At 44.5% G+C, this 143,206-nt stretch overlaps 7 protein-coding genes across 14 annotated transcripts; 5 read left to right on the top strand and 2 right to left on the bottom strand.

The window, feature by feature from the left end:
• The first annotated feature begins 34,391 nt into the window (after positions 1-34,391).
• Positions 34,392-41,665, top strand: st8sia3 (ST8 alpha-N-acetyl-neuraminide alpha-2,8-sialyltransferase 3). The gene is made up of 4 exons (XM_047014911.1): positions 34,392-34,755; positions 35,982-36,104; positions 36,340-36,897; positions 38,193-41,665. The coding sequence occupies exons 1-4, from the start codon at positions 34,592-34,594 to the stop codon at positions 38,473-38,475; spliced, it is 1,128 nt and encodes a 375-aa protein (XP_046870867.1). The 5' UTR covers positions 34,392-34,591; the 3' UTR covers positions 38,476-41,665.
• A 6,473-nt stretch (positions 41,666-48,138) lies between these two features.
• On the top strand, positions 48,139-59,611 carry onecut2 (one cut homeobox 2). Its single transcript, XM_047014924.1, has 2 exons — positions 48,139-49,261; positions 58,700-59,611. Exons 1-2 carry the CDS (start codon positions 48,139-48,141, stop codon positions 58,984-58,986), a joined length of 1,410 nt encoding a protein of 469 aa, XP_046870880.1. The 3' UTR covers positions 58,987-59,611.
• A 9,635-nt stretch (positions 59,612-69,246) lies between these two features.
• fech (ferrochelatase) lies at positions 69,247-76,953 on the bottom strand. 4 transcript variants are annotated; one of them, XM_047014809.1, is made up of 11 exons: positions 76,701-76,951; positions 75,981-76,110; positions 75,622-75,741; positions 75,354-75,502; positions 74,818-74,952; positions 74,117-74,223; positions 73,035-73,133; positions 72,687-72,794; positions 71,928-72,092; positions 71,532-71,591; positions 69,247-70,607 (listed from the first exon to the last, which is right to left on the bottom strand). In XM_047014809.1, exons 1-11 carry the CDS (start codon positions 76,738-76,740, stop codon positions 70,473-70,475), a joined length of 1,248 nt encoding a protein of 415 aa, XP_046870765.1. In that variant the 5' UTR covers positions 76,741-76,951; the 3' UTR covers positions 69,247-70,472. The 4 variants fall into 4 exon arrangements, with proteins under 4 accessions (XP_046870765.1, XP_046870768.1, XP_046870766.1 ...); XM_047014811.1 differs by lacking the exon at positions 69,247-70,607 and adding an exon at positions 70,615-71,356 and having other exon boundaries at positions 76,701-76,952; XM_047014812.1 differs by lacking the exon at positions 74,818-74,952 and having other exon boundaries at positions 76,701-76,953.
• Positions 75,358-79,754, top strand: LOC124463091 (intersectin-2-like). Of its 3 annotated transcripts, none has more exons than XM_047014814.1 (3): positions 75,358-75,914; positions 78,208-78,673; positions 78,782-79,754. In XM_047014814.1, exons 1-3 carry the CDS (start codon positions 75,850-75,852, stop codon positions 79,436-79,438), a joined length of 1,188 nt encoding a protein of 395 aa, XP_046870770.1. In that variant the 5' UTR covers positions 75,358-75,849; the 3' UTR covers positions 79,439-79,754. The 3 variants fall into 3 exon arrangements, with proteins under 3 accessions (XP_046870770.1, XP_046870769.1, XP_046870771.1); XM_047014813.1 differs by having other exon boundaries at positions 75,752-75,914; positions 78,189-78,673; XM_047014815.1 differs by lacking the exon at positions 75,358-75,914 and having other exon boundaries at positions 78,017-78,673.
• Positions 79,755-84,782: 5,028 nt separating this feature from the next.
• Positions 84,783-87,812, top strand: LOC124463137 (axoneme-associated protein mst101(2)-like). Of its 2 annotated transcripts, none has more exons than XM_047014894.1 (3): positions 84,783-84,908; positions 86,225-86,709; positions 86,818-87,812. In XM_047014894.1, the coding sequence occupies exons 1-3, from the start codon at positions 84,872-84,874 to the stop codon at positions 87,472-87,474; spliced, it is 1,179 nt and encodes a 392-aa protein (XP_046870850.1). In that variant the 5' UTR covers positions 84,783-84,871; the 3' UTR covers positions 87,475-87,812. The 2 variants fall into 2 exon arrangements, with proteins under 2 accessions (XP_046870850.1, XP_046870851.1); XM_047014895.1 differs by having other exon boundaries at positions 84,820-84,908; positions 86,244-86,709.
• Positions 87,813-92,270: 4,458 nt separating this feature from the next.
• nars1 (asparaginyl-tRNA synthetase 1) lies at positions 92,271-102,392 on the bottom strand. 2 transcript variants are annotated; one of them, XM_047014875.1, is made up of 15 exons: positions 102,184-102,392; positions 96,437-96,519; positions 96,247-96,312; positions 95,888-95,980; positions 95,688-95,777; positions 95,445-95,523; positions 95,172-95,242; positions 94,963-95,049; positions 94,597-94,818; positions 94,234-94,433; positions 93,731-93,866; positions 93,345-93,458; positions 93,016-93,147; positions 92,757-92,888; positions 92,271-92,600 (listed from the first exon to the last, which is right to left on the bottom strand). In XM_047014875.1, exons 1-15 carry the CDS (start codon positions 102,224-102,226, stop codon positions 92,469-92,471), a joined length of 1,680 nt encoding a protein of 559 aa, XP_046870831.1. In that variant the 5' UTR covers positions 102,227-102,392; the 3' UTR covers positions 92,271-92,468. The 2 variants fall into 2 exon arrangements, with proteins under 2 accessions (XP_046870831.1, XP_046870832.1); XM_047014876.1 differs by having other exon boundaries at positions 102,205-102,392.
• An 887-nt stretch (positions 102,393-103,279) lies between these two features.
• txnl1 (thioredoxin-like 1) lies at positions 103,280-106,872 on the top strand. Its single transcript, XM_047014877.1, has 8 exons — positions 103,280-103,536; positions 104,081-104,177; positions 104,417-104,590; positions 104,716-104,838; positions 104,979-105,048; positions 105,843-106,015; positions 106,307-106,411; positions 106,626-106,872. The coding sequence occupies exons 1-8, from the start codon at positions 103,439-103,441 to the stop codon at positions 106,653-106,655; spliced, it is 870 nt and encodes a 289-aa protein (XP_046870833.1). The 5' UTR covers positions 103,280-103,438; the 3' UTR covers positions 106,656-106,872.
• The last annotated feature ends 36,334 nt before the right edge of the window (positions 106,873-143,206 follow it).

The raw sequence follows: 143,206 nt of genomic DNA, 5'->3' as shown, positions 1-143,206 counted from the left end.
GTTGGTTCCTGTGTAATGTTACTCCGTTCATCATCAGGCTGGGCTTGGAGTTGACCAGGTTTACCGACCCAAGTTCTTGCGTAGTTCTTGGGCTGGTTAATAAAGGAATGGAAGCTAAATGGTTCTTGCTCATTGGTCAGTGATAGACCAGAAGAAAAGTCGTATTGCTCACACAGTCTACATATCCACACGCTGGGGGGGTGGGGGTTTGCTTGACGCTAATTTGAGATTCCGTGATTGGACGTCGACTTATCTGTGTTTAGTGACCAGTAGCTCTTTTAAAGCCACGCCCCCCCAGCCGCGTTTGCATACATCCAGAATGTTCTTCTGAGGGCAGGTGGGCGGGCTGCCACAGAGGGCTTTTGTCAGGCCGTGTCAGATCAGGAGGGGATGGAGGGGGTAGCAACAGTCACGCCCCGTCTTTGACATTAGGCTCAGACACAGGCAGAGGCGGACCCCCTGGAGCCCACGAGCCCCAGGAGGGAGGCCTGCTAGGTGGGCAGCTCACCGCTCAGCTCAGCCTCATCTCCATAACAGTGGGAAGCGAGAGTGATGTGGACACCACTAAAGCCTTTCCTACCGGGCCCTGTAGACCTGCTGGCTCGCTCACTCCTCTTTGGCTTGAAAGGGAGGTAAACTCGCGTTGTTTTTGTTTGTTGAAATCGTCTGTTGTTTGATTTCACGTGCATAGCCAGTGGTTTTCAATAGCCCTTATTAAAATTTTTTACGGCCGCTACTTGAGCAGGTGTCTTTTCAAATTTGAAAGCCGATGCGAAAGCTGAAATGTAAACGTTGACACGGTCCCTACACCGACGCTCAATACTGCAAGCTTGTACAACACGCTTTGCCTGTTTGATTAAGTCGATGTTATGATGATGACAAAAATACATGGCGTGAATGTCAAGTGAATACAGTTTAATGTGAAGGTGATGCCACCTAATGTGGCTACACTGGCTATTTCCGGTTTCTTCAATTCGATGCATTTCTATGATGTTGACCAGCTTCAAGCTATTCAAGCTTTGGTGGTTCATATGAAATATGTATTTCTTTTCTTTCTTTTTTTACATTCCAATCCCAAGCACCTCAAAGAGATTGCATGTTAGCAGATGCATTCGATGTCTGCGTGCAAAAATACGATCTTCTACCTATTCCTTTTCTCTCCCTCTTTCTCACACGATCTTCCCGTCTCGATGTGCAGCTTCTGTTTTTGCAGCTTTCAGTATTCTGTTGATCTGGCTACCGTGTTTTAGACCTGCCCTTCTTGAAAATGTAGATACGTAAGAGAACCTCACTGTCAATTCAGTCTCAAGCGGCTCAACCTGATCTCGTGTGGTGCCTGATTTGCTGTTTTGTAGCTGTACAAGGTGGTTTGTGTTGTACTTGAAAACCCTGCACGTGTGTGTGACTGTTTGTGTATATGTGCTTCCATTCATTGTCACATATAGAAATTATAGAAAAGTCTATGTTATAAAAAGCAAAAATGTTCTATTGTGTGTTGACTCTGTGTTCAAATAAAACGCAAAAAGATGACGCCTAATGAGGCCAACAAGGTGACCCGAGCGTGTATCATTCCTCATGTGTGATTCTGGCAGTTTGGTTTTCATAACCTCAGAAGGACTCGGGTCCTAAACCCCCCCCCCCCCCCCCCCCCCTTGAGCTGAAGAGCGCTACCTCAGTTAGCTAAAGTGCTACTTTAGTCCCAGGTCTCATCCAACCACCTCATTAGAGAACTTCTTCTGTATCTGCCAGAGAGCCCAGCCTACAGGAGGAAAGATCTGGAGACATGGAGAGAGAGATGAAAGGTATGCTTTCTACATGGGTGTATGTATGTGGTTGGGGGGGGGGGGGGGGGGGGGCTGAACGCTGCCTCCACCTCATCTCCACTCCCCTAATCGAACGCTAAGGGTAATTACAGAGGAGCACGCTCAGCCCACAGAAACGGGCTACACATTAGGCAACGACTTGATAATTAGAGCAGGGGAAGAGAAAGAAAAAACTCAAGCCGCCTCCTCCACAGCTCCATCTCTCTCACTCTCCCCCCCCCCCCCCCCCCCCCCCTCGAATCCCTCCAACTTTTATCAATCCCTCCGACTCGACATTAAGACTCGTTTATTGAGAATTCCTCATCATAGAGAGACGGTGGCGGATCAATGCGGAGGTTTGACCCCCCCCCCCCAATTTGTGTTCCCGCTCATTACGAACTGATCCGCGTTCGCCACGTGATTGATTCGGAATCCGCACGTTTCGCGTCGACGGCGCGTTCGCCGGCTTACGGATCACCGGGGATAAACGACAGTTTGTGACGACGTGTGACGAGTGCCAGTTCCAACAGGCTGCTCGACACCAAGGGGGGCGCGGCCCACCTCTGAAGTCTCCAAGCTGGACCTGCTGCACTGAGGTTAAGAGGGGACGGCCATGTTGGCACTGAGTGCTCTGCCGCAACACCTCTGGAGGAGTGGCTGAGATCAGCTCAGAGAAGCACGTCCGCATAGGGAGCACCGGAGCCTGGGCAGGTTGAAATGACCGACAGGCTGGAGCCTAGATGGAGGCCAGACTAGCGTTACACCCTTGGGCCCTCTGGGTCTGACACATAATACCTGACTGGTTGTGTTGGTGGAGGGGTCGTGTGTGTGTGTGTGTGTGGGGGGGGGGGTTGTCACTGACCCTGGACAGAGGGGGAGGGGGAACATCAGTAAAAGCAGACGAAGAGGGAGGGATGGGGTGAGGGGGGGTTGAGATGACGCTAATATGGAGACAGAGCTGCCTACTGCTGGATGAACTCTCACCTTTCACCCCTCCCTCACTCCCTCCTCCCAGCCACCGTCGCCGCCACGGAGAGAGAAAAATCTATACCGTTAAGTCAGGAGGGAAATATTTTGCGCGCCCTAACTAGAGGATGCGCCTCGACAAAGCTTCGGGCCCCGGATGCCCCACAACAAAGGAGGAAGGAGAGGGAGAGGAGGGATCGACGGCCGGCAGAGGGGACGGTAAAAAATAAATAAAAGGCTGCCACTTCAAGGGGGCCACCATGCATAATGGTCCTGCAGGCAGAAGAGAGAGAGAGCGACAGAGACAGAGAGAGAGAGACGCTCAATAAGTACAAATACCAAAAGGTCAATTGCCAAGCTAAGGGAACAGGCAGACACAATGGGCCCTTCATTCTGGCCAACTGATCATGTCAAACAAGACAGTACAGGGTTCTTTGTGTGTGTGTGTGTGTGTGTGTGTGTGTGTGTGTGTGTGTGTGTATAGTATCTGACTGTCCATTACAATATGACTTGGTTTGTTTCAAATATATATAAATATATAATAAACCCTCGTGTGTCCCATGTGATGGAATAGGCCGTCAGAAGCTGTACCCTTGTCCCATGTGACGTCCGTCAACCTCCCAGAGCTTCTGTCGCGCAGGATTGGGGGCAGATGACCACGGAGACCAGGAGCACAGGAGCATGTGTACTTCACAGCACAGACAGCAGGAAGGTGGAGGAGGGGCGGGGTGAGGGGGGGCAGTGGGTGGAAGGGGGTGGGCGGACATTCCTAAGAGCATATGGGAGGAGAAAGGAGGGGCTTAACGATGTAGCTCCCTAAAGGTGTCGCGCGCGCGAGTGTGTGTGTGTGTGACTTCATACTAATGTGCGTAAACATGTGGCTCCAGCTATAGCTTTAGATCCCCCGCGCTCCATTTTCGACACGAGCATCTGCAATGGACATCATATTTGACTGTAGGTTGCGCCAAGCAGAACCACATGACATGCTTAACAGTTCACCTTGATTTGAATCACCCGTTACATTTGCTTTCAAATTCTGCTGGGGGGAGGGGGGGGGGGGGGGGGGTTGTTCAGGGAGAAGTTCTGGTTCTTTTAATCAGAGGCAAACAAAGCGAATGGGGTGGGTTCCTGGGCCCTGGGCACCGTGGGAATAAGGGGTCAGCCTCTCCTATCAATTAGGACGTGAGTGAACCTGGTCATTTTTGCCTTTACCTATTGGTGGGTATTGATCTGCTCCCTATTCATTATAACATCCCAGTTGATCCATAGGGCGCCTGGTCCTTTCCCAGCCTATCTGTGTAGAGAGAGGGATGAGAGACTGGTCAGGGCTGAACCTTCTCTAGAAGTACCCCTCCTCCATGCCTCTGCCTTTCTCTCCCTCTCTCCCTCTCTCTCTCTCTCCCTCTCTCTCTCTCTCTCTCTCTCTCTCTCCCCTCTCTCTCTCTCTCCCTCTCTCTCTCTCTCTCCCTCTCTCTCCTTCCCTCTCTCTCTCTCTCCTTCTCTCTCTCTCTTTGCTTGCCTCTCTCTCCCACTCTCTTCATTCCCTCCGTCAATTTCGGACTCCCTCTCTCCCCCTCTTTCTCCGATTGGAGTTTCATCCCCGATCAATGATTTCACAGCAAGACGTGAGCGAGGTGTAAGGGTGGAGGAGGAGGACAAGGGATGGGTGAGAGTGCGGGGGTAGAGGTATGCGATCCAGGCGGACGACAACAACAAGATGGTGGTCAGTCGGTCAGCCGATCCAATGTCCGGAGGCGGCGACCAGAGGCACCTTTCCCAGCTCCAATCAGTGTGGTGCGTTGGTCCAGAGAGGGACCAGCTGTAGATTAGATCTCAAGGTGTTCCTGACCCCTGACCCCTGGCTCTTGCCAGCCATTCATCACATGGTCTCTCTCGCCAGCCAGCTCCTTAACCATTTGAAAGTCGGCAAACATTAGCTATTGATTTTATCGATCGAGTCCCTCGATCTGCGGCGAAAGCCCGAGCATTTCTTTATCTAACCTCCTCGACTTCTCTCTGTCTACTTCCTCTGCTCATACGTTCACACCAGTTTTCAGAGAATCTTACCGAACGTACCATCCAGTACAAAGGAAACAGGCTTCAGGGCAGGAGGCGGCCGATGGAAGGGTTTAGGGGAGGACCAGATGTGGAAGATGAAGCACTGGTTGTCTATCAGGGTTGGTCCAGAGGGACACCTCAACAGATGGCTTCTCCGACCAACTGCCCACTGTCCGGCCCAGATTGCAGACTCCATGGAGGGCTGTTACTATAGCCCTCCTCCAGGCTTCTCTGGGGGCCTGCAAACACTGTTTCCACCCTCCCTTCGTCATCACCCCCCCCCCCCCCCTCCTTCCCACACACACACACACACACACTTCCCAGCATTGTGTCCCTGCAAAAAACAATAACAACCAAGGTGCCGCCGAGAACACAGATGTGGGGACGTCGTGATGCGAAAGCGTGGGTGTAGCATCACTGATTTATTTTCCCCTATATTTAATATGGTTGATTTGAAGCCTGCAAGGTGAATCTATAAAATAATAATAATACAAAAAGTGTGTGTGTCAGTGTGTGCATTTTTTTGGCAATTGTGGCATAATCCACTGGGCATGTACACATTAAATACTGCACAGTGCAACATGCACATAGTGTCACAGACAGAAAGAGAGAAAGAAAGGGAGAAAGAATGAATGAATGAATGAATGAATGAATGAAAGACAGACAGACAAGAGTGAGAGTTAGCAAAGAGATTTGAAGAAAAACGAATTACTGCCACCTAACAGGCACAAGCAAGATTGCACCTTCCTTGTTCTGGGAATGCATATTGTAAACGTGTGCATACTGAAGGCCTTTAGTTATTTGACACAGATCGGGAACGTTACTTATTGAAATAATTGTTCTATGTCGTGTATTTTACAAGGATTGGCTGTATACACAATGTAACGTCAAATAGCAATACACTTGAAATTTGATTTATATTACGAACTATTTATTGGTAAGCATAATATAGTATCATGCCAACGTTGGCTAAAAGTCTGTAGGATGTCTGACACGCATTTATTTTATAACGTCAAATTATTATGAAATCGCAAAGGTCTATCGCCACCACACTACACAAACTGCAGTTCCTGTTTATTAGAATAGTTGCCTCTACATTTTCTCTCTCCAGATCAGCAGCAGAGAGCGGCGTTTTACAAGGACAGGTTGGTGTGTTTAAAACTGGCAGATGTTAGCCCTCATTTTAAGACATCCTTTAATCCTATTTCTCCACTGAAAGGATCTTTAACGAGGTGAACACGCGTAGAAAATAGTAAAAGTCCGACAGCTTGTCGTTTGAATACCTGGAATTTAAAACTCTTGGCAAAACGTCCACGAAAACATGATTTGAGTTTGTTTTCTGAATTTTTGAGTCCTTTCTGAAATATAGAAACATTTATTTGTTAACTCTAGATGGATGAAGGAACTGTGTATAAACATTTGTGTTTGGTATTAGTTAATTAATTTACAGTTTCCCTACTGTTCAAACGTGTTATTCCATCATCAAAATTAAGAAGAATAGTATAAAGATTAAATGATTAATTGTTTATATTTGTATCTATATTATTTATATTATAAAAATGATAAAAGAATGATCCCAGTATATGATCACAAAATCCCAATATTTTAATTTTTATCGTGCCATGGTTTTATTGTACAATTACATTTTTGAATTGTATCCTTTTTTTGTACAATCAGGTAAGATGCATGTTAACCAATATTCTATTTTGAAATAGTTTTACATTGTATGGGATCAATTTGCCTGTTTGCATATTAATAGAAACAAATATACTTTGCAATATGCAATATATTTTTAAATTGAGAAACAAAACACAAATTATAGTTATATTTTTCAAAGATAAAGGTAAAGATGTAATTGTGCATCATTCAATTTCAAATGATATGTATGTATATATATATATATATATATATATATATATATATGTATATATATATATATATATATATATATTTATGTGTACATAGTTGTAGTTTCAACCAACAATTCATTAATACCACTCTCTGATTTAGTCTATCACTTGGCTATCAGTACAGTAGCCTGCAACTATTGATCTATCATTATCCCATCCTTCTTCTCTGCCAAGCAAATTCTCTGCTTGTTTCACTGCCCTTCAGCACTGAGCCTGTGATTCTCCTCCTCTTTTCCTGTCGGTTCTGAGCAGCGGTTAGCATCCTGCCCCCCAGCTGACCACGCTCAGTCTCCACGCCGTGACACAGCATCTTTAACGCCACACATTCATTAGAATGCCAACGTGAAATGGGACGGATGGTGGGAGGGATCAATGGAGCTGGATGTTATGAAGTGGTCATTAACCAGAGCTAGCACCCAGCCCTAGATTTATGAGGGGAGCCAGTGGTGGGCAGCAAGGGGTCAGAGGTCCTGACCCCTGGGGGTCAGATGCTTCGGCCGGAGGCGTGATGGTCACTATTTTTAGTGTTGTCCCTCCCTATGTGGCCAGCTCTCTGGATGATTAAAATGTGGTCGTAGGAGGAAAGTGGGCTGGACCTAGACCTCGGAGGCCTGCCATGCCATCTGCCCCCCAAGCCCAGATGTGAGGGGTGTGACAAGAGAGTGGGCACTCTGGGACCAGATGGGTGCTGGGCAGATTCTTTCAGATGTCTGTGCTTGGTATCCAGAAACGATTTGGAAGATTATATATAAAATATTACATTAAAAAAAACAATTGCCACACATGCACAGGAATGTGTTATATCTTTGTCAATACTGCTAATGCATGCTGAACCATGCATAAACCATGCATATACTGTATACAGCGCATCTTTAGTCATGTTCAGAGTTACAGCTGCACATGCACGATCTCAGGGGTATTACTTCTGATCACACATCTGAGATTCATATCATCCGATATCAATGACCTCCCCCACATTATTGGGTAATAACTGATTGGACATCACTTCTAACAAGGGACATTTTTTACATCAGAGAGGTGACCTATTGCTTGATTGATATGCATATCTGCGTCATGTTTTTAAATGTTTCTAAAATGCATTTTAGTTCTTTGATAAAACGAAACATTTGTGATGGAGCTTCAACCTTATTGTCTCTGGCAAGAGGAAATCCCCATTCAATCCAATATAGTAATTATATTAAACAGGATTATTTGTAATATAATATCACACCAGATTTATCAAAAAATATAATACATCCTACATTAGATTACATAATATTTAAACCTATCTAAATCATCTGAAAACCAGTATAATTTGATCCCCCGACATCTCACACACCAGAGCAGTAAAAGGCTTTGCCCTCTGCTGTTTCTGACCTTGTGTAACTATTAATGTGTCGTCCCTATTCAGCTGGCAGTGGAGCATGACCCACACGTGGCGAGGTCATCAGAATTAGCATAGAGCGGGCCCCTCCCATTGCCCCCGCTGAGTGGACAGCTCTGCATCTGGGGGGGCGGGCTCTTCTAGACACACTCTGGGCACACAATTCCTACAGCTCTCTCTAGATAAAAAAAACTGTGAGGAAAAAATGTGTTGTTTAAATGTCACACTTGTTTTTGTTTTGTTTTACTATACCAGGAATATATCGTTTCCGTGAATTTTTTTTTTTTACTGTTCAATGTCAACATCCAAATGAGTGAGATAACCCCCTCCCTCCTCTCCTCCAATCCTCCTGGCTGCTCTCTCCCACCTCGTCCATAAGCAGGCAGAGAGGGGTCAGAGGGCAGAGGTCCGGGGGTCAGCTAGGTTGTAGTGTGGGGGTTGGGGATGGGAATCTGCACCATTTAGAAGGAGCCTATTACACTCTCCTACAACCTCTTGATCACCTCACTGTTATGACCTCTAAAGTGATCTTCATTACCGGCTCCCACAGGGAAGTGGATGGTTGTCGTAGTTAACCACTTCCTGGGTGAAGGCTGGCTTGAATAGGAAGGTTAAGACGAGTCGATTGAGCACCCATGAGCCTTTGCGTATTTAGCCACCAACGTGGGACCAGCGTAGGATGGGAATATGCATGAGAACATCATACATGTGTTGAACATTGAACATTTGTTGTCGTTATATATAATTTCACGCTTTTTTCGTTTCTTTGTTTTGGTAACAAATTGTGTTTTAATGGTGGTTCGCATATTTCGTTCGTTTCCTGGAACTACCATAAGCTTTTTAGATAACTTTGACTTCTGCTTCTGTAGGTGACGAGTTACTGCTGGTGCCATGAAGTCCGAACCTCTGCATTGCAATGATTTTGTTGTCTCCACCTTGATATATTCATCGTAGGGTGAAGAAGCACAACCTTTTAAAAAGCCAATAGAACAAAATAAAACAATGCAAGGCAGAGATTAGATTGGAATCGAGATGATTATTTTCATCTTGGACATTTTTATGTTCCGGCTTCCTTTATTATATTTATTTGGGGTCACTTCACTTTCTCTTTTTCTCCCCCTCATTCCCTTTATCCATCTTAGTCGCTGTCTCTCCCTCTCTCTTTTAAGTACTAAAGTATTTAGAGGAACTGCAGACACTGTCAAGAGTCCAGCAGGAAGTGATGTTAAAGAAATCCAGCTGAAAGTGTTCCACCAATTAATGGAGGAGTGGAGCCCCCTCCCCCTCCCCCGGGGCACCCTGCTTGGTCTGCAATTAAGACTGCACTCCCTTCCACCACTACCCTTGTTAGCCCTCCGCCTGATTGTCTGCATTTCGAGGTGGCGTGTTGTAGCTCTTGTGGTTTTACAGTGATGGCGGTGGACAGTTGCAGGAGAGAGACCGTGACATATTTCAAACTTGTCGTGAAAAAACACGTCATGTCCCTGTTGGTTGCACATTGTTGTGTGAACATGCAGTATTGCATGCATGTGTTTTCATGTGGGTCATGTGTGTCTGTCTGTGGTGTGGAGCAATGTGTGTGTGTGTGTGTGAGAGAGTGTGTGATGTGTGGTGTCTCTGTGGTGATCGATCGTGTGTCTGTGTGCTAGCCTGAGGTATCTCGTTCCTCTCCCGTAGCTGGCTGGCTGGCCGGGACTCTGCGCAGGGATTGGCTGAAAGAGGGAATACACCCTCAATGCATCTTTTGGGCTGTGGGTGTACTAACATTGATCTAGAGTCACTGGAGCATTAGTCACCAAATGGAAATGCGGCTGTAGACAGTGGAAAATCTGTTTAGGTCAAAGGGAAGTGTTTGGATAGAGGGCTACTCCTATTCCTGTGAACGTATAGCACCGCAGCCGGTTTGTCAGCCAATGGTGTGTCGCATCCAGTGTCTCTGTCTCCGCGCTCAGAAGGCCATACTGTACAGCCGTGTCATAACGCCGTGTACGGGAAAATATCGTCCATGTAGGCCTTTTTGTTCGTTTTTTGGGGTTTGTTGGGTGTTTTCTATTTTGTACAGTGACATGGCTGTAGAGAGTGGTGTATGGTTATATCATGGCTCCTACAGAAGGCCATGCTGTACAGCCATGTCATAACGCCGTGTACGGAAAAATATCGTCCATGTAGGCCTTTTTGTTCGTTTTTTGGGGTTTGTTGGGTATTTTCTATTTTGTACAGTGACATGGCTGTAGAGAGTGGTGTATGGTTATATCACACAGCTGCTGCTGCACCCCCCCCCCCCCCCACCCCCCTCCCCTCCTCATGGTTTCTTAACAAGAAAATTACCAGAAAAGCTGTGATGCAGCAAACTATCCATCGGGGTGGAGTGGTGGAGGTGCCGGCTAGCAGGAAAGCTTTTTTTTTTGCTGACGGGGCAGAAAGGTGTTAAATTTGGGCCTTGGTCATTTGTCCGTGTCAGACGAAAGGCCGCTGCGACATAGAGAGTGGCCACGCGTTTCTACCCTCCATATGCTACTTACTGTACTCACGCAGCACTGAAACGGCAGAACCAAACCCCTTTTAGGACTCTACAGTAAATACTACTGGACAGGAGGATTATAGAGCCTGCAGAAGCATGCTACTCGTCTAAAAATCGGGATCGATTGCTTCGGGAATAATCATTTGTTCATGCCTCAAGTGTGGGTTCTCCTCCCTAAATGTGACATTCAACGGCTAGACGTACAGTACGCTTACTGGCTGAAATATGCTAAAGGAAAACCTATTCCGGCAAATAATGTTGACCACATCCCAACTGTACAGTAACACATTTTCCCCAAAGAAACTGTGCCCTGCCCTCTGACATTAGACAGATGCAGCTTGTATATTATTCAGTGTCTATTCAATAACTTGGTCTCTCTTCCTCTCCCTGATTGTGTGGAGCTTTATCTTATCAAAGAGGAGCAGGGTGATCGGTACAGGGAAGATCAATGGCTGGCACCGGGGCCAAAAGGCCTGTGATCATTTACTAATGAAATAAATTCAAATGTGTATTGAAATATGAAAATCTAAAGGGCTGAGCGGGTGGATGATCAGAGGCAGTCATTAATAAAGCATAAAGCATTGACAAGAGCTCCACGCCCTGGGGACTCTCCTCGCTCTCCTGCCCCGGCTCCGAGGAGCTTCTGTCGGGTGGGGTTCGGACTTCACAAGGGGTCTCACCCCAGTGATCAGCACCAACATATGCTGCCATTGTTTCCATAGATGCAAAGTGTGCTACGTCTTGTTTGAGAGAAAAGAGGCTAGGGTCTTACAGACATGCGCGAGCCAAGACTGACTTTCCCCCCCAACTTAGTGAGAAGAGACCAATGAAAACTAGAAACTGCAATTTCAACAAGGGAATTTCAACTCTCATTACATGAGCTGAATGCAAGGCTATTTCATGATGGGGTTGTTCGTTCAATGAGAGTTTCACAGTGAAAGATGAAAGGCTTTAAGGAAGGGGGGAAAAACGCCAAAAGTTGCTGCATAAGTAATTTTTGATCAATATGCAACATTAGAAAGTTTTTCCTCATTGAGTGTTTCTTCACCTTTCATCCGCTGAACAGTGGAAGAAAGTTCAACTGTGGCTGTTTGAATGATGCTTATTACTCTTCGGGCTTTCCACAAGCGTACTTCGTTAGAATACAACACTCATACGTTCCCCTTTCCCTTGATTAAATCACTGGAAAACCCCGTCTTAACATCTTTTAGTAAGCTTAAGCCCACTCTAAGCTTTTATTCTGGGGAAACAGAATTTATAATTAAAAAGTAAGCGTCGGTGATTAATTTTCGACAGGCTCGCGCTTAAGACGTCGTCCCACAACGCCGCTGAGCTTGAGCAGCCAGTGTGAGAACCCCAGTGAATCAAAGCCCCTTCGCTTGGCGCTCCAACCTCCCCCCGAACCATCTCCCTCAGCTTTAATGCTTACCTGAGGGAAGCCTACTGCGCGCGTTGAGATCCCCGTGTGTCGATACCCCCTCACCCGCTGAGAAGTATCAGCCCTGTACTCTCTTGTCTCTCTCAATCGAAAAAATGTCTCTCCGTCTCAAAGTTGGAAAGACGCAGGCTCGTGTCAGAACTAAACACACATACTAAAGTTATTTGATCCTACCATTACTTACTTTAGGTGGGTGATTACATTGATTAAATGGGACTTTCTTCTTAAACTTGGCAGACATCTTCGTCTTTGTCCAAGTGAAGTATGCTGCTCGACTACTCAAGGAATATTGACGAGAGTGTTCTAGATAGGCTCCACTTAAAAAAGCACATCAGAGACCATCCCCAAGCCTGAGGAGTTACCAGCAGCTTTGTTGAATTTCCTAGGATTGCCTACATCTGACCTGAGAGCTATAAAGTCTTTTGGAAAACTCATCTTTCGTTGTTTGCGACGCTCGCTTCCAGTGTTCTATTATTTTCTGTTCAAAACTCACTTTGGCTTGGAGTCAATCAAAAACTGCCTGAGATTCTCCAAACGTACATATTTTCTCTCTCAGTAGCCTACCAGGAATATTATCCTAAAATTGTCAATGACTGGTTCTGTTTAAGAATGTGGCATGAAAAGAGAGGATTGTATGGGCTGTTTGGATTTTTCTGGCAGTGCTGATTAGTGAGAATGTGAAAAGGGGAGATTGAAGGATGATGGAGAGAGGGAGAAGGCCAGAGAACAAGAAGGTGCAAGAGAGAGATAGAGACAGAGAGAAAGAGAGAGAGAGAGAGAGAGGAGGCCAAAGAAAGTGAGCGTGCAAGTAACTAAGAGAGAGATAGAGAAAGAAGGCAGCAAAAGTCAGGTAGAGAAAGAGAGAGAGAGAGAGAGAGAGAGAGAGAGAGAGAGACAGAGACAGAGAGACAGAGACAGAGACAGAGAGACAGAGACAGAGACAGAGACAGAGACAGAGAGAGAGAGCGAGAGAGAGAGCGAGAGAGAGGGAGCGCTTGGCTGCTCCTGCCGGGTCGATGGGAGAATCTTGTCCTGCTGCATCTCCAGAAGGCTCCTACAGAGTCAGGCTTAACAGCCGAGACTCGCTTGAGTGCCTTGCTCACACACACATGCGCACACTCTCACGTAGAAACACATGCCCACAAACACTGGTGCTCGCAAACACACACACGTGTCGCAATCTTATCCCCGCAAACATCTCGACTTATAGCTCATTACAACATGCCAAATGGTTGAGCCAGTTGTCATAATTGTAGGCCTAATTCACCATACAGCGTTGCATGTACATGTTAAATTTGTGTTTTTTCCTTTGTGCTATACAGTGCTGTAAATAGCATTTTCGGTGTCACGTTGATATAAATAGGTGTTCGACTTCAAGCCGCACCGGCGGCGCCGACAGCCGGCTCCAGCCGACAGGCGGCTGCCTTGAAGCTGAGAATGCCATTGGCTGCTTCAAGTCAGCCGGGCTACAGGCGGCTGCAGGCGACGCTGGAGCTGCAGGAAGTCGAACGCACCTAGTAAGACATTGATAAACGTCGGAGAATGCTTCATTCGTAAGAACTTTGCTCTTGTTGTATGCACATCATTCATTGACGACGCCGAGTGTGTAACAAAGCAATGGGAAGGTAATCCCTGTTGTTTTATAGGCTAAACCGGGAGTTGTTTGTGTAGTCTACACAGCAACAATTGTAACCTTCCAGTTTCCACTTTCATTCATTACATTTTAGGGGTGTGGAGTCTGGCTCATCCTCTTCCAATCAGTAGCTTTCTTAGTCCCATCATCCAATCAGTATCCTCCTTATTTGTGCATCAAGTACCCATCATGCAACACACATGTAACCTTTTTGGCATAATGTTATGAAGCACTCATCCAAACCGATGCACCGCACGTCCTTGGGTCCAGAGATTCACACCTGCAAAATTCCAACTTTTCACCATGTCCCGTTCTCAAGCTAATCGTTCTACACAAATCCCACTAAATGTGCAAAGACACACAGAAATTCCTGGAACGATAGTAGCCTATAGATATTTCCAACATATATGTTTATTTCATATCTTCATTGAAAGATGTTCATCATTGTAGAGTATTAAGTCACATTTTCACACATTCAGATGTAACACATCATGTAGTTCTCTTGAGCTGTCAGATTGATCCGATGTTTTAAATGAAGGGTGTTTGATAAATATTTCATTGCGGGCATGTCAATAAATTACTTCTTAATATGTAGTCTTTTGAACCAGAATAACACAAGGGGGATCTCATTTGGATCAAACATGTCTGTGGATTGCTATTGATAGATTACTTACCAAAAAAGGTGATAGGAAATGAATTGAACATAACCTAGCCTCGTGTCAAAGGGGCCAGTAATCACAACAGAGGAGATTGCCAAGTGGCTTTACCCAATTTGTGAGGAATCCTTTCCGGATGTGAGTAAATGTGCTCCACCTGCATTCTCCAAGTCCATTAAGGCCTCTCTCCTCTGAGGGGACATTTCACTGGCTCAGCCAACAGTGCGGTGTGACTGGACACAACATTGAGTGTTTAAGACCAGATTGGTGTGATTCACTCGATCAATACCTACTGAAATAGGTGACCAGGCTGTTTGATGGTTCAGGGTACCTGAACCAGACAGACAGGCAGGCAGGCAGGCAGGCAGGCAGACAAGCGGACAGACAGACAGACAGACAGAGAGAGAGACAGGGAGACAGGGAGACAGACAGACAGGAAATGGAGGGAGCGAGGTAGGATTGGAGGAAGGAGAGACAGAAGGACAGATAGACTGGCAGGGATACACAGATGGGCACTGGCCGATAGGAAGCAAGGCGTGTGGTCCTTCTGTTTTCATAGGAGCTTGTGGACTATTGTGCTGCCAAGGAGGCACAAGGGACCTCGGGGAGGGCTGGCTGGCAGCTGGCTCAGAGTGGCCGGGGGGTGGGGGTGTGGTGGGCTGGTGGGTGGGTGGGGCGGGGGTGCTAGTAGAGGGGGCCTGGGGAGAGATTTCAGGGATGGACACTATAGACTAAAGAGAGTTTCATGGGATTAGGAAGGTGGGAGGGGGGCAGGGGGGGAGGGGGGGGGGGACCTGAAGGAGGACCATAGATGTTGATGAAAATTAGTCATCTACTCTCGGTCCTCAAGACTGAGGGAGAAAAGACCCCCCGAAAAAAAGCCCCACTGCAATCTTCTCAAAGGGATTACCTCACGACGCTCCGTCACACACGTGTACACACACACACACACACACACATCCCTTTCAATGCACCCTGCTATCATGGCTCTGAATGGATAAAGACTACATGCTGTGGAGTGCATGGTATGGTGTATCTTTACTGTGTGTGTTACCCTACCACCCCCCCAGCATCCCCCCCCCTCCCTGCCCCCCATGCTCCCTGCTTTCTTGTCAACATGTGAGAAAGGTACACCTGTCTATGTTGTTGTTTCAGTGCTTCCATTGCTTTCAGGGGGCACTGGTTGGTTTGCCTCAGAAGCGGACAAGAGGGAGGGGCAAGGAAGACTTCCAGGGGTGGGTGGGGTGTGGGGGGAGAAGTCATCTGGGATAGGAGAAGGGGTGCATCCATGCGGGCAGGTTTACGTTGGGAATGGGGCAGATGGAGGGCAGATTGGATGCTGGGTTGACTTTTCTCTCTGACCTCATTGCTTGAACCCCCCCCCCCCCCACACACCACCCACAACCCCCCCCCCCCCCCCCCACCTCTGTCAAACTCTGATGAACTTGTTGGCTTGATTTTTCAGTACCCATCTGCATACACAGCATACCCATAAGACATTTTGTGCCATAGAGCTTTGTCAACTGTCCTGCCTACTGCATGCAATTGGTACACACACGATGACGATGTGTTATATTAAACAATCATTTTATTACGAATTGCATGTTTCACTTTTGACAGATATCTGTGCAATAGCCTACTATTTTCATTCTGTACGGACGACAGGGTATAGATTTACGTTGTTTTGATTTGTCAATGCATTTGTCAATAGCCTATGGCACTTTGGGCAAGTAGGTAGAGGTAGGCTACAAAGCAGTTTGGTACTAGCCACTCACCAGACAAATGGACTATAAACTACACTTAATTGCTGTCTCCAGCAACGTCATACATTACCCTGTAAACACGTACGTTCTCTTCGTATAAGAAAAGCTCACCTTTGAATCGGTAATTTCACAAAGAGACGGAAGTGAAGATGAGTTTTGATCCAAACGCTTTCAGCTTTAGTGTTTTGTCTGGAGAAAAAAAAAAACACCAACGAAAAATCAGGGAATAGGCAAGGTTAAAAACCGGACAGGGAGGTGGCGAGCCGATTAATATGGTCAAAAGGCACTTTGAATTCCCAAGGCCGCACACTCGCTCTACCTCCATGTTTATTTCATACGGTGTTTATCTCACCTCTCTCATGCCTGGCTAGCGGGGCAAGTGGCTGTCGCCATGGGAAACACTTCCTCCTTCACCCTCTCATTTTCCGGAGGGGCCATTTGGACGGGGTGAGATGGGAGAGGTGGTTTTAATGTTGCATGGCAAATTTTCATGTGGGGATGAGAGAGAATTAATAGTGAGCCAGACATTGTGGCTGTTCGGAGGGAGGCTCCATTAGACTTAATGGAGAGTCGGAGCTGACGTCTTGGCTATTACTGCTAATGGACACCCAGGCAGCTGCAGACAGGAAAGGTGGCTTCCTACCATACCAAGGATGTGGGCACGGTGTCAGTGCATGCATGTGTACGCTGTGTGTGTTTGTGTGTTTGTGTGTGTGTGTGAAGAGAGGGGGGAAAGAGAAGTTTGTCTGCCTGTGGTTCTCTCTCCACTGTATCACACCTGCGTAGCCAGGAGGAGAGGCAGGAGGAGAGGCAGACAGACAGAGGCAGAAAGAGAGGGAGACAGGCAGAGGCAGAAAGAGAGGGAGACAGGCATAGGCAGAAAGAGAGGCAGACAGACAGGAGCTGACGAGTAGGCCTGAAAGGCAGACCGAGAAGCAGAGAGGCCGAGGCAGGTTGAGAAGCAGAGGACGGCAGAGGCAATCAGGCAGAGGTAGACAGGTAGAGGCTGGCAGGCGGAAAGAGAGGGGGGACAGTCGGAGGCAGAAAGAGAGGCAGACGGGCAGAGGCAAAAAGAGAGGGAGACAGGCGGAGGCAGAAAGAGAGGCAGATAGAAGGATGCAGAAAGAGAGGGAGACAGAAGGAGGCAGAAAGAGAGGCAGACAGGTGGAGGCAGAAAGAGAGGGAGACAGGTAGCGCTGGGCGATAAATCGATAAAAATAACTATCGAAGTAATGACTTCCCTCGATAAAGATATCGTAACATTAATTCATTTTCAATAATATCGATAATGTTGATAGAGAATAATTAGGAACAGCAGTCCATTTTATTTCTGTGATGCAGTAGGAAGTTGCGGAGAAATAGTAGCCTACGCTCACGAAAATGTACTGAGCACGTCGAGTGGAGTAGCTAATGTTAACCGCTGAGAATTAGTCTTATTGACGAAAAGTTTGTGGCAGCGATAGCAATGGCGAGGGAGCAACTTCCAATGAAGAAATTGTTGATAAAAAGGGTTAGTCTTGTTCAGTTATTTGGAAGTTGTTAGCCTTTTTGAAATCCGACAAAGATCAGAGCAATGTTTGGTGTAAATAAACAAACAGGTGGTTAAGTCTGGTAATACGACAAACTGCAAATGTGGAGTTCTTGTTGACCTCGACCTACGGTCTCGGTTAACAAACGTTTTAACAAATCTCTGCTTACAAAGGTGTTGGTAGATCTGTCGAAAGTCCATATGCCTTTTTTTATATAATATAACAACACGTAGGAAAATCCCAAATCAAACACGACGAATCTGGTGCGGACGCCATGTTGTCAACATCTCCAAGGCAACAGCTTGCTAGGTCCGTGAATCGTTTGCGAACCTCTGGAGAGGTCTGCAAACGGTTTTGCGGATTTCTTATAACGTCTCTGGACATATAAGAACAGCGTTTTGGTCCAATTATAATACGAATATATATAAAACCTTTTTTACCACCTGAAGCAAAATCACTTGTTGGAACATGCAGAAAGTGTGCCAAGGTATTGATAAATTGGCTATTGATAAAAAGCAAGGTTTTAAAAAGCTCAAGTTACTTGACCCCAGGTACGTGCTCCCTGGCGGCAAACATTTCTCTCACACCGCTCTGCCTAAACTTTATGCCGAGTGTAGGGAAAAAGTTGAGGAGGAGACTTATTTAGCTACTACTACAGATCTGTGGTATATCGTTTAATTATCGTTATCGAATGTGAATATAAATATCTATATTGATCATTTTTTACCCATATCGCCCAGCCCCACAGACAGGTGGAGGCAGACAGTCAGGTGGATGTGGTGGCGCTTGCTCACTCTGTTTCAGAGGAGAGGTGACATTTGGCGGTGGCAGGGATCAAGTGCCTCCTGTCATTTCAGATCATGTCATGTCACCTTCCCGTCCTTTTTTGTTGAGCCTGTGGGGCTTGGTGGGGGGGGGGCTATGAGGAAAAGGGGGTGAGAGGAAGGAAAGAATGGGGTGTAGTGAGAGGGGGAGTCGAGGAAGAGGGAGGCAAACGAGGAGGTGGGGGGGAATAGCTTACCCAGGGCCACTCTCTGCCCAGGACACCTCAGTGTCTCTGTCCTCCTCCCCCCCTCTCCCCGCTCCCCCCCGCTCCCCCCCGCTCCCCCCCGCCTTCCCTTCCCTGCCGCTTTCCTCTTTGAGGAACAGATGCTCTCAGTCACATCTCATTTCTGTGGCTCACTACCCATGGGCAAGGCCGACCTTGGTGTCTCTGTCTGTGTCTGGGCGTACGTGTGCCTATCTCTCTCTCTCTCCCTCTCTCTCTCTCTCTCTCTCTCTCTCCCCCCAGCGCTCTCCCTCTCCATCTTTCTTTCACACTTTGAAACTAGAGTGCTGAATAGAGCTCCTCAGAGAGAGACAGGGGGGTGGGGGGGGAAAGGGAGGGAATAAGGGAAGGAAAGGGGTGTAGGATGTTGACTTGCCTCTAATGGAGGCTGTACAACCGATCATTCGGATGCTGATGATAATTAATTACTTCTGCTATTCCTCCTCCTTCACTTTCTTTCTCGCTCTCTCTCTCTCTTTGCCTCTCTCTCTCTCTATCCTTCTCTCTCTCTCCGTCTCCCCCTCCCTCTACCTTATTTTAAGGTGGGGGGGGGGGGGTGTCAGACTACTAAGTGTCTATCAGTCAGATGGCACTCTGGAGAGTCTTTTGTTCTGAATGGGTGAAAATTGTACCCGCAAAATAGAGATTCACAGCCCGATCAATTCCCTCTAACAACTCTATTGATTAGCTGCAGTAACATTTTTCATTTATTAATTATGAGGAATATGTTCTGGGGATTCCTCCGACTGACTCTCTGCTCCCTCCCTCCCTCCCCCTCTCCCTTTGCGTCTCCTCAATATACCCCCCCCCCCCCCCGTTTTCACCTCCTGCCCCTCTTCCTCCAACCCCCCTCCCTCCTTGCCACTATACCTCTCCATCACTCCCTTTCTTACAGCTAAACGTGAGCGGTAAACCCGGCTTTAGGATCTGAATCTCGGCCCGGGATTAGATTAGAGATTCCTCTTTTAAACACAGGGAAGTGAGCCACGAAAAAATAAAAAAATTAACGTATATTCCAGAAGTCCTCCATCTGTGGCATTCAGTCTAGGATTGCGCAACTCAGGTGTGCTCTTCAAATCCGTTTATGGACTCTGTCTCCATTGACCCAAGGCCCAGTCATCAGTTGGATGCATCTGACATGTTGTCACCAATAAATTAATCATCTCTCCGCTCGGCCTCTTCGGCTTCAGACTAGGCAGAGCAGGGGCTGTGGATGTGCATTGGGGCAAAGCCCGGAAAAGGAATCTTAATTTGAATGAGACGAATCTGTTTCATGGTTTTAGAGGCCGTCGTTTAAATAGCCATGAAATATGCAGGTGCACACACGATCATATTTATTGAACAGTGACATGGATTCACAAGGGTTTTCTGTCCGGGAGATCACTCAGCTGTTTGTCAAAAGAACACAGGTTGCACTTTTCATTTGGTTGTTGCACATTTGACACAGTGGCACTATTTACAATGTGTTATTCCCCAGGCCGGTGTCCGTGTTGCGCACGCTAACCTTTTTCAAAGGGGACCCCCGTCGTTCCTCTCGTTGGGAGACTGGTGATGGTTTACTATGCAGTAAACTATCCCGGACGCCCGGGACACGAATGGACTTTGAACGATGTAGTGGTCAGACGAAACGTTTCCAAACGAGCTGCCCCTCCATGTCTCTGCTGCCCCGACAGAGAAGAAGGAGGAAAAAGAAAAAAGGTGTGCAATAACGAACCACCTCCTAACCCGTTCTCCCCCCGATTTGCGCGGAAACGGACCTCCGTCGCGACTCAGTTTCCATGGCAACCATCGGGAAATGGGGGGAGTGGGGGGGGGATGCCATATTTGCAGGAGTTGCCGGATGGTGGATGGGGACGTGGGAAGGTGTCATGTACAGATTAGACAGCCCCATCCAGGCAGCTTGGGGACATGTGGGCACTGGCCTGGGCTCTTATCAGTGTTGCAGCTGGCCCTGACGCTCTCTCAACCCTGATCAATGGAGCCGGAGCAGTCAGAGACGAGGCCTGCAGGGACTCTGTGGAACATAGGCACTGAACCTGCTTCTGTGTGTGTGTGTGGGGGGGGGGGGAGGAGGGGTGTGTGTGTGTGTGTAAGAGTGTGTGTGTGTGTATGTGTAAGAGAGAGTGTGTGTGTGTAAGAGAGAGTGGTTGTGTGTGAGAGAGAGAGAGAGAGAGAGAGAGAGAGAGAGAGAGAGAGAGAGAGAGAGAGAGAGAGAGAGAGAGAGACAGAGAGAGAGAGAGAGAGAGAGAGAGAGGAGAGAGAGAGAGAGAGAGGAGAGAGAGAGAGAGAGAGAGAGAGAGAGAGAAAGAGAGAGTGTGTGCGCGTGTGTGTTTGTGAACGTGTGTGTGTGAGAGAGAGAGAGAAAGAGAGAGTGCATGTGTGTGTGTGAATCTGACGGCATGATCCAGAAAATGTGTTGAATTAAGAGAAATCCATATAATGCCCCTCATGATACTTCCTGCTCAGCAGCAACCAGGCCTCTTCATGGACCCCAGCAGGACATGCTGTTTCTGTACTGTAGACATGTTTGGATGGATTTCATTGTTCCATGATGGCTTTCATCAAACTCACACAAACATCTGGGATCCACAATGTTATTCTATTTCCGCTTTGTTCCTCGTGCTCGCTCTGATAGAAATACATGATATCCTGAGTCAGTAGTCAGACAGTTTGAATTGATTAATAATTAGTCGTTCTCTTAATTTCGGAAATTCCTATTTAGTGACCTACCTAGACCATTTCCAATACATTTGATACATTGATTGTCAGAATGGTCCTAATGATAATGCTAGAAATAATGTATTCCCGCTGTGTGTTTGTTACAGACTGTTGGTCTTCACTGAAACATTTTTAGGTCACCTGAATCACTCTACTAACCAAGACCCCTAGCTGTGGAGTGTTAAGACCTTTTCCTGTCAGTGTGTTTCTGTGTGTGTGTGGGTGTGTGTGTGTGTTTCTGTGTGTGTGTGTGTGTGTGCTTCTCTGTGTGTGTGTGGGATGGGGGGGACATATGTCAAACCAAAATTGTATTTGTTCATTCCTTTTTCCAAGCAATGTCAGAGAAGGCTTTGCACGAGCCCGTATAATTGCACCTTAACCGACCTAAACCCTCAAGGAAGACCAGGAAAAACTTCAGACGTGAAAAACATCGTGAAGAACGTACGAAACCCGGGGAAGAGCAATTCAGTGAGGGATCCCCTCCTCAAGAGACAATCAGAGGCACAGAGAGGTGCGGGTCATGTGTGTGTAAATGTGTGTGTGTGTGTGGGGGGGGGGGGGGAGAACAAATGTTTTATTTGTATATGTGTGTGTGGGAAGCGTGTGTGTGTGTTGCTCTTACTGCCTGGCTTACCCACACCACCTCATTTGGAGGCCCCATCACTTGGCCCTGTCTGTTTACACCACAGTAACACTAATGGCGTTGGCTACCCTGGGCCAGGCCAGGCCAGGCCAGGCCCAGCACTATAACCTTGCCAGGGAGAGTGTTAGACCTCTAAAAATAAATCTGATTACTGTTGCTGCCGTGGGGCCCGGAGGCAGCTGGAATGAATGTATTGATGAGTGCAGAGTTGAGGCTGGGAGGCAGCATCAAGCCAGTGAAACAGCCACTGGCCAGGGGCCATAGTAAACCTATTGATCCACAGCTCACCCCCATCTCCACATGGCACAATGAGCTGCGAGCTGCTGCGAATCGGCCAATTCCCACCTCACAGACACAGGCTGGCCATTACTGTACGAGCTTTGTTTTGTGTTTTTTTTTCGCCCCCCCCCTCCCCCCCCCCCCCCATTCACTCCCTTTCACCCTGGAAGCACATCATCGTGGGCCCCCTCTTTCCCCCCCCCCGCCCCTGAGCAGGAACGCCTCATGCTCTATTTCCGACGCTTGCTGGATGGATGTGCCGGTGCATTCTCTCTCTCTCTCTCTTTCTCTCCATCCTTTCCTCCATTATTCTCTCTCTCTCTCTCTCTCTCTCTCTCTCTCTCTCTCTCTCTCTCTCTCTCTGACAGGGCTGGAGTTCAGATTCTCTAAACAGTTTCAAACAATGCGTGAGGGGCCTGACAGCAAGCAAACACACAATCAAGTGCACAGCGGGCAGCCGGTTGACAGCCTGCATGACCAGTAGGCAAACACACAAACATTTCCCAAATGAGTGTTCTAGAGCCAGTACCGTGCTCGTAGCATGTTGCGGGGAACCCCATGACACCATCACCATCACATGCTATTACAGTCATTATCAAAACACAAAAGGAATTTAAAATAAGTGAATAACTTTGGATACGTGAGAGCAGATGACGCCCCTGTCAATCAACCTAACATGAGCTATAGATAGACACAGGAAGGCAGGGCCTCCTTGATAATCAGGCCAACCAAACAAACAGTGTTGTGATGTGAGTCCTATTGATCCTGGCCCTGACTGTTCCACACACACACACACACACACACACGCTCACACTCACTCTCTATCTGTTGCCCCCTGCGCTGTGTGACTGGCCGCGCACACATCTATCTCTCGCGTACAGCCAAGCAATTAAGACCACGACCATGAGAACGACCATCACAACAGCTTTCAACATGGGGTCGTATTGATCTCTGTTTTTTTTTTTGCCACATTAAGGAGAAGGTGAATGGGGGCATGGGGCCTGGAGGGGGGGAACGTTGTAATTGTGCACTGGGCGCTTTTTGAAGAGCTCTAGCTAGCTAGCTGGCTGGTCGGATCGACTGATGGGAGAGGCCTGGTGAGGGGAGGCCGAGCCAGCGCACGGTGCAGGGGAAGCTGGGACATGTGCTTCCTGCTCCCCGTGACTCCAGTGGGGTTAGGGGAACAGTTAGGCTGCACTGGGCTGGGATGGCCTGGACTAGCGTTAGGACCCGACTGGACTGGGCTGACCTGGGTTCAGTTGTTTATTCGATGACACAGCAAAGCCACCTCCAATGCCTCCGATCAATTCTTAGCCGTCCACCTACCCAGCCTTCCCTCCCCCCCCCTTGCCTCACCCTCCTCACTCCCACCTCCACCACCTTGTCCGAGGAGTGGGCCACCTCCTGGCTGACAGTCCAGACCGTTGTGTCTGTTTTCCGGACAGCTTTTTGGGGGGGTTTGTTGTTGTTTTCCCTGCTACCACACTCCACACACGGAATCACTGGCGACATGTTAATGGTGCTTACAATAGCAGGGACACATAAGTGATGCCTTCTACTGCACCCCCTCCCCCGACCACCCCCTCCCCCTTTGGCAAAGCAGAAACAACTCTCGAAACTGATTCTCAGATCAATAGCAGTCCTTCCTGCCAATCAGGACAGAGGGGGCCGAGGCTCGGGGGGGTTGAAAGGTGGTACGCTACACGCTGCTTTCTGTTGTCAGTCGTCTTCCATTGTTGCCATCAACAATCGACGCTGGCACGGTGCGGGGCAACAACGTGTGCCATGTTGTGCCCTGTAGTGAGGACTTTGTGTTGTTTGTTATGATGATAATAATAATTACTCTATTTGCACACACTGTTGGATACCCTGACTGCAGAGTGCGGATGCATGATGGGATTGTAATGACAGGGACAATAAAGAATCTGGCCCAATAGTGAGCTGTGTGCTGTGATTTCTGGAAAAACAAGAGATATAGCCTCATAATTATGAGTAATCACTGTTTCCTGCCTTGATTGCTTCCAAGACAGTCGCTGTGACATATGCGTGGCACTTGTCAGACTTTTCAAGCTTTTTATGGACTTCAGAAGGAAAAAAATGAAAAAAAGACAAACCGAAAAGCACAAACTCAGAAGAGCAGAAAGAGAAAGATACAGTGAGCCATGGCCACGTCCTTCAGACAAGGAGTCTGGGCAGACATCAGTAGCGTCTCCGTTTCAGCTTAGAAACACTGAAAGTCTTGCTGTCTGGCATATATCTCGACCGACCGACGCCTTGACATGGGCAGGACACCAGTAACAAGACTCCACTGCGGGAGAAGACAGTCCCACGTCCAAAAGCCAAGGGTCTCCGAGACGAACCCCAACTTCATGTATCAGTCCTCGCTGGCACCTCATTTTCCTTCTAAGTGGCTTCACATATTGGTTACGAAACGAAGTTACAAAATATGATTCGGCCCCTGAACAAGGGGCCCCATATTTCACGGCAGATGGTTAGCTTTCTGTCAGGGCGAAGGAACTTGGAGACAGTTTATTGTAATATACCACTTCCTTAAACGCCGCGCCAGACGTCGTCCAAACAACGTTAGGCTGGAAAAATGGCGGGAGCAGACGGAGGGTTAATGGAGCACTGTTCCTTTTTTAATTGAAAAAGTAAGCGGGGGTGCACGGGCGTACGGCGAGTGGCCCCCTTTATTGCTGGCAATAAGCAGCCGCTGGAGATGTATGGTTCACCCGCATGGGGGTTAATGAAGGTTCCGGCGGGCTGCCTCGGCTGTGGACATGGGGGTTAACTATTCCTCCCGCTACCTCTGAACTCTGGAGGGGACATGGGATCAACGCTGGGCTGGGACCATCTATCTCCAGCATGAGGAAAGGGGGTCTCCAGGGGGCTGGACACCCACGTCCGACACCGCGGAGGTGGGGGAGAGGACAGCGGAGAGGTGGCCGAATGCAGCCCCCCCCCACGGAGGTGTGGAGAGACAGACCGGAGCCATACTGGGCCTTGTGTAAGCTTGATGTTAGCCGTAGCTTGTGGGTTGCTAGTGTGTATACAGTCCTGGAGGAGTTTGCCTTAGAAGAAAAAAGAAAAAAAGAACCATGGATGCTTACACTATTAATTTTTAATGGCAAAACGTCTGCATAAAGCATTAGTAATTTATTTCATTTTTCACCACAGGAAAAAAAGAGTAGCGCCCCTTTAATATCCGCCAAGGTAAAAACCTGTTTGGCTGTGTGACTTCCTCCCCCCTATATTAGCAGCATGCACTTATTAATCTCCTCGTGGAGATCCCGACCACAACACACAATGACTTATTAATGAAACGCGCCGCCATCAACATCCTCTTTGAAGGCAGCAACATGAGGCCAGCCAGGGCCTGCCGCCAAGCAGGAAAACATATATCATGACACTTCAGAGACTACACTGAGGGGATGGTGGGGTGCGGCTGTCTGTTCGACTCACACACAGAGTGTGAGAGTATCCCTCAGGCACCTCTAATGACGGGCACCACACGGTGGGTTGCACCGGCCGCTCCGTGATCCGCACGGGCTGCTGTGGCGGGGGAATTTGGAGGCGTGAGCCGAGAAAGAGATTTTGGAGTCACTGCTCAAGTCGTACTTTTAAACCGTCGGTTGGGCCAGACCACACGGTTGAACCGTGTAAACGTCTATCCCAGAGGCCCAAATGCCAAACATCCAATCACAGTGATTGAATCGACTCCCGAGCCGGTTTTTGTTGTTGTTGTTGTCGACCAGCGACGATGGGGAGGGGTTGGCTGGAGAGAAGAGCATGACATTTCCACACCCTGTATCAGAGAGATCCGAGGGGGGGGGGCGGTGGGGGGGGGAGATGTGTGGGGTAAGAAAGATAAGATGACACGTTCGTAGGTATGCGAGCCCCATCTGAGGCATGGCCCGGACTGTCACGTTGACCCGCGTGTCAGCGGCCCTGCCACGTCACCGCCCCTTTGAGCTGCGGGGAGGATTACTGGAGACGGCTTAGCAAGGAGAAGCAACAATATTTACACAGCGAGATAAGCGCCCGAGATCAGCTGAGAACATGAACTCTTTTCATTCTTCCACTTTCCAAATGCTAAGCCGTGTCATCAAGGCGCGTGACAGCTGTCACTCGTTGATCCGGTCCAGGGGTGGCGAGACCCCCACCTGCAGACAGTTCTGACCGTGCGGGTCCAACCAATCATCATCAATTTCACAATTCTTTACAATTCTTGAACTTGTGACAGTCCTCAGAAAATGGCCGCCAGTTACTGGTGCTGAAATGAGGGATCGGCGTGAACGGGGTCACTGTATGCAAAAAGGCCACGGGCACGCTCTTGACCCATGCTCTAGTCCGCCCTTAAGGTATTCAACGATTGTCTGAAGAGAGGGCTGGTTGATTCCGTGCGAGTCAACATGTACTGTACATGCGACCAGACAATGAGCTGTGAGAAGGCAGCAAGCACACATGCCAATCAGGCCTGCTCTCTTTCATGCCTGGACAAATGGGAGTCAACATGTCAGCGAGGAGGAGATGGAGCCCTGCTGAATCAGTGAATACAGGCTTGGTGCCTTGCACTGGTTAATCATCATCCCACCTACCGATTAGAGGTTTGGACAAAGTCAAAAGTTTATTTGCTCTCTTTTTCGAAATGTCTTTCTAAGCAGAGCTTTATCTTAGGCATGAAGACATGGTTAGACCTGACAGGGGTCACATGACCAGTTGCTGACCCCCACTATCTTAACCTCCACCGCCTCCCAACCCCAACCCCACAAATACAAAGAAAACACACCACCACCTTCCGAAAAGCAGAAAAACCCATCATATCTAACCACGTGAACGAGAACATCCAGACCTTTCTCTCTCTATCCTTGTACGGGGCTTCACATATTACTTATTTATGGATTTCAATTACCCAAGATCTCCTTCCACACATTACAAATGTACATTAATGTTCGAGGTTACGGAAGAAAATGATGAGGGGAACCCAGAGGCTCCATCTTTCAACCAGAAGAAGGAGGTAGAAGAAAGCGTTATGGGGAGGAAGTGATCAGCTCTGAGCGAGGCCTGGCAGGGGCCACTCCTGGCCTTCAGTGAGGTTAATAGGAGCGTTCACTTTCGTCAGCGGCTAACGGCCGGGACTGAGCCACACGGGTGCACGTATAATTCAATTGCTAATTACTCGCGGTCAGGACGGCAATGTCTACCCCGTGACAGCCCGGTGTCTACTTGTCAAATATTCAGAAAGGAGAAGAGAAAAAAGGAGAAATCGATACTTTATCATCTTTTCACATTACTCCGCGTCAGGTCAGAAGCGAAGGGGACGCAGAGGGGATGGGGGTGGGGGAGGGTGGGTGGGGGGAGGGTGGGTGGGTGGGGGAGGGTGGGTGGGGGGAGGGTGGGGGAGGGTGGGATGGGTGGGAAGGGTGGGGGGAGTGATATTTCAGAGGATGCGGCTGTGCCAAGGTGTCGGCACGGATGCGCACACTCGAGGTTACCTGTCACACACACACGCGCCATCTTCCTCACGCAAAGGCGTCTTCGCATGTCCTTGTGAGGGACGGAAAAGGACTTCACGCCAGGCTGTCCCCTTCACACTGTCAGCCTGCCAGGTGTAGAGCTGAGGAGGTGAGGATCTGAGGAGGTGAGGAGGTGAAGAGGTGAGGAGGTGAGGAGGTGAGGAGGCAGGATGAGTGTGAGGGCTCCTTCTGATCTTAAGGCTCAATCAGACATGTCTACTTGATGCCTTCAACAAGGATTTGATTAGTTAGCATTGTACGACAGTGAGTAAGAGATAACACTGTATTTTCTTGTAATAACAAGTGTGTTATTGTTTAGCCAGCATTGTTGAGACAAAATTGTCTTGACATTCTGGGTTTAGTAAGATATTTTGCAGCAGTTACCTTACCAAAGCTACTTTACCTTACCCATATTGCTTTGTTTGGTATTTGTACTCACAATTGAACTTAGTGTGATTCCTGGGTGTTAGGATCTAGGATGCTAGTTCCTCACAGTTCATGTCGTGTGTCTGTCTGTTTTTCAACATCTGTATTCTTGAGTGTCTGTGAGTGTGTGTGTATATATATATATGTGTCTGTGTGTTTCTGTGTCTCTGTGTGCCAGAGTGACCATGTCACCCTGTCTTTGTGTCTTGTCTTTGTGTGCGTGCGAGTGTGTGTGCCCACGTGTGTTTCCCAGTGACACCCAGATAAGGCTATCGCCACACAAGCACTCACATCTCACCTGTTTACCCAAAGAGTCAGAGTCAGCCATTTCACCACTCTCCTCATGTTATCTAGCAGCTCTTAGCTCTGAGACAAACACTGTGGACTTATCACAGATGAAGGTGTGTGTGTGTGGGGGGGGGGGGGGGGGGGGGGGGGTAGAGAGAGACGTGGACGTGGGTGGGTGGGGGGGGGGGGCGGGGGGGCGGGGGTTTGTTGGAATGTGATAACGTACTCATCAAAGAAAAGAAAGGCACACAGAGGGATCGTAAATACATCAGCCATTGGCCATTGTTAACTAATGGGACCAAGTGACAGGAGAACTGATACCAACAGTAGCTTAGTCAATGGATAAACTGAACGCAAACTCCAAAGGCTATAGCGCAGTGAGCCAATGTCGGAGCTCCTTTCTGGAGGGATGTTGACGATCATCTTTTCTATTAATTCCATTTCCTTGAATGACGATTTTCTGTTCATGAATGGTAAGTTTTGGTGGAGGTTAGTTATGCAGTTATCCCATCTGTTCTTTTTTCTACAGCTACATAATGAGATGTCTGTGGCGCACGCCTCTCTTATCTCATAAGACAAATCATGAATTAATAAAACGTTTGGAAAAAACAACAACAAAGGCCAGACCATAAACCTGGAAAGGAAATGGACAAAAACCCAATAGTATCATTCCAAAGTTAAAGAAGGAAAATAACAAATCCATCGTGGGACGTTTCGGAAAAAAAAAACATAGCTTTATTTCGTTTTAATAACCCATCTGTAGGTGGCTGTGGGTTTTGCTGTCTAACGTCACAGATGTATCCCTCTATGTCACAAAGTAAGGCTTTGGCGCTGCTCTCGTTACAGCTATCACAACACACCGATACAATACTTCATCTGGGGTACTTGTCCAATCAATGTCAGCTCAGCCAGACACTAATGGTTCTAAGGTTATTAATAACCTTAATAGCCCCGCAGTAAAGCACAGGCCTGTGTGTCTCCTATACTTGCTGGAGGAGGGAAAAGGAGAGAGAGAGAGAGAGAGAGAGAGAGAGAGAGAGAGAGAGAGAGAGAGAGAGAGAGAGAGAGAGAGAGAGGGAGAGAGAGAAAGAGAGAGAGGGAGAGAGGGAGAGATAGAGAGAGAGAAAGAGGGAGAGGGAGAGAGAGAGAGAGAGAGAGAGAGAGAGGGAGAGAGAGAGAGAGAGAGAGAGAGAGAGAGGAGGAGAGGGAGTGGGAGAGGGGAGTGGGAGAGGGAGAGGGAGAGAGAGAGGGAGAGAGAAACCGAGGGGGGGGGGGGGGGGTTGCAGTGACTTCTTCATACAGTGTGGGGTTTGAACAGCTTGAAGAAGTACACTAATTTATTCCGGTTAGGCACATTAGACTCCGATGACGCGAAGCAGGCTGTAAACCTCGGAGCAACCTATTCCTAACCTTCCTTCCCACCTGCTACGAAATGTAATTCCTGGCGCTCGTCAGGGATTTGCTCTGAAGGCATGCCCTTCCTCAAACCTGGTTCCGCTGTACACCAGGGGCCCTCCTTTCCATCTCCCCTACTCATAAAAAATGAGATTACATTTCAGAAATGAAGTGCAGAACCAGTCAATGCCACGTAATTTCTCATTTTGTCGTTCTGAATGTAGTCCTTATTCATTCTAATTGATGAGACGGGGTTCTTTCTCTTTGTTGCAGAAGGTCTGTTCAATACCGTTCAGCGCTGAGGCCTGATGGGATGCTTGTACCGCTCGCTTGCGTGTGGTGCCTGACATGAGGCGGGGCTGTCAGAGAAAGTCTGGGGACTGGAGGTCCAGGGGTCTCCAAGATCTCAGCTGGAAGCGCCATGAGCTGATTTGTACATTCATCTGGTGAGAGGTGTTTCGAGATTTGCCTGAAATGTACGAAAAAATGCTTCTTTGTGTATGAATGAGTGTGTTTACGTGGGTGTGTGTTTCAGTTTGTGCCCTCTTGTGCGAGAGAGTTCCTGACAGACCCCTTTGACGTGTGCTCAGAATAATCGTTGAATAAAAAAGTACTCCAACAGCCTTTTTCACGTCCATCCGTCTTGTTCTCAAACTCATTGACACTGTCAACAACAAAATGTAAAAGTGTGTCCCGAAAGATTTATGTGTCCTTTGACTTGTTTTTAACTATGACTGTGTTGGGAACTTCTTCTTTGTCCCTTTCTCTCCTACTCTCTCTATCTTTCTCTCGTTCGCCTCTGTCAGTCTCTCTCTCTCTCTCTCTCTCTCTCTCTCTCTCTCTCTCTCTCTCTCTCTCTCTCTCAGTCTCTCTGTCCTCCACCGGCCCCCAAACTCATTTAATGAATGAGTTTTTCCCCCCCGTGTCAGGGTGATTGATACTGGTCAGCTCCACGCACGCGGAAATTGATCCGGAGTGACTGCAATCAGGGGCACCGCTCCCTGGTCAGCCCCGTTGCCTAGCAACCACCACTCTCAGCGGCCAGCCGGTGCGTCCACTGTCCCCCTCTTGCACTGCCCCCCCCCCACCACCACCACCACCACCCAGACCCCCCTCATAACCCCCCTCCCCCAGTGGTCTCACGGTGACTGACCCCCCTCAGTCATATATCACTGTGGAGGAAGGGGCGGAAAGTTCGGGGAAGGAGGGAGGGAGGCAGTTGGTGGGGGGGGGGGGGGGGGGGGGGTAGCAGGACCATCTCCACACACCTAATGTCCCCATTCATCTTTCACCTTGTTCCATCAAAAATAGCCAGCCTTTAGTCCAGGAACCAGCGCTTCAAGGCCCTGTCCATCCACTCTCCGGCTCAGCAGCCCAGTTCATTTGACCTGTCTCCTTCAAACCATGACTGATGCCCTTTCTCTGTATCTTTCGTCTCGTATTCGATACCGCAGCTCTACCCCTGAAATAACAAAGCACTGCAGGAACTCAATTGAGCCCGAATCCACAGGATGTCGTGTGATCTTTGCTCTTCAATGTGACCTTGCAGGGGGGAATAATCAAATGCTGTTAAAATGTGTTAAATTACATAACCATCACACAGCTGTGAACGTGAATAGTGTCCAGTGTTAGGGTTTATGATAACAACAACACCGTGAACCCAACCACAACCTATCCACAACATCTGCAGTCATGTGACACTTGGGCATCCAGGAGACCCCCCCCCCCCCCTCCGGGTCCTCCCTTTCTCTCCTGCCGACCTCCTCCCAGCTCATCAAGTGATTGGTTTCCACTGCCAAAACGAATTCGAATATGTAAAACAGAATGACAGTATTTACGTCATGCCTTACTCATTTCCTGAAAGCAAGACTGTGTAGGTGTGTGTGTGTATGGACTTGGAGTGTGTGTGTGTGTAAGAAATTATTCATTGGCACTAGGCAGCCGACGGCACGGCCTTTGTACAGTGGGCTACGCTAAGTACAAGAACTGCAATTTCACGCTTCTTGATTGAGACAAAGACAACGCTGCCCATTCCACAATTATGAAGCCCAGTGCATTGCTGTTCATCTCCAGCTGGCTCCATCGACAGACAGGCGATTGATTATTAATTGTCTTTTCACGAGAGGTGTGCAGATTTAAAGCTGTCTTATTTTCCCTACGCTACGGAAAAACTATGTGAATGATTAGGAAAAGATGATGATCAATTCCGCGCCACTCAGCTCTCACATATGTTTGTTTGGCTTGTGTCGTCTCCGGTGGAGGCACCGTTCCAGCTAATGCTTATGCGTGTACAAGCCATTAAACAGTTAAAAAAGATAAGTTATTTGACAGTTTGAGTGATTAGGTGAAAAAAGGTGAGTGCTAAGGTAACACAAATTTCACACTATAAGTAGAAAAAAACATACGCTTTGAACGACCTGTAGCTTTGTTTGGGTCCATGTTGTTGACAGGAGTGAAAACACATTTAGAATTTGTTTGTCTCCAATTTGGCCATGAAGCAGTTTGGCCAGGTCATTAACCCAAATTGGCTAATGGACGATTCACGGCAATTTGATTGCAACCTCTTCTTCCGGCCCATTGAGCACAGAACCTATCTGACATATGCCGTGGAGCGTAGATGGCCCTAATGCAGCACTAGTCCTGCCTCCCCATACGCCTCATCTGTCCATGCTGAGAGAGAGAGAGAGAGAGAGAGAGAGAGAGAGAGGGAGAGAGAGAGAGAGAGGGTGGGGGGGAGAAAGGAGAGCAATGGGGAGAGGGAGACATTGGAGAGGGGAGGTGAGGTAAAAGTGTGGATGGCCTGAATGCAGCTCCTGTCCCGCCTCCCTGTAGGCCTCGCCTGTCCATGCGGAGAGAGAGAAAGAGGGAGAAACACCGAGAAAACAGAGAGTGAGAAACGGACAGAGAGCGGTGGGGGCGAAAGATAGAGAGACAGAGAGAACGAGAGAAGAACGAGAGAAGAACGGAGTCCGAAAGAGAGAGCGAGGGAACGAGAGAGAGGCGGGAGGGAAAGCGGACTGCACTGACGCTAACCCTTCCGCCCCAAACAGCTCATAAGACTGCTGAACTGAACAGCCAATTCAATCTCCACCTCTTTCTTTAATGAGCTAGCGTGTTAGAATTTCCCCAAAGGTGATGTCACCTGAGATCAAGCTATCTTTGCCGTCCCGGTATCTACAGCCCTGTTGAACCCGATCTGCTTCTATCAGCATACCAGATCTCACTTCTGGCTTCCAGAACATTGCGAGTATCACTTTTCGACCCCGTCTCCCGGTTACCATGGCACCACCCCTCCTCTCTCTCTCCGTCACTCTTATCTAACGATGGGGTACATCCACCTGCGGAGGACGTGGAGACAGGGCTTCGCCAGGCGCCTTGTCTGCGACAGAGTCATTTCCCTCCCCCCCCCCCCCCCCCCCCCGTTTAACTGTAGAAAAAAACATGGGTCCACTTTCAATGAAGCTGGGGGTTGTCATTTAGGGTTTGGGAGTGCGATCGGCAGGGAGTGAAGGGGTTGGTGGGGGGGGGGGGGGTGTAACAAGCTTGGGGTTGAACATGGTTCTGAGACAGAGGCTCCCTAGAACCTTCTGGAATGAGGGTGACGCGACCTCGGGGAACTGACACGACTGGAAAGGTCATCTCTGAAATGTCACTGGCCATTTCAGACTGAGTATAAAGGGCCACTTTGTTGTACCGTGTCTGTCTCCAGAATCAGCTAAGATGCTTTACAGATGAAGCCCAGAGGAATATGTACTGCCTCTCCACTCTAAGCATTTCAAGGGGGTGAGAAATGGAGATGGGCTCGTGTGAAACACCTTACATTTAGTTATTTTAGCAGACGCTCTTATCCAGAACGACTTACAGTAAGTGACCTTGTTTGTCAGATGACATGTTTGTGTGTGTGTGCGGTGTGTGTTTATGTTAGGGGAGAGCACAAAAAGCACCAAGTGACTACTGGTCAACTTAATGCATCCTGCATTGAGCAACCAGACATGCGAGCATTGGAGCTATAGCTTGCAATAAACATAACAACGTTCACATAATAATAGGACAACTTAGGTCATGTAAAGGTTACATTGCATGTCTCTGAGATGCCAGGTTGTAAACTGTGACTGTACAGAATCCCTGAAATACTGTGCCAGTGTTAAACACCAAAACAACGCTGTAAAGCTGGAGGCTTATATGCACAACATGCCATCTATTCCCGGCTTGCAGAAAAAAACAAACATATACCCTTTCGAGACAAATAGGCTCCACCTCAACACCGGATGTTTATTTATTTGATTTCGTCGATAGGTGAGGTCTCCTTTAAGCATCCGATGGAGTTAATTAATTAGATTCGAAATGCGTGCATCTTGCCGTGGCATGATTCCAATCGCATCCGTCTTCTCGGTGGGGATACGGAATGGCCGGAGCTGCGGGGAGAGAGATTGAGAATCCACGCGATCAGAAACAAACTATACTAGCCATTTCAGCCACAGCCGGTCGCTTCTCTGCTTATGAAATGTGATATGTGATGCCAACGGACACCCTCCTCCTAAACATGTCGCCTCCTCTGATGAATGCATAGCCTTTTTTGTCGTCTCACCACAGCCGGGAATGTCAACAGCACGGCAAGATGGTCCGCATAGCAAGCGCGCTGGGTCTGATAATGTTCAGTGTTGCTTTGCTCATATTGTCACTGATAAGCTACGTGTCAATAAAAAAAGATTTTCTCTTCACTACCCCCAAATATGCAAATTCGGGGGGACCACGGATGTACATGTTCCATGCAGGATTTAGGTAAGTTTTTTTGTAGATTGTCTTAGAACATGCGTTTTTGAAATGTAGCCTAGACCATATTGTGTTTTATGGCGTATTTCCGACATAAAAGTTAAAATAGTGTTTCTCAATGGACTGAGGGTGATATTGTGCGCCACAAATCAAAGGCCTTCACTTGTACAGAAGCCTACACATTTGAAAGCTCTGTTGATATCTTCAATCATACATCAGGGTTATAAGTCTCATTAAATCAGTTAGCTAGCCTACAATTGTCCATTTTTGAATTGGGTTGTAGGCATGAACACTGCATTTTCAGGGTTGTTTTCATTGGTATCCTAGCACTGCTGTGTGAATATCAAGCCCACCCTATGAAAAGAGGGCATCATTTAATCCTCGACATGAAAACAAGCAGAGCGCATGTTCTGACTTGTGCTCTTTCCGAGGCCATATGCTGAGGTCGTGAACGCGCCGCTCTGACGCCATGGTCACTGACTGCTCGAGGGAGCTGTCCTTGGTTCTGATTTACACGAGTGCTAGATTCATTTCCTCCCTGTAATCATCCCCTCTTTGTTGCTGCAGCCAAGGTTATGTGGAGGGAGCCATTTTGCGGAGCGTACTATCTGGCCAGTTCCTAACCAATGACTCCATCTGTTATTAACTGTTTTGCTTTCTGGGCCAGATATTAGGCTAACAACCAAGGTTTTGTCTACACATGAAGAAGGGTGAAAACAACTGAATATTAAGAACTTTTTTTTAACCTTCTAAATATTTTATATTTGTAATTAATCATAAACATGATCACCGTCGTCCCCACAGAAATACACAAATCATGGATACATTTGAAATGTCAACAGCCCAGATCAAAGCCTCTTGCTCCTTTCCAACACTTCCACCCTGACAGGGAAGTTGTAACTAAGCATGGCTTGAGCAGCCGGTTCTCAGTGTGGTCTGAAGTGGGCCTGCTGGGTTGGCACTGCCCATAGCTGGCAGCAGTGCCACTGAGCAAGGAATGCTGGGTCAAAAACATGTTACTAGCTCTAAACCCAGATACAGCCAAGATCTTTGGACTTGGCTAACAATGCTACCCTTGGACCAAAGATCTTTCCTGATGGTCTAAGGGTAGATACCAGGATCGCCGAGGGCAACCTGGGTTCAGACACCTTCTAGAACCATTAGACATGTTATTCCCGGGACAACACTGAATTCTTAACCTGATCCCTAACCTTAACCTCACTGTCCTCCCTCAGGTCTCAGTTGGCTATGAAGTACCTGGACCCGGCCTTCACCCCTCTGACTAACGCCTTGAACGAGGGCCTCCAGGAGAACGCCTCCAAGTGGCGCTACAACCGATCCGCCTTTGTGGAGCAGAGGTGAGGGACCGCAGGGTCAATGAAGCGCTATGACGCCATGAGTCACTGTAGAAGAACGTAGGATTCTAGTCATGTGCTGTATGTGGAGAGAACATGGACGATCCTTGCAGAAATCGAACGAAGGGTGTCGTACTCTCCAAATGGTAAGAAGTGACAACGCCTCTGGCAGAGGGACCTAGCGGCGCGCGATTGGAAACGACCGTTTTGCCTTTTAACTTCCCTCTTTGCCTTCCAGGAAGGAGATTTCCCAGTACATCGACGTGGCGCACAACTTCACCCTGACCCGCGGTGGCGTGCGCGTGGGCCAGCTGATGCACTACGACTACTCCAGCCACAAGTACGTGTTCTCCATCGGGGAGAACTTCAAGTCCCTGCTTCCCGAGGCCTCGCCCGTCATCAACAAACACTACAACGTGTGCGCCGTCGTGGGCAACAGCGGCATCCTCACGGGCAGCCGGTGCGGCTCCGAGATCGAGAAGTTTGACTTTGTCTTCCGCTGCAACTTTGCGCCCACCGAGATCTTCCGCAGGGACGTCGGGCGGAGGACCAACATGACGACCTTTAACCCCAGCATCCTGGAGAAGTACTACAACAACCTTCTGACCATCCAGGACCGGAACAACTTCTTCCTGAGCCTGAAGAAGCTCGACGGCGCGATCCTGTGGATCCCCGCCTTCTTCTTCCACACTTCGGCCACCGTGACGCGCACGCTCGTCGACTTCTTCGTGGAGCACCGGGGGCAGCTGAAGGTGCAGCTGGCGTGGCCTGGCAACATCATGCAGTACGTCAACAAGTGAGTCTTATCGTCTCCCTTTATGTCTGCGTCGACTCATTCAACCAGCATAATAATAATGACAGAAAGAATGATGCAGCAGGTATAATAATTATAATACTCCAAATCTATGCAAGCATTGTCTTGAGAGCCCATATGATTGCTCCATAACCCCTGCCAATAAGAGTTCAAATGGGTTGATTTATTTCACATGGGCATCCACAATATCAAACATCATAGACAGCAGATAGACAACAAGGACTCCTGGTTTATGATACTTCCTGTTAGTGACTAGAATAGAATGCTGAAACGACTCCCTGGCTGTGTTCAGGTTTTTATTGAGCTGTGTTGTATGGAGAGATTTGGAGGGTGAGACAGGGATTATAAAACGGAGGATATTTGTGAATGGTATGTGTAGTGGAGACATGTGAAGAGGAGCTTAACTTACTGTTCACTGTTGCCTGCAGAAGGGACTGAATGCACTGTAATCTCCCTCAATCCCATTAAAGCGACCTGCTTGGACAGAATTACTCTATTTAAGAGGCTCAGTCCGCCTTAAGACACCTTGAGTGTGTATTGTTAAGAGCGATTTTAGTTTTACGTCAGTAGATGTGACACTGCTTCAACAGCCAAATTGGTTTTCAACTTAATACAGATATGAGCCCAGCTAGACAGCTAAAGCCAGGTAGTGGACCATTAGACCAAGAAAACGCCCTTGTGATCCCAGTGTGACATTTTAGCCTGAAGTCAGGGATACATGATAACAAAAACATGGTGTCAAACTCCTTTACAATTATATAACTCATTGTTTGTATTGTGTTTATGCACCAGTAATATCAAAAGAAGGAGCATGTTGTAATTTTGTCATTCTGAAATTTAGATTGAAGGCCCCTAAAGTACATTTCATTATTTTTCCTTACAGGGAATAGAAATACATTTATCACACAGGCTCCAGAAAATGTATACCTTCTGTTTTATAAATTGTACGTATTTCATTTGGATGGACCCTAGTAAAAAGCCATAGATTTCCCAGCATGAAAAGCTAACAAACAAATGTACAAAGTACGAAACCACAACAACACCTTTACAGAGATGAGCTCATAAAACAAAATATATCAGCCAACTAAGCCAAACACGGACACCTTACGCTTTCATATAATTCCCTGCGGAAATCATTTACGCGAAGGACCACAAAGAAAATGAAGCTTTCAATAGTGGCTGTAAATAAACAACACAAACACAACTCTGTATTACTAAATTGTTCAAACTTGTCCGGTGTGTTCTCATAAGGCCTTTCTCCGTGTCTGCACGTCCAGATACTGGAAGACCAAGCAGCTGTCCCCCAAACGCCTGAGCACGGGCATCCTCATGTACACCCTGGCGTCGTCGATGTGCGACGAGATCCACCTATACGGCTTCTGGCCCTTCGGCTGGGACCCCAACACGGGCAAGGAGCTGCCCTACCACTACTACGACAAGAAAGGCACCAAGTTCACCACCAAGTGGCAGGAGTCCCACCAGCTGCCCGCCGAATTCAAGCTCCTCTACAAGATGCACACGGAGGGCCTTCTGAAGCTGACGCTGTCGCACTGTGCCTGAGACGCTCCGGCTATGAGTAAGGGGGGGGGGGGTTTGAAGGAGTTGGATGCATCTGCCCAGCCCGCTGTGCTAGGCCCCCTTCTTACTTCTTAGCCATTGGGATCCCAATGTCCTGGGAGGGGGTTCGTGGCCGTGACCATTAGCTGGCTATATCGCTGCCTCTCTCGCGCTTTTCAACCCGCTACAGCACAACTGCAGCGATGATATTCAGTTAGATGTCCATCTATAAGTGAACTCGCAGTTGTTTACTCTTAACAGAGCTTTGGGCTGTAGAGGTTTTTATTCCCTGTCTTAGTGGGTTGGAGCCGGCTGGTTGTCTGTAGTGATGAGAAAAAGGTATTGGGCTCCGTTGGTTTTTCTCAGGAGATTTCAGTCGGTGTGGGTTTTCATATTCTCGAAATACAATATCAGTAAATATTTCAAATATCATTCAACAAGCACAAGAAAAACAACAGGTCACCTTAAAGATACCTACAGTAGCTGTGGGACCGAATGGCATGCGCGAAGAAATTCAGCCGGACATGACCAAGTATGCAGATGGTAATTGCAGTGTATGAATGAATTCTCATGTACTTGAAAGGGACAGAAAAGAGGATGTGAGAGAAATGGAGAGTTCATGAATTTGTGGTTCCCATACTCAGGTGGTAAAAGAACTAGAAGAAGTTAAACAGACCTTTCAGCCATATCTTCCAGCAGCTTGGCAGATTTATTCCTGGATCTTTGCTCTCAATTATACGTATAACCGACCATCCGAGATGACAAATATTTGAATCCAGATGTTTCCTTTCTATTCATAGAAAGTAAGGCAGGCTGTTGTCATCATCTCCCTCCGTTTTTAGAATTGAATTACTTCCTATATCTCAAAGCCCGTGTATGCGTGTGCAACTTGCGTGCTTCGCATTGAATAACCTACGTTGTCAAAGTCTACAGTCCATGTGTGTATGTGCGTGTATGTTACATAGGGGTTTTAGCTCATCGGTGTGTGCTCTTGCAATGCACAGTGTGCTGTCTCATTAGTACATGTGATGATGCCCTCAGGGATGGTGCAGGGGCAGTCTCAAAGGAGCGTTCAACCAGCTGTGCTGTATAAATCAAGTCTAACTTTGGGAATATGGAGCTATCCATTATGGTGCCAGCCATGGCGCTTGTCAAAGGTTTCGGATTTGGTCATATACCGTAAGTGAAATTCGGGTGAGATTTAAGTCAGCCGTTTCAGATTTCACATCAAGGCAGGTAGGCTATGAAAGAAATATACTATTTTTGTAATCGAGCTGATTTCAAAAAGCTATTTTTCTTGTCCTGTTTCAGAGTTGAAGTGTTGTTGTCCTTGTTACACTTTGTTTCTTCATGAATTTCTGATTTTGAACTTCTGATTTTAGTAAGCATATTCAGATATCCTACCTTTAGTCATACATATCTATTGTATTCATATGTATTCTATACTTGATTATATTGTTCTCATCTTGATTTAAGGATAACTAACACAGAAATTATGCCAAAAATAAATAAAAATATACATAATTTGACTACATTGGATGATTGTTAGTGGCGCTTTCTGAAAACTCAATGTCAATTTTGAAAGCACATTTTCTTATGTATCACAAGTTTTGAATTGAATGTTACTGTCCTGTCTATTGATTTGCATTGTGACTTCCTGGATTCCGCAGTGTCCAAGGCTCTCTGGCATAGTAGAAAGCTCATGCTAAGAAGACATATTATCAACATACAATATATATCATTCCTGAGCCAACTAGAGCTTTTTAAAAACAGTTTAGAACGGTTATTTACATGAACACTTGCTAGCATACCGTATGTGGCAAATGGTAAGTGGGAACTGTTACCGCCATACTTAGTCAACCAAATAGTATAGATTCATTGCAGAACAACCATCAATCCATCCAGCCTAAAAAACAATTGGCCTATGTAAAGGAAACAGAAATTCAGACATTTTAATCGTTGAAATGCCAGATGTAAACCTGATAGCGCCAGACTGGCGTGACAGTAGTGGGGTGCTTTTCCACTCCCTACTGTCCCTGCAAATACAGTTTAATACGCTGAGCCACTGTTAAGACGACTAAGCCCTGTCGTTTCTGTGGGAATCGAGAAGAAAAGGACGCATCTCATGCAGCGCCGGTAGAGTGTGAGTCTAGCGGCTCAGTGAAAGGAGAGAAGTGATTTCAACTCGGGCAGGGGGTCCAGTACACTGGAGTAGCCTCCGTATTGATGAGAGTGGCACATGTGTATATTCAAACCCCCGCACAACACCGAGTATAAGCAAGATCTTTTGGGTGTTTTTTTTTTATTCACTAGCCAGTTCCCCTCTGACTCCCCTCTCCACATGGCTTCAGTCGACTCTAACACCCACAATCATTAAAGCCTGCTTCATTGACCTGCCTCCAGAATCAATCCTTTTATATTCCCTCTGTCTTCCAGCCCTTGACTAAAGATGTTTTAGTTTAGCCCTACAGACTCAGAAGCTCCTCCGGTTGTGGACTATTTTCTTTCTGTGTTCTGTCGTTGGCTGCAATGAATCTTATTCTCCCGGCTGGTTGAAAACAAAAAGGTTCAGACGGCAGAATATACCTATGTATCACGTTTAGTACACTGGACATCACTGAAATCCTTGGTCAAATGGAGTGCATTGAAATTGCATTTTCAAATAATAATTTTCCCTTTATCAGACTATTTCATGCAACATTTCATTTTGCACTAGGAACTTCGAACAAGCCAATGAGAATTCATTGATTGTAGAATTATTTGTACTGTGTATTTATAGTATCACACTTTTACCCTATTGTTCTTTTGTCCTGTAAAATGTCATTCATTTTTCAGATCAGTACAAGTCTGAGTTCCCCTTTTGTGATTATTTCAGTATCAGATTTTAATTTGTTCATTGTTTATGAAATATCAAATGTGTTGTACAAGTTTGTTTGCATCTTTGTATTAGATGTTTGGGAATAATACGTCTAAAGTGTTGATGGTATCAGTCAGAAGTACATGGTCTGTTAATGTCTAATTCCTTGAATGTTGAGGCACAAACTAATGACCGACCATGATCTGAATGCCGGTTTTCTGAATGTGACGTTCTAATAGTTGTGGAGAACATATCCTCACGTTTGCCCTCCCTCAAAGTCTTGTGAATGTAAATGCACTTTCTGATTCCTTTACTGTATACCAGGAGTCCTCTGGTGCAGAGATTTGTGTCAAATAAATTTCAGGTTTATCATTTAAGCGTACTGTCTTCATTTCGTTGGATCCATAGATTCAGAACAAGTCCTGAAAGCACACAGCTGTGTTTTTCATTAACACATCCACTCACAAACCTGTAGGTTTGACAACCTAAACAACAACTTGTACACATAAAATGACTGGCCTATTCACATGAAATCACCTTTGGCCTTTAACTCCCTCAGGGAGTTGGGAGGGGCACATGCATAATATGGACTGTTCAGCTCCTGAAATGCAGCATTTTTGTCAACCATTTTGTATGTCCTTTTACTTCTATTCACGAAACAATTATTAAAACAATTTATATTGATTTATGACGGATGTGTTTATAGTTACAGTATGGTAGCCTATATTTTTTCAACTGGAAAGGAAACCACTAGATTTTCTGTCCCCTCACTTGTTTTTTCATAACTGTATCATGCTGTACATTAACATTAACAGTACATAAAACACTGTTGCAGTATCAGTCCAAATGTTGGAACATTCATTCATCAGTAACTGTTCAAATCCTTGAATCACTTCCATCATGACCTAACGGTGTCCCTGGCTTGTGGTGTGCAGCCAAATGAAACTTCCTCTTGCATTGCCAGCTAGAGATGATTCGTGAGGATTCGCTGCTGAAGCCTGGTCAGTGCTGATCCAGGTCTACTCTATTGACTTCAACATTTCTCACATCAACTGATGATAATACTTGTTGCCTCCTATTCATCTTTTCTGGTATCATTTGGATCAATGGTTTGGTTATCCTCCCCTCAAATGGACCTACTGTATAACAGAAACCAAATAAAGCTGCATTATCCCAGTTAGGTTGTCCTGCAGAGGAAGACCTTATGTATTATGCAAACACAGTGAGGTGGATGTAGTAATTACAGGGACTCTGCCAACGTGTTCATTTAAAACCTGAGAAACTTCACTTCGGTCCCAACTCTGACAGCACAATTAACTAAAGGGGATACACTGTCTTTTTCCTTCCCTGTGCATAATGTAAACAGAAATTATGCAAAGCAGACTGGCCAATCAATAAAGCCTGCTGAGGATGAGAAAGGGGTTGTGAAGAAAGTGCAACCTTCCACGTTGAGTGAGAGACATATGAATAGGGATGGGTCACTATTGTGTGTTCTCAACTGTAAAATCAGACTCAATCTGTCACTCTGTAAGAAACAGACAAACAACCAGGTTCAATGTAAGGTTACGCCACCTTTAATGCTTACACATAAAGGTTGCAGACCAGATAACAGCTATTTTTGTCTAATGGGGTTGTTAACAGAGGGTCACATATTGCAACTCAACAGTAGAAAATAAATACATTGAATATATGATCTGCACAAATTGCATTATGGTGCCAAATTCCATGTTTTTGCGTCAAACATATGATAAGCTTAGGCAAATGTAAAGCATGTCGAGCACATCCACCTCAATCAAAATGGGTTATTATTAATACTGTTTTCAGCTAAAACGGATCAGGCAATAGTGATGACAAAAGGCTAAGATGTTGATATTCATTGTATTTATTTCTTATGATCATGTACATTTTCATATTTATCACTGTTCATATTTATAAATATATAGAATTGTCTCCATTAAGTTTCATAACCTTCTTTCTTGAACTGTGCTGCATACAACATCCCATTTCATGATGATTTCATAAATTTTGAAATAACAATTACGCAAAGAAGTCAGAAGTAAACAACATTTGAGTGTGGGACACTAGCCTATGATTATTTCCTGAATATGACTTGATTTGTATGACTGTACCTCAATCTTTGGGACCTCTGACAATTCTTATGCCAAATGTATTTCCTGATTCTCATTGATGTAGTAGCTGTTGCTGTCTTTTTTTCCTATCTGTGGCGTAAAGACAATGTAGTCACTTTGCAGTATGCTGCTGGTCAGCTGCATGTGCGGTGGTCTCTCTCTCAGTGATAGCGGGGGTGAAAGGCCAAGGATCAAAGGGCACAAGAAATGAAGAACTGTGTTTTTATGTCCATGCTGAGAATCATGAAACGAAAATGGGACACTGTGAAATTGAGAAGCCTACCTGGAATAGATTATTAAATTGTAAACGGAAAGATGACTTTAACAGTTTTGTTTGTTATGAGTACACACAAGCAAGGTAAAGATAAACCAACCTTCACAAGAGCGAATATTCATAACAAAGAAGCATCAACTCAGGCTAAAATGGCTGCTTTCTCATGTAGATTTACAGTTTGTCGGGAAAGGCTGCGAATAATCAATATAGCCTAGTGCTCGGTAAAAAAAAAAAAACAAATCTCAAACGATTGTTTATTCTAGATTCATGGTAATACTGCCATTAGCCTACTGCTATTAATTATTATTATTATTATGACAGGAATATTATGACAAAAATAGGAACAATAGAGTATCCAAATTCAATAGATTTATTTTATTTATTGTATTTTTAAAAACAAAATTACTGATGTCAAGTGAATATAGGCTGACATGGATGTTTGTTTGTTTTAATGCAGAGCTGAATTTCGATCCTCGTATTTAATCATCATTTGTTAAAAATCATCGTTTGTTATAAACAAACAAAAAAATGACCAAAGTAAGTAAGCTATGCAAGCGTCAAAGGTCAGATGGCTCGAGCCAAGGCATGACCTCTGATCCTGGGTGACCCCTATTCTTCTGCTCTAATGTCACGAGCTTGTAAAACAGAATGGCCTTCAAAGCATCAAAAGCCTCCGAAAGTGACCATAGTGGACAGAAATGTAAAATATCGTTATGTTCAATATTTAACGTCTACTCTAAAACTTGGCGTAAAGCCGCAGTATTGCAGAGGAAAACTAAACGTTTATTTGATGCCTTTGAAAACTAATAGACAATTTATTTTGGGTTCTTTGGTGACATGTTTTCCTCTTACATTTATTTCTTCTGAAACGTATAATAATTTTTTGACAGGCATGATTTATTGTTAGATAGGAACCAACACTGACTGTCGCTGTCTCTGATCAATCAATACATTAAATGTTATTATTAAAATACCGCAGACAAGGACATTAAATAATCATGGTGAGTTGATGGGACAAGCCTTTTCCCTCCGTGTTAATAATTACGGCTGTATGTGTTGTTGGTCTTTGCACTTTACAAATAGACCTCCCTGCCTTTATTATAAGTTGTGTGAATTGATAAAAGTGTTGATATAAAGGACTTCAAAGTTGAAGTCCATAATAAATTGACCACAATTATTTTAAGAATAGACACATTAGGCTACAGATCAATTTGAATTTAAGGAAAATGTGTGACTTTTGGCAAACTTCCACGTTCTTCATTGTCAAATCCTTTTAAAACATTCTTTAAAACTTTTCTACAATTCAATGGCTGTCAACTTTTTCCTTAATGATTCGTGTTAAAGCCTTCCATGTGTTCCTTTGTCTAAACAATCTCATTCTAATCGAGAAAACAAGGAGCCATTTATTTTAAAATATCGAAATGGATCTCTGTAAATTCCTAAATTTTATGCAAATTTAAAATGTAGCCTACATAAAAGGCTTATCTATTTTGAGCACTGATCAGGAAAACATTTTATGCTCCAATCTAAACAGGTTTCAAGCATATCATCAGAAAGAAAGTTTGAAAGTTTGAAAAGAGAGAGAAGTGTGTGTGTGTGTGTGTGTGTGTGTGTGTGTGTGTAGAAGTGAGGGCTGGGGAGCATCATGGCCAGTTGGATGATACAATAATTTCAATAATGAAATGAATGATAATATTAAAAGGCTAATCCTACCAATACTAATTAGGCACTGTTGATATTGTGATTCTGTTCGTACGTACATTTTGAAAATCGTGCACTACCAAAGATAGCCTATACATGGTTGGCTGCATAATGTTTGTCACACATAGCCTATGGTCAATAGGCCTACACATTTTTTGCCCACACACAGGCAAAACAACTACAATTATTTTAACATTATCACAATAGGTCTCCTCATATTGAGACTAAATGATATTATACAACTCAAAGTATCCACTGAGGTATCAACTATAACAATGTTAATTTGACAAATCATATTGCCTGCGTGCAACCACATGTGGATGTAAAAAAAAGTAGCTGCATGTGTATTCGCCTGCTTCCTGTCAAACTTGGCAACATGCAAGCTGAACCGACTCGAGCCCGGCCCACCGCGTTCACAGAGAGCTTACCTGCTTTGAAACATATCCTTAAGCGGTTCATTACGTTTTAAAACCATGAATGCGACAGGCTACAATATAATATATAACAGAGGGATTTCGAATACTTACCAAATGCTCCAAAATACAGAATATGGCCAAAATCTGCTAGGTCATGGAGATCGCGGTGTAGGGACAGATGCAAAGCAAAGCGCAAACTGATTGCCAGTAACGGTATAGATTAGCATGGGGTCTGCAGCACAATGATTCTAATCAATAACCCTGCACTTACATAGCAGATGGCTCGAGAGAGGACAGCAATGAAAGAAGAAAAGGAAGAAAAAAATTCCCAATCGACCCAGAGTTATTCAGGCCTGTCGTCAGACATTAGCTTTTCTTTTCATTAGAACTATACCACAGAGAAACTTTCAGATTGGTATGTTGTTGCATGCTATTCTTTGTTTAAAGCAGAAAATAACGTTAGCTATAGAGAAACAGCTTAAAAGGCTGATGGTAGAATGAATCACATGAATACACGTGATGTCCATCTAGCAACAATTGTCCTGTGACAGATTTAAACATCTTTCTGCCCTGCACTCACCGTCCTTGCTTGCCTTTATAGGTTATTAGCACAAGAGTTTAACTCTAAATCTAAACCTCTTCATCGGAAAAAAATATACCAGGCTAATAGATATTTATTTTCTATTTGAATTATCTTTCGGTTTTACTTCATGAAATATGAAAGGCTATGCATTGTTAAAAACAGTAACATATTCAGGTAAACTTAATTCCGACTGATTTGTAAATTGATATACCAACATAGCTCCGTTTCAAATAGTTCCTGTCATCTGTAGGAAAATATATTACTGTAAAAGTATGTTATACTACGAGTACCTCTATAAATAGTTAGGTAAGAGGAGTTGTAGCCTTCTTATTGGATTAAGATAAGACAAAAAGAAACATAATTGGTCACATTTGGTTCAAACAGCTTTAGGTAACAGATTTCTGGGATGCCGGTTGCTTTTGGAGGCTATTTTGTTCGGAGGTTGCGCAGATGTTGCTTTTGTTTAAAGACACTGTAATTAAGGACGAAGGGACAGAAGTCTGAAAAGCGTGACCTATTTTTCTTTTGATCAGCTGTCAAAGGAGGGGCGGGGGGTCCCTTATAGCAAGGGCCTCTTCCAAAACTTTCAGCTGGCAGCAGACGAGACCACAAATTGGGATGAACAGTATATTGTAGCCTACCTGCGAGGCTTCATCGTTGTTTGCGTGGCATCGACGACACAATTACCATGATGGGGGCTACAAGTTTAAAGTCTGATTTCCTCAAATACTATTTGTTTTACGATTGGACTCACTGCCCACTAAAACTCGATCTTTGTATGCACCAAAACAAGGGGTGGTGGTGGTGGGGGGGTGATTAATGGTAAACAAATCAAACTATTACAACCAACAGGCTTGTGTGTGTGTGTGTGCGTGTAAGAGAGAGAGAGAGAGAGAGAGAGAGAGAGATGGGAAAGATGGGGCATGTGATTTGATAACAGTCATGTTAACATGAAGGGGGGGGGGGGGGTGCGTGCGTTCGTTCGTGCATGAGAATAGTCTGTGAAGTGAAAAAATAGATAAAGAGAGGGAAAATAGAGAGAGACAGAGAAACAGAGAGAGAAATAGAGAAATGTATATCTCTTCCAAATACAATTTAGACCTAATGTCATTAAATTAAAATCTGGTTTGACAGCGTATCTGTACAATAAAATGTCTCTATTAAATGTTTAGTTGTACAGGATATTATGTATTTGGTTGGACAGTGAATACCAATTGGAGTTATACAGCCGTAAATGCAACAAATGCAAGTTTCAGGATAGTAAAGGGTTACAAAGAGTTAAGAAGAGATACAGACTTTCTGACATAGGCTACACTCCAGATGCAAGAGATGCGTATAAATCTCAACCAAACATTTTAACTCATGGGTTCTCGAACCAGTAAACACGGTTAAGGATATCAGCCAATCAATCCCGATCCTCCCAGCCAAAGAGCAAACGTGAGTGGTCAGATCGAACGCTCGTGACAGAGTAGTCCACGCCCCTGCCAGTGAGTTAGGGTGACCGTTCAGCAAGCCCACCCTGGACAGCTCCAGCTGCCTAAACAGAATACGTAGGAGGAGGAGAGGGCTCGGACATGGGGAGAATCAGCACTGGCCCGTCTGATAGAGATCGGTAAATTTTTTTATAAAAAAAAAACCCGAGAGGCCTTAGAAAACCAAAGGAAATACCCACCCGGCACAAAACATTAAATAAATCAATGGACTGAATGAAGACTGCCTATAACGCCTATCGATGCCTGGCCAAGGATCTGGATGCTTACGCCATGAACCCAGAGATGACAATGGACAGCATTGGCAATCTGCATGGCGGAGTAAGCCATGACCAGGATTTGATGAACAGTCATAGCCCCCATCACAATCGGAACACAGGGGCTTCTTTGCGGATACATCAGGATTTGGCTGCGGCATCGTCGCGTTCCGCGATGGTGTCCAGCATGGCAACGATTCTGGATGGAGCCGGGGAGTACCGACCAGAATTGTCTCTACCGCTCCATCACGCAATGAGCATGCCGTGCGATACATCCCCACCCGGGATGGGCATGAGCGGCACATACACCACTTTAACTCCACTTCAACCCTTACCCCCCATCTCAACGGTTTCGGACAAATTTCACCATCCGCACCACCATCACCACCATCACCACCACCAACGTCTCTCTGGGAACGTAAGCGGGAGTTTTACGCTGATGAGGGACGAAAGAGGGTTACCAGCAATGAACAACCTCTACAACCCCTATCATAAGGACATGACCGGGATGGGTCAAAGTTTATCCCCCCTGGCCAGCAGTCCCCTTGGCAATGGTTTGGGCTCCATTCATAACACCCAGCAGAGCCTCCACAACTATGGCACACATGGGCATGACAAGATGCTTAGTTCCAACTTTGATGCCCACACTGCCATGCTGGCCAGAGGGGATCAACACCTCTCTCGAGGCCTCGGTGGCCCCACGGCAGGTATGATGCCACATTTAAACGGGATGCACCACACTGGACACCCGGGCCACCCTCAATCCCACGGGCCTGTGTTGGCTTCCAACCGAGAAAGACCGCCCTCCTCCTCTGGAACACAAGGTAACAACTCGGGGCAGCTTGAAGAGATCAACACCAAAGAAGTGGCACAAAGAATCACGGCAGAATTGAAGCGGTATAGCATCCCACAGGCTATATTCGCTCAGAGGGTGCTGTGTCGTTCGCAAGGTACCCTTTCTGACCTTTTAAGGAACCCCAAACCGTGGAGTAAACTTAAATCTGGACGGGAGACCTTTAGGAGGATGTGGAAATGGCTGCAGGAACCCGAGTTTCAGAGGATGTCGGCCCTACGGCTTGCAGGTAAGACAAGGTATCTTCAATAAAAAATACTCCTCTGCTGGTTGCATCTGCTCGTATACCCTCCACTAAAACAGAGTTCATTAGCCTACATCACACGCTCGGATCGAGATGAGTGAAATTTATTTCGAATTACAGTAGTATCATTATTGATCAATAATTGCGATCAATATCAATGACAAGGTCAAAGGATTTTCCTCTCCAACCCATTTCACTATTCTGTAGTAACATATGTTATTATTATTTGTGCACAACTGCCTATTTTAAATCAATTTCAATCGGAACACTCGTTTAGTAAAGAGCAAGTTGTTGTTGCTAAAATGTCCAGTGCGGTTATGTATTTTCACTTTTTTAAGCATGTCTAATGCCTTTTTAAAAATTATTGAAAGAGCATGGTTCCTCTGTTTGATCCGCCTCTGAAATAGTTCACGAACATAGCATTATTGTTTTTCAGTGTATGTTATTATTAGGTTTCAGAAACAAATGAATGAAACGCTGGTTAGGCTACAACACAGCTGCATGAGGAAGACTATTGGATGCGAGACTTGTAGCCGCGTGTGGGTTGAATGTGATACAAAAAAACACTTTGGCTACATAGAATTCGGGGTCGTTGTTGTGATGAGCATGAACATTTCAAAGCATGAGATGCATTGAAAACGATATAAACAGGCGGCATGTAGGCTGTGCGCGCCCTTTACTAAGGCTGTTGCCCCCTCTAGCGATAAAATGTATTTCAGTCATGACCAGCTTTCTATTGTTCGGCAAAGGAGAAAAGATACCCTCGCTGTAGTTTGCTGCCTTTGTGGGTTGATTTTGCTTGTGAATTCTGTCATTTTTTGCCCGCTAGTCTTTCAGTTGCCATTCAAACAATTGTGCCGTTGAAAATAGGCAACTGACTCCATAGGCTAGCATGTAAATATAGGCCTATTGATGCTATTTAATAGCCTAGACAGCCTTAACAGCCTAGACATTTCGATGACTCATTAGTACATATATTAAACGTAGCATACAACGAACTAAATCAGAGGTATTGTAGGTGGCGAAATATTGTGGCGAAATTAATTTTAAAAAATTATGGATGTGATTGACTTTTTTGTCTATTTTTCAAACCTAAAAAATTAAGGAACATAACAAATGTTCTAAATGAAAATAATGTACCCTAGTATATAGCCTATATAGGCTATATTATCAGTGATCATAGATTTTGTATTGAGACCTATTGTTTTTTGCAGCTTCAATTTGATACGTTATTGGAAAATCACATTTAAATTATTCAGTTAGAAAGGTTATGTGGACTGTAGGCCTATTGAAAGCAGTCAAGTCTTGTGATCCGCGTCTTTACTGGGCAGTATAATTTCAGGACTGACGAACGAAGACAGCCATCTTTATGTGCTTATTAACGTTTTGTTGTGGAACTCAACAACGTTTTTTCAACATAGGCTATCTATGAATGAAAACGGAGTGCCATTCGAAAGAAAGGCGTTGCAGACTTCCCGCAGCACCACTGGTTTACAGATGGCGGTAAACTCTGAGGCCAGGGGTTGGGGGTGGGGGGGTGGGGTAGAGTATTATGTGATCTGCGCGAGGCAGGGGAATCGAAAAGAAGAACAGAAGCTGCAGCGGCTCAATGAATTATTGATAGAAATCTCGGCGTGACCCACAGGCTCGAGCACAAAACGTCACCTTGTCTTGGGTTAACCAGGCAAAATGTGCAGCAGGCATTTGTTCATCATTTAAGCCCACGGAAAACATTTGTAAACTAAAAGGTAAAAATATATCAAATTAATATTTATTTGTTATATCACTCCTCTAAATTATATTTCCAACATATAGAATTGCGGCCTCAGATTGTAATCATGTAGCCTAAATTATCTAGACTAGGCTACGTATTATTTTATTCTTGCAATGTGGCCCTGTGAAAATTGGTCCCTTTTGCTGCGGTTTGAAAAGGGAAAAAGGCCTTGTCTCGTCTTTATTAGTCTGGTCAAATCATACGTGACACTGACTCCAGCTTTTTCCACCTGCACCATCACTGCATGCAATCAGACTGACCTGCCACCTCAGGGTCTGAGTGCATTCCCCATTACACCAAATAATTCATATGTGGCTCACATCAGCTGAAATAATCTAATATATAATCAGCGGGGACAAGCATGGCGCCACAATTAGACTGAATAATACAAGCATATCCTGGATGCCACCAGTATGTAGCCCCAAACAAAATGTCGGTAAACCAAGACTCACTTCATGACATAAAAATGAACGTACCCTTCGCTCAGGTAGTGTTAATTTATGTTGTATGGTTCACTGGATAATGTGGTGTCATTTCGAAAAGACGCCTACAAATACGCCTGAAAATATGACTACGATTCAAAGTGAGGTTATTTGGTGTGTATAGAATTACACTTATTGAATAGACTATAGAATAGAATAATTATAGAATTTGAGTTAGCGTATGTTAAATAGGTTAACAGTATAATTGTACAAACACAGGGAATGCTTAAAAAGTAGCACTCCGGTCAGGGGTTGTACAGTGAACACACGGGAAACACGATTTGTTTATCGTCTCCTGTCTTTCAGTCGTGTGGTTATGTCACTTTTTCAAACGAATCTGTGTGAAGCAGTATGGATGTGGATCGATGGCGATAATCTCTTGAAGATTAAAAGGGCATTAATTCTTGCAACAATAACATAAACGTGCGGACCCAGATCGCATTGATTTGGAACCCGATCCTGGCTTGTTCCAGGAAAGCTGACGGCGGAGATATCTTCCCAGCACTGAGCTTCACAACAAAGCCCGTGTCAAACCTATTCTGGGACATTTGTGTTTCTCTTGCCACTGACAGTGCAGAGAGAGTGTGAGTGTGAGAGAGAAAGAGAGAGAGAGAGACAGAGAGATAGAGAGACAAAGAGAGAGAGAGAGAGAGAGAGAGAGACAGAGAGAGAGAAAGAAAGAAAGGATGATAGAAACAGGGAGAAATAAACCATCTTCTCAAGATGTACAAACTACCACATTTCCATGTCATTAATATGCATACAATTTAGGTTTGCACATTACATTTAAATAAGTGTCAGAGAACTTGGTCAGACAGGGACATAAATGGAGTTTGTGCATATATGTTGATGTAAAGAGACATCAATACACACACAATTGCTTGTGTGTCAGTACCGGTTGCCTCCCTAAAGCTTAACCTGCAATTGTAATATTGTTGGGACCTAAAACAGAGGAGAATCCTTTTAAGTAAGCCTGCCTTTATTGGTGAGCTAGATCATGTCACGAATGAGTCAAATGCCATTGAGAGTCACACAGACTGTGCACACCAAGGACCTAATATGGTGTGTCAAAATATTTTGTGATGCATTATGTGTTTAAACATAGGTGTCTTTGCATACTGGTCTAGAAACGTCATGAGACCAGTGTGGCAGTCCTCCCTTAATTGTTTGTCCTGGATAATTGGATTTATTAGATAGATAATATGTCAAATATTGGATTAAATTTAGCATTGGATTCCTAAATTTAATAGGAACATCTTTAACAAATAGGGATTTAAAGTCTGTGGAAAGCAAAGTGCTTGAAGGAGATTGTAGAAAAAGACATAATATAGGCACCGGACTCTGAAGACATATTTTTACATGTGATTGAATCTGGACAGTTTCTTGAGAATCATCCCTTAGATTGGTCATTGGGACCTGTTTTTACAAAGTATTTACATTGGCGGCATTGATCAGTGGTGTTTCTCAAAGCATGCAAAGATAACAACAGAAATAATGTAATTTCTACTAGTTGAAACACTACCAGTAAGATTATCTAGCTGGCCTGACCAAACACATCATGTCTGACTCATCTTGTCATGCAGGTTACTGTCAATACTAGCTAGAGTAAAGGGCAAAGATCCTTTCTTTTCCAAAACCCCAAAACACCTACAATCGCCACAGTGTCCATTAGAGAAGCAGAAACATTAAACCCAAACTACTATACAGGGATTTATATTAAGAATTGTATGTTTGATGTACTGTATATCAAATCAGTCCATTGTTTAAACTGTTCTGTCGAGTTGTTTTTCTGCCTTGTCAGGCAGAGCGAAACATGTTTTTTTTTACAGTTTATTATAATCATGGATTGATTTTGTCTTTGTTTTCCCATTATGCCTATGAGGCTTTAAATTGAGCAAATAGAATCATTTAAGATGGAATATTATTGAATCAAACCCCTCAGAGGCAGTGTTCTCATTAACAAGGGGACATGACTAAGTCAACGAAAGTTCTGATTGGTCGTTTGGCAGGTATGATAAAGAAGCCTGGCTACAGACAAACCTTTGGACACCTGATGTCATCACTACTGTGGATACTGTGATTCCCAGATAGCCCAGCCATGCTCCCACTGTCACGTGTGATTAGAGGACAATATCTATCTATTTATCTTTCAATCTATCTTTTTATCTATGTTTCGTTCTCCTTTTCTTTGTTGTGTGTCCGTGCTGTTTGAGAAACATTCCCTCAACATTTGAGAGGGGACCGAGAGTAGAAAGAGAGAAGGATACAGTCTATCAAGTCTGTGTAGATGTTGAAAAAGATATAACAATGTCAGAGCAACTTACAAAAGATATTAGCATGTTTGTGATTGGTTGTAGAAGTGATTTGGGCCTCAGACACAGTACAGTAACTGACTACAGCTACAAAGCATAATATCTTGTTTTACACCTCCCTTATTGCCCCAAAACTTTTTCAAAGGCATGCAGAGCAACACACAGTTATCTGCAAAGCCATAAAGCTATTTGTGTAAAGAAGCATTCGGCACACAACCTGCACCCTGAAGAGATAGAGCTGTGGATTCAGTCTCATAGTTGTGAGAAATCCCTTGGTAAAAGGGATACCTCTGTATATTGTAGAACTATGTTTGGCTGACTAACTGGCTGGCATACATGTATGTGAGAAAGGGGGAGTTTCATTACAGCTTGATTTTAGAGACGTATTGATCTCTACAAACCCCAGCCCTGGTGTCACTCATGTCTCACCCCAACCTTTCAGTTTATCTGAGAACAATCAAAACACATTTCTCTTCGTATATATATCAGTGAAATATACAAAGCTATGATGGTTGTTTTGAAGTACCTTCAGCAATGCAAGGTCAAATGTATGATGGTCGGAAAGGCTGAAAGAGTGGTTATGGCTCATTTCTCCACTTGGCCAGCCATGATAGCCTATAATCACTTTGCTGACCAGGGCTCTCTTAATGCTAGGTAAAGTGAAACCATTTGAAGTGGAGAGCAAGCAGAGGAGACATGCTGTTCTCTCTCCTACAGAGCACCACTCCTTAGACCTGTTGTCTTTTAAACAGTATGTTTACAAGGGTGTAAACAGTTGAAGGCTTGTCCTTTCTTTATCACTTGCATCTACAAGTTAGTAAAAAAAATTAAAAAAAGGATTAACAAAAGGATTTATTTCCTGTTTGAGATGCAAATATATGTGTTAATAGATTCTGTGTGCTGCGTAAATCTTGGATCGGAATACTGACATAGGTCATATACTAGATGTATAGATGCAATTTGAGGCTGCGCACTGCAGTCTGTCTTCGGTTTCTCCTATCTCCTGCAACATGCAACACAATGGTAACAATGCAACTCGAAAATGTTCCATTATAAGTTACTATAGGTTTGTATAGTAACAGTGATGCACTCGAAGTTCACGCTCCTAAAGTAATGTTGCAAATATTGCATAGATATCACGAGGATTGTTGTCTTTTTGCAGTGAAATAAGACCATGTCTAATTTGTAGAAATGTAATACTTTAGACCATGAGGCCTATCAGTTACTATGAATTAAAAATTGAATTTAGCATGCAGTTTCTTGTGTGGGCCTATTTACATGTAGAATTTCCCCCTGCAACGAATGTTTCCAGAAAATATTCCCTGGCATTTTTACACGAATTTACCGTGTGATTCATCTTTATTTTAATTGTAATTTTGTGTGATTTTTGTTTTTCTATTAAGTTATGTTGCGAAACTGTCTAACTTAAATCAATGTTATGTTGGCATTCTTTAAATCATTGAGAAAACCAACCCTTTTCATAAAACAAGAAACTCATCACGAATAAATAATGCACACGGACAAGCATATAAAGTTACAGAAAACAAATTATAAAGCGAATATTATTAAATAAAATATACAGGAAGGGGTATCAGATATTTTGACTTCAAAATAAACTATTTATCTTGGGTTGACACGTCAGTCTGACTTGCAGAATTGAGATGAAGACGGGCGCTCCTCCGTGGCCGAGCTATAATTATAAACTACGGTAAGCTACTTCTTGATATGCAACACCGAGAAAAATAAATTGATCAAATTCAAGTCTGGTCTAATAAGCTAAAAACCGGCACAGTCAAATCTGACAACGATGACAGCTCAGTTAGATGCGTTCAGATGAACCTCCCAATGTGCTCATCTTACTGTGTGCGGTTATGGGAGACGCACAACACATTGATAAGTTACATGTGCCAAATAGGAACGATAAACCACGATGAGGAGGAGTTGTTATCCGCTTGATGAAAGACTAGGGAAGCCTACCGTATCGATCCAATTGATTGAACATTATCCTTCAAGAAATCCCCAAAGTTAACTCCCCTTTCCCACTCTACTGGAAACGGTAGGCCCCTTTGAATAATGTAATTGCGTTTCTGATCCTACTGTGTAAAAAACTTTGATTGAATCACTCGAGCGTGGGCTTGTATTGACGGGGTAGATTGCTCCTTATACGTGTATGCACTTTTTCGTCGCGTCAGTTGCTAACCCATTTCTTTTGGCTACTGTTGAAAAAGCATTACATTATACATTAGGCCTGTATAAGCCTTTTTTGAGGAAAAAATCGCTGTCGTCCGCTTTTGAATTTAAGATGTTAGTTTGCAAACTACATCTTTAATCATGGGCTATCTTAGGCCTCGGTTAGTGCAGGCCTATAAATAGTATGGGCTACGATTCAACATTCCGTTGATAAAATGGAAGGATAATTGTGAAATTATTAATTTTGCATAGTTATAACAGGATAACTAGGACTATTGCCTAAGTTATTCGTATTTACTAGTTGAATATCATTGTAAAAACATTTATGACAAAACATTTTCACGCTTGCAAATGGCATGTGCTGTAGATAAACAATTTTGCAGCAGGGAGTTTGCAGACCAATTTCAATTAATGTATTTGGACCAAATCGACAGAACACCTGTCAAGTCTGTATTTTACTGGACTAACTCCACCCTCACAAAGTGTCATAGGCCTATCTCATACTGTGTTTTCAGAAACTCTGAAAATTCAGAAAAAAATATATAGTTTATTGAGAAAGGACTACATTATCACTGCTAAATTATCAATATTAAAAGCAATCATCTAGGCTAATATTAAATTGAATATTTTTACTCGGGGTATTTATAATCGTGAGTGTTTGGTTTGTGTGAGGTCAGTTGTTCAATGCAGACAAGACAAGACAGGATTTACAATGTTTTTTTTGTCAGCGAACACTGCCACCTTCTGGTACAAAAACTGGTGATCAATTTAATATTTTCAGACAAGACGATGTTGTGATGGATGGGTGTGTGTATCAGTCCTTTGTCAAAGCTTTGGTTTTGAAATTATTGTTGTTTTGTTGTAGCCTATGGTCCTAAAGAGTGAACATATATGTCTACATACAGTATCAGTCAAAAGTTTGGACACATTTTGGGAAAACTATGACTGGTACTGTATACTATGGCATTTATTGTCACTGGGTCTCAATATTCTCAGTTCAAGGCCACTAATTGCATTGCATGAACAGCAGGGATCATCATCATGTATCAGCCTCAAAAATTTGATAATGGCCGAACGAGGACATTTGCTTGCACATGGGAGTCTAAACACTGGTTTTAGCATCCCCGAAAGGTAAGCTACAAGGGATAAACAAACCCATCCGACTTCTGATTCAAGTCTTCCGCGGCATTTCCAACTGTTCCTCGGGTCCAATATTTTCAGACATGGAGTGTGTGGGTGATACTGAATGGTGCCCTGTGACGATATGCATTTATTAGAAGGCATGACATTTCTTCCCACTGTTCCCGACGAGAAACCCATTTCGACGTATGATGTGTGGCCTATGTGATATGTTTCAGTTCCCATGAGAAAACAACTCTACTCATACTCAATTGGGTTCGTTGTACTATTGCCGCGTGATGTGTCGCTATACAGAAAGGAGATGGGGGATACAAACTGTTGTGTTTATTTACACTCATTCTCTTGCATAGTTTCCCCTTACATAATAGTTTGGTACTCAATGGAGTTCTTAACCTGATTCATATCGATCTCCCCGGGTCTCAGTTGTGCATACTTAATTCAGGGAGGTAATCAAATCAAACCTCCGCCCTGGCCCATGTTGAGTGCAATAGGTGCTGAGGCAAACACGTCCAAGCTTTTTTCTTTTTTATATAGGCCCTATATATATTTAACTTTTTGTTCTCAGGTTGTATGGGTTTCGTTTATTCTTTTTTTCATATTGAGATATAGATTAAAACGATATAGATTAAAGTCACACTACGTTTTCTGTGGTGAGAGGCTTAACGTATTTGGTGTTTGTTCAGTTTTTTTCAATGTTTGTTCACTCTAAGGGGCGGTTTGGTTTGTATGTGTTTGCTTGCAAAAGGTCAGAAATGCATGGCAGACGGTTTTTTTTGTTAAAGATTCAATATGTTTATTATCGACACTGTGGTCAGCATATCTGTTCCCTTATTCTTATTCTCTTGTGCAACCCTACCAGAATTCCACGCAGATGTGCACTCACAAAATGGCTGACGTATAGGCCTAATATAAGTTTAAAACAAATTAACTGAACATAGAAACTATCATGATGAAGATATCGTTTATGGCATTCTTCAGACTACAAACTACAACCAATCTGTTATCTGGACACAGGTAAAAAAGATAGTGGCAAAAACTGATTAAATATGTTTTCTTAATTATAGGCTAGTGACAAATATAGCAATTGTTATATTTATTAGTTTTTACATCTAACCGTAATTTTATCAGGGAAGTTCATTTCATGTTTGGCCTTCTGATGGTAAGTCGGTTACACTGATTTTGATGGCACATTTGATAAATGTTGACAAAACCATGCATTTGACACATGATACAAACAGATAAAACACACTCATACAAAAATCAAGATATGTAGGCAACAACATTGTTCAATGAATTGACACCAATTGATTGCACAGTAAACTACCATCTTCAAAAGCAATATTGTATTTACACTATCCATCCTTTGAGTTAAGTCCATTCCCTGTCAGTGAACATGTGCTAAATGTCGAAAACACTGCCTTTGCACATCCTCTTGCATCCTCTGTCTGAGACGACTTCAAAGGATGTCTGCTAACGTATTCCTTTGTTTTCATGTCTCCCTTCCTTCTCCATCCCCGACCCGAAGCGTGCAAAAGAAAAGAACAAGACCCAAGCAAGGAAAGGAGCAATACACCAAAGAAATCCCGCCTGGTTTTTACTGACCTGCAGCGTCGCACCCTGCTGGCCATCTTCAAGGAGAACAAGCGTCCGTCTAAGGAGATGCAGCTGACCATCTCCCAGCAGCTGGGACTGGAACTCACCACTGTTAGCAACTTCTTCATGAATGCCCGCAGGCGCAGCCTGGACAAATGGATGGATGAGGGGAGTCCCGGGGCTGGTTCCTCATCCTCCAGCACTTGTACCAAAGCGTGATGGGGGTGGGGGGGTGGGATGGCAGGGAAGGGGTGGTGTAGGGGCATATGGGTAGGGGACTGGGGTTAGGGTGGGGGGCGGGGTGGGGCGACGGTCAGTGTACCCAGGTGGGGCGCACCACTGGAAAACCAAACTTTTTACATTTTACTTTTTGAGGATGAGAAAAGGAAAGGGGGTTGTTTACTGGCAAACATACTGTATAGCAAAATGATATCAAGTCCATTAGAAACCATGCGTTGATGAAGCTTTAGGCTACCCCTGTCTGTACACTGCCTCAATGACCCTCCACTTTGAGGTGCCCACCACAAGCAAAGATAAACCCAAAGACCTAAGATATGCAATATTTGACCAAATTGATTATGGAAAGCATAGAATGCCCCAGTATCTCCTAGAGTGATTTAGTTATTCAAAAGTGTATTTGGCTCCTAAATATATTTCCCAGAGATAGGGATCAACCCTTTAGGGATGACCTCAACAATTCAACAGTTTTTTAAATTAAGAGGGGAAAGTGACAGTGAATCACAGCCGGGAAATGGCAAATATGCAAGCACAAGCACACATACTGAGACATACATACCCTGCACACACAGACGTTCTCAACAGACCCACATCCGCACACACTCACACACACACACACACACACACACACACACACACACACACACACACACACACACACACATTGATTCTTAACAGTGCAAGATGGACTACTACAAATAGAATCTTCTCCAAACGAGTGGTCTGCTAAGTATGTGAGCACAATCTTATAAAGCACATTTTCTTTGCAATAGAACTTTGGTCTGCACCACACGGAACGTTCTTCACACATTAGAAAACTCAGGATGCCATTTCTAAAAAGCGGTTGAAGAACACCCACTAATATACTCACCCTTACACACATGCACCCACACACACACACACGCACACAGTAGTATAATCAGTCAATCACAGCAAAACACACACACATGTACATGTACACAACCAGCACACACACACGCACCCCACAGGTCCTATACCCCCTCAGAGTCATCTCCCAACAGATCTTTTGTATAACTGAGTTTCGGACAAAACCAAAGATATGACCCTAGCTTTATTCACGCGATTAGCTCTATTTTAGAACTGACAGCTCCATTCTAGACTCAACTTGGCCTTCCTATTATAGTAGGAATCCTTAGCCAGCGGCTGTATTGAATCCCATGGGAGATGAACTGGCACGGCCGATCAGGGCCTTTGTAATAGAAAAAGAGGACAATCTCAAAGATGATGCCGGTCAGTTCCATCTATTTCCAAAGGTTCAAAGGCCAATACGAGAAATGGGTTCCCTGCATCCCCAGGCCTCACGCAACCCTGTCTGGCTAACGACCAGGAGGGCTCTGCGTGTGTCCCGTCAGCTGCGGAGCATCCGTTTACCTGGTACATCACCACTTATACACGACTGTGTCCTTGATTCCATTGAAAACAACAGCAATCGTCCACTATTCATTATGTAAATACAATCTACACCTCCCCCCCCCCCCCTCGTTAACGCCATAGGTCAGCAGAATTGAATCATTGCATCCTGCGATCAAAGCAAACCAAACCAAAGCAAACATGCCAGTAAGCAGCTCCTTCTCCTAGAAACACAGGTTTTCATGATATAGAAGCGAGCCAAAGGCTTTACGAATGATAAATGGACACTTGAGACTTTTTCTATTTATTGACAAATCGAAACCAAAGAAACTTTTTCTGCACCTAACTGTTCTACAACTGAAACTGTTCTAAAGAGGAAGATAATTATAAAAAGTGTGGAGCAAAGAAGAGGAGGAGGAAGAGGAAGGCGGAGCAAAGGACTTCCGGGGGGGAACGGAGAAGTAGCTTTGCTCCGTCTGACGCGTCAGGACATTTTAAGGGGAAGCAGGTTGGGGACTGAAAAGGGTTTAAACACGTGTGGGAGCAGAGCCGTAATGGCCGCTGCTTCCTAAGGCAGAATAATGTGTCTCTCAAAGTTGAAGAGTGTCTTTAACGTGTGCCTATGCAGTTTTTCAAGAAAAATGGAAAAGAACAACGAAAACCTCATCAGCTACAAAACCAAAGATTCATAATTATTCCAACAGCAGTTTGCCCCTCACAAGTTTCTTTTTCTTGCCCAATTACACCACCATACAGTGTAGTACATTTCCATGTGTCCATACTGGCCCTGTTTTAACGTCTGTTCAGTACAGTATATATGCATGTGTCGTGCCCTCGTCTATGACTGTAAGGGTTAGCTCTGCGTCAATCATGGCAGCACGTGGCTCAGTCAAAACCTTTCTCCATTCTTTTCTGGACATGGATTGCCTCCGTTTTTCATACTCTCCGTTTAGGAATATACGCCAGATGTTACTTGTGGTCCTGACACATGGCTTATGAGTTTCTGACACCATGTGACAGTTCAGTACATACCAAAGATAATTGTCCTATAGCACATCCCCCTCCGCCACTTTCCGTATGCCTCACGTGTGTCTAAGGAAATCACGTGTGACACTAATCCTCTTCTCTCTTCCTCCATTTACCTTTCCCCCTCTCCACACCTTTCTCTCAACGCCTCCTCCCTTTCTCTCTCTTGTACCGCTCTTTGTTTATTTCTCTCTCGCTCCCCGTCTTTCTCCATCCTCCCCTGTCTCTCTTTCTCTCTCTGTCATCACATTTTCTCTGCTCCTCTGACACATAGCTGAGTCATCATGGCTGCCATGTTTGAGAGAGTGCACATTAGGAATAAAGAGGTTGGGTGTTTGTAGTCACATCAACATAACTTCAGTTCTTTAGGGGGGGAAACCACTACTTCACATTTACACAGTAAGCAAAACCAAAAATAAATACAGATACAGAAGTTCATCTGTTAAGAGAAACTGCTCAAATATCGGTCGAATAGCTTTATCTTTTAGTTTTCTCTCTGAGGAAACTTCTAGTCCAAAGATCCTCCACCAGGCCACCCCAGGTGAGGAGGGTTGGAGGTCGGGGCCACTTCCATTCTCACTGCAGTCTGGTCTTGAGGAACATGTGTGGGTATGAAATCAAATCCAAAGAGGTTTTCATTGCTTGTCTTAGTACTTAAGTTTGCCAATGCCTATGTACAATTAAGTTGTCCTTGCTAGGTTTTTGCAATATATGATTTTTATTTATGTAATTTATATTTGTTTTAATTGAGAATTAATTTAAATCGCCAAATCTCCCTCCAAACCCTTTTACCCTGATTAGCTTGCTAAAGTTTACATTGTTTTCCTTACTGTCAAATGTATTTATTTATAAGGTGTGTTAGAAGACGTACAGCATAGTTTTTTACTTAATTATTTAATGCTATTTAATTAGATGTAATTGTTTTTATGAATATTTATGGATATTTAAAAATGTTAGCGCATCAAAGATGCAGTGCTTATGTCCCGTTTAATTTATTATTAGTTAGCTTTACTTTAAAAAGCAACCAATGTTGTATTTAATTGTCTAGATTTAATGACAAAGCAAAGTTTTCAAAATGTAGAATTGTCAGATAAATTGTAATTTGAATGTTGCCGCTATACTAACTAATCTAGTTGTCTTACCTACAATGCTTTTCTTTTCGTATACATTCTTCCCAATGAAAACAATCTGTTTATGAAAAAATTATGAGCACTGCATCTGTTTTTCATTTATTTATCGTTTTTTTGTTTTTCTTTGCAAGACCTTTGCATTCTGCTTCCCATAATGGACAAGCAATGAATTTCAGACTAATGTTTGTGACACTTGATTGGAAAGGGCCACACGTTGATATAGATTGTTGCAGACTCACCAAAGATAACTGGAACGTTGAGAGGCTGGTCATTGTTTCACTGGTAGAAGGAAAACAGAGGGTTCCCTTAAAACTAGCTGCTTCCGAGACTGACTTGTGTGTGTGTAAAAAAAAATCTTTCTATTTCTATAGTGAGAACCAAAGAGGCTACCTCACTGACTTTTCCATTTGTAATTTTAATCGTGTTGATGAAACCAAAGATACCAAAGATTTTTTTCTCTAGTACGGTCTGCGCTTTGCCCATGCTGTCATTTTAATATCTCTTTTCTTTGAATCCCCTCCTTTCTCTCTCTCTTTCTCTTCCTCTTCCTCTCTCAATGAGACACCCTCTCCTCCCCTAGGATAATAAGTGTAAGGGGGAAGAGGGGGTATGTTGGGATGGATGCTAAATGCCATGTGTTTCAGAAAGCCCCTCACCAGATCACAGTAGAAGTGTGCTGACACACAGTGTTGAGACACGACCCCCCCCCTTAACCCTGATATGACACTGCTTTGCACTCAAACCCTCAAAGCAGCGCAAGGACTGGTGACGTCAATCCAAACTGATTGAAACATGAATATCAAAATGTATATTGAATGAATATTTTCATTTTCATATTTGTTTTAATGTAATACTTGCCAATTGACCGATGGCAATACAAGTAGCATTATATAAGCACAGGACGTAACACCACATAACCAAGCAAATTGTGAAATAAATGATTGAACCAAAATTTACCAGGTATTAACACTTATTAGCTTGATTACAGGCTGGCTGAAGTTTGGGCATTCACAAATATTGGCTTTCGACACAGTATGTGGACTGTGTATATTTTAACCTGCAACTTCTGCCCAAAGTTTCAGTGCAAAGTTGTGCAGACCAAACCAAAGAAACCTCAAGAGAAATCAAAGTGACTGGTGAGGGTCAACTCTGAAACACAATATACCCTGGAAATGGCATTATTGGAACAAAACTGACTAAAACAGTGATTTTAGAATACTCCTTGGAACTTATACTAATCATTCTCCCCTATTTGGAAAAGTAATATGTGCTGAAGTGAAGGAATATAAAATCTACTGTCAACTAGAGAAAGGCACGTAGGGCATTAAATGTCGCCACATTTATGCATGCAGTCTGTACAATGTAGCATATATTACAACAAATCAATATATACAAATAAGACTTGAAAGTGAATGTGGCTGCAATTGATGTGTGCCTCGTGGAATGTTTGGAAAATACAGCAGAACCTCCCCCGTTCCTTGACAGCCTTAGACCTATATTGCTTTTCCAAAAAGGGCTGCTCAAACAAAGACGTCGAGAGCGCTTTTGTTGCAAAGTATGAGATAACCATAGGACGAGTGCCTTGCTTGAACCAAAGCGAAGTCTAGACCTCTCTGTACTTTTTATTCCTGTGAATACCTCAGCGTCTAGCCGGCCGCCATGTCGAGTGGACGTTTAGGGTCTGGCTCTGTGGTGCTTTGCAATGCAATCAAGCAAAGAACAAAGAGTTATACCAAAGGCTTTTCCATTGCTGTTTTCCTTTACAGTCTCCATCCACCGTAAGGTTTCAAAGCTTTAAACGAAATGAGAAAATGAAGAAAAACTAAATACGAACAAATTGTAGCATGTCAGCAGCGCAGACCGTGCTTTCCTTACCAAAATTTTCGCAGATATACCTCATAGATAATAGTGTTTAGGGTAATGTTATTATAGCGTATGTAATAAATTATTCACTTTCTCTTCTTTTTTGGTAACTGTGACTTTACGAGACAAAACAAAAAAAGCTTTATACATTTTAAGTTGTGATTTTTGTAATAGTTGAAAGAGGTGCGCTTACCAAAAACAAATGCTTGTCTTATGCTCTCTTGTTAATGTAAACCATTTTTTTTTCATCTCTTGTGGTTTTAGGTTTTTATTTCTCTGGTTTTGTTGGAGGGCTCCTGTTCTTTACGGTACTGGGATTGGGAATTGTGGCAAATTGAGCCCAAAGTTTACATGTTACAGACAGTGGAAAAAAAGACCTGTTCTTCTGTTAGGTTTCCAACCATGTTTATTAATTACCCCTCATCTTTGTCCTGCATATTTCTGTGTTAAGGTGTACTATTTCAATGAACAACTGCCAAGCAGTAATAGAGCCCAGATTTTTATGCATGAGTATATTTACAGTTAGCTAGCCGTGTAATGCTGAGTGATTATGAACTTTAATTTCAGAATCCGTTCCACTCTATGGACTTAGTTTCTGCATGACAGCCTGATATTGTTTCTGTGAGTCTGTATATATTTGCCCCCTTCATTGGCTATCCACAAAGATGACACACTGGCTAAGAAGTTCATGTTCAGGGTTCATGCTTGTGGTCTGCACAAGACTTTGGCTCCTGTCTTTGGTTTCGAAGTGTGACAAAACGTATTGACGTCAGAACATATTCAAACTTGTTTCGAGGTCTTTTCAAGTGGTCTAGTTTGATAACTGCTGTGAACAAACTACTATTGTAGACCAAGTCAATCCTATCACAGACATATGAAATACTGCAATATCCTTTCAAGTGAGTACAGAACAGCCTCAAATTGATGATGTCACAGAATGTACTGTGTCTGACAATCAATGCCTCTTTTATCTTCACTCAACCTGATTGGGAAATAAAACTGACCATGTGACAGTAACCTGTGTCTGAAAACACCACTACGATTAGAGTGAAGGGATTCTGCTCTCAGATTGCAAATTGAAATACACCGTCACAGGAGAAAGATGTGTTCCTAATATCCGCTCTGGCACACTGCATGAAAAGAAGCAACATGTCAGTTGCGCATTCACACCGGCCCATGTTGTGTGCTATGTTGACGGTTCATTGACCTAGATAATCACATGGGCTCCGTTGTCAGTACGGTCAAAAAGTCAGAACACCGAAACAGTTCAGTTTCAGAGCAATTGCGATCTCACCCTCTCCCGTCCTCCAAACGGAACCAAATGTGCTCACTGTAAGGACTGTTTGCGCCAAAGACAAGGTCGAGTCTGTGGGAGTAGTTTCATATTCTACGCAAAATCTTTCCTCCAAAGATCAAGTTTAACCAAAGAAGCCAGGATGCTCTTTACATCTTCCAACTCCTCTTTATTTTGTGTTCGTTTTTAAACCTGTTTTTCCCCCAAATCATTTATTTTCATTGGTTGGAACACAAAGAAAAACTTGTTGATACATTGTGCTGTGAAATCAGTTAATAAGCATTGAAATGAACAAAATTAAGGAGGTACTGATTTATTGTTGTTCCACCCTATGAGTACAGGAAAATAAAGGAATCACCATGGTTTTATTCATATGATTTGTCTTCATGACTTGAACACCCAAAAATGTATGTCAGAGCTTCATTTTTGTCATGTACATTTTGACTTCTAGTCATCTTGCACTGTCTGCTAATATGTGTTGAAGACAGGGCGAGACCGTTCGAAGGAAGTCATTTATTTTGACCTTGTTTTTTTGTTGTTGAGCATTTTGACCAAAAGACACGGCAGGAATGTGGTCGGTCTTAGGACATCTACTACAGAACAACAGCTCACACCAACATCACTGTAACTGTCATTCTAATGTGCTGTTATGATTCTGGGGGGGGGGCAGTCCCGTTTTCACTGTACGTTTGTGTCATTGAGTAATGTGAGAATCATTCTTTCTGTAAATGGAAGCAGAGGTCAAAGATAGTGACAAACCAACAATGACAACAACACGACATAAACAATGACATGGCACATTGTACATCTATTGAGCCACTGATAGCCTACAAAAAAGTCCTAAACACTCATTAGTCGATGGAAGCCTGTCTCCAAGATCAAACTATGTTGTCTCTATTGATAGTTGCTTACATCACAATCAATACAGTGACAGATCAAATATGAATACTCTTGCTCCTTTGGCTGGTTATAAGTTCACTGATACCGAACCTTCCCAACAGCATTTTCGTTTGATAAATACACAACTGAGATATGGCTCATTCTAACTGCATATATATGTTTGCATGTCTTTCAGTAGTTTAATTTCAATTTTTAAAAAACCCCGATGCATATTGGGTTTGGATTCCTCCTAAAGCACTGTCTTTGAACCTTACAAACAGGTAGGACTTCAAAATAGTATCTGCTCCTCTCATCTGTGCAATATTATTAGCTGTGTAAAAAAAAAAGAAAAGGTTAAAAAAAAAACGTTACGGTAACGAAATAACAACTATCTATATCAGTGTTTCATGTTTCAAAGACTGCATACATTGGAGCTTTTAATATTGTTCAAGTTGTTGATGTATTGGGCACTTTAAAACCTTTGCAGGCCATCCCAGTCCTATCTCAAGATGATTCAGTTGTGTGTGTGTGTGCTGTTTATATTTGCTGTTTCAACATAAAGGCTTTACATTGCGCGCATTAGTGTTCTGTCTGCATCATGCTTCCATTTGATCCGGTACCTCTGTTTTTATTTTTATTCCCACTATCATCAAATGGTAGTGCTGTATATTCTGCTATTAATATCAAATAAACGGCTTTGATTCATTCACATACAGCTTGTGCCTCCTGTCTTCCTTTGAGGATGTAGACAAAGGAAAGCAGAGGACATTTTAAACCACGGTCGAGTGTGCGGGGGAGTTCTGCGTCTCAATCGAATGACGCCTCGACACATGCTTGTGCCCAGATGTTATTTACACTATGTAATGTATGACAATGAGTAGGTCAGTAGGCTTTGCTGTATCGTTCAACCTTCTGTATCTGCCAATGCAAGTCTTGCCTCTGACAAACCACACTTTTTAATCCCTCTGACTAAACAACAGAATCCAGCAATATGTCAGTCTAAGCTGGAACAACTTCATACATTTAAAAAATATATATCCTTCTATCCCTTTTAGTTTTGATTGCTAGGGCAAAATCCATCATTCATCTAATCTGTTGACGTTGTCTTTCTATGACCCGATAATCAGATCTGAGTCACTGAAATCATGTCTTTAGTGACCAGACTCAGTTAAATCCAGACACACAGTCAAGAGAATGTTATCTGTCAGTGGTCAAGTGGTGTGGATGACCGGTACTGAAGAATGGGCTGCAATGAACCTACTGCTCTCCCTCTACCTGATACACAGTAGGAATAATGACACAGAAACAAACATTTGTATCACACATTCATTTTCAAACAGATTACATTTCAATGAACTTTTGCATATGTACAACTACAAAATGTCAAATATTTCGATTCGAGTTTGTAACATCTTTCGAGTCTTTCAGTGTAATGACTACAACCTCCTTGCTTCTTCACAAAGCCATCCGATTGGTCTGGCTGTGTGACCACCAAAGCAATTTCAGACAATGTTTAGCATAAAATAAAAGGATTTCAGTTATTCAGTTATCAAATTGGAAGCCTGTACAGTCATGTTGTTGTGTTCATATCAGTAGCCATCAAAGATCAAATTGGTCGCGGAGAAACTGGTTGCCTGGGAAACGTCTTCTGAGACCATCTTATTGGACCTCGGAACACATTCCAAGGACGCGTTCGCAAAGGAAAAGAAGTGGACAACGTGTTTGAATAAAGTAAACACCAGTCTCCTCCCACCATTCCCCTCATCCTGCTTCTCTCTCCAGCGACCTTCTTCTTCTCCCCTTTGCACTTGGCCTATACCCGCTGGTTAGCCCGTCCGCCCTGGGTCGGCCGCTAATTCGTTCCCTCATGTCACGCTGCCTCTCCGCGGCCGCCCCCGCCGAATGCCCCACCACCGAAACCTTTTGGACCCTCTACCTCCTGCCTCCCCCCCCCCCTCTCTCTCTCACGCTCAAGAAATCAATCGGAGGGCTCTCAATTAGAGGTCACACGGCGAGAGAGCGGCCGGCGTCCCCGGCTTTTCAATTACCAGGTGGCTCCCGCTGTTGCTGCAAGCGGGATCTCACACTTCCCCCCCCGCCCCGCCCCCCTTCCTCCCATCAACACACACACACACATACATTACACACTATGCTGGCAAGCCAGGAGAGGAGATGAGTGGCACGGAGCACAGGGCCCGAACTCTGAGGGGTTATTGGGTCCTGGACAGCCAATCTCTCTCAGCTTAATCAACAGCACTGGAGGTGATTGGGACACGGTGGGGGAGGATGGGAAAGAGGGGGAGGGGGGGGCGCAAGACTGGGGGAAGGTGGGAAAGAGGAGAGTAGATGGATGATGGGGGAGGGAATGGGATGGTGGTGGTGGTGGGGGGAGTAGAAGAAAGGTAGGGTCAGGGAGGGAGGGAGGAGAACAGGGAAGAAAGAAAAAAGATGGAGGAGGTTGGGAGACAGCCCAGGAACAGTGCAGATAGGCTGCTGGCCTTGATGTGGATACACATCTTTCTGTTGCTGATATTTACTTTGAAGGGAGACTTTAAGGAGGCCTGGCATTATATTTGTTAATATCCAGGAATTTAGATTTTCTTTTTGTATGTGTGTGTGTGGCTCCCTGCTTAGACGTGTACTACACGGGGAGACAGAGGAAATGAATCTGGCGTGAGGTTAATCGTTTGATTCCAATTTTAATCAAAATAAGTCAATTTGTTCTTGTCGGAATGAACACTGAATTGCAGGGTGTCATTGAAGAATATGTGCAAAACAATATACCAAGGAAGGGTGAGATATTGTGGAGAATCTTATACCAAGCATCTTTAATTTATGTTTATATATCTTTGTATAACGTTCAGAATATAAAAAGGTACATGGTATGGAACAAGCTGATGAAGTTTTAACTTCAATAAATAAATGTCTGACCTGTGACTAAACTGGTTTCTCTTGCTATATACACACATACCTGTGGTACAGTACATAACTGTACACTGAGTCAAAACACACACACACACACACCAAAACACTTTCTAAGGGACCTTCAACATGATGTACAGAGTAATTCAATCCATTAAAACCAGGTGTGACCAGATCGCCGGAGGAAAACGTGCATAAAAACAGTCAAATCTTCCCGTCTTTGAAAAGTGAATGACTGAAAAGGCACAACGAGTCGGCGGTGCGGCAGCGATGGCGACAGGAGGCCGTTCCCGTGGTTACCTACGGTCAGAACGAGGTCGCGGGGAGAAGCCGACCCCTCGATTCAACGCCCTCGGGGTCAAGGACAGAAGCTGCAGGCTCCAGACAGAGCCAGCGTCTGCCACGCTACATTTCACAGCTTGCCACAGAGGGTACTGAAGACTCGGAAGGACTGGTGTGTTAGCAGTACAGAAAGCTGAATTCTAGCGAGACGACGTGCTAGCACCGTCTTCCACTGTGGTAGGCGGGTCAGCGTGAGGTCAGTGGTTACGTTTGACTGTGGAGCTGTGGCACGGTTGTTTTGTACAGTGTGGAGCTCAGCAATGGATATAGCAGATGAAGAGGAGAGCACAAGAATGGACTTTAGCCAGCATCAATTATTTCAATCATTCCCCCCAAAATCCTAATATGAATGACGTCCAGGTTAATTCCACAGAGAATGTGCCGGAAAGAGACCACCAACCAGATGGAATGTAAAAAAATTAAATAATTAAAAATCTCCAATCTGGGTCTTCGATGCTATGTGACGTGGATGGACGGCGATTTGTGAAGAGTGACAGTTTTTTGGGGTTATATTTGGCTTTTCGCGTTCGTTCCAGATTGACAGCCAGGAGGAGGATGGACGGCGGGGGGGGGGGGGGGGGGGGGGGTCTACGGCGTAAGAGCGTATAAGCGTGTGCGTGTGAGAGCGGGAGGGAGGGAAGTTAGGACTTCTGGCTGGCGAAGAAGGCCTTGGTTTCTCCACAAGTGGGGTTGACGCAAAGCGGGCAGCGCAGAGTCAGCTGGCGGGAGCACGGCTCGTCGGACTTGAGGTGAGACCGGACCAGGTCAGCCAGGGCCTGAGGAAGGAGGAAGGAGTACAGTGAGCTGGGCCGAGCACATCAAAAACCGGGCTGGTCTCACTGACCAACACGCACAGAGAAAAGGACAAAAATGGCAAGGAAACCTTTGAACCATGTCTAGGCCTTTTGTCAGTAGACGGTGGAGCTGCTTGTGGGTCCGCAGAAGGCTGGTGAGGGGTCTGGGTTAGGGCTCCGATTGGGGGGCTTGATCAGTGCCAGGTTAGCGCCACTGCAAGTGAACTCAAAAGGCTAGCCGATTGATTGGGGCCGCTCCCTCGAATAAACCCTGGCAAAAGCTGCCTGGTACTTGTCCACACAACTTGCACAACTTCCAGGGAGGCCACCTTGCTCGAGCGGGGCTGAGAGGAGCGAGGGATGGAGGGATGGTTGTAAGGGAGAGAGAGAGGGCGTGGGGAGGGTCGGCTCGGTCAATCCCTTTATTGACCGGTCGCTCCCTGGAGCTTTCCTCCCAGCTCATGGGCTGAGCAGTGCTACCCATGGTGCCTATCCCTCGACAAATTACCCCAGCTGAGAGAAAACGGGGGGTGACCGGGGGTCAACTCTGGGAGGGGCCGATGCCGCTTCAAAAGCTCTGCCTGTGCGTCTTTTGATCCTGGCACCGGCAAACGACCCAGTCACTCCACAGCGAGCTGGGGGTCTACTCCGCCGCAGTATCCAAGCAGCACACAAGCCGGCACTTTGCCCGTTTCTTCCCGCTACGAGCGGCGATTCGGCGAGGACGCCGTCTTGAGAAACCCCGTTGTTTCACGAATCACGAGGAAAGAAGGCCAGAATTTTTTTTAAGCACTTTTATATTAAGGAAAAGTATTTGGTTTGTTTGAGCTGGGCACCGCGCATTCGTGAGATCTCAAGGAGGTGCACCTCGAGGGCGTCCCCCCTGACGCGACGCCAGACACTTACCTTGAAGAACAACGGGTTCCCGTTCAGGGACTCGGCGCGTCTGATGTTCTCCACGCCGCACTGAGGAACAGATACACCACGTCCACACGTTACCTCAGCACCGTCCAGTTAGCATGACGCTAACTAAACCCTCCTACACTCTTTTCTGGGTGTTGTGGGACTGCTGGTTCCCCCTGCCGTGATGGGAATGTTGAGGCGGGGAGGGGGGGGGGGGGGGGGGGGGGGGGGAACTGCATACTAATCTATTACATGCGCCTTAGCTGTATGGTCACCAGAGTTCTCTCATACACGTCCTCCCCACCAATCATCATGTACAGTATCCACACATACAACAGAGTAAAGGCTCTTTGCTGCTCTACCCAGGTGGGCAGTGTGTGCGTGTGTGGGGTTCCTCACCTCCTCCCCCAGGACTTGGGAGTACTCGATGTCCAGCTCGTGCAGCGTCTCGATGTGGTCGCTGGTGAAGGCGATGGGCACGAGGAGCAGGTTCTTCTTGCCGCGCTCGCACAGGCCCTTGATGACGTCGTCCGTCTGGGGGCCCAGCCACTGCATGGGCCCCACCTGGGGGAGGAGACACGGGTGGGAGGGGGGGGGGGGTCAGGGCCGGACACCGGGTGTGTTGGTGTGGTGTCGGAATTCACTTCAAACTGGTTATGTGCTGCTAATTGAAGTTTTATCACATTAATAATAAAAAACAATGTATACGTGACTTAATGTGTGGCGCTGAACTGAAACTGAAGTGATCCTATTGGGGTGCACGGTCCATTCATAACCACTAGGTGGTGCTTTTGGGTCAATTATAAATCTGAAGCTTGCTACATGAAATTCAGGAGGGCTTTTGAAGATTACTCATGACTCAGATTACTCCATACATAAGTAAGAACCTTCGGAATGTCTCCCCCTAGCGAAGTATCATCGACTCCCTTCCTGAGTGTGTGACTGTGTGTGACTGTGTGTGTGCGTGACTGTGTGTGTGCGTGACTGTGTGTGTGCGTGACTGTGTGTGTGCGTGACTGTGTGTGTGCGCGACTGTGTGTGTGTGCGTGACTGTGTGGGTGTGTGTGTGTGTGCGTGACTGTGTGTGTGTGTGCGTGACTGTGTGTGTGTGCGTGACCGTGTGTGTGTGTGACTGTGTGTGTGCGTGACTGTGTTTACCCTGGACTGCCAGACTAAGCGGTAAGGGTTGCAGTGACCCAGCCTCTCCATAACCCTCTGCACTGTGGCTCCCACCTCTTGAGGATAGGGGTCTCCCCGGTTCACCACCTAGACATGGGACACACACACACACAAACAAACACAGTTAGTACAACCTGTGAACATAGTAACACATCCCACAGGCTGGGCCAGGTTAACTCGGCGTCTGGCGGAAAGACAAAAAAAAGACACAGAGCTCATCCGACCAATGGGTAATATCTAGGCATCGAAATCAAACGCACACTGACACCCAGACACCTACACCCAGCATGAGGGTGTGGAGGGCTGGGTGAATGGACGAGTACTCACAGCCATGGGGAGGGAATGTGCCGAGAACAGGATCACCACGTCGTCCCTCTTCTCCGGGGGGAACTTCTGCAGCTCGTTAAGGACGTGCTCCGCGAAGCACTGCCAAAGGGCCACAGGGAGAGAGAGAGAGAGGTCTCGTTAAGTCTCGTCTGAGGCCAGCCTCTATTTTCACACCTACTCAGATACAAATATACACCAAGGTACTCGGGTGTAGCCGCTTCTAGGTTTCTCTGTGCCTTGAAACGGACAGGACACGTATCGGGTTTCCAGCACTGAAGCACTTCAAATCGAGGGCCTGAGAGGGTCAGGGGGACCGAGGATACGCTTTGCAAATGGGAACGGTTCATCCTAGGTCGATCACCCTGACGAACTCAGCTGGGAGTTTGGTGCCAATCTCCATAGCAACAAGCACAAGGCTGAATACTTGAAGAACCTCAATGCGACTCCGAACTAGCCTGGCGTCACCAGACCCATTGGCAAAGGCGTGTTCCCTCAGGTCATTTTCCATTTCTAAGAGGGAAAGAGGGCAGACTAAAAGGCCTTCAGAGAGGCTTCCCCCCTCTGAGCAACAAAAAGTACATCTCGGTTGTTCACGAACAATTCCTCAACGGTACAGTCCTTGTTTTCAACCGGCCCATATCGGATACACTGTGGTGATCGGCCCGACCAGATCTCAGTGGAGGGGGTTATGGGAGGGGCCGGGCCCACCCGCCAGGGCAAATAAAACACGGGTTCGCAGATTCGTCTGGCTCCCAGGCTCATTTCAAATCATCTAGTCAATGAAATGTATTTTGTGCTGAAATGTCTTTGGGGTCAGATGGCTGAGCGGTTAAGGAATCGGGCAATTAATCAGAAGATTGCCGGTTCGATTCCTGGCTGTGCCAAATGACGTTGTGTCCTTGGGCAAGGCAATTCATTCACCCTACTTGCCTCAGGGGGAATGTCCCTGTACTTACTGTAAATCGCTCTGGATAAGGGTGTCTACTAAATGACTACATGTAAATGTATTGTGCTGATGGGGTACCAGTGAGTGAGGGTCAGTCATGCTACGTCGACAGCACCCCCACATGAAGAGTTCTCACCTCCACCAGCAGCGGATGTGTGGGCCAGCGGTCGATGACGCTCCACCTCATCTTGGGCCGGTCGGCTCTGTTGCTATAGTAACGGTAGATGGCGTTCAAACTACTTCCTGTGCGGGGACACACGGGGAGATGGGAGATCAGCAGAGGAGCGAGAACAACAATGCCATCGTCTGTGCTCCGTGTCACACGAAGAAAAGGAGGAAATGGAACACAGCAGTCCGAATGTCCCAGTGATGAGTCACGACGTGGCTGGTTGGCTACAAGGAAATACATTTCTCAAGCAGTTCCTCTTCAGGTCTCCCTCCCTCTCTCCTCCCTCCCTGATATTGAATCTTCTCTCACAGTGACAGGAGTGTGTCTAGGAGGAGCAGCTGGTGGGACGAACCCTTCTATAGTTATCTAGCCATTGCAATACATAAAGGAGGCAGGGTGGGGTGCTTCCACAACCTTCTGTTAGATAACCTACATGTCCAGATATTTGTCAGTCACAAACCAAAACCCCAGAAAGGGTTGGTCTCCCCCACAGATTAGGTCTACTCTAAACATCTTCTTTTGTAAAAAAAAAAAAAAAACGACAACATTTTACACGTTCAAAGTTTTGTTTCCATCAGATACATTCAGATTCAAAACGTGGTTGGGGGGGACAAAGACTCCTGGCTGGAGTAGCGACGGCCAGGGGGAGGGCTGAGACGGCCACCTGCCTGTGGTGGAGCAGCTGTACTGGGGGTACTGCGTGAAGGCCACGGCTCTCTCCACCCCGTCCTTCTCCATCTCCTCGATGGCCTCCTCGGTCAGCGGGTGCACGTAGCGGAAGCCGATGTAAAACTTGTGAGGCGCTATCAAAATGGAGAACATTGGGGGAGGAAAAACGATCAAGTTACACGACGTGGGAACCTTGTTTATTTTCACCGCTCGGACGTGTGTAAATACAGCAGGAAACCCTTTTATATGAAAAGAATTGGTTCCCGGGGTGGATACTTTTGACGCTTTGTTGACAGTTATACTGCATCATCCATAATCCTTGTGCCGAGTTCTTATAGAGAGTGAGAAATGACCCAGCAGGAGAAAGCCAACCTCTTATCACTAAGGTGTGGTGGGGTGTGGGGTGTGTCGCAACACTTTACTATCTCCTCCCCGCACTCCAACTCGGCTCCGGAGCAAGATAAGCAGACAACTGGTCCTAAAAAACAGCTCCCTCGCTATGGCTAACGCGGTACAAGGGGTCCCTGGGTCTCACCTGTCTCTGGACACATTTCATCCAGCAGTTTGACCATGCCCTCCCCTTGCATGGTGGTCCAGGCCTTGATGGGCGAGCCTCCTCCGATCTTGCTGTATTGCTCCTGGATCTTAGGCGTGCGGCGCTTTGCTATGAATGGCCCCAGTGTGCTGTGGAAGGCAGAGACATCGCACGACTTAGGAGGTGTCAAGAGAGGTGAACCAAAAGGGATCTTGCGCAAACGTCTTCCACGTCGTTGTGGGAGACCTGCGAGCGGGCCTTTTCTTACTTCTGAACAGGAAGTTTCATCAAGTCGGTGTCCAGGAAGAGCCGCAATAGGAAGTCGTGAACGTCTGTGAGTTTTTCAGGACCTCCCATGTTCAGCATAAGAATCCCAGTTTTAGGTTTTCTGCATTGAGACAAAACACGGCAATTACTGTGGACGTTTGCAATTCTGGGAGTCCCTCTTGGGGAAATATATCAAAGACATCTAAGTTAGCATCCTGAGAGCTGCCACATGCAGGAAGATGAGCGTCCAGGACTCCCCTCACCCTCTTTCTCTCGCACACAATTTTTCACTAAGTATGTCACTGAAGTATTTGCGCGACTAAACTCTAATAATAGTTTGAAAGAAAAGGCATTGCTTACCTGTTCTCTAGGGTTTCTGTGGATACAGCAGAAGCTGGTTGCACAAAGGCTGCAGCAGCTGCAGTTGACTGCCTTCTTGTTCTGAGAGATGTACTTACAGACAGGGTTATGGCATGGCTGCTTCTGGCAACTGAGGAAAATTATAATAAAAGAAACAACCTTCACATAAGTACAGTGCAGTTATGCAAGTAATATTATGTAGGCACTACCATGACCGATAGTTGAATACGCTGTAGTTCTATTTAGTGTACACTTGGCGGCGCAGGGTTATGCAAGTTCAATATAGTACCTTGTGTAACTGCAAATGTATCCTCTTTACAAAACTTTTCCACGGAGAAAATATCCACCAAAAACATGCATTTTGAAAGACATACAATACGAACTTATTGATGTTAATAAAAAACAATTTCGAGACATCAATATTAGCTAGATTGCTAGCACTACGGTATGTGGTAAGACAACCGGTCAGTAAGTAGCGAACTGGCTAACGCTAGCTGTGCTAGCAAGAAGCTAGTTAGCTACAAATCTGACCTAAGCTTGGTATTACAATTGCGCAAGAGCTAAATAGCTGATCGACTGTAAGTAAGGCTTTAGGGAAACGTTATTTTCAAACCAACATAGCCTGCATAGTCTTGGCATGTGACTCGTAGCTAGCTAACTTTCTCATTCACAACCTGTCAGTGAAGGTTATGCTAACTAGGCATGCCATTCTTAACTCACATTGGACCAGCCGACTCGCACTGCCCAACACAGCCATCATGGTATTGAGTGGTTGTGTTGTCCCTTTCTTCTCTTTAAGTAGCTCCTCTTGGCAGAAAGGTATATCCAATGCGTAGCTCCTTAGATGACTTCAGCTGGCTTTCAGTGTTCCTTCGAGCCTCTACTCTCTCTTTAAGCAGTGTTGTCATGCGTGTTTTCACTGACATAGCTGATGACGCCACTAGCGCATCGAGACTCCGCCCACCAAAGCCCTTGATCGCAGCGTTCCACCCTATGGTTCCACCCAAGGCCGGATTAAACATTAGGACAACTGGGGCACTTGCCCAGAGGCACATGACATCTAAGGGGCCCTGGACAATGTCAACTAAAATGTTATATCACATTATGAACGCAGTCCTAACTTTATAGAGCGTCTGCTAAATAAATAACTAAATGTATATAATGTGAGTAGTTTATTCTAAGTCGATCGTAATATTATGTTAAATCACGTCAAAAACAGTGTTTGTGTATTGTAGCCAGTGCCGCCTAACTACGTGCTGTGCGTAGGCAGTGCCGGATTAAAAAATGTCTGTGCCCTGGGCAACAAGGCTCAAGGGCTGCTGGTCTTTCGAAGAGGGGAAACTCATTTTTTGCCTACATCCTATTTTCTTTTTATTCATTTGGCTAGTTCACTGGCTAGGTCACCCCTACGACAAACCTAGCCTACTGAATGAATTAATGAATGAACGAACGATCTAACAAAACTATTAATCAAGGAAGAAATGTGGAAATTAGGTTAAATTGAAACAAGGAACGTGGTGTATAATTGTATGAAATGTATGATGAAAATTGGTTGGCAATTTCGCCAAGCAAATACCAAGAAATAGGTTTCTGCAGTTTGTCTTTCAACTACAGCTGCAAAATCAGCGATGGGAGTGAGTTTGAATAGCTTCGGTGACTTTTTGTAGTACAAAATTACTGTCAATCAAAAGGAGATGCACAAACCCTCCAATCATCACGCGAAAGCCCAGCGTCCAGGCCAGCCCACTCCTCCATTCACCCCCAGAGACGCTGAGCGTCCGAGGCGGGACATAATCTCAGCATCCAATGACCGTATAGTTTCGAAGCACTGAAAAAAACGGGACGCTACGGGAATGTATGAGAAGGAAATCAGTCAGTCGACCTGTTAATATATTTAACTGATTACTGATAACGCATTTAAAATGTTAACGTAATAGTAAATATTGGACTTTTTTTTTATTGCAGGGGAAGCTGAGCTTCCGTTACTAGTATCACATCAGGGAGGGGGGTGGGGGGGGGGGTACATGTGACGTGTTTTTGCCATGAAACACCCTCTTAGAATAACATCGGAGAATGAAATATCCAGCGGGCGAATCAGAATGTTGTCACAATAGCTATGATTTCACAAAGCAATGTGTCATTTCTAATGTGTCATAGTTGTTGGTGAGTAAAATAACTATAAAAGTCTATGTCAACACTGCACTGCAGTCACTTTCTTTTCCAATAGAACAGAGAACATGAGCGGATTTCCCAAAAAGAAGCGGATGGATAAGAAAAAGAAAGAACGGACACCGGTGGTAAAAAGCGGGCCACAGGTACTGGCTGAACAAAGACGGTTCCTGGAGATGCAGAAAAGACAAAAGAATGCAGAAACGATGCGTATAATTAAAAGGTGGGTTGACCTAAAAAAGATATTACAGAAGCCGCCTGAAAAGAAGCTGGAAGAGATAAGGGAGGCAGAGAAAAGGCTGGCAGAAGACAGGCTGGACATGCAGAGGCAGGAGAGGTGGAGAGAGTGGATGCAGAAGGAGCGAGAGCTGTGGAAAGCAGAGCAGAGACGGAAAGAGCAGGAGCTCAACTCCTCCAAGAAGAAACTTGAAGGTCTGCAGGAGACCAAGACACCTCACACACAGGTGGTTAAGTCTCTTACCATCATGGAGGAGTTGAAGATGATGGACGAACTGCTTGAAGAGGTAAGAAGACTAAAGCCATGTCATTTGTTTTGTTTTTTACTTCAGAAAAGTGTCCTTTGTGTTGGGTATTCCATTACAGTGCTAACAATTTTCTTGTCTCCAACACAGACAGCGGATATCAAAGTTCCATCAATGTCTCCCATCCATCAGCCAGCCTCCCCAACCCCCACACGCCTCCCACTGGGTAAAGATGGAGTATTCTTGGGCCTCACCACCACCAAACCCCTGGAAGCTCAGGCCAGGCACCCCCACAGGGTCAAGGATCCCACCAGCACACCTCTTCCCAAGGACACTCCAATCTACACCCACCCCTTGGCCAACCAGGAGGAAGGATTAGAGAGTGAACTGGCTAGGATGCAAGTTCTGGAGGCATCTGTTGAGGAGGGTTCCAGCAGTGACATATTGAAAATTGAGAATGAGATAAAGGCTGAGAAGGGGAAAGCAGCAAAGAAAGAGAGGGAATTCCTAGAAAAGCAGAAGAAAGCAGAAAAGCTGGCACAGGAGAAGATGGAGAAGAAGCAGAGGAAGCAGCTGGAGCAGGCAGAAAAAAGAAACATGGAGATTCAAAGAAAGCTGGAGAATGAGAGATGCAAAATGAAAGATCTAGAAAGGAAAGAGATGCAAAGGTTAGCAGAAGAGCAGAGGAAGGACATTGAGAAGACAGAAAAGGAAGAGAAAAAGGCGGAAAAAGAAAAACTGGAAATGAGGTCTTTGCCAAAATGTGGCTTCTTCGAGAAGATAAAGAGGGCCTTTCATTTCCACTGATAAGAGAGACTTTCCATCTACGGTAACACCAACCGTGACAAACATCAGGGATGCACTCTTTTCTGTCATCACCATGTAAGCAAGGGTTTTTGTGTTGCTGACCCTTCCAAACAAGAAAGTTAAACGTCTACACCTTTGCTCAGTCATTTGGATCACAGGCACACTTATCAACTTTTAACAAGCAACTTTCAAAACAACAAGATCCTTGATGAACCTTTGGAGGTTTCCTCAATTTGAAACTGTGGAAAACCTTGAAGAACCTTTATAGAAGTTGTGTAGTAGTAGTAGTAGTAATAGTAGTAGTAATAGTAGTAGTATTAGTAGTATTAGTAGTAGTAGTAGTAGTAGCATTAGTAGTATTAGTAGTAGTAGTAGTAGTAGTAGTATTAGTAGTAGTAGTAGTAGTAGTAGTAGTAGTAGAAGTAGTAGTAGTAGTAGTAGTAGTAGTTGTTGTAGTAGTTGTAGTAGTTGTAGTAGTAGTAGTAGTAGTAGTAGAAACAATAAAAACAATAATAATGGTGAAACAGATGTGGTAAAGCATGTTTTTATTTACATATCAGACTTTTGAAAAGTATACAACAATAATGATTCTGGTTTGATCATTTCTAATTTGCAGAAATAAATATATAGAAATCTCAAAGAATACAACATATTACATTATACATTTAGAGCAAGACGTTTGCCATTTTAATTTCCCTTATAGGTACTTAATTTGACTTGTTACCAACCATGCACTGCATAAAAATGAGTCTTCTTTACATTTTCTGCGCATTTAACTCCAAAGATGAAATAGATCCCCAGTAGGGCACCAACTCCCACTGAGATGTCCTCTACCTTCGCAATGTCCTTTCCATCCACGTGAAGACAAATTTCACAAGGGGTGAAAGGGGTTCCCACTCACGAGCAGCACAGGGGTAGGAGCCTATGTCATATATGAAAAGCCCACAACAAATACAGTATCTTACATGAATACATGACATTTACACTGGTTTTCAAGCACTCTCCGTTTTATTGAACTGAATTAAAGAGTAAATCAGTCTGACTGTCAGTGCATCTGATTGGAGAGTTATCTGAACATAAATTATATTATTCACCCAATTATATGCAATATAATCTTCTTATACTATGAGAAATAATGTATTTGCAAGACTTTTAAGCATAAGAAAATCCCACAAAATCCACCAGGCATAATGGGAGTGGGATGTAATTCTGTTCTCACCCATCAATATGAACCACACCAAAGGAGTAATACACTCCAGATTTCCATTAAAACAAACAAAACACGACAGGCATACAAGAGCCCTACCTATGAATGACTATGGATGACTGGTGATGCTCTTACCTTGTCAATGACATAGCCTGTCTGGATTTCCATGGAACAGGTAGGGGAGCAAGAGTATTGCAGCACAGACGGTGTGTCCTCGAAGGAAAAAACACAACTTGATCCGTTTTTATAGCAAATATGGCATAGTGAATTTGAAGAACATCACAAAACGTTCTAAATAGCTTTGTGTGTCTCCTCACACTCCTGACTGAGTGCTCTCTGATACTGCAGTAGGATCTCCTTGCCCTGGCTGCTCCGTTTGGCTTCTGCAACAATGTTGTTTGCTGCTTCCCCAAAGCCTTCCAGCAACCTCTTACCCACATCAATGTTATAGATGTGCTCAATTTGAGCAACAATCTAGAAGAGTCTTTATATACATTAAAAATGTGTTTGGAAGACAAATTTTAATACAAATTGTACATTAAGTCTACATTAAGTTGTACATTAACTCCATGCAGGGTTGGAACTCACAATGGCTGATATGCTGTAAAGCTGGGAACTCCTGAAGAATGTCACTGGTGGAGTGGCTTTGAATGAAGCGGACTCTCTCAGCAAAGGTCCTCTTCATTTTCTCCTTCAGGAGGTCCATGTTTGGATGGGCTTCTTTGCACTCCTCTTTCATTCTCGCGACATGCTTCTCAAGTCTGTTCTTGTTACAGCACGGCAGTAAAATTGTAATTTCTAGCGTTTTCTGTATCAATTGTGTATTTGTGTATTTAGCTTTTAATTTAAATGATTACGGGTGGGGCCCTCTAAGGTCACAAGGGGGTTTTCAGACACATCAGCTATTTTGACGCCACAACCATCAATGTTAAACACTTATAGTGACTCCTATCAGCTGTTATCATACCGGTTGACTGGTTCACTGTGTTTACTGCTGAGAGATTTAGGCAAAACAGATTGGTATTTGTAGTATTGGTAATTATTATATTGTACTATTGGACCATTGATTGACAGTTTCAGTGAGAAGGATTTCTGTTTCTTCCTCCTGCCTATGTTTGATGATGTCACAATGGGGCTTACAGGTTACAGTTGAATGTTTGTGCATGACTAACACTGGTCCACACACAGAGGTAGACCAGGGCATGTGATAAATGCTTCTGCAAATAACAAAGTAGTTTTGTGTGTACAAAAGCAATAACAAGCATCATCCTTGTATTATAGCTATGTTGTACAACTGGAGTGCAAATAGTTATCTTATCACACAGGAGTAGGTTAAATCAGAAATACACTGCAATCAACGAACAGTAAAACACATTTGTTTACACATTTTAATAGGCAACAAGCACTATCAACTATGAGAATGTCCTTTTGGTCTAAAAGTTTGGGTCAGTGTGCAGATGTCTATGTTATCTGATAACTGTTATCAAGCAATTAGTCTCTGCCACTGGTGAGAGCTGTATCCTGTGCATTTTGCCGAGTGCAAATTATACAATGGTAATGGGGCGGGTCAACTTCTTCTCCAGGGCGTAAAGTAATATTTACGATTACAGGTAAGAACAATATATAAATGCATTGACCCCCCCCCCCGACCTGTTGTTTTGACCTCTTGTGGGGGGTGGTCAAAGTCTTAATTAAGGGGGTCAAACCCCCCCGTAATTTGAACCTTGGCCTTTTGATCTGAGCAAATGTAAAGGAGTCACAAAAGCAATCATCTTTTGATTCAGAACTTAAAGATATATATATAATAACCTCATTGTTTATAACGTTCACTCGTGTTAACAATGACACCTGCCGATGCACTTTGATTCTATAACATTAACTTTACATATAAAACATTGTATTTCATAATATTCACTTATTTTAATTCTTTAAAAATAGCATTTTGCTTTTACATTTACATTCATTCATTTAGCAGATGCTTTTATCCAAAGCGTCTTTCAAGAGAGAGCTTTACAAAAGTGTATAGGTCAATGATCATAAACAACAAATTAGCTCCAAACATCACGGGTAGCCAAAACATGAAGCATACATTGTGAAAAAGCAAATCAGTGCCAATGGTTAGAACCAGAAGACCATGTAGTTAAACAAATTACAGTTAAACAACATGATCCTCGAAAGTGCTAGTGTACCTGGAGGAAAGCAAGCAACATCAATGTAATTCACAGCGATTACAAATATTTAAATCAGTTACAACTAACCAACAAGAGCAACAATACCCTTTTAGGTTGTGAAATTAGATTTGTATGCATCTAGCTATATTTTCCAAGGAGCTCTAAAGCATCTGTTAAAAACTGCATCAATCTGTCTCTACTCTTGGTTTGCCTTTCCCACAGCACTTGCGAATGCAGAAACAACACGTTTTTTTATCAGTAGTACAAGAATGAGTCCCACTACAGAAAGCAAGAAAGCTGCTATATCTAAACAGTAGTACCAGGTCAGGTTGTGTGCTTGAACCCTTAGGTGCTTGGCCCCCTTGTTGCGCATCACAAACTCGATCCAGAACACAGCTGTGTCCAAAGGTCTCATTGGTTGGTCATGATGGATTCTTGAGAGCTTCATCATGTTTTCTTTGTACCTGGTGAGAAGATGAAAGAGTAATATGACTGTATTGCAAATGGAAGTTTGCCGTGGCATGGTCAATTAAACAAGTCTATCCATTTCAAAACTTAAAATGTTGATTAACAGCATCGATTTTCTTGGACTAACAATCATCTTAAATGTCTCCATATTTATGACCAAACCCTGTGAATCACAATTCAAAGGAGGAAAGCAGTAACTTTTTTGAAATCTTGATAGCCAAATGGAGACAGGAAGAGCATTTAGATGTTTACTATGTTTTGTTATAATGGTTCCTGACGACCACCAAATAAACCTAAATTGGAGTATTATCGTATGAGAATAAAAAAAATCATTTTCAGTCATTTTCATCACACTTTAAAAAGAATGGCCTTTATTCAGTCATAAATATACAGTTAACAAAACATGAGCATGCATTAGTCAATGTCAGTGGTTAGCTTGTTACAAGAGAAAGAGTAGGGTGATTTCAGGTAATTTGGGACACGTTTTGGTAGAGGCTCCAGTAGACTTACTAAGTAACTGTTAACTTGCCCCAGTGGTGTTTCTGTAAATGTCATGATGTCAGGTGTCTGTTCAGAGTCAGGTGGCTGAACGGTGAGGGAATCGGGCTAGTAAACTGAAGGTTGCCAGATCAATTTCCGGCTGTGCCCAATGACATTGTGTCCTTGGGCAAAGCACTTCACCCTACTTGCCTCGGGGGGAATGTCCCTGTACTTACTGTAAGTCGCTCTGGATAAGAGCATCTGCTAAATGTAAATGGTTTGAAATGGGAGTACACATTTTAGAAGCTACACACTTTCAAACATAACAAGATTCCCTCTCTCACTCAGGCAGCATTTTTAGGTAATGTGGGACAGCTTGTCTGGTAAAGTGGGACAGTCATTGTCTGTCAGCCTAGTCTGCAATATAAAAATAATTTGTTTATATACAACAATGTGTATATATTGTAATGTACAAGGGAGTGGCAAGATTCATTACGTTAGCGGTCACGCTTACAGCTCTGAAAGCGCTGGTTCGATGACAGTGTAAGTGGTTATTTAGTTGGGAACTTAAGTGCGGTATGACGCATTGGTACTAAACATTTGAGAACTGTCAAATTAAATTACTTTTATAGCATAAACACAGCATTACTAGATGTCCCACTTTACCTGAAAAATGCTGTCCCACATGATCAGATAATGTGGGACGGTCCCATTAAATTGTTTTTTTCTTCTAACAAAGCATTATTTTACACATTTTTGTGTGTGTTTCAATAAGTGGTTAAACCCCTTCAATATGCTGCAATAGAACTCATTGTAACTTCATTTAAATTCCTTTGCCAGCCTTATCATTGAGAAATATAATGTCATATCCCGATGAACTTTCGATGCGTTTTTTCTAATAGACCTCTTGACAAGCCAGATCACGCCTACTCTGATGATGTCAGGCAAATGAAAACCACTGCATAGTGACTAGAAGTGTTGGATTGACTATTCAAGATCAGCTCTGGTGATTGGATGTCAGTTTTGCACATATTAAATCATCAAAATGCATAACTGTCCCACTTTACCTGATGTCCCACATTACCTGAACTTACCCTACTTCCACACATGGTATCAACTGATGGTGCCCGTGCTTCACTTTCAGGTACGTCCATGTTTAATCGTGGTTAAATACGAGAAATGTGCTGCTAATTTAAAAGTTTGCCTGCATACACCTCAAACTAGCTGACGTTATTGCTAATGTTAGCACACTCAAATATTTGTTAACTTAAGTGCAATTGAGATTATACTGTTATCTCTGCATTTTACAAGTAACTGACGCCAGCTAGCTGTTACTTTACATTCTATGATGCTTTCATATTCCATTTATCAAAACGTTTTTAAATGAGTAATAAAGGTGGAGAGCTCATTGGCTAAACCAGGCTAAGACACGCAAGGTACAGTACGTGGGGCTGCTGGTCTTTCAAAGAGGGGAAGCTTATTTTCGGCCTACTTTTTTTTGCGAGTACACGAATCATTTTCTACAGAGACACAAATCTTTTTTGCAAGTTACAAATCATTTTTACAGAGCTCGCTCTCCTGGCACTAATTTCACGCCATACCTACATCCTAAAAATGTTTTATTTATTTGTCTAGTTCACTAGCTCACCCCTACGATAAGCCTAACCTACTGAATGAATTAATGAATGAACGAACGATGTAACAAAACAATATTAATCAAGGAGGAAATGTGGAAATTAGGTTAAACTGAAACAAGGAACGTGGTGTATTATTGTATGAAATGTATGATGAAAATTGGTTGGCAATTTCGCCAAGCAAATACCAAGAAATAGGTTTCTGCAGTTTGTCTTTCAACCACAGCTGCAAAATCAGCGATGGGACTGAGTTTGAATAGCTTCGGTGACTTTTTGTAGTACAAAATTACTGTCAATCAAAAGGAGATGCACAAACCCTCCAATCATCACGCGGAAGCCCAGCGTCCAGGCCAGCCCACTCCTCCATTCACCCCCTGAGACGCTGAGCGTCCGAGGCGGGACATAATCTCAGCATCCAATGACCGTATAGTTTCGAAGCACTGAAAAAACGGGACGCTACGGGAATGTATGAGAAGGAAATCAGTCAGTCGACCTGTTAATATATTTAACTGATTACTGATAACGCATTTAAAATGTTAACACAATAGTAAATATTGGACTTTTTTTTTTTTATTGCAGGGGAAGCTGAGCTTCCGTTACTAGTATCACATCAGGGAGGGGGGGGGGGGGGGGTACATGTGACGTGTTTTTGCCATGAAACACCCTCTTAGAATAACATCGGAGAATGAAATATCCAACGGGCGAATCAGAATGTTGTCACAATAGCTATGATGTCACAAAGCAATGTGTCATTTCTAATGTGTCATGTGTGTTGGTCATTATGAGTAAAATAACTATAAAAGTCAATGTCAATACTGCACTGCAGTCACTTTCTTTTCCAATAGAACAGAGAACATGAGCGGATTCCCAAAAAAGAAGCGGATGGATAAGAAAAAGAAAGAACGGACACCGGTGGTAAAAAGCGGGCCACAGGTACTGGCTGAACAAAGACGCTTCCGGGAGATGCAGAAAAGACAAAAGAATGCAGAAACGATAAGTATAATTAAAAGGTGGGTTGACCTAAAAAAGATATTACAGAAGCCGCCTGAAAAGAAGCTGGAAGAGATAAGGGAGGCAGAGAAAAGGCTGGCAGAAGACAGGCTGGACATGCAGAGGCAGGAGAGGTGGAGAGAGTGGATGCAGAAGGAGCGGGAGCTGTGGAAATCAGAGCAGAGACGGAAAGAGCAGGAGCTCAACTCCTCCAAGAAGAAACTTGAAGGTCTGCAGGAGACCAAGACACCTCACACACAGGTGGTTAAGTCTCTTACCATCATGGAGGAGTTGAAGATGATGGACGAACTGCTTGAGGAGGTAAGAAGACTAAAGCCATGTCATTTGTTTTGTTTTTTACTTCAGAAAAGTGTCCTTTGTGTTGGGTATTCCATTACAGTGCTAACAATTTTCTTGTCTCCAACACAGACAGCGGATATCAAAGTTCCATCAATGTCTCCCATCCATCAGCCAGCCTCCCCAACCCCCACACCCCTCCCACTGGGTAAAGATGGAGTATTCTTGGGCCTCGCCACCACTAAACCCCTGGAAGCTCAGGCCAGGCACCCCCACGGGGTCAAGGATCCCACCTGCACACCTCTTCCCAAGGACACTCCAATCTACACCCACCCCTTGGCCAACCAGGAGGAAGGATTAGAGAGTGAACTGGCGAGGATGCAAGTTCTGGAGGCATCTGTTGAGGAGAGTTCCAGCAGTGACATATTGAAAATTGAGAATGAGATAAAGGCTGAGAAGGGGAAAGCAGCAAAGAAAGAGAGGGAGTTCCTAGAAAAGCAGAAGAAAGCAGAAAAGCTGGTACAGGAGAAGATGGAGAAGAAGCAGAGGAAGCAGCTGGAGCAGGCAGAAAAAAGAAACATGGAGATTCAAAGAAAGCTGGAGAATGAGAGATGCAAAATGAAAGATCTAGAAAGGAAAGAGATGCAAAGGTTAGCAGAAGAGCAGAGGAAGGACATTGAGAAGACAGAAAAGGAAGAGAAAAAGGCGGAAAAAGAAAAACTGGAAATGAGGTCTTTGCCAAAATGTGGCTTCTTCGAGAAGATAAAGAGGGCCTTTCATTTCCACTGATAAGAGAGACTTTCCATCTACGGTAACACCAACCGTGACAAACATCAGGGATGCACTCTTTTCTGTCATCACCATGTAAGCAAGGGTTTTTGTGTTGCTGACCCTTCCAAACAAGAAAGTTAAACGTCTACACCTTTGCTCAGTCATTTGGATCACAGGCACACTTATCAACTTTCAACAAGCAACTTTCAAAACAACAAGATCCTTGATGAACCTTTGGAGGTTTCCTCAATTTGAAACTGTGGAAAACCTTGAAGAACCTTTATAGAAGTTGTGTAGTAGTAGTAGTAGTAATAGTAGTAGTATTAGTAGTAGTAGTAGTAGCATTAGTAGTATTAGTAGTAGTAGTAGTAGTATTAGTAGTAATAGTATTAGTATTAGTAGTAGTAGTAGTAGTAGTAGTAGTAGTAGTAGTAGTAGTAGTAGTAGTAGTAGTAGTAGTAGTTGTTGTTGTAGTAGTAGTAGTAGTAGTTGTAGTAGTAGTAGTAGTAGTAGTAGTAGTAGTAGTAGTAGTAGTAGTAGAAACAATAAAAACAATAATAATGGTGAAAAAGATGTTTTAAAGCATGTTTTTATTTACATATCAGACTTTTGAAAAGTATACAACTATAATGATTCTGGTTTGATCATTTCTAATTTGCAAAAATAAATATATAGAAATCTCAAAGAATACAACATATTACATTACATTTACACTGTGGTTTTCACTCTCCGTTTTATTGAACTGAATGAAAGAATTAGTCAGTCTGACTGTCAGTGCATTTGATTGGAAAGTTATCTGAACATAAATTATATTATTCACCCAATTATATGCAATAAAAAATACATCTCTTATACTATGAGAAATAATGTATTTGCAAGACTTTTAAACAAAAGAAATCCTACAAAATCCACCAGGCATAATGGGAGTGGGATGTAATTCTGTACTCACCAATCAATATGAACCACACCAAAGGAGTAATACACTCCAGATTTCCATTAAAACAAACAAAACACGACAGTTATACAAGAGCCGAACAAGAGGTGATGCTCTTACCTTGTCAATGACATAGCCTGTCTGGATTTCCATGGAACAGGAACAGGTAGGGGAGCAATGAGCAAAGCTGGGAACTCCTGAAGAATGTCACTGGTGGAGTGGCTTTGAATGAAGCGGACTCTCTCAGCAAAGGTTCTCTTCATTTTCTCCTTCAGGAGGTCCATGTTTGGATGGGCTTCTTTGCACTCCTCTTTCATTCTCGCGACATGCTTCTCAAGTCTGTTATTGTTACAGCACGGCAGTAAAATTGTAATTTCTAGCGTTTTCTGTATCAATTGTGTATTTAGCTTTTAATTTAAATGATTACGGGTGGGGCCCTCTAAGGTCACAAGGGGGTTTTCAGACACATCAGCTATTTTGACGCCACAACCATCAATGTTAAACACTTATAGTGACTCCTATCAGCTGTTATCATACCGGTTGACTGGTTCACTGTGTTTACTGCTGAGAGATTTAGGCAAAACAGATTGGTATTTGTAGTATTGGTAATTATTATATTGTACTATTGGACCATTGATTGACAGTTTCAGTGAGAAGGATTTCTGTTTCTTCCTCCTGCCTATGTTTGATGATGTCACAATGGGGCTTACAGGTTACAGTTGAATGTTTGTGCATGACTAACACTGGTCCACACACAGAGGTAGACCAGGGCATGTGATAAATGCTTCTGCAAATAACAAAGTAGTTTTGTGTGTACAAAAGCAATAACAAGCATCATCCTTGTATTATAGCTATGTTGTACAACTGGAGTGCAAATAGTTATCTTATCACACAGGAGTAGGTTAAATCAGAAATACACTGCAATCAACGAACAGTAAAACACATTTGTTTACACATTTTAATAGGCAACAAGCACTATCAACTATGAGAATGTCCTTTTGGTCTAAAAGTTTGGGTCAGTGTGCAGATGTCTATGTTATCTGATAACTGTTATCAAGCAATTAGTCTCTGCCACTGGTGAGAGCTGTATCCTGTGCATTTTGCCGAGTGCAAATTATACAATGGTAATGGGGCGGGTCAACTTCTTCTCCAGGGCGTAAAGTAATATTTACGATTACAGGTAAGAACAATATATAAATGCATTGACCCCCCCCCCCGACCTGTTGTTTTGACCTCTTGTGGGGGGTGGTCAAAGTCTTAATTAGGGGGGTCAAACCCCCCCGTAATTTGAACCTTGGCCTTTTGATCTGAGCAAATGTAAAGGAGTCACAAAAGCAATCATCTTTTGATTCAGAACTTAAAGATATATATATAATAACCTCATTGTTTATAACGTTCACTCGTGTTAACAATGACACCTGCCGATGCACTTTGATTCTATAACATTAACTTTACATATAAAACATTGTATTTCATAATATTCACTTATTTTAATTCTTTAAAAATAGCATTTTGCTTTTACATTTACATTCATTCATTTAGCAGATGCTTTTATCCAAAGCGTCTTTCAAGAGAGAGCTTTACAAAAGTGTATAGGTCAATGATCATAAACAACAAATTAGCTCCAAACATCACGGGTAGCCAAAACATGAAGCATACATTGTGAAAAAGCAAATCAGTGCCAATGGTTAGAACCAGAAGACCATGTAGTTAAACAAATTACAGTTAAACAACATGATCCTCGAAAGTGCTAGTGTACCTGGAGGAAAGCAAGCAACATCAATGTAATTCACAGCGATTACAAATATTTAAATCAGTTACAACTAACCAACAAGAGCAACAATACCCTTTTAGGTTGTGAAATTAGATTTGTATGCATCTAGCTATATTTTCCAAGGAGCTCTAAAGCATCTGTTAAAAACTGCATCAATCTGTCTCTACTCTTGGTTTGCCTTTCCCACAGCACTTGCGAATGCAGAAACAACACGTTTTTTTATCAGTAGTACAAGAATGAGTCCCACTACAGAAAGCAAGAAAGCTGCTATATCTAAACAGTAGTACCAGGTCAGGTTGTGTGCTTGAACCCTTAGGTGCTTGGCCCCCTTGTTGCGCATCACAAACTCGATCCAGAACACAGCTGTGTCCAAAGGTCTCATTGGTTGGTCATGATGGATTCTTGAGAGCTTCATCATGTTTTCTTTGTACCTGGTGAGAAGATGAAAGAGTAATATGACTGTATTGCAAATGGAAGTTTGCCGTGGCATGGTCAATTAAACAAGTCTATCCATTTCAAAACTTAAAATGTTGATTAACAGCATCGATTTTCTTGGACTAACAATCATCTTAAATGTCTCCATATTTATGACCAAACCCTGTGAATCACAATTCAAAGGAGGAAAGCAGTAACTTTTTTGAAATCTTGATAGCCAAATGGAGACAGGAAGAGCATTTAGATGTTTACTATGTTTTGTTATAATGGTTCCTGACGACCACCAAATAAACCTAAATTGGAGTATTATCGTATGAGAATAAAAAAAATCATTTTCAGTCATTTTCATCACACTTTAAAAAGAATGGCCTTTATTCAGTCATAAATATACAGTTAACAAAACATGAGCATGCATTAGTCAATGTCAGTGGTTAGCTTGTTACAAGAGAAAGAGTAGGGTGATTTCAGGTAATGTGGGACACGTTTTGGTAGAGGCTCCAGTAGACTTACTAAGTAACTGTTAACTTGCCCCAGTGGTGTTTCTGTAAATGTCATGATGTCAGGTGTCTGTTCAGAGTCAGGTGGCTGAACGGTGAGGGAATCGGGCTAGTAAACTGAAGGTTGCCAGATCAATTTCCGGCTGTGCCCAATGACATTGTGTCCTTGGGCAAAGCACTTCACCCTACTTGCCTCGGGGGGAATGTCCCTGTACTTACTGTAAGTCGCTCTGGATAAGAGCATCTGCTAAATGTAAATGGTTTGAAATGGGAGTACACATTTTAGAAGCTACACACTTTCAAACATAACAAGATTCCCTCTCTCACTCAGGCAGCATTTTCAGGTAATGTGGGACAGCTTGTCTGGTAAAGTGGGACAGTCATTGTCTGTCAGCCTAGTCTGCAATATAAATATTTTGTTTATATACAACAATGTGTATATATTGTAATGTACAATTGCTAATTATTATATTGTACTATTGGACCATTGATTGAGTTTCAGTGAGAAGGATTTCTGTTTCTTCCTCCTGCCTATCTTTGATGATGTCACAATGGGGCTTACAGGTTACAGTTGAATGTTTGTGCATGACTGACCCTAACCCTAAAATATATTTACTTCCTTGATAGACAAGTTAGTCAGGATTCAGCATAATCTGGCTAGTACTTAGGAATGCTTGGCTAGACCTGTTGCTAGTTTCCTCTAGGATCACAATGACTCTTATTGAGTGACTTGTTGCTCTTGTAGGTTAGTTATAACGAAGTTAAGTCTTGTACTCACTGTGAAATATTTTACTATTGATTGTTCTTCCACAGGTACAGTCCTGCACTTTTTTGTGGTTCATGTTGTTTTTAACTTGTAAACTTGTATAACTGCATGCTCTTATGGGTCTTCCCTTTTGGCACTTGTTTAGTTTTTTCACAATGTATGCTTCATGTTTTGGCTGCCTGCAATGTTTGGGACTACCTCGTTGTTATGATCAGTGACCTATGCTCTTTTGTAAAGCTCTCTCTTGGAAGTCGCTTTGGATAAAAGCGTCTGCTAAATGCATACATGTAAATGTAGTAGGCTAGCTATGCAGGAAGTGTAGCCTCAAAATACATTCATTGCTGGTATTTTGAAAAAAAGGGACAGTCAAGCAACATTTCCTTATTATTGGAGACAAACACACAGACATTGAGCACAGAATTATTTATTGGTAGACTTGAAAGCAAGAATATGTGAGTGGTGGTAAATGTTGCAACATCATACATTACATGCCATTATATGACTCTTTTTTTTTTACGTTGTAGAGAGCGTCAGAATATTCCAGGGCTCATTAAGCGTGCCTTTATGCTCGCACTTGGTGCGTGTTTAGAGCTCTGTTAAAGTAGCTCAGGGTCGACAGCGCTGGATGAAGCGGGGGTAGAGACAGACATCCCTGATGTGATGTCTGTTCAGCAGCCAGGTGAGGAAGCGCTCCAGGCCCAGGCCGTAGCCACCGTGAGGACAGGTTCCATACTTCCTCTAAAAAGACATATTTGACACTTGTCAGGGACCAAATTAACTGTATTTAGTAAAGTCTCAATGCACACATACAATGCCTTACTGGAGTAAGAGACATACAACTGCAGTCAATGTTTATAGCCTTTTCAGTGCCGGGATCCTGCTCTTAAGACGTACCTGGTCAGTGTACCAGTAGTAGGGGGTCGGGTCAATGCCTTCCCTCTTGTACCCCTCCAGTAGCTCCTCAGCATCCCAGATACGCATGGACCCTCCCACAATCTCTCCAACATTAGGCATCAGCACATCCACCTGGAAGACGGCCAAAAGCGGCACATTCGCTCATTCACAGCTCACCGTTCCGTCGCTAATAGCTTGTGGCTAACGGACGACACGTCAAAACGGGATCAAAACGGGACGATGACGCGGTTCATCGTACCGACTCGGTGAGACGCCGGTCCTCGGGGCAGCGCTGCATGTAGAAGGACTTGATCTCGGCAGGGAAGCGGCAAAGCAGGATGGTCTCGTTGATGCTGTCGGTCATCAGCCTCTCAGGGGCTTCGGGGATGTCCTGAGACACACAGGTGACAGGGGTGAAGCTAATACGCAACACACATGCAATCAAGACATCCCAAGATGAGTTTGAAAACTACGTGTATAGGGTTACAGTGTACAAGCAAACCAACTACTAGAAATTACATGGAAGTACAATTACATGTAGGCCATGTAAAACTCGTTAGGAAATAGTAAGCACTTTTTCACACATACCTCTCCGAATTCATAGTAGGTGCCATCATCCTTCTTGATGTCATGTTCTTTCAGCCAGACAATTGCGTCGGTGTAGTTCATCCTCTTGAAGGGCCTCTTTGGTGGCTTGAAGTTCTGTGGTGTCGGAGTTATTCAGATTAAATTTCATCTACCACTGACCGTTATTAATATAATACTGTTACTTGGTTCCCCCCCCCCCCCCCCCCCGCCAAGTTAAATTACATTTGTTTAATTGATCAGGTACTTAATAGCTTTTATTTTTCATATAAAATGATGACATAAGTTTTAGGTCTTGTCATAGATGGTTTTGAGAACCCTTCTTTGTCTACCCAACTATAAAACAAGACTAGTAGGGCAGAGTGTTGTAATATCTGTGCCAGACTTACAGGGTTGACTTCATAGAGGAGAGGAGCAGCCGGAGATTTGAGAACACGATCCACCACGTCACACACCAGGTCCTCCAGGCGGGTCAGAAGGTCCTCGTAGGTCATGAAGGGACACTCGGCCTCTATGTGAGTGTACCTGCAGAACAGAAGTCAAACAAGGTTAAGTTGGTATGAAAGTGCCACTGCAGGCTGCCTGATGAACCTCACTTAACAATAACGTATGATACACTTCACAAAATGGTGCACATATGACGGGAGCTGGTCCTGAAGTAGGTCAAGGTTGGTAAAAATACATTTTTTACCAGCTCCTGTCACATCTATTATATATTTGACCATTATTTACTTGTTTAAATTTAGTTAGACTATCGTACATTTTTACTTTATCTTTTAAGATCCAAATATGTTTATTGTATGCCCCTTCCTGTCACAGTAAACTCCTTGTTTGTGTGAACTTACATGGCGAATAAACCCAATTCTGATTGGCTTATCCAAAATCTACTCACTCGGACAGGTGCCTGCGTGTGCGGGACTGCTCGGCACGGTACGACTGGGCAATGCAGAAGGTGTCTCCCAAGGCTGGGATGCAGGTCTCCAGGTACAGCTGGGAGGACTGGGTGAGGAATGCCTCCTCCCCAAAGTAGTTCAGGTTGAAGAGGGTGGAGCCTCCCTCCACCTGGGTCTGCACTAGGGTGGGAGGGGTGATCTAGGACAAAAGAACGTAGCAAGAAAACTCTTAACAGGTTCCAGGATCAACACGATTTCCCAACAGCGACTTGTGTGCATTCAAGGGTCAATGCCCGTCAATCCAGGACAGGTATCAAACTTACAAATGGTGTTTTAAGCTTCAAAAACCCTCGCTTCCTCACCTCGTAGTATCCACGGTTGAAGAAATGGTCCCTGAAGCACTGTGTGACGGTGGAGCGAACACGGAGAATCTTGGACACGTTCTCCCCGCGGATCAGCATGTGCCGGTTGTTGAGCTGGACGTCCACGTCGGACTCCTCGTTCAGCAGGTTGTCAGCGCCACCAGCCGGGGCCAGACCCACCAGCTCCCAGAAGTCGCAGTGCAGCTCGTGGCCACCGGGGGCCTGGATGAACGGAAACAGACATCGGGGCTTTGTATGGGATCTTATCACAGGATCGGATCAAATCAAATCAAACGGTTCACAGAAACATCCCCCAAAGGAGTACTATCAAAATCAATGGCGTTCAATTTAGGACTGAATGTTTACCTGTTTACCCTCTAGCACTGGCTTCACCGTCCCATACAAGGCAACAGTGCTCTCAGTCGACAGGACAAGGGCATTGTAGCACTGACACTGCAAGTAGAGGGTTGGTACAAAACAATGTGAGAAGCAAATACACAGGGAATAATTCAAGTGGCATGTACAAAGAGGTGTTAGAAGTCAAAGCAAAACGTAATCATCATTTTCTTTTTTACCAATTTATCCGTAAGAACACACTGCAAGTAACCAGTCCCATCCCTCAGGACAATGAAGAGAAGATTTTTTCCTAAAAAAAATAGATACAATAAGCCATACAGCCTTTTTTATTTTATTATTTACTAAAAAACAGCCTTTAAACGATTCCCAAACATATTGCATTCATGTGCCAACTCAATCCATGCCATCCCTGTTTAAAAGGGAACAGTAACGGATCAACATGCTAACAGAGGGTCCCAAGTTCCATCCCCACCAGCTTGTGCCGTCCTCACCTTGCCTCCTCAGGCGGTGCACCCAACCAAACACCTTCACCCTCTGCTCCCTCAGTGGCTCAAGTTGATGAATCTTAGCCTGAGGGTTAAAACAAATACAAAAAAGGGACACAGACTAAGAAAGGTGACAGAAGATCCCCACGGTGTATATGCAAGCATTTCATTTGTGAGAACTTCAAAGTACAAGTAGAAACGTACTTAAGTACTTAAGATACACTATAACTGCCGTCAAGGGAACCTCACCGTTTTAGGCTCTGGAAGGCTTAGGTCTTGCTCGATGACGATTTTCTTTGCTTCCTCCAAGTTTTTCTCTCTTCTGTCATTGTCTTCTGTCTACAATTTAACAAGACGTTAACACCCAACCAACCAGTCAACACTTGGTTGGTACTGATTTCCCAGGAACAACCTGCAGTTGATGTTAGTCTGGTTACAGACTTTTATACCTCATTTTTGTCTTTGGTATCCTTCTTCACCTGCTCCCGGTTCAATTGCTTCTTTGCATTCTTCATCTGAGTCTTTGAGATCACTGCCCAAAGCTAGAGTGTAATAAACAAAACATTTGAAAGGGTACAATAGGTATGCAATATTTTCTTTTCTGTAAAAAAAGATAAATGTTTGTCCCCTACAAACATGTTGTGTAAGTTAGTGAGGCCCTCAGAGTTGTTTAGCAGCACAGACAGCTAAATGCAGGGTGCTACTTCTTCTATTTGAATATATTTGATAATGTTATCTATTGCAGCTTTAATAAATAACTATTACTTGATCAAACATGATGTTAGAGAGAAATATTCTCGCATCCTACCTCTCCCTCCTTCTGAGAATCCACATATATAGTTGGGAAGGGCTCCTTTCCCACAGATGACAACGCCTGTGAAACAGAACATTTGTAAGCATAAGCACGTTTTTATACACTTTTAGATTTTTGAGAATACAGGAGCATAATCTGAATCAATGTCTGCGGTCTGGCTTAATAAATAACTTTTTACTCTTACCTTTAAAGGAGTTTTAAATGGTTTCTGTTCGGATCCGTCACCATCCTGATCACTTCCTTTTTTGTCAGACACGTACAGCTCACCTGACAAAATTGGAACGTTCAATCAAATTCATAAAGATGCTAATTCTCTCTGCCTCCTGGGAGCATGAATGTCCCTGCAAACGTCGTCAGTAGCAAGGTGTTGTGTTTGCCATGACATGAGAAGCTGAGGACATACACGTTGACTGCATGGTAAAAAACTATATTGAATACCCACTGTCATTCACGTGCAGCTGGTTATAGCTCGTATACCCTTTGGCAACACTGCTTAAATTACACAATTTAGGGATAGTGTTGCTATATTTAGCGATTTATCACCTTCGCTAGCGACAGATTCTCATCTGGCGACTTCCGGCTGTTTGGTCAACCTCCGTTGTTTAGGTTGTTGCGCAGCAGAGCCCGTCGGAGACCCTTTCCAATCCCTATTAAGCCGCATTGTACCAAATTTGGTTGCAGTTCCATCAGAGTTCCACTGGGGATGATTGCAGACGAGTGCAAAATAAATGGGAGTATATGGAGCTGGACGGCTAAATGTTCTCTTTCGCCTGATTTTCGTTGAGAAATCTCAGATTTGATTGTAGTTTTTGCTAGTTCAACATGGATTATAGGTCGAAAGTTGAATGAACGAGTACTTATGTTCTAAACGTTTCTTACAAGTCAGAAGCCGGAAGTTTCCCGAGAGTGGACTTTCTCCCCGACATGCCAGAGGCAATTCTGCAATATCTTAGATTTTGGCAGCACTGAATCTAAGATGTAATGCTAATGGCGTGGCTATATGGCACTCATGCTAGTAGTTCTAGCTACAGATGGCTAATGCAGAACAAGACTGAGATAGCCTTGCTAGCTACCATATATGATGCAACACCTTTCACACTAACCAGGGTCCCGGAGCAAATGAAACATGAGCTCGCAGATTTGTCTGGTTTCTAGGCAAGGCCACGGGTGTCTAAGGAGCCGATGTTAGGTTCTGGCATCCAGACAATACTAGGCTAGCTACGACAGTATTGTAGCATGCATTATCGCCATACCTGCGGATAGTTGGCACCTTTCGTTACTTTCTCCGCCATTCCCGATAGAGACTAAAATGAATTGAAGTCTATGGAGCTAGACAGCTAAATGTGTCTCTTTCGCCTGATTGTTGTTGAGAAGTCTCAGATTTGATTGTAATTTTTGCAAGTTCAACATGGAGGTCGAAAGTTGAATGAACAAGTACTTATGTCCTTTCGATTTCTTAAAGTGGACTTTCTCCCCGACAGCGAGGTGAAGTTAGTTTCATATTCGACATTCGACATTCGTCTCACATTCGGAAGACGCTACTTTGCAGCGCCGAGTTAGGGACCGGGTGAAAATTACCCATACAATTTTGAAAAATGATGACATTTATAATATTTGTATGACTATAAAACCTCAAACAAACAGCAGAGCATTCCAACAATGTCTGACCTACTTCCACACCCTTTACTTTTTCAATAAAACTTTTTAAATTATAGAAAATCGCTAATCTCTGAAAATAGCATGACATCCTTGCAAATCTCAAAAAAATCTCAATATCTTTTCCAGACTTGGGTCAAAAAATCTCAAATATACACCCGATTATTCTAATAGTGTCTGGCCTACTTCCACACCCTTTATTTTTTTAATAAAACCTTTTAAAAAATGTTAGAAAATCGCTTATCTTTGAAAATAGCATGAAATCTTCACTAATCTCAATAACATTTCCAGACTTGTGTCAAAAAAATCTCAAATACACAGCAGATTATTCTAATAGTGTCTGGCCTACTTCCACACCCTTTACCTTTTCAAAAATGCTTTTTTTTTTAAATGATAGAAAATCGCTAGTCTCTGAAAATAGCATGAAATCATTGATAATCTCAATAACTTTTTCAAACTTGTTTCAAAAAATCTCGAATATACACCTGATTATTATAATAGTGTCTGGCCTACTTCCACACCCTTTACTTTTTCAATAACGTTTTTAAAAAAATGATAGAAAATCGCTAATCTCTGAAAATAGCATGAAATCCTTGCTAATCTCAATATATTTTCCAGACTTGGGTCAAAAAATCTCAAATATACACCTGATTATTATAATAGTGTCTGGCCTACTTCCACACCCTTTACTTTTTCAATAATGTTTTTTTTTAAATGATAGTAAATCGCTAATCTCTGAAAATAGCATGAAATCCTTGCTAATCTCAATATCTTTTCCAGACCTGGGTCAAAAAATCTTGAATATACACCTGATTATTCTAATAGTGTCTGGCCTACTTCCACACCCTTTACTTTTTCAATAAAACATTTTAAAAAATGATAGAAAAACGCTTATCTCTGAAAATAGCAAGAAATCCTTGCTAATCTCAATAATATTTCCAGACTTGGGTCAAAAAATCTCGAATATACACCATATTATTCTAATAGTGTCTGGCCTACTTCCACACCCTTTACTTTTTCAAAAATGTTTTTAAAAAAATGATAGAAAATCGCTAATATCTGAAAATAGCATGAAATCCTTGCTAATCTCAATATCTTTTCCAGATTTGGGTCATGAAATCTCAAATATACACCAGATTATTTTAATAGTGTCTGGCCTACTTCCACACCCTTTACTTTTTCAATAATATATATTTTTTAATGATAGTGAATCGCTAATCTCTGAAAATAGCATGAAATCCTTGCTAATCTCAATATTTTTTCCAGACTTGGGTCAAAAAATCTCAAATATACACCAGATTATTCTAATAGTGTCTGGCCTACTTCCACACCCTTTACTTTTTCAATAATGTTTTTTTTTAAATGATAGTAGATCGCTAATCTCTGAAAATAGCATGAAATCCTTGCTAATCTCAATATCTTTTCCAGATTTATTGAGAAAAATCTCAAATACACACCAGATTATTCTAATAGTGTCTGGCCTACTTCCACACCCTTTACTTTTTCAATAATATATATTTTTTAATGATAGTGAATCGCTAATCTCTGAAAATAGCATGAAATCCTTGCTAATCTCAATATTTTTTCCAGACTTGGGTCAAAAAATCTCAAATATACACCAGATTATTCTAATAGTGTCTGGCCTACTTCCACACCCTTTACTTTTTCAATAATGTTTTTTTTTAAATGATAGTAGATCGCTAATCTCTGAAAATAGCATGAAATCCTTGCTAATCTCAATATCTTTTCCAGATTTATTGAGAAAAATCTCAAATACACACCAGATTATTCTAATAGTGTCTGGCCTACTTCCACACCCTTTACTTTTTCAATAATGTGTTTTAAAAATGATAGAAAATCGCTAAACTCTGAAAATAGCATGAAATCCCTCTGAAATTTTATAGAAGACGAGTAATCATGTCATACAGGAAGACAGGATCACAATCCACCACAACGGATCAATTGACAGTCTCAGCTGTCAAGTCTTAGGTAAAACACTTTATATATAAGGAATATTTTGAATCCAGTCGATATTGACCTGACTGAGAGAGAGAGAGAGAGACAGACAGACAGACAGAGAGCGCGAATTAGAGAGAGAGGTATGTGTAAGATTACTCTGATGTAACCCCTTGACACACCCCATCACTTTGAGTGTCTGCCTGTCAGAATAATTGAAGATGTATCTTTTTTTATTCTGTATAAAATGATACTGTGTTCAGCATTCCTTGTGTGGAAAGAGAGGCCTACTCCCAAACCTGGAATAGATGGAGACGCAAACTCTGGTGACCATTTGCTTGACACCTATATGGTCAACTGTGGTTGATGACGCAAACACTCACACACACGCGCGCAAGGTCTATGCAAGGGAGCCAATGAAAGAAGAGTTATGAAGAAATTGGGATTTCCTATGTGCTTACATTATTCACTTATCAATAGAACTAGTCATTGGATACTAGTTAGTAAGTTCTCATGTAAACTTGCTATTAATAAGAGTAGATCGTGTCTATGTGTCAGGATTAATAGATGTTCGGGGCCAGGAGAAAGTACTGGCTAAACGTTCCTTGTCATGACTACAAGTAGAGCTCCATATGAACTCTCTAGTCTGAGAGTTGTCATGGTGTTGGGAGCAGTGAATCTCTTTCTCTGAGACTGTCGTAACGTCAATACTGTCTGACTGTCACAATCTATGTTTACATTCTTGTGCCCTATAAAAGATGGTCCTCCGGCTTTCAGAGCTGAGAGAGACATGATTGAGACCTAAGCCTGGTGTTTTGTTGTCATTTATTGTCAGAGATCTGGTTTTCTTTGTTTGGCAAAACTCATTGCCACAACTTGTGCCACTGTGTTTAAATGCACGCTTAAGATAAAAAAGAAAAAGGCAATGAAAATAAGCAAAGGCTGTAATCATAATATATATGGGGTTCCATAAAAGTTATTGAGATTAGTGAAGATTTCATGCTATTTTCAGAGATTAGCGATTTATTTTCTATCATTTTTTTAAAATGTTTTATTGAAAAAGTAAAGGGTGTGGAAGTAGGCCAGACACTATTAGAATAATCAGGTGTATATTCGAGATTTTTTGAAACAAGTTTGAAAAAGTTATTGAGATTATCAATGATTTCATGCTATTTTCAGAGATTAGCGATTTTCTATCATTTTTTAAAAGGTTTTATTAAAAAAGTAAAGGGTGTGGAAGTAGGCAAGACACTATTATAATAATCAGGTGTATATTTTAGATTTTTTGAAACAAGTTTGAAAAAGTTATTGAGATTATCAACGATTTCATGCTATTTTCAGAGATTAGCGATTTTCTATCATCTTTTAAAAAACATTATTGAAAAAGTAAAGGGTGTGGAATTAGGCCAGACACTATTAGAATAATCAGGTGTATATTTGAGATTTTTTGAAATAAGTTTGAAAAAGTTATTGAGATTAGCAAGGATTTCATGCTATTTTCAGAGATTAGCGATTTTCTATCATTTTTTTAAAGGTTTTATTAAAAAACTAAAGGGTGTGGAAGTAGGACAGACACTATTAGAATAATCGGGTGTATATTTGAGATTTTTTGATCCAAGTCTGGAAAAAATATTGAGATTAGCAAGGATTTCATGCTATTTTCAGGGATGAGCGATTTTCTATCATTTTTTAAAACACATCATTGAAAAAGTAAAGGGTGTGGAAGTAGATCCGACATTGTTGGAATGCTCTGCTGTTTGTTTGAGGTTTTATAGTCATACAAATATTATAAATGTCATCATTTTTCAAAATTGTATGGGTAATTTTCACCCGGTCCCTAACTCGGCGCTGCAAAGTAGCGTCTTCCGAATGTGAGACGAATGTCGAATATGAAACTAACTTCACCTCGGTCTCCCCGACATTCTCAGCAGCGACATAACTGTAAAAGTGTTTCCTGTTTGTCATAGAAAGTCGCACCACCCCCCCTCCCCGGCCAGAGGCAATACTGCAATATTTTAGATTTCGGCAGCAGTGAATCTAAGCTGTAATGCTAATGGCGCGGCTGTAACAGCACTCACACTAGTAGTTATAGCTACAGATAGCTAATGCGGAACAAAACTGAGATAGCATTGCTAGCTACCATATGCAACGCCTTGCACACTAACCAGGGTCCCGGAGCAAATGAAACATGAGCTCGCAGATTTGTCTGGTTTCCAGGCCAGGCCATGGGTGTCTACTATAAGGAGCCGATGTTAGCTTCTGGCATCCAGCACAACTAGGCTAGCTCCGACAGTATTGTAGCATGCATTATCGCCATACCTACGGATAGTTGGTCCGCACCTTTCGTTACTTCCTCCGCCATTCCCGATAGAGATTAAAATGTAGTACAAATGTACACAGGTAGTTAATCTTCTAAACTGTTGGATCTTGAAGAATGATGACAACGTGGGAATTCTTGCTTGTTATAGCGAAGTCCTGAAGTGTATGCTTAGTGTCAGTGGTGGGTTTCCGAAAATGCAGTTAGATTGCTCGTCAGCTTCGAGTTCACAACACCCATTGGCCGAAATCTATTTCCGACAGCAGTAAACTACGCGTGGATTTGTCGTCATTTGTGTCATTCAATGCAGCTAGCTAGTTCCGCCCAGAGCCATAGAAAAATATGGTTTCTATGGCTCTGGTTCCGCCATGAAACAGGTAGCTGATGAAATCGCAGGACATTCATCAAAAAAAAAAGATCTCTCAGCAGGGTCACTGGGGTCACAATGTTTACTTCTTTGTTACGGTTAGGGTCACTGTCTGAATATGTATCCTGAATACAAAAGGAGAGCATGAATTGGTTTAATTCGCTTCAGATACAAGGTGTGACATATTTAACAGTTGTGTAAAAATTTTATTTGATTAAATGTTCTGTGATAAGATACATTTCAGAATTTATCCGGACGAATGTATATCAACAAACAATCATTGTGTGAAGCTTTCACATCACTGGCATTAGTAATGGCATGAGTGCTGGTGTTATGTCTAACTCAGTCTAACCTTTCCTCAGTTTCTCATAACGTTTTCAGTCAAATCTGTAAGGGGATACATATTTGGAAATCCCTGTAATCCCCTTGTAGATTTTATTGAACCTTAAAACTAAGTGTAAGATTGTCTTAATTTTTATTTAACTCAATATCCCATAAAATGAATGTAGTTGACACTTCTAACAGTCAACCAAGGTTGATGAAAAATTCCATACAGCACAGTCTTGGCCATAGTCTGGATGCATCTCATCGTACTACTGGAAAATATATTTATGTTAGACGTCAATACATTTTATTTTGTTTCAGCTGTTGGAAGCCAGCCGATTCGCCTAGTGGTCCACGCCACCGACGCCAGAGCCATGTTGAGTTTTGGTCCACGCCTTACACTTCTTTGATTGGCTGATGCAGACCATTGGTCGAGTTGCTACCGGAAGTTGTAATCGATGTGGAGAGTTAGTTTGCAAACGTTGGTAAGGTGTCGGAGTTGGTGTTGTTGTAACATAGCTGTATCATAAGTACGATACAATACAGTTAAAGCTGTGATCTGTAACATGGTTGGGGTGAAAGTAATTGGAAATGATGCAGAATTCCAACCGGAGCTTGCAGCTGCTGGCTCAAGGCTAGCCGTAGTGAAGTTCACAATGGCAGGGTAAGGCTCAAAATCTTGACACAGGCCCATGGCATTTCTAGCTAGCTAGTTACAGCTAATTAGTTACTTCATATTCATAAGGTATCTATCTATGAAAAAGCGTCGAGGAGAAATGTGTACAACATGTTACCCCTTCTTTCTGCAGCAAAATGCATCTGGTATCTTACTACAAGCTGTGCCGGGGCGATTGCTAGCTGGCTACTGTACCGTCTTTTAGCAAGTTAGCCTAGCTAACTATGACATAGCAATATCACAGACCTGGATTCTTAAAGATAGCAAGCTAGCTAACCATCCACCATAGGACTCGTCTATAGTAATTCGTCTAAACCTGTTTGTTTAGTTAAAGAATCCATGGATTGTCCTTCTCCCCAGTTAGATTTCTAATGTACTCGTTTATGCGAAGTTCTTGGTCGAGTACCTACTAGTGCAGGTAGCTACTAATTTATAGACACAACTCGCTGAAGCAATTTACTGGTAAATGATTAGCCTGGTACACACATTCTCCAAACTCCTGTTACAATAACGTGTCTTGTTTCCTCTTGAGGTGTCGGCCATGTGTCAGAATAGCTCCTGCCTTCAACATGTTGAGTAACAAGTACCCACAAGTTGTTTTTCTTGAAGTAGACGTGCACGTCTGTCAGGTGAGTGATGTTAAATACAATTGAGTGATGTTGATAGATTATTGTGGAGCTAAGGCCGTCATCTCATTATACACAAGCAGTGGAAAGGAAGGGCCATGTTATCCTAATACGTCATTATTCTGACCAGGACCTAATTGTTTTGGGGCTGTAATTGTATTAAGAGGGGGTGGGAATTGTTCTCATCGATCTGCATGCAGACGTTTCAGCTTGAGGGATTTTTTCTTCTTCTTCTCTTACAGGCAACGGCTGCCGCCAACAACATTTCGGCAACGCCAACATTTTTGTTCTTCCGGAACAGAGTGCGTATCGATCAGTATCAAGGCGCAGATGCCTCAGGGTTAGAGGACAAAATAAAACAGCACGTCGAAAATGACCCCGGAAGCAACGAGGACTCAGACATTCCAAAGGGATACGTGAGTTTGCTCTGCTCACCCTCGCCTTTTGGTCCATTCGACCGTGCCCATTCGGAGAGCTTAGATAAGATGTGGCTCTCACCCGTCCCTTTATCCCCAAATCTCGCTGTTCCGTGCCTGTCTAGATGGACCTCATGCCGTTTGTGAGCAAAGCTGGATGCGAGTGCCTCAACGAGAGCGACGACTGTGGCTTTGACAACTGCTTAGTCAAGGACACCACCTACTTGGAGTCAGACTGTGATGAACAGGTGAGTTCGCAGACCCCCCCCCCCCCCCCCCCCCACAACATAGCAATTATTCGGCATGTTAGATCAGATGGAATTGTGAGACGCGTTCGAAATGAGTTTCGTATGTGTGTGTCACTCGAAATGGGAATTCTCACCCTCAGCTCCTCATTACAATGGCCTTCAATCAGCCCGTGAAGCTGTTCTCGATGAAGCTTCAGTCCTCTGATTTAGGTGAGTCCTGCTGCCTTACACAATGTCCATGGACTTTCCTATTGTGACGTTCAAAAGAAAAAAACAGTCGCATCACAGCAGATACATTAGCACACTGCACTACAGTAGAATTACACCACACCAGTTCAATCAACCCAAGGTGCATTGTGAACACTGTGAATCATTTGGAAGCAGAATCGGCACACTAATCATGCAAGTATTTCTGCCCATACCCAGTACATTCTCACACAGAAGTCTTGCTTTTGCCAAGGTCTCCCATTTGTTGTTATACATCTTATAGGATATAAGCATATAACATAGCATATAAGTAGCATATAACAGACCCTGTTGTTCCGCTGTCTGGCAAGAGACCCACTTGCCGCATTGAACTAACTACTACTGAAATTGAGATGTTACACTGTAGTAATTGAGATGTTACACTGTAGTAATTGAGATGTTACACTGTAGTAATTGAGATGTTACACTGTAGTAATTGAGATGTTATTGTTGCGCTGTAGTTTCAATCTGTCTGGTAACTGAGATGCAGTTAGTAAAAATTGGCAGTTTGACTCTGACCACTGAAGTGCTGTTAGAATTATTCACTTCTGATACTTGATCTTCTGCCGCATGTTTTAGATGCTCTAAATGCACAATTTGTCCGTTACTTTTGATAAAACCGTCAAATAAATGAATACAATGGAAATGTCATGTCAAAAGTGACTAGAAGTAACAAGAGGGGAATCCAGCTAACGTTTCTTGTTTTTACCTCTTCTTTTGCTCTTTCTCCTGCGCGACTTGTACCCTGTGGAGCACAGCACAGGCACCAAAGTGCGTGAAGATCTTCATCAACCTGCCTCGCTCCATGGACTTTGACGACGCGGAGAGGAGCGAAGCCACCCAGACCCTGGAGCTGTCCGAGGAGGACTGCAAAGAGGACTTCCTGATTCCCCTGCGCTATGTCAAGTTCCAGAACGTCCAGAGTGTGACCGTAAGACGCCGTCCACCTGTCAGCTCCACCTTTTGCTTTCCTGTCGTCTGTCTTCTACACCCCCTTTTAGAAGTTTGATTTTTCTCCCCAAAAGATGGTGTTTCGTTCAAGTAAAAATGGTTTATGGGGGGCATTTTGTGTTAAACAGGCTGCAGGTTTCCCCTTCTGGTACATGTGATACAAGATCACCACCTGGTGGTGAAATATGGGCACAGCAGCTTCTAACTAAGCTCTGATGGGTTGGCCTGCGCTGCGTATAAAGATAGCGGCTTTTTTGTGTGTTTTAAATAGTTATTCATCAAGTCGAACCAAGGAGATGAGGAGACAACAAAAATCAATTACCTGACGTTCATCGGGACCCCTGTACAAGCGACAAACATGAACGACTTCAAAAGGGTAAGACCTACCGTCACCTTCACTGGGTTTTTGAATTCACCAGAAACATAATATGTATCTGTTAGCTGGACTATAAACCCATTTCCTTTGACGGAAATGTGCTTAAATGTCCACACCCTTGCATGCTGAAGTCGGCCAGACGTTTGGAGAAATGCGTCATATGCATACCATTTCTACCTTCTATTTAAATGTCTTTTATTTGAATTGATTACAGGTTGTGGGCAAGAAAGGGGAGAGTCACTGAGAAGGAAGGCGACCAGCCGTATTACCGCAGATCCCTCCAGACCTCCCTCTGCCATAGCTGCCAAGTTAGCTCCAATGTCACACATAACCGACAACACTTGTCCCAAACTGTCCTCCATATTTTCGAAGGGATGGCACCAGAAGAGGCGTCTAATTCTGAACATTTTTATTGTAATTCAGGAAACACTGTAAATAAACGGAATCCTTTTTCAAAGGCATTGTTGGGGTTGTCTCTTGACTTGGATGAACAGTGGAGTCAATGTCACTGAACAGTGATACATACACTCTGCTGTGCATGCAATATTTAGCTCTACATATTGTCAGATGATTTAATCCACTTTGTAATTACAATGTGATACCTAGCTATACTGAATTCACTATATTGATCCCAAAGTAAATTCAAGGGTTCGGGTAACACAGTGTGCACAAAACTGTACTCCACTACTGAAGGTTCAGATGGTTCATTAACATTCCTTTTCAAAATACTCCTTCTATAATGACGCAAGCACTAAAAAAGCAAAATAAGATTGACACAATTCTTAATGACCACATGTGGCCACATGGTGTCACCAAAGGCCTTTCTATGCACCGTAGTATTGCTAAAAATATGACGTTGGCCTTTCCAGAGAATGTCCTTTTACAGGATCTATATAACACAATTGTTGGTTTTTAATTGTATTTCCAAGGGGTCAAAGCAAGTACAGTGTATGCGGAACACAATTCAGCCACTTGCATTCTTTTGTGAAATTAAACGGACAAAACAAAATAAGTTTGCCGTTTATCACGTCCGTAAGGGCTAAACGTATCCAATCGTTTCCTTCCTGTACAGTCAATGAGCAGAGGCACTTGTCGGAGCATGTAGTTCCACGGGTCAACCACAGCATTAGGAAAACGAATGCATGCCGATGTCCCTCTTAACGACCTCCCGTCTAAATTGAAGAGGACAGAGAGGCCTGTGTTAGGGTTCGCGTCTGTGGGTCCTGGATCAAAGACATACTCCAGGACAGAGGCCACGGTGAAATGGGTCTGAGGGTGCCGTTGGTGGACAGCCATCAACTTAACGGCAGCTCTGATGAGATGTTCTGCTGCCCTGGAACTCTACATGTATGTGGGCTCCGTCGAAACATGCTGCTCCGTTTAATTGCCTCGAGCTGGGATAGCAAAAAAAAAAAAAAAGAACGCTTTTGATCATGGAACTATTACGTTGTAGTATGGCCTGATGAATGCGTTGCGTTCAACTCTTTTTATGGATGTTGAAAATTATGCCCTTAGTGGGATATCTGTTTTGCTTCTATATTTGAAGCAATATCTATATTTTCTTGTATTTGCTTATATATTAGCTATATCTATATATATCTATATTTGCTTGTACTGAATGAAGATCCTAAGAGTGAGGAGGACAGTGTATAAGAGAGAGCAGGGAGGATGGAGATGTGGAACAGAGGAAAGAAGCTATCGAAACAGAGAGGACAGTGGTAGAGCGGGGGTCATTAATACATATGAATACAATTCCTCAAATGCAATCATAAATATTCCATTCCGAACACTTATCTATTTGGGGGCCATACGTCATATACATGGGATCCTTTGCTTTGGGGGAACCAATCATGGGAGGATAGGCTGCATTATGAGCATGTAGAGGGAGCAGCAGCTCAGTCTGCTCTGACCTTTCCACAGTATACTTTACGCCACAAGTGGTCTCACGGAAAATGTAGATGCTGACATGCTCTCGTAAGATTATAGCTATTTGCATCTTCCATTTCTACTTATTGTTTAATAGATAAGAAAACCATCTGCTGACAGCAAGTCATGTTGATATTAGTGGGCTATGCCCTTCAGGCAGCATGGCTCAGAGTGGAGAATAATTATATAATTTGAATATAGCACACAGCGTGGTCTATGAGCTAAACCAAATACTTGACAGACATTCTTAATAGCCCAGAAGTATTGTCTATGAATATAGATTTTAGTGAACCATGGAGGAAAGAACTTGAATGCTTTTGAACACAAAATGCTATATTGCTCTGTACTAGACCGAGTCATCCTCATCATCCTTAGTCATCATATAGACGAATGGAACCCATCTTTTGATCGTGTTTATCTGTAGTTATTATTAGTATTAGTAATATTACATTGACCCTTTAGATATGTCTATTGTCTGTATTGTATGGATACAAATGTTTTAAGAACACGTTGATAATGCATTTCAAAATAGGTGGTGTCATTGAGAGGTTTTATATTGTCATGTTGTACACTATAATCATGTTCCTTAAATCATGTGACCACAAAGTTCAGCTCTGAGCTCTGACATCAAACAAGGAGGAAACAAAACAGTTAGGGCAACGATTTATCTCAGGTCCCCGCAGTGCCTGCCCATCCTGCCTTCTCCTAGTCATCGTGCTGGTGCTTCACAAGAAAATGGCCGACTTGGTTGGCAGCCCTTCTCCCCAGGTTGGCCCACACTGAGGTTAAGCCCGTGTGCTACGACGCTGTCTCACTGCCACCATTCCGCCGCTGTCTCTCTCTGGAGCTGCGTGTTACTCTGAGAACATGGCTGCTTTGGCAGAGTATGTTTGTCTTTGCGCGTCCCTGCCCCCCCCCCCCCCCCCCCCCCCCCCCCCCCCCCCCGTGCCTGGACTCCACTGGAATGTATCCACGAGATATCACCCCCCCTCCCCCAACAGAGGCCTGGGTGTAAAGACAGCTGGCTGCGACAAGCAGCGTCTCCATAATGCACCTCGGTCTCTTTCCATATACGCCGCGGAGATCTCAGGTATTCAGCCGATTCCTTTGTTTCCGAGTCGGATGCCGCCGCCGTACAGTAAAGCCTTTCAGAGGCTCTTCCCAGCTCTCCAGTCGGAGCTGGCTCTGTCCTCCGTCCAGGTTGAAACAGGGATTCGTCATCACAGGCAGTGACTCGCGCCTGACCATTTGGTGGTGTAGTGGCCGGCGCGGGGCCAAGTTTGCCCATGACTCGTCTTCAATGGAGTGAACGGGAGGGAGAGTGGAGGGAGCCACTCTCTGCCTACCTGCCAGTTGTGCGGTCCTCTCAAGGCTCCCGCTCTGCCTCACAGTGATTGGCAGAGGTATGGCCGAGGGCGTGACCCGGACAACTCATCCCGTGGCCTCCGTTGGACACGGGACAGTTTGTGGACGGTGGCCATATGGACACGTTCATGACTGACTCATGTCACAGTTACACCACAAGCGAGCTCTCCGGTTGGATCAGGCGAGATATCTGGGAACGGAGCAGCTTGCCTTCAGCTGTTTGAATGTTTTTGTTTTCCTTCTGCATTCATCGCTGCTCTTTATGGCTTTCGCTTATGTCTGCTGCATCAGTGTCTTCTCGTTGTGTTTGTAAATGACTGAACTGAACTTTTACCAGATTTCTTTGTAAGTACAGTTCCAATACATAATGTTACACATTACACAGTGAAGGGTTTCCAACCATATGGCACAGGTTCTTTTGGGTTATATCGGAATTCATGTGTGTCATTTGACAGGGATATTTATAATCCAAATAATCCAACATTTACAACCAAATCATATTTAGCGAAATTCATTCACACGGTATAACAGTATATACATATAATAGGTATAATCTGACACACGGTAACCTCTTCAATAGGCTGCTTAATCTTATCAGATTTCTTTGTCTAATTGGACTCTGTCGTTCTTTTTCATGTGCCTGGGAGTCATTGAAGGCCCAAGAGACAAAGATACTGTTTTATTCATGTGTGTTTGGGCTGAAACATGAAGACAGGGAATGGCAATTAGATAAAGAAGTCAAGGAACATTGTATGGTAAGAATCAAGGGATGACATCGGCACCTTGGATACAACGAGCCATTACGCACCCTCCGTGTGAAGCCATGGAACGAGGCTGCTGTGACGTTTACCTCGAGGTCGAATACAGTAGCTGCGTGAGTTCAATGACGACTGTTCCTTTACAGCGTCCTAGTTCCGTTTCAGTTGCACAGGAAAGGGAAACATGTCACGCCATCGAACGAAACAGAACAAAGAAAGACCATTTGCTTTGACGAGATCATCGAAGTGGTTGTACACAAGAGACAGGATGGCCACTGTTGAAAGGAAGAAACGATAACGAGGGACTATGTAGGTTTCAGCAGGAGCTGGTGGACTGATACTCGGGAGATAGAGACGGACAGCTGTGGTCAGGCTCTCCCATTGTTCATGCAGGGGAGAGGCTCGGCTTGCTGGCTCAGCCAGGGCCTGCAAGTAGGTCACCGATCTGCAACTCCTGTCAGGAGAGAGAGTGTGTGTGTATGTGTGAGTGTATGTGTGAGAGTGTATGTGTGTGTGTGTGTGTGTGTGAGAGAGAGAGAGAGTGCCTGTCTCTCCACACACAGGTAGACCTTCTCCAATAATTAGTCTCAGTGTGATATTCAAGCCGACTGTCAGGTTGGAGGTGGGGCACGTTGAGACGGCGTTCCTGCAGAGGAGAGGTAGTGTCGCCGCTCACAAGCCAAACATCGTTAATTATTGACACGGGGGAGAGACAAGGACAGAGAGAGAGAGATAGTGATGTTAGGATGTGACAGCGCAGGCACTACGCTGTTGGTCAGAGAGATAGCAGTGGTCCTACTCGGGAGCTATGTTCGAACAAAAGGGTCCTCACGTGAAAAGGGTTAGATCCACCTTGGACGCTTCCGCCATCGGAGAGATACCCGAACGAAAGCGACCGCGCGACCCCGTCGTATGCTAATCTCTTCAAAGTCAGGAGACAGACCAGACTAGCTGACTGTGAGAGCGGCCCTCTGTGTACCGTTCAAAACAGTGCATAACGAGGCCCATATTTACCGCGAGGGATTGGGGTTTGAATAGATCCTATTTCGGTGAACCTATTAACGGAAAGCCTTAATAGCCCTCTGAGCCCTCTCTGATACGGGTCTGAGATTAGGCAATGGCATTACAGTAAGAGGATCGCCCCCGTGAGCGAGGTGAATACGGCACACCCACGATAACATCCCTCTCTCTCTCTCTCTCTCTCTCTCTCTCTCTCTCTCTCTCTCTCTACCTCTCTACCTCTCTCTCTCTCTATCTCTCTATCTCTCTAAAATCACAGACCTGGCAAAGGGAGTATGTGGACGCTGTTGATGAAAATCTAGGATCAACAACCAAACGGGGCTTGGTCCAGCCATCGCCGCCTGGACACATATGGCCTAACGCCCAGCACCAGCTGCTTCTCCACGCCATCATTCTCAATCTTTATTCATCATTAATGATTAAGGGACTATTTTTTGTATGGTTTTCGTGAGAACTGGAGTCTGCCCGTGGATCAGTAGTACGAGTCTGGATGATGTTCAGACACAAGACAGAGGAGGGTGAACAGATGCCTTCTTGTTGATTTTTCCCAAACTGCTTTTGGTTTTTCTCATATTTTCTCTTGTTAGTTCAAACATAAGCAAAATGATGACCTCATATTGTGCTCAAAGGACTGTTGTTGTGGTGGACCCAGAGCTCATGCTTCTTAGTTCCTGAGTATTTTTCTTCATGCTAGGACTTAACAGCTGTATTCAAGTACAGTCATCCCCAATCCTAGCAAAAAAAATCCCCCAAATGGCTTTCAAGCCACTACCAGTAATGCAATGGAGATTTAAAAGCAAAGGGCTATGATCGGTATCGGAACTGATACCAATGCATTCTCAATGAGATGTTTATCCTTGTGTTGTGACCTCTGCAATTACTTTATTTTCTAAATAGATTGAAATGGGAAAGTTTAGGGAAACTACTATTTTAAGACCACTATGCTTAGCGAGACCACTCCTGGCAGTGTTACTACATGAGAGGTTTTCACTCTCTGAAAATCACTTCCAGAGAAGAAGGAAGTAAGTCGTGAGATAGGCCCCTTGGCAGAAAGAACGTCATGTCATAATTTATGACTTAAAAACCATTAATTTTTCAATACACAATGTGGGATGGCACTTCATGTTTACGGCAATCATTTTCTTAGTGAATGATTTAGTGAAGTCGTATGAATCTTTCATGAAACAAACAGTAACATTAATGCTGAGCCTTAAACTCGTTATCATTTAAGTTTGAACTTTCACACCCGCTGTTTGTTGGGTATGAGGGTTGAACCGTTTGCTGCTAAAATGTTTCATGAGCAGTATCGGCAAAGTAGAAATACGAGACCTTCTTTAGTAACTTGGTACCTGTGAGCGATACACACTTGGTATTCATCGATTGTTTTCACGTATTTCAAGCAGCCCTCGTCTGATCGGCCAGTGTTAAATGTTTTGTGAACATGAAGCACGGCAGTACTCTGAGGACCCCGGTGCACTGGCCTCTGCTAGCCCAGCAGGGGCTAAGCCTGTGTAGCGTTAGTACCTCAATGCAATCCGCAGCCAAAGCATTAGCAATTTATGACGACCCTGAAAGTCCAAACTGACGCCTTTAAAGTGCTGCTCTCCTGTTTATTTGGTACCTCTCTGCAAACAGGAAATCAAAAGAACCAGCGAGGGCTAATGATTTGCCAGTGCTCCCGCACCGATGACCCTGATAGTATCTTGTTGGAGGGCATAAATCTAATTGATTTTGAAGACATTCCCTCCGATGCTGTTAAGGTTCTCTTTTTGTGCAAATGAAATGTAATTTGGGATGAATAATGCATTATCCCTTGAGGTCTCAGTACACTTAAAAGCAGGAAAAAATCCCTGCATCACAAATGTTTCTTTAGAAAATCTGAATTGGCATGACATTTGACAGAAATCACAGACCCCTGGTTCAAGAGCTCTTACTGATTTCCTGCGTCGGCGCAGAGTTGAAAGTTTTGATACGGCTCAGTCCACAGGGGAGAAAGAACAAAGTGGTAAAGAAATTGGACGATCAGATATCATGTAGCCTACTGCAAACCACACATACCAACAGGTCTCTTAATTAACACACGGGTCTGGACCATTTTGTATGTTTTTTTTAAGATAAGAAGAAATGGTTGGGAGAAGAGTGAGATAGTAAGATGGACAAAGAGAGAGTTGAGAGAGGAAACTGGAGGGAATCAGCTTCTAACTTTGCCACAGGACATCCCATTTTGGAAGTGTCATTTATCACCATGGTGACCTGCTTCTTATTTATACACAGATTTGACTTTAGCTTTGCTTGCAACAAGAGCATCTGAGGACACATCACCCTCTTTTAGACCAACTGCTGAATTTTCTCTCTCAACTAGTCCTCTTCCCTGAAGGTACAATGTGGACAACACAATTTCATTTGGGAATGAATTATGTAAAGTTGTAACATAGTTGAAAACGTGAAAATTATACATGGGACTAGACTCCGGTGTTTCAGTGTTATAAAGGGGATTGATTGCTGAGAAAAGATATGCACTAGGATCTATAAAAAAGTATTTATGAGATAGTCAGCTTAATTGAATTCTGTCTCAATACTGTCTTTTTTTATTCCACAATATTAATTTTATGTTTCCTTGTCAAACTAACTTATTCTTACGAACAGGCTATTTACATCCCAGCTGAAACAGAAAAAGGCTGTTTGTTCTAATGTGAAAGTATCTTCTGTTACAGGTTTTTAGCGGTAATATCGGCTATTTGAACAAATACTCTTGGTCTAGGGGATGTCTTTCATCCAAGGAACACATATATCATCAGTCAAGTCTGGCATATGCTGCTTCCTCTGATTTGTGCCATTCACTTTTCACATGCAAAGATAAATTCAAACAATGCCAAGTGCTCCCAGCCTCTAGGAAACTTTAATTGTGCTTACAATGCTTTGCGCATTTCTTTGCAAATCGTCGTGGAAACGTTCATGGGTATTGAATATAAGATTAGGATCAAATGACACTGTGAGGAAATTTTCCGAATTGTTTTCCACTCTTGATTGTGATGTTAATTGTTATCAGAAGCCCAGTGTTACAGTTAACCACATCAATGTTCACTTCATTATACAGTCATTTTTATGACGCCTTATCTGTATTTACATTTGTGTCATATCAGTGAATCTCACATCCAGGGGGAATCGCCGCTTACTGTGTTTGACTCAGCGGGAGGTTCGTTCATGGGGAGTAAGATTGTTGACCTCCTATTTTGGAGTCCCCCCCCCAAACACACACACACATACACACACACACACACCACCCCCGCTAAATGCTATATGCTGCAGTGTGTACAAGACCCATAAGCTCCACTGCTTCGCTTCTGTGCTGTAAATGGCTGTAGTGTAGCAAGTTCACATGGTTCATTTCTTGTTGTCCAAACAGCTGTTCTTGATAGTCCTCCCCGCAGGTATCTGTTTAGGGATTAGTAATGCCTCACATGCTTGTACATCACAAGAAGTGGATGTGTAATTACATTAAACATGCTTCATCTCCTAATCTGTAGTTATTTTTAAGGGCGGTCATGCTGCACTGGGGCGATGCGGGTTCTGGCAGGCCCGGATAAGCCCGAGCTCCGCTTCCACGGCGAAGCCACGCGGAATGGGATCAGGGCCGCACGCCTTCCCCTCCACCGAGGCTCTGGGTGGGGGTGGGCAGCTGTGGAAGAAGGAGCGGGCCACCCCTTGGGGCTTTAACACCCTCCATCACCTACATCCCCCCCTCCGCCCCCTCGCCCCTACCACCCCTCCCTCCCCTGTGGGAGAACATTAGGTTCTTTGGTTTTGTGACATCGTCTAGTCACATCCTTCTGTGCTCTACTAAAGGGTTTCTCATCTTTTACTCTGGTGCACTGAGAACCAAGGATCCAAAACAGGATCCAACAACCTGCTTAGGGATGGGGTTGCTAAAGAACGGACACCTGCAATTTGGTCGATTTCTGGGGGGTTTGTCTGATCAGTGTTTAAACTCAAGAGGGAAGACGTAGTGGTATAGGTAGACAAGTTCATTTCAACCACAAATCCAACTAAGCAGTTCCAAGCTGTGGGGCATTCACCGCCAATGTAACTTTTCAATTTGTGTTTGTGCTGCGTTCCGATTATTCCATTTCGATGTTGTGCTCGATACATTATACTGTATGAGTTCTTTTGCCAGCTGAGACCTAGACGAACCCCCCACCACAACACCAAGCCCATGCCCCCCCCCCCCATAGCCTCAAGCCTCAGCTTACCCCCTCTACCTCCTCTTTCCCTCCCCTCCTCTTCTTACCTCCCCTCTCCCTCCCATCTCCTTTCCCTGACTCCCAAGCCTTCCTCTTGTCTCTCCGCATGGCTGTATTGCATTCAAAGCCTGGAGAGGAGGGTTGAATCTCTGTGTTTGACTCAGACTTAGCTACCAAGGGTCTGGGGGGGGATTGGGTGGAAACAGTAGAGGTGGGGTTGGGGCTGGGGCTGGGGCTGGGGTTGGCAAGAAGGGGTGCATATACAATCAAGTCTAATGTTCTCTTTGTTTGGTGCATTGAAACAAGTACTCCTTCCCTCTTTCCTCTCCTCAGCGGTGCCGTACGGTCAGTGCTACAGACAGCTGCAGATCATTAGGGTGGCAAGTATGGATGGTCCATCCGCTCACAAAGGTGCCCGCTCTGAGGAAAAGGTAGTAAGTTAGGTTGGCACATCTGGCCAACCTAACTTACCACTCCACATTTATTTTGCGTGAAATGGTTTGTGCATTTGTTTGATTACCAGTAGGTTTGTGTCCAAAAATTCATAAATCGACCCGCCCTTCTTAAATTTTGTGTCCGATAACAAAGGATTATCCATACGGCACAGGTTGTAATCTGTTAATTGTATTTTTGTGCAATGCTGTTCTTTGACACACACACAGACAAATCCACAAATAGCCCTGCTCTTTTACCGATGTCATTCTGACCGCTGGCACAGCCTGAGATGAATGCTGTCCATGTACCCAACCCAGGAGCCCACTCTTCTCTACATGTGCCTTGCTGCCAACAGAGACAACCCATACCTTGCCATGTGCTGCACACACACACACACACACACACACACACACACACATACACACACAGCCATGTTAACTGCTGACTACTACACTTCCATTGTGGAATTTATGCTAAATATGCATATCTTAATTGCATTATTCAAAATAATTAGCTAGTATATTTTTTTCCGTGGATAATGACAAGGTAAGCAAATAGTAGTGCAGCACTGTGGGCCTTGCCTGAGTAAGTTTGTGAAATTAATAGACTCCCCATTTCCTAATTATCAGTTTTCCATTTTGTAAACCCAAACAAGAATCTGCTATCACTTTCTCTGGGGTGCTCTACGATTTAAGCACTCTTCAGGAGGAGAACGAGAAGTTAGAAGGATGAGGAAAAAGAGAGCAAGACAATGGTAGATGTGACAACCATGTAACCATTTTTAGGGACCTTGATTCGAAGCAACTGGCAACGAATGCAAAAAATTTGGTCTAATCCATTCTTTACAGACACTGATTTGAAAATGTTGTCCATGCTACCACATAATCTGAGACAAAATGGCTGATATACAGAAAGAGAAAACCGAGAAAACAACATCCAATTTATTCCACGCTCAGTTAGTAGAGCTATTAGACTCTGCACAAGCTATACAAGGGTACAAGGGCTAAATATATTGTTTTCAATTACATCAATTAATCTTACACCGGTAATGAATATTTTCTTTATTTGCAGGAAAGTACCAAACACTTATCTTACTCCTCAAGATGAAATGCCCCGTCCAATATAATGCATTATTAAACTTGCCACAGTTTTACACTTACCAAGACCCGCCCCCACCCCCTCCACCTCCTCCTCCTCCCCCCCCCCCCCCCCCCTTTTGCCTGTAAATAATGACCAGTGTAATTAACAGACTGGCCACTCTATCTCCCTGGATCAGATGATGGCCATTTATCAGAAGCGTACTAATGAATACTTAGAAGGGATCTTTTCCCTCGGTTGTGGAGAACTTCCCGCTGGCTTAGACCAGCGATATTCTAACCTTCTCTTCTTTGTTGTGATTATGGCTCTGCTCCGCTGTAATGTATGACTCGTTCTCACAGAGAGGTCAACCCTGAGAATAATCCCCTTTACACATCCACAGGCTGCTCCAATGTTGTGACCCCCTATATGTAATATTAACTGGTGTTGGATGACTACAGCATGTTGCGGCTTACGCAACTGAAAGTGGAGTGACGTTCATATTATTAGTCTGAACTGGCTATCTTTCAAATGTATCCTAAACATTGATTTGAGTCCTTTGATTTGAAATGATTTTTGCTCAAACGATTTTTTTATTTTCTTTGACCATTGACGGCTTTGTGTTTAGACACTGCAACATTCTCCTTTAATTCCAAGCCAGCTTGAAATGTATTTCCGATGACTACCACATGCCACAGATTGCTTCAGTGGGACTCAAATCATATCTGCTATAAATGAGGTGGGCTAATTTGTTCAAATGTGTTCGAGACTCTTTCCAAGTTCTACCCCTATGTCACATCCAACTCGATCCATGTTAATTAATGGGTTCGAGTTTGGAGAAAAATGCTCTGGTTGGCAAGGGATACCATGGCTGCCATGGCTACACTTAGTCCCTGTAGGAAAGGACATGGAACAATGCAGTGGATTAGGGATGCAGACCAACAGACAACACAATGGATCAGAAGTTAATAGATCTTTTATATGGTCACAAGCAGTTTGTTTAAGGTAGCCTGCTCAATGTAACATGCGCATGCATCCTCAGCTTGCAAGTAGACCACCTTAATATTTTTCTCCCATCAGAGAAACAAGCTTTGTTTACTGACAGGATTTGGCAGACAGCCATTTTGTTTCCGAATTTACATAAACGCCAAATGGTGCTTGTTTCCTGTAGATCCTCCACAATTCTTTATTGCCAAAGATGGAAATCTGAAGCAGTTTGAAATTCATTACGCACGGCTGTTGGAGTTATCCCTGTTGTGAAGTCGATGAACTTGACATAAATGCTCACAAGCAAAAGTGCATTTTGCCATACCTTAATTTAGTTGATTACAAAATTATGCAATGACCCTGTGTAAGAAATGGGTGAGATAGGAATCATCTCGCTGCCAGTGATTCAGAGGATGGCCCTGTTTTCAGACTGCTTCTCCTCCACCACCTCAGGGTAAACATGTGTGCCTGTTCAAGGAGTTTTTTCTCACTAGATTAGAAAATGGAGACTTCCCACCAACATGCGTCCAAAGCAGGAGCCTCATACTTGATTCAACATGACGCACACCACACACCCATTGCTACTATGCATCGCTAGAGCTTTGCCGAGGTTTAAAAAAACAAAACAAAAGGGGGAAAACAGATTGGACGTGAGAGAATCTGGGCAGGTTGACGTGTGCTGTTGAACAGTGAATTTGTTTTGCAGTACAGCTACAGTTACATCCCTTCAAAAAGAACAGGACTTCAATCCGATTGGAGGAGGTGTTCCAGGAAGTGTTCTCTGCTCCGAGCGGTGACGTCGCCCACACCGAGGTCAACCCAGGGGTCTGACTTCCGCCTCAGTGCGTAGGCACTTGAGGGTTTAATTAACGAAACACTGATTCTGCTCTGCACTCACTCATGGGTGTCATTGTGCACACATCTCTTTCTGCACTGGTTAATTGAATAAGCATTGTTTAGTCAAGTTACAAAAAAAATAAAAATCCCCCTTTTCTCGTCTTTCGACTCTCTGTTTTCTTTCTTTGGTGTTCATCTTTTCCTCCACGTTGGCTGAGCTGCAAAGCAGAGCAATTTGCCTGTGGGAGAACCATCCTAATTGAGGAGGATAAGAGAATCAGAGAGATAGGGAGACATATGGAGCTGCCTAACCCTCTCCAGGCTATTAAGGTGAATGGCAGTGAACTGGCCACAGGCTTGGCCCCGTCTCTGAATAGAGAGCGCTCATGCACTCTGATGTTATTTGGTGCTCGGCAAAGGCCTAATTTACATGTGACCTGTACTCATTTACACGTGTTCTCTCTGCCCCTAAAACGCCCAACCTCAGCTAGAAGCTTTCAGCTAAAATCCGAAAAAAAAGCATGTCTGGAAGTTTCGCCGGACACTTAGTTATGACTGACAACCATGAAAGGGAACTTCTCGTGGAAGATCTAACTTGCACAGGCGCGCCCATATTCTGCCTCGCACGTGTCCCTTTACCTTGAAAGAAACACAGGCACACGTATTAAGATGAATAATAGCCTTTATTCCTGGGGATAGCCTGTTGGGTGGAATGAGGTGTCCCACCATGCAGCTGTTTGAGTATTGGGCACAGGTAGTCATCTCTCACACCACCAGGTACCATTTGTTTCTCTTGTACGTGTGCCGCAGACGGGTCCCAGAGGGTGTCGATATCCATCTGCAGATTGCAGAGTAGATGGCATCTGCCCATGCCTGAGCCAGCCCAGCAGTGGAAGCAGAACAGCTGTAGAGTGGGGGCCTAAGACACATGCTCCTCTCTCCATCTCAGGTGGCGAGTGCCTATCCTGTCGCGCTGCGATGTCACACGCACGGACGTGCACGCGTAGCCAAACTCATGGGCGCACACACACTTGCACTCACACACGTGTCCCTGCCGCTGAAAGTCTAAAAGTGTGTGCCCTATGGAGCGGCTGGCCTGGGAAAGGCGAAATAATAGACTCCTCCAAAAAGTGTGTGTGTGTGTGTGAGGGTGTTTATTTGTCGGTGTGTGTGTGTGTGTGTAAACCCACACCTGAAGAGGACGGAACACAGCTGTAGAGAAATGGGCCGGCGAGATCAGAAGCTCAGAAGAGCGCTGGCACGGTCACAAGGGATCCACTGAAGCTGGGGCTAGCGTCTAGGGCCCAGGAGCCAGGGGCGATGGGCTAGGGGCCAGGGGGTGAGAGGTAGGGGCTGGGGGCTAGGTGGTGGAGGCTGATGGGCTGGAGGGGTTGGAGGGCTGGAGTTACGTGAAAGGGAGTAGGAGGTAGGAGGTGGAGGGGGGCAGGGGGGTAGGGCGGAGGGTAGGATGTCGGAGGTAGGATCAAGGGGATGGGGACTAGAAGGTTGGGGGTAGGGGGAAGCTGTAAGGAAGGAGCTGTGTGGAGGGGACACTGGAGCGGTCTAGAACAGGCGGGGGAGGGGGGGGGGAGCGGGAGCTAAGAGCAGGAAAAGAGGCAGCAGATCAGAAGCAGATCTAATCCGACCCTGTCTGAAGAGCCACTCAGCTCCCTCCCCAAGTTAATTAAGGTTAGTGGACAAGCGTTTTTTCCGGGCGAGGACTCCCCGCGGGCAGCCACGCAGGCCTCCACGGCAGGGCTGCCTTTACTTATGGAGGAGAGGAACAGCTGGACGCGGGGTTGAGGCGTCCTCTCCCCGCGCCGGGGCACAGAGTGGCAGGTGCACGGGCCTGGGCGAGCCCCCAAGCCTGACCACTGGGCCGGCCACAGAGACGGCGATTAATCATCCAGTAAAATGCTTTTGACATGTGAAAGAGGACGAGGCGCGGATTTCTGCACTCTTCATCGCACCGCTAATTTTTGCCTTTGGAAAACCTGTGCTGCAGCTCAAGAATGTGTGTGTGTGTGTGTGGGTATGAGGATACATGCGTGTCTGTGTTTAAATTCCATCACCTTCGTGGTGCTGTTAATACATTTCCGGGTTATTTTTGAACATATCACCATTTTTATTCTTGGTGATTGGAATTCGGATTTAATTTGAACAACAATTTCATCAAAAAATTATTTGACAAAATATCTTGAACATTTAAATTCCAAAGTCAATTTCGATATTAGAATTGTTTTCTGTTCTTTAATCCTCATTTAATTGAATCCTGGTTTAGCTGTAAAGTTAACTGTGACTTTGCTCTCCCAGTAGTGTGGTTGTCTACCTGCCCCAGCCGACTATGCTGCTACCTCCCCAGCACAAAGACATCTGCCTGGGCTCCACAGCTGTGGTCACTCCCTCTCCCTCTCTCCTGGTGGTCTATTGACACAGGTCCGCTGGACCAATCACAGCACAGGCAGTGGGCAACTACCCTTTAGCCTGAACTTTAATTAGCCTGAACAGTTCCTGCTAATGGACACATCCAAACACATACATGTAGACATGCACACAGTATACAGGGCTGCACACGTCAAAGAACAAACACACACAGACACATTTATGTGCACACAAACACACATGCACAAACACTTATTGCATTGCACTACCAGGTCAGACTTGCTGTGTGGTTTAACATAAAACAATATCTAAGTCACGATAAATCAACCGACTTAAAATAAACCACATCCGATTTTTTATACCATTTTCGGCAAACTATCCGAATTCAGTCAAATTATTTCCAGCATCCAATCCAAATATGTAATAAAAACCAAGCGAATAGTGCTTGGAGTAGTCAGATTAGAGTGATCTGGCCTCACCAGACATATGGCGATATAAACAAAAATTGGATTTCATAAAGGAATACATTTTACACCTGGAGGGGTCTCTGTGGGGCAATATTTCATCCCAAACTGCTCCAAATGAGGAGACGCTGGCACGAGTTCAAATAAGAAACCCACCGTGCGGCTGTGTGAATATCATTACAGAGACAACACAGCGTCTGTCACAGTCTGTCATGTGACCCCTCTCTCCCTCTCTCCCCCTCTCCCTCCCTTCTCACCGAAGCACCTCAGGTAAGTAGCTCTGGAAGCAACGCTTCACCTCCAGGAAGGGAGTCTCCAGTCTGGTTTCCGTTCTGCTTGTTTGTCCAGTCGCCTATAGCGAGTCCAACTCGGTCACTGCTGTGTTCGACACACATAAAGTCACAGGGGTCACGTGTGTTACAGATTTCCAGTCGCTAGTCAGTAGATGATACCGTAGACAACATATAGTCAGGCCTTTTCTGAGTACCACGACAAAAGCCAGTTTATACTGAGGCTTTTAATAGCATGAATTAAGAGGATGGAAAAAATGAGCAAATCTTTCCTAATCATTCCTAGTGCGGCAGGTCAAGCTGTGGCCGCTTTCACTGAGTCAAAGAGGGCTTTGCAACATTTAACTAATGAGCATAAGCTTGCTGATTTGTGAATGTAATGTAATAACTGGCCAGTGGTGAGCCGGCGATAACCCTACACAATCACTCAGCTCACACAGAGGATGACTTCAACTAACCTTCTAATGAAATTAGGAATTAAATGTAGTCATCCCATGCCTACTTTAATTGGAGATTAATTTCATATTCCAGTGACTGTTGTACTTTTGTGATAAACACAATCATTACTTACGACGCAAATGTTTTTCAACCTGTTCTCGAACCCTCATATTAACCAGATTAGGCCCATGCGCCCTGAAGATTTCAAAAAACGTATTTACTCAAAACTCCAAACGGACTCAAACGGAAATCCTATCTGTGTATTTATTCAATGTTTTCTTCAAACGATCTGACAAGCTGAAACAGCGCACTGGAGAGGGGCTGTGTCCAGGGTAGACCATGGCCGACGCTGAGTCTGCGCTCCAAACAGGAGGAAGAGTGGCATCTGTGGACTTCTTCAACCTGTGAGCCTATTTTCACAGTCGTCACATCTGTTTAGACTGCTACTACAGCTCAAACAGCTGCAAATGGCTTGTGTGCAGGTAATTAATTTTTCTATTTACTGACCTGTGCTTTGTTTCGCTCTCATCTAATTATGTTTTTGATACATATTGTTTCTTTGAATGCAATTATTGTACAATGATACATGCGATTAAAGTGTAATTGTATAATACAGGGAATAGAGTTCATATCAGAAGTAATTAAAGCGGTACCCCCCTCCGTACCCCCCTCCTCTCTCTCTCTCTCTCTCTCTCTCTCTCTCTCTCTCTCTCTCTCTCTCTCTCTCTCTCTCTCTCTCTCTCTCTCTCTCTCTCTCTCTGTTTTTCTCTCTCTCTCTCTCTCTCTCTCTCTCTCTCTCTCTCTCTCTCTCTCTCTCTCTCTCTCTCTCTCTCTCTCTCTCTCTCTCTCTCTCTCTCTCTCTCTCTCTCTGTCTCTCTCTATCCCTCTCTCTCTCTGCAGCTGCCTGTGTTGTGCTGTGGGGCTAGGTGACTGCACACACAGCACACATACCCTGACACCATCAGCGGGATCACACACAGAGGCAGCGCTGTGGAAAAACACACAATGTTTTCCTCTGTAGGGTCATGTGACAAGGATTTTTTGGAGTGAGTGAGTTAGCGAGTGAATGAGTAAGTCAGTGAGTGAGTGAATGAGTGAGTGAATGAGTGAGCAAGACCCAGACTTTTGGCAGGCTGACTGACTGGTCACTGACAGAGCAATTATGAGCTGTCATCATTTGCCTGTCATCTGGGCAGCACGGGGTTAAATCTACAGCATGTTGTTTGTTTTCATCCCCCTGTCCTCTCCTCATCTCCTCTTCTCCTCCCATCCCCTTCCCTTTCTTTATCAATTTGTGTGCGTCCACTCTGCCAGATTTGCAGCCCAAACTTCATTTGTTATGTTCAGCTGAACGCATGAATAATTTTGGAGTAATTATTTTCACCATCATCTAACACCTCGATGTGCATCAATTAAAAAGCCTCTTAACAAGGAGACACATTTGTTACCGGATCCCCCCCCAAAAAACTGGGTCCAGATATATCAATCATGTCCCACTAATTAGCGACTACATTTTGTACCTTATAAATGTTATTAGTCCATTATATTTCCTCTGATGAAACCAATTGAACTGGCTCCCTTCTTGAGAGGCGGCAACGTCTCCAGGAAGATTAACCATCAGCTTTATGTGATGCCTGCTAATTATCGGGCTCTCAAAGACGGGAGAGGCAGGGCTGTTCAAAGACCACCTCCAGACACCCAACTTCATCATCAAAGTCAGCTCTCCTCGTCGAGTCTTCTCCTCTTTTTTCGTTGTTTTTCCAACCTGCCATTTGTTTTTCGCTGCAAAATGGCGGCTCACCGAATTGCCTCATCATCGAGGGTCTGAAAAGCTGTGAAAACCTGCGGTGTATTAACGACAGGTGGTGTCGGGGAGACATCAACCACCAGAGAGACTGAAGGTGGACTTCTAATAACCGGTAAAAAAAAGACTTTACAGTAGATGAGGATTTGGAGAAGTTGAGGATGTGGTTTTACCGTCTCAGCTGGACTGCTGAATGTCCTACCAGCTGTTCTCCTGGCTCTGGTTTGGGTTCCACAGTAGACAACAACACCACTGAATCCCTCGCAGAGATAGTTTGGAAGAAAAGTCCGGAATAAGGGGCCAGTCGGTCTGTGGTTGGGATTGTACCTGATATCAAAAGGTTCTCAGAACTTCATTTCGAAATGGACAAATGAGCGCTGACATGGCAACGGGGTAAATATTTGAAGCTGGGAAGTTCATCGGGCCGTTTTCGGAGTAGCAACATGGCCATCGTCTGACAGGAACGTTAATGGGATGCCGGTCGGGACAGGCCCAGGACAGCTGCATGACCTCACTGTGGAGACTTGTTCACTTCACCTCGACACCACTCTGTCTGTCCAGAACTGGAACACGTGGTATTATTGTAGATCTGTGAGGTCTGGGTGGCTGCAGTGCCAAGCTGTTGTGGACAATGGTTCACCACGGGGGCAAAAGGATGCCTAGATTTATACCTACAGTCTGCAGTGCAAAGGAAATCCAGAGACAAGATTTAGCCACACGGTAGAAGAAAAGCTGAACAAAAGATAAGCAAAACAGCATGAAGACTATGGATAAGGAGGCTAACACTTCCTGGAACAAAGAGAGTAACGGACTATGTGTCAGCCTGTGTTTATTCAGGTTGAACGTGTCTAACCTGTAAACTAACAGACTGGGGTCTGTCTGGATATTCCCTAATTGCAGGAGGAGGTCGTAAATTCCACGCGTGTGAGTTTGTGCATGTGTGTGTGAGAGAGAGGGTCACTGTGTGTGTGTGTGTGTGTGTGTGTGTGTGCGTGTGTGTTTGGGGGGAGGGGGGGTCAGGCCGGGGCCGCAGCAGGATCAGGGTGGACTGCACCTGCAGTCCAGTGGACATGTGTGTGTGTGTGTCTGTGTGTGTGTGGAGGGAGAGCGTGAGAGCTAGAGAGGGGGGAGGGGAAAGGGAGGGAGTTGGTGAGTGCTAAGGGGGAGGAAGGGGAGGAAGGAGAGACAGAAAGCTGGAGGGCTGGCTGGGAAGGAGAGGACTTCACCAGGGGTCAACAAGACCAGGTCCATGACAGGACTGATGTACAATCCTGCAGTGCACACACACACACACACACACACACACGCATGCACACACACACATAAACAAACAAAAGATACACCAAGTATCTGCTGGTATGGGGAATGTTCTAGTTCCTGACTAAGAGTTTAAACACACTCCCCCCCCCCCCCCCCCCACTATGATGAAATACCTTTAAGCTTCACTGTAACATCTAATCTCTCAGGGGGGGGGGGGGGGGGGGGGGGGGGGATGTGTGAATAGATCTGCTCACCTGGTGAAAAAGGAAGGGGTGTGTGTGTGTGTGTGTGCACATGTGCGTGCGTATGTGAGGGATGGCGGCGGGGCGGAGGGGTGAGAAGGAATGAGACACTCGACGACAGGTCACGTCAGCCCCTCCAACACCTGGCGAGGAGCGCGGCACACCGTCTGCCAACACGTCCCTCTTAAGAGTGGTGCTGAATAGGCGTCAGAGGAGCGGGCTCCTGTACGTGTCACCGAGGGCCTCTATGACAGGGCGCTAAGTGATTATATTTAATACCCATGCATGGGAGGTGATGTCAGAGATGAGGACGGGATTTTAAAAAAAGACATCAGAGAGATCTGTGTGCGTGCGTGTGTGGCTGCACTTCCACAGCGAGAACTTTCCCCCGGAATGCACTGTGTCGCCACCGCAGGAACTAGGGTCTAACTTAGTTTTAAGGGAGCAAAGACAAGAATGATTTCGTATGTATTTTTCAAATTACATTGCAATTTTTTGGGCTTGCAATGCTGAACAGCTCTGATTGGCCGAGTATTCTGCAGCATTGGTGTATGTCAAACTATTTTATAACTGTCATTTTTTTAACTCATACATCAGCATGGAGAACAGAAGAACATACAATAGATGGGCCGACTTCTAAGTCAAAGTATACATTCAGGGGACCTGTGTGTGTGTGCGTTTGTCAATCTACGTATAGTGATCTTTAATACTAAAATCCCATATAGGACTTGGTTATAACAATATGTCCAAATTCATTTAGTAATGTCACCAAATCGGATGTTGTTTTGTTTGTATATTATCAGACTACACACCAACTGCGTGTTCATCTTGAAGCTCGAACCATGAAACGGATATTCCGATCAAATGAAAAGTGCATCTGATAATCCCGTCTCTCACAAACCTCCATCTGAATCGGAAAAAATCCATCACCTAAAAAGTGATTATCACCAGCAGAGCTAGTGGGTCTGTTTGACAGTCAGGGGATGAGAGCGCCAGAGATCAGTGGGTTTGCTTTATGAATGCCTTTTCCTGAGAATAACATTTGCTTTCAGAGATGATCACCATCCAAACAGAAGGCAGATGGTGTGAGAGGTGCCTGGGTCCCACTGGGCTTGTCACAGCTTTAACCCCCTTTTCACTGCACATACGCTATCGACAGTTAATCCTCCATGGCTATTGACAGGTTTGGGGGGCGGCATGGCGATGGCAAAGCGTGGGGGATGGTGGAGGGCGGTGGGAGGTGGGGGGGTGGGGGGGGGGGGGGAGTGAAAATGTAAAACAAGGTCAGATCCAGACATGCATCGTATAATCTGTTCTTCTCAGAGCAAAGGTGACGCCAATCAACGCTTTTCGCGGATTCAAGTGGATTCAAGTGGGCCCGTTTGCTTTAGAATGTTGTTGTTTGTTTTGCCGAGAGGGAAACAACGGGAGATATGAATTCCCCACCCTGCCCTACGCACCCCTCCACTCCCCCTAATCGCAGAGCGTCCTTCGCCGCATTCACGCCGGTCCTAGATCGAAGCGTGCCGTTTCAGAGACGGAGCGGGTGGGGCGGGGAGACTCCCTCCCGAGCCGGTGGAACGGGGGCCATGACGGCCACGCTGGGGGACGAGGAGGAGTGCGTGTGTGGAGGGGGAGGTGGGAAGGGGGGGGCAGCCTGGGTTATCCTCCTCTGGTGATCTGCTCTTTGATGGCTGTCAGAAGAATTTCCCCACTTTGGGATGAGAAAACAATCTTTCTTCTCCCCCCCCCCCGCCCCCCGTTGAGTTGACAGTGAACATTATTTGTACGCAGGTTTTTTTCTTTTTTCCTTCTTCTCAGCCTACAGGACTTGAGCCAGTCAGGGCCTGCGTCGTGCTGCTCTACGGCATGGTACTCCTCCTGCCTGGGCAGAGCCAGGTCAGGGGTCACTCTGTGTTCTCCACGCTCAGGCTAATAAGCCCCAGGTGTGACACACACAGCAGCAGATGGTGCAGGAGCTGGATCTGGTCTGGCACTGGGCTTCATAGGGCTTCATAGGGCTTCATAGGGCTTCTGGACTAACGGACTGATATTTCTCTTTTTTTTCTTTCAATTTGTACTCTGCATGAATTGCCTGCTTTGTTTCAGGGGTTTCATTGCAGTGCGGAGCAGTTCTGTCGGTGCTCCCGTCCGGCCTTTCTGTAGCCTGGCTAGGGCTTTGGAAGTACTTGAAAGACAAATCGAGACAGCCCAGCCGACGGCAGCATTCTGGACTAGGGGGTGCATGAGGGGCCTTCCCCTTCGACCCTGTGGCTCTGCTGTAGACTGACCCCCCCCACACACACACACACTGACACACCAGAGCCCACCTGTCTCTCACCTGGAAACAGATGTGAGCTCAACAAGAAGATGGTATAACAGCACCTCTGCTTCTCAGGAGGTGCCAGGACACTCACCCCTCACCCCTGCGCTGTGGTGGCAAACTGGCAGGGGGTTTTGGGGGTGCAAAACAAGCGCCACGGATTAGGAGCGACAACTGCGGCTGGTTATTATCACTACACGTCCAGGAAACCCTTCTTAGGCCTGTTCATTCAGACAGCGGCGAATATTCCGATGATGCCCCAATACGTGCTGTGGTTCATTCATTCTTTTTTTTTTTTTTTTCACATTTCTGTCTCATTTTCCCCATTGTGTGTTCAAGAGTCTTTGGTCAGGCTCGTCGGACTCTGAATAAAGGATTCGACGAGACGGAATAGCATCCCTGCGCACGTCTTAACCAGGCACTTCAGAAAGCCCATTAGGCCAGGAGAGGGGAAGTTCAAAGCTTGTCGTCCCCCCCGCCCCCCCTCAGACGAGCTATCACGTCTAAGAGGAGCGTGAAGAGGTTTCGCGAGACAACAGAGCAAGGGTGGAAGGTGCCGACTGGAGACGTCCCCTCTCCAGAGTGACAGGGGCTCTGCACAGGCAGAAGGGGCCCCAGATGCTGTCAGGCCACGCTGAGGGGCCCTGAAGACCCCGCCACCGCTGCTCCCTGGGACTTTCATGACAAGGACCCCCGCTAATGAACTGCAGCCCACTCGGCTCATCGCGCCTGCTGCTGCTGCTGCTGCTGCTGATACAAACACACATACGTGATGGAACCACTCCAGCTGAAGTGTATGGTAAAGGGCAGTGTGCCGAACATGCTAGAGCTGTTTGTTGTTTTTTTGGGGGTAATCATTTAGGACATATTATGTGGACGTTTTTCTTACCAGTTGAGGACTAATTGTTGTATTTGGGTTGGGTATGTGCCATTATTTAATTCAACCCCCGCCCCCCCCCCCCCCCCACCATCTCCCCCCCAAAAAACCTTTGTTCACAACAACCACCTCATATTTGTTGTTTGTTCATAACTTTCCCCTTGTTTGGACAAAGCAGACATAAATTGGGTTTGTGGGAATAGCTTCCTTTGCATACGGACTTGATTTTGATGGATGATCATTGCATGCCCAGATCACAGTCTTCCTTGTATCACCATGCATCATTCTCAGTGAGCCCCGTAGATTCACACCTGCGTTGTTGCATCACAGTTTTTACACCGGCAAAAAATACCTCTGATTAATGGCAGGAACAGTGGGAGACTAGCGCAAGTGCAAGAATATGTTAGGATATTAATTAATTCCGCGCTCCTTGTCAAACGTCGAACATCTGAGAGGAAGAGAGAGAGAGGGGGGGGGTGTTCAAGGGACATTGTTACACAAACACCGTATTTTCCATGTTGTTTTTCCTCCATTTATTTGTTATTCTACTTCCTCTTTTGGAGTATCCACAATCCTTGTTTCCTGGGGGCCCAGGCGGTGGTGTCTGAACAAGTCATTCTCCTCATCCATCTGCAGGGAAGCAGGGGCAGCCACGGCACACTGGGGAAGTTATGAAGAAAACAGCTGTACAAATATGAGGCACCCAGTGTTATTGTCAGCCGTGATTAGGGGACTGACGCCTCTCCTTGGCAGCACAGGGCGAGGCTGGCCTGGCTGCTCTGTATAGAATGGAGTGACACTGTCACTCTGTCATTAGGACAAGTCAATGGACTCATTCGTAAGAAAGTTGGCCTGCCATGCAGAAAGCATGTAACAGTTCCCACTATGCAGAACACCGCAAATCTCTTCCGGCCACTGTGAGTCAGTCCAATTGACGCACGTCATGCCGTCATTGGACAGTGTGTATTGTCAACAAATGTATTTTTCATGGTATTATTTAAAATGCAAATAGATGAAATTGCATTAGGTTTATCTGTGTTATTACCAGTATTTTGGCATTCCCTGCCATAGAGTCGCTCATATTTCAAAGCACTTGCCGTCGGGGTCTCTTGGCAGATAACAAGTTTTCCCTTGCAGATGTAATTACAAAACTATTTGCAGGAAAACAACTCATGTCCTCCAGTTCACACAGTCCAAATGATTATTAACGCTTGCAATAATAATGCACTCTTTTAATTCATCAAATTATGTTATCAGTGGGTATCCTATTTATAGAAATGGTGCACGGGTTCAATTTACCCCCCAAATTGTATTCATATATTCATACCGTGTGCCACAGCTACTTTTCACTCTGTGTGTGTTACACTGCGTAAACGACACACACCAACAGATTACAATACCATGCCGTCACCTGATAGAAGAAATCGGGAGATAGGGACATGGTTCTGTCAGTTGACAGTGATATGGCAGATTCTTTCAGGCTTGACTGGCTCTCTCAGCAGCTTCTGACAGTGGATTAGCTTACACCGACTGATCAGGCATACAGCCGCAGCTATCTCCACCACCACCTATCTGTTTGAGCCGTGTGCAAGCCGTGGAAATCATTTCAGAGAAAGGCGAATGTATTCAAATTTGGAGCAGGGAATGACAATGCGATTTTACTGTCACATATAACTTACATAAGGATTTTCTGTAAGGTATTTATTTGATTTTATGTATTTACAAGTTGGTGAGCAACTGCTGGGTGAAACCCCCAACAACAAGAACTATCTCACAATAGTTGATTTAGTTCAGATTATTTATTTTTTTACTTAGCAACAGAAAATAGTAAATCAAGGCAAAGATTTGATCAACATAGAATATTGTAACACTGTCAAAGTGAAAATGTTCCAAGCGTCGAGCGTCAGAAAAGCTGTTCTCAGTTGTGCAGTGTTTGTTACTTTGTCAAAGAAAACAGCTTGGAGCACAACAAAGCATGGAGGAACACCTAGGATCCACACCACCGCACTGTGAAGGCATCTCCCTTCACATTCAATTAACACAGGCAGCACGGTGTGACTGTGTCCTGACCCAGTCAGACCAGCGGGGGGTCTATTCTCTCCTGTCTCCTCCTGCAGCCCACAAGCCACCCACATCTATGGCACCAGCCTGCTGTCTCAACCACACCATGTATTCGAAAACGTGTTTTGTCTGCGGAGATTCCAAAGACTTTCAAATGTCTAGCAATGTTTCATTTAACACCCAATGAAGTTCACGAAATTAAACCGCAGACTTAAACGTACGATGGAACGACTCGGGGACTTAGTCTCTCGCTACAATCCGACACTAGACAGACAAACACCCACTCTTCAAGAGAGCAAAAAAAAAATACGCCCATGTTCACAGAAAGGCGGGGCCGTACAGATGCATGATGAATGCACAGGATGCTGTGTCACACATGAGTGAGTCCTGGAGTCCGTGTGACAGATGCTGAAGTCCTCTCCAGGCTAGGCTCCAGCAAAAAAAACAAAAAAAAAACACTCTTCATTTATCAATAATTGGGCCTTAATTTCATTTGGCAGTGACGACGGAGGATGTTTCGCTTCCTTTCCAGCACACTGACATTAATTAGGCCGGTGAAAGGGCCTTGTTTGGTGGCTTTGGGAAAGTTTTGGGGATGTTGGTAGCTGAAGGGGGGGGGGGGGGGCTTCACTGATATGGCAGGTGAGGATCAGTTTTCCAGGTACAGTCGGTATCACTGGATTGCAGTTCAAACTGGCCCCATAATGCCCTCCTCCACCGTAATAACCATACAAGTATGTATGTCCTCTAGCCAAACACACTGCAAACTCTGTTGTTTTTTTTAACAATATTTTTTGGCTATTCTAAGGCAGTTGGGAAGCTTTGCTGGATTACTCTGCGTCCCACTGACCCACGGCATGAAACGGCCAAAAAATATCTCCATTATTTTGATTTGGTGTTTGATAAATGCAGTTGCCAAATCCGGATATTGCTATCTCTGGGGAGAGATTAAAAACGGGCTTTTCTGGAGTGTGTGCAACCACCTTCATTTTGGTGGTGGATGGATGGGTGAAGAGGAGATTGGGATGGGACGGTCCATATTGACTAGATTATTCTAGATGTCAATCTGGAGATGATCCACAATGAGCTTTCATTTAAAGTCAAATCTATAAAAGTTTAATCTATCCCTGTAAATAAGGCCACAGCTACATCTTAATTCCAAACAGACATCCCAACACTGAAAAGTGAGTTGGAAAAGATTAGAAGCTATTAGTGATCATTATAATGACAATTATTTTCATAATGACGGCAACAACAATGCCAGTTATACGGCAACACAAATGGCGGTGCCGATGATTATGGTAATAGCAATAACGTGAATGTTACAATTATGTTATTAAGTATGATTATTTTATCCAAGCAAATGGACCATCTCACTCTCATGAGCGGAGGAGCTCACGGTCATAATTGGACCTTTAATATAGTATTAACAGTGCTTATCCATTATTGTGATATTACTGGTGTTTTGGGCCTTTGTATTTGGACTAGTTATGATTATACACTAATACCCATTTTGATTAGCGGCAAATACTAACCATGCACCTCACAATCCCTCGAACCCGTTTTTTCGCCGTCCCTCCCCTTGTCATTTGAGCATTAAATGTTGAGTGACTTGCTAATGCAGTACGCTCTCTGCTCCTATTAATTTGGGGGGTTATCTCTCGGCTTGTTCGTTGAGCGACGGCAACATGTCCGGTAATCTTTTTTTTTTGTCACTTATCCTTTTAATGTAATTACAATTGACTCGATTAATATTTCATTAAAGTATTAGATGTTAAGAACACGTGTGTTTCAATCAGAGAGCTGGCCTCGTGTGACCCCCCTTCCTCTCCCCCTCCAGCTCTGTTCTCCAGGGGCCTATTCATCCTTTTATCCTGCTTAGAGCAAGAGCTTTAGACACACACACACACACACACAAAGAAACTAAACGGTTATAAATTGAATCTCCATTATTGCAAAGCCTTTCCAAAGTTGTACAAAGTTGGATTTCTACATTTTTTGAGTACTTATACCGCAATTGGTAAAACTTCTTGTGATCCATGTGTAGGCATGGAAGCAGCATGTACGGTCACACTCCCTGAAGATGTGATTAGGAAGACTAATCTTAGATGTCAATTTCCGAGTACGGAGCCTTAGAAATACAGGTAACAGTCACACCTCTCAGTCTATCACTTACTGTAAGATCTTCTCACCAGCGTTCATCTAACAGATCACTAAAAAAGGAGTCTTAATGACCTATTCACGACACGCCTTCCCAGATTAGATGATAGTGTTAATTTCTTTGTCGAGTTGCAAAGAGACTTTCACTCCAAAGCTGCTGTTACTCCATTATTGTTATTACTGGATAGTTGCAATCATTAATTTGCGAATCAGTTAATTAGGAGCTTGATCTGATTAGTGGGCATCGGAAAAAAATGGACAGCAGAGCAGATTATCAGGGAAAATGATTGGTCCGCACACACATACGCACACACAAGCATACACACACACACACACAAACACACACACCTCTGTGCTTCAATCACGTGATAACATATTCAAAAGCTAACACAACGTAAGAAGTAAAGAAAGTGATGCGCTCGGAGTGCCTCTCATTAGTGATGTCAATAAATTAGACATAGACGTTTTCCTTAGAAGATTCTGTGCCCTAGTGGTTTTTGTTGTCAACAAATTAATAAAGCTCAATCAGGAGAACCATGAGAGAGTACTTTAATACTCAGGTGTGATTATGTTCTTAATATAACTTTGGTAAAAATATGGCCACCGAATGGGTTATTTAAGGCGGTGAGTGAAGAAAGCCTCTGATTAAATCAGACGAATGATTAATAAATGAATGAACCTCGATAGTGGCGTTATAATCATATAGTGGTGAGAATGTTACCAAATTAAATCCCTCTATTTGTGACACACACAGACACACACAGACAGACAGACAGACAGACAGACACAAAAACACACACACAAACACACACAGTCCCACTGATACATTTTTTTGGGGGAGGGGGGGTCCTGAGGTTCCCCCCATGCTCTGCTGCTGTCTGAGGATATTTTAATATGTGGCAATATTTCCGCCTTTGATACACAGATGGCCCCCTTGTTTCCACCTGGCTTCCATTGGGACCAGGGCGCTGTGACCCTCCGATGAGCATGAGGGAAACATGTCAGCACTCTCTCAGAGCCCTCTCAGCCTAATGAATAATAATCCAGGAAGAGAGAGGGTGAGCGCCACACACGCCGCGCGCGCACGCACGTACACACACACACTTGAAGGTAATGCTAATTTGGTTGGGTGCGGTAACTGGGCAAATGCAGCTTAGAATGTCGTGGAGCTGCTCCCCGACATCAAGGCCTGACGGAATGTTGGCGGTGGCGTTTGGAAGATGTCCAGGACACACAGGCACAGGAGAGGCCGCGAGTCGCTTTGATGAAGCGGCTCACCTTTAGAACTCCCGCCGCACCACCCCCACCTCCACCCCGCGTGAATCTTTAAGCAGCAGCATAATTAGTTGATCCAGAACAGTCAACTGTAAGATCTGTTTGACTTAATTTCTCCCCTATTTAAATAAGTTAAACAAATTACTAACGATCAAACAAAGAATACTGTAACAATGATATGTTACATGTAAAAACATATTTTGGCAACAATATAAATCCCTTTCTGATAAACAAAAATATTCGATGCACTATAGATTGTATATTATTTTAATTACCACATTGTCAGGCACATGATTCAGTAACAGATTGAGATATATTTATTGATGATTGTCGCTGAGTCTGTTGTAGGCTGTCATGATGAGCGGTGAGATATACTGTGATTAAAAAATGTAATTCAACACGTCTGACTAGTCAAAACAGACACGTCTCCTGAACAACGAGAAGAAGGAACCCAATGGCTCAATATGTGTGATCAACCTTTTCCAGGTGTTGTAAATGAGGTAGGCCTAGCCTTTTCACACCCCAAGACAAGAATGACAATCTCATTACTCTCGATTTAACTACATTAACTTCAAATGGACTGACACACACACAAAAAAAACATTCCGAAAGTTAAGACTGAAAACATACAGCGCTGTTTTGTGAAGCTCTTAATTAGAATGCTACGAGTAGCGATGTAATAGGCAGCGATTATCCCAAAATGCTTAGTCTTGCATTAGTAATTAACCTTTCAACTAATACTTCTATTTAAACACAGGGGCGAGTGCAAATGCAAGGAACACTGGCCATGGCGATGACTGTTTATAAATCAGTCATGTTAATTACCTTTTTGGCAGGAGCTGATAGTTGCCCTTAAAGTCTTCGCCCTGCCCAGCTAAAGCGTGCAATTGGCTGGCTTGCTAACAGCAGCCCACTTTGCGAAAACAGGAAATTGCCTTTCCCACGCCGCCCCCAGTTTTTCGCCGAGCGCCCTCTGCACCTGTCGAAAGGTCGCCCGCGATTGAGTTCCATTAGCTAGGCATTACACTGCACGCAAAAATGTATATGGCGCAGTCTCCCATTTCAAAACAGCAAGGTCTGCCTGTTATTGATTGAAGCAACGCCAACACCATTACAGATGGAGGAAAACAAATGTGTTGGCGCGTGAGCCTTTGACGCTCACATTGCTCGACATTCGGAAGACCGTTTACCATTAGAACGAAACGTTAAATGGCTGTCCATTGTTCATAGTTTTATCAATGTGCCCCATTTAATGCTCAAGAATGCTCATGTAAAAAGGACAACAGTTCAAACCAAAATGTTAAAAACCTTGACAGGAACTTCTAAAATGTTGTCCTGCCACTGCAAACTTGCCACTTATTCACATGGAAGCTTGTGATATGATATATAGCTCCCTGCCGCGTGTGCCCCAATGCGCGGATCAATAATAGTACCTACTACTATCACTACCACTGTATGTATGTGCATATGTGTGCGTGTGAGTCAGCAGAGAGGGAGATATAAAAAGAGAGAGAGCGTGTGAGGTGTATGGAGGGGGGGCGGGTGGAGGGGGTGGAGGGGGGGGGGTGTGAGATGCCCCTCTGTGCCGGAACCTTGGAGAGGGTGATTACTGACGGGTCATTACTCCAGAAAGCTCTCCAGTGTGGGAGTGGAGTACTGAGATGGTCCACAGGATCTGCAGGTGTGTGTGTCCTCCAGCAGAGCCGAGTGCACCGGGGGTAACGCCTCCATCCCAAGTGGCAAAAGAGCTTGATGACACTTCATTTCACAAGCTGCCAATAGAGACCACATGAGGTCCCGGCTGTCTTTAGGGGTATGGCATAATCCGTCTGATTGGCCGGGGGTTTGGAGCCACCTGAGACAAACACCGTGATCAGATTGGCACACGGAAACTGTCACCCTCATCCCGCCTTCACATGACAGCCATCTTAGTCGAAAGGTAAATATTTCCCTGCTGAAAGTCTTTTTTTGGTGTATGTGGACACAGTTGGACTCCAGTCAGGTACGCTTTAGTGCTGAATCAGTGGTGGTGTGATGGGGAGTTAGGAATTTAGAATTCAGGCCGCACTCGAGATAGTAAAAAGTCGACTCCAAGGAACATCTAGAGAATGTTGCATGTCGGCCATATAGTCTTTAGTTAACCGTGACAAGGAGTGGGTCGCAAAAGCACATTTGGCCATACAAACACACACACCTCATTGACGATCCAGTTGTTAAGTTTCTGCTGCATCCATGTTGTTAGCGTGTGTATCAAGCATGTTTTTTGGGGGGGTTGGAGTCATGCGTTGGGGGATGGCGGGTAGGCTACGGGTCCTTCAGGGAGCCAAAGATGCTCTTGTCTAGAATGACAACAAGGTAGTGGCGCACGCTTGGTGTTATTACAGATTAATTACAAAGCTGGGAGTTGTGTTTATGGGCCCAACAGCAGGCCTGGGATCATAAAGCACCTATAAAAGCAACTTGAGAGCCTGGGTGAAGGCTTCATGCTGAGGGACGTGGGCAAACTAGGGAATGTTCACTGCCATTTCCGCACCGACTGACTGCACATGCATACTCATGTCGACACGCAAATTCTCGTGGGAATCCAAATGCACACTCACACTCACAGCCACGCACGCGTACGCGTGCATATAAACACATTTCCACACATGTCCAAAACACCTATTGACACGCGACTATGTTACTTCAATGATCAGAGTTAACAAAAATATCGGGCGTCCTCATTCCAATGGTAGCATCCCATGTTAGGGTGGTAACACCACCTGAAAAAGGTTCAATGGAAACCGAGGATTAACGGTAAATTATTTCGGGAAGCGCTTCAAAGCAGGACAAGAGAGGGGAGTGTAGACCGGGTGCCATGAAGAATGGCTGACGTCGAACAGCGGCACTGTTCTAATGAAGACCTGGCACTGCCAGCGTGGACCACGCGGTGCCAGCCAAATTTAAACGGAACCCCTCATTTGTAATAGACTTTGTAGCAATGCCAAGGTTCAGTGCAACTTAAATAGCTATTTTTCAAATCCAAATATGCCAGTATGCTCTGTGATGTTTAATTAGGAATAATTGTTTCTTATGTTCCAACAAAAAAAAACGGGATTTGTTTCCCATCTTGTCTTGGGATTGTGGAAGGTGAAGGAAAGTCTGGATGCTACAGGTAACAGCAGGCTCCCTTAGGGTCGCTTCGTCCCTCATTCCATTCACATTATTACGACGCATTTTCCTCAGAGAGAAACTCTTACAGTAAGAAGATCATGTAAACCTTTTGAATTCCAAAACCCCCCCAAAATGTAGGAATTGACTATGAACCGAGGATCAATCAATTGAAATGTATAAAAACGATGAAAAAATCGAGTCGAAACGGGTGACACAATCCGTGAAAGAAATTGGCGGAAAAGTCAGGCAATCTTCTCACGATTGGGAATAGATCCCTGGACGTGTATTCACCAGCTCGCTGTGTCTCTGTAAATGTGCTTGTTGGCCAATCGTCATCAGTTGACACGCCTGCGAAACAAGTAGGAGACCCATAACCAGCACCGGCGTGATGAACCCTCGGCAACAGGGCTTTGTGTTCCCTGCTGGAGCACACAGACAGGAGCTGCTCTCCTTCCAAATGGGTCCATTCTCTAAACTAGGTCACCCTTAACAACGGTCTCCAGCCAGGCCAGAGTTTTTGCCAATGCAAAAACTGTTTTAATTCCCAGTGTGAAGCGTATACTTCCTTTTTTTTTTCTTTCTTTTTTTTACTGCAAGTACAGGACACTCTTGACTAAAATGCTGTCATTCAGTCTGTAGAAAATCACAGCTGGTCTACTCTCAGCCTCAGAAAGGGTCGAAATGAATTTGGTTTCTATTTTCATGCTTGGTAATAATAAGACATAGCTGTTACCTTGGCAAAGCGAGATAGCCTTGAGGATAGGGGACCATTTTGAGAAAGGAACCACAATGCTGCTGTTGTTTGAAATCTGTGCCAAACCCCGCACAGGTCTACTGCAAACATTCACCCTGACGTTACAGAAGGGGCTTAACTAAATGAAGACAGTTTACCAAAACCGTGACAAAAAAAATAAACCATTACACCTTTAAAACACAAAAAACTAAACAAATAGTCTGAAAAATTGCAGTGCAACAAAAAGCCTGCCATTTCCAGGCTCAGTTTGATTAATGTTTTTTTCTGCCTAATAAAAGGTTCACAAACCATCTGTTTTTCTCCCTAATGCCTTGCCCAAAGGTTTCTCCTTCCTATTTCAGGCACAGGGCCAACTGACATTCCTCTTCCTTTCTCTCTCTCTCTCTCTCTCTCTCTCTCTCCTCTCTCTCTCTCTCTCTCTCTCTCTCTCTCTCTCTCTCCTTCTCTCCCTCTCTCTCTCTCTCTCTCTCTCTCTCTCCTCTCCTCTCTCTCTCTCTCTCTCTCTCTCTCTCTCCTCTCTTCTCTTCTCTCTCTCTCTCTCTCTCTCCCTCTCTCTCTCTCCTCTCTCTCTCTCTCTCTCTCTCTCTCTCTCTCTCTCTCTCTCTCTCTCTCTCTTCCCCCTCCCCTCCCCCTCTTTACCTCCCTCACTCGCCATTTTCTCTCTCTCACTTTTTCCTCGAGCCCCGGTAAACAAGCCCCCTCTCTTTTTAATCTTGCGGTGCCATTTCCTACTCATCGTTATGCATATTCATTGCCAGTAAACATTTTCATCGACTACATTTAATCTCTTCCACTAGCAATTACCACTGGACTGTTGTTCTGTAGTGCAGAAGGGCCGGCGTTTCCCTCTACCAACAGCTGGGCTGCAGATGGGGCCTCCAGCCAAACGCACAAAATAAAAATTTACAAGATGCCAGTGGAATTTATTTAGGAAGGAAGGCTTTTTTTTTTCTCTCGTACACCCCCTTTTCTCCCCTTCCTCTCTTCCCAGTTTTGCCGTTCTCATGCGGACTCCTTCTCTCTCCCCGTGCCCCTCTCTCCCATCTCCATTTCTGATGTGCTCTCCTTCCGATGGCGCGGGAGCTACAGAGGTGTCTCTCTCTTCTCCCCGGTGTGAAAATGGCGGCAGAGCCACTGACATTTAATCAAAGGGGTCATGGAGGCAGCGCTGCAGTGAAAAGGGGAAGTGAAAAAAAGCAGGTGGGTATTATTAGGAGGGGTGCCAGTGTCAATTTGAGGGAGAGAGGCCTTGACTGCCCCCCCAGTCCTCTGTACCTGACCATGCATATGGATGAGAGGTGCAGCAGAGAGAGAGAGAAAGAGAGAGAGAGAGAGAGTGAGAGAGAGAGAGAGAGAGAGGGGAGGGAGGGGGGTTGCTTCGAAGAATGTTTCGCCTCCGTAGACGCATGCAGGTGTATTTTCTCCGGCCAGCTGTCCACTCTCTCCCTCAGCCTCTTGTGCATTTGTGAGAGGAGAGGAGAGGGGGGAAGAAGAGAGGAGCGGAGAGTGACTGACTCATCCCCAGGGGGCAGTGTTAGTCCTTCACTGTACCAGCCTCCTCCATAAGGGCTTCCACTAACACCATAAAGGAGGACGTAGATCAACTTGTACACGCACGCCGACGCACGTCGCACACAGCTTTTCGAAAGCGTGGGCACGCGCGGTACATCAACCTTTCCAGTCGAGGCCTGGGAGGGGGAGGAGGAAGAGGAGGAGGAGGGGGGGAAAGAGAAGGGCCCTGTCCCCTCTGGGCCCCTCCCCAATCCAGGGCAGCTCTCTGGGGCAGGAAGGAGAAGGGATCCGCTGTTTAATATTGTAAGGAATACAGGGACCCTGGCAGATGGAGGGAAGGGGGGAGGGGAGAGGAGAGGAGGAAGAAGCGGTGCGGAGGACTATGCATTAGGGACAACCTCACTCCTGACAGTGACAGTCATCCCCATCTTCCTTTCTTACTAATCGCACACTCTCTCTCTTTCACACACACACACACACACACTTCTTTCCTCCATTGAAGGTTAAACCCAAGTCGCTCCATGGGGCACAGGGAGAGTCAGGTCAGTGAGAAGGCAGAGGAGGGAGACAGAGCAACTCTATAATGCAGTAACCAGTAGAAGTATTGTGAAGGTATATTTTTCAGTTTCAGCCACGACGAAAAAATGGCCGGTTTTCTGCTCTCTCTGTCGCTTCCTTTATTTGTCCCTATTTTCCCTCACTTTCCCTCTCTCTCTCTCTCCTTTATCCATTCATCTCTCTCAAACACACAAGCCCCAGTTCCTAACCTAACCTCACCCACAGCCCCCCCCCCCCCCCACACACACACACACACACCACCATCCCCACCATTGCCACCTCCTCCCCCCCTTGCTCCCCGAACCCCAGCTGAAGCCCTTCAAAGGCCTAACTGTAACTTGTGGGCAGCGCAGGGTGCCAAGGACTGCACCGGGCACCACGGCACGCGGGCGTCCCCCTCGCCACCCAAGGCTCTCTGTCCCCATCTGCACCCCATACACCAGGAGAGCCGCTCTTTGTGTTGTTGTGTGCTCAACCAGACACAGTCAGAACCCTCCAGGCCACAAGACCCCGTGCCTCCCTGGCCCCCAGGCGGAGTGGAGGGGAAAGGGGGAGGGGGTCAGCAGAGGGGGGACGGCACTCTCCGGAAAAACCGTCGCCGCCTGCCGCAGGTGCTGCCCGACTTTGTTTGGCGACGCACGGCGCTCGGAATCCGGGGAGAGCTTGACAGGAATCTAAAATAAGCGCTTTCTCTGGTTCCAGCCAGCCACCTGTGAACAAGTAAGTTGGCCGATATGGTGAAAAATCCCTATGTGGAGCAGCAGGGAGCAAGCTGGCGTGTACAGTGTACACACACACACACACATGCACACACACATAAAAAACACACACACACACAAACCATTTAAAAAGGACCTGGACTGTTGTTTAAAAGGACTGTTGTTTAAAGATTTTTTATTTTTTTTTACACATTACATTGCTGATGCCAAAGTAGCTGTATACGATTATGACGGAGAATACCCACGTAAGAATACTGCGCACCTGTCTGTTTAGCGCAGAGGTTAGGTTATGTACAGTAGTGTTGATCAAATAAAGGACCTCAAAGCTCCCTGTCTGAAGCAGTCCACACTGGGAACTGAAATGATAACAACGCTAATGAAAGTTTAGAAGTCGTCCAGGGGTCATGTTGGCGCGTTAAAAAGGCTGCAGGATGGAAAAACATAAACTAACAGCACACCTTACATTACTGTACGTGTCAAGCATGTTTGCTGTTTTATGGTTCCAGCCTCTCTGTTGCTCCGCAGCAGCTGAATCAATCACTCACTTCCTGGAAGTATTTTCCCAGTGTTCCACAGCTCGTCAGGGGTTACTGTGTTGTGTTCCTGGTCCAGGCTGTAAAACAACACTAAACCCCGCCACTCTGTGGCACTACCTCTCCTCCTTTTACCCCCAGTGGAACACTCCAGAACCGCGTATAGACAAGTGTGTTAAACGTCCACAACGGACTCCGCTTCGACGTTGCTATGTATACACGCCCACTCTGAAGCCTGCAGATCTTTGGGGATTTTTTATAAAATAGTATTTTATTATCGTCATAAGGCACAGAAATGTATGAACTACATGTTGTCTGTATTTTCGACATTCGCAACATTGGACTGCTACACCGTTTTGTAATCTTTTTTTTTTTTACATCGTGTGAGAGGGAGTCATCTGCTGGGTGTTCTGGGCACCCGAATAGACCCTGTCTGGCACACAGACCTGATCACATCTGTCCACCGCCAGACTCCAGCTGGGCTGGATGGGAGGGTACTACCCTGCAGTCACACACACTGTGGGAGGAGCCCAAAAGGTGCCACCTGTAAGCAAGGCAGACAGTGGGAGGAGCCAAAAGGTGCCACCTGTAAGCATGGCAGACAGTGGGAGGAGCCAAAAGGTGCCACCTGTAAGCATGGGAGACAGTGGGAGGAGCCAAAAGGTGCCACCTGTAAGCATGGCAGACAGGGTAGAGCCAAAAGGTGCCACCTGTAAGCAAGGCAGACAGTGGGAGGAGCCAAAAGGTGCCACCTGTAAGCATGGGAGACAGTGGGAGGAGCCAAAAGGTGCCACCTGTAAGCATGGCAGACAGTGGGAGGAGCCAAAAGGTGCCACCTGTAAGCATGGCAGACAGTGGGAGGAGCCAAAAGGTGCCACCTGTAAGCAAGGCAGACAGTGGGAGGAGCCAAAAGGTGCCACCTGTAAGCAAGGCAGACAGTGGGAGGAGCCAAAAGGTGCCACCTGTAAGCAAGGCAGACAGTGGGAGGAGCCAAAAGGTGCCACCTGTAAGCATGGCAGACAGTGGGAGGAGCCAAAAGGTGCCACCTGTAAGCAAGGCAGACAGTGGGAGGAGCCAAAAAGTGCCACCTATAAGCAAGGCAGACAGTGGGAGGAGCCAAAAGGTGCCACCTGTAAGCAAGGCAGACAGTGGGAGGAGCCAAAAGGTGCCACCTGTAAGCAAGGCAGACAGTGGGAGGAGCCCAAAACGGAGATATGGTCAGAGGAAGTCCCGCGATGCTTTAGAGAATCTGCGTGTGTAATTTACACCTGATGAGCAAACGAGACATGCACACACACACACACACACGCACACACACTCACACACAGAGAGGAGTGTCCTGAA

Source organism: Hypomesus transpacificus, unplaced genomic scaffold (genome assembly GCF_021917145.1).
Source record: "Hypomesus transpacificus isolate Combined female unplaced genomic scaffold, fHypTra1 scaffold_27, whole genome shotgun sequence".
In the NCBI taxonomy this organism is placed as follows: Eukaryota; Metazoa; Chordata; class Actinopteri; order Osmeriformes; family Osmeridae; genus Hypomesus; species Hypomesus transpacificus.
This window is presented reverse-complemented; position numbering and strand designations above follow the sequence as displayed.

Coding starts and splice junctions, on each gene's coding strand:
- st8sia3 (XM_047014911.1), top strand. CDS start 34,592: ATGGTCCGCATAGCAAGCGCGCTGGGTCTGATAATGTTCAGTGTTGCT. Junction 36,105..36,339: donor TCCGCCTTTGTGGAGCAGAG/GTGAGGGACCGC, acceptor TTTGCCTTCCAG/GAAGGAGATTTCCCAGTACA. Junction 36,898..38,192: donor ATCATGCAGTACGTCAACAA/GTGAGTCTTATC, acceptor CTGCACGTCCAG/ATACTGGAAGACCAAGCAGC.
- onecut2 (XM_047014924.1), top strand. CDS start 48,139: ATGAAGACTGCCTATAACGCCTATCGATGCCTGGCCAAGGATCTGGAT. Junction 49,262..58,699: donor GTCGGCCCTACGGCTTGCAG/GTAAGACAAGGT, acceptor CCCGACCCGAAG/CGTGCAAAAGAAAAGAACAA.
- LOC124463091 (XM_047014813.1), top strand. CDS start 75,860: ATGAGCGTCCAGGACTCCCCTCACCCTCTTTCTCTCGCACACAATTTT. Junction 75,915..78,188: donor CGCACACAATTTTTCACTAA/GTATGTCACTGA, acceptor ACTGCACTGCAG/TCACTTTCTTTTCCAATAGA. Junction 78,674..78,781: donor TGGACGAACTGCTTGAAGAG/GTAAGAAGACTA, acceptor TCTCCAACACAG/ACAGCGGATATCAAAGTTCC.
- fech (XM_047014809.1), bottom strand. CDS start 76,740: ATGATGGCTGTGTTGGGCAGTGCGAGTCGGCTGGTCCAAT. Junction 75,742..75,980: donor ACAGAAACCCTAGAGAACAG/GTAAGCAATGCC, acceptor GTCTCAATGCAG/AAAACCTAAAACTGGGATTC. Junction 72,093..72,686: donor GCTTAGTCTGGCAGTCCAGG/GTAAACACAGTC, acceptor CTCCTCCCCCAG/GTGGGGCCCATGCAGTGGCT.
- LOC124463137 (XM_047014894.1), top strand. CDS start 84,872: ATGGTATCAACTGATGGTGCCCGTGCTTCACTTTCAG. Junction 84,909..86,224: donor TGCCCGTGCTTCACTTTCAG/GTACGTCCATGT, acceptor ACTGCACTGCAG/TCACTTTCTTTTCCAATAGA. Junction 86,710..86,817: donor TGGACGAACTGCTTGAGGAG/GTAAGAAGACTA, acceptor TCTCCAACACAG/ACAGCGGATATCAAAGTTCC.
- nars1 (XM_047014875.1), bottom strand. CDS start 102,226: ATGGCGGAGGAAGTAACGAAAGGTGCGGACCAACTATCCGTAG. Junction 95,778..95,887: donor ATACCAAAGACAAAAATGAG/GTATAAAAGTCT, acceptor GTTAAATTGTAG/ACAGAAGACAATGACAGAAG. Junction 93,867..94,233: donor ACACGCAGGCACCTGTCCGA/GTGAGTAGATTT, acceptor TCTGTTCTGCAG/GTACACTCACATAGAGGCCG.
- txnl1 (XM_047014877.1), top strand. CDS start 103,439: ATGGTTGGGGTGAAAGTAATTGGAAATGATGCAGAATTCCAACCGGAG. Junction 104,839..104,978: donor AGTCAGACTGTGATGAACAG/GTGAGTTCGCAG, acceptor TCTCACCCTCAG/CTCCTCATTACAATGGCCTT. Junction 106,016..106,306: donor AGAACGTCCAGAGTGTGACC/GTAAGACGCCGT, acceptor TGTTTTAAATAG/TTATTCATCAAGTCGAACCA.